The 144,179-nt window shown below is 40.7% G+C and overlaps 3 protein-coding genes across 4 annotated transcripts; 1 reads left to right on the top strand and 2 right to left on the bottom strand.

The window, feature by feature from the left end:
• Window positions 1-47,325: 47,325 nt before the first annotated feature.
• Window positions 47,326-51,616, bottom strand: C24H4orf33 (chromosome 24 C4orf33 homolog). Of its 2 annotated transcripts, XM_054172680.1 has the most exons (6): window positions 51,576-51,616; window positions 50,670-50,859; window positions 49,315-49,375; window positions 49,104-49,155; window positions 48,799-48,998; window positions 47,326-47,586 (listed from the first exon to the last, which is right to left on the bottom strand). In XM_054172680.1, the coding sequence occupies exons 2-6, from the start codon at window positions 50,848-50,850 to the stop codon at window positions 47,487-47,489; spliced, it is 594 nt and encodes a 197-aa protein (XP_054028655.1). In that variant the 5' UTR covers window positions 50,851-50,859; window positions 51,576-51,616; the 3' UTR covers window positions 47,326-47,486. The 2 variants fall into 2 exon arrangements, with proteins under 2 accessions (XP_054028655.1, XP_009894257.1); XM_009895955.2 differs by lacking the exon at window positions 51,576-51,616 and having other exon boundaries at window positions 50,670-50,865.
• A 2,798-nt stretch (window positions 51,617-54,414) lies between these two features.
• On the top strand, window positions 54,415-81,001 carry SCLT1 (sodium channel and clathrin linker 1). Its single transcript, XM_009896016.2, has 19 exons — window positions 54,415-54,623; window positions 55,610-55,679; window positions 56,771-56,826; window positions 57,200-57,332; window positions 58,103-58,225; window positions 58,829-58,894; window positions 60,153-60,223; window positions 61,910-62,000; window positions 62,173-62,264; window positions 63,897-64,074; window positions 65,206-65,304; window positions 66,226-66,297; window positions 67,594-67,668; window positions 68,103-68,248; window positions 69,124-69,316; window positions 70,493-70,689; window positions 77,675-77,753; window positions 78,897-78,992; window positions 80,009-81,001. Exons 1-19 carry the CDS (start codon window positions 54,610-54,612, stop codon window positions 80,069-80,071), a joined length of 1,914 nt encoding a protein of 637 aa, XP_009894318.2. The 5' UTR covers window positions 54,415-54,609; the 3' UTR covers window positions 80,072-81,001.
• A 2,370-nt stretch (window positions 81,002-83,371) lies between these two features.
• JADE1 (jade family PHD finger 1) lies at window positions 83,372-122,066 on the bottom strand. The gene is made up of 12 exons (XM_009896015.2): window positions 121,892-122,066; window positions 121,748-121,837; window positions 113,165-113,242; window positions 103,022-103,104; window positions 99,437-99,594; window positions 96,787-96,974; window positions 95,160-95,371; window positions 94,284-94,451; window positions 93,464-93,580; window positions 89,397-89,927; window positions 87,812-87,929; window positions 83,372-86,951 (listed from the first exon to the last, which is right to left on the bottom strand). Exons 1-12 carry the CDS (start codon window positions 122,064-122,066, stop codon window positions 86,050-86,052), a joined length of 2,820 nt encoding a protein of 939 aa, XP_009894317.2. The 3' UTR covers window positions 83,372-86,049.
• Between the last annotated feature and the right edge of the window lie 22,113 nt (window positions 122,067-144,179).

Raw genomic sequence — 144,179 nt, 5'->3', positions numbered from 1 at the left:
TCAGGAAAGGCAACATGTATTACTTCCTCATGTTAAAGAGGCCAAGTGTGACACCAAGGCAGATGCTTCAGGGGATGTGCAGAAGTTTCACACATTTGTGAAATAACTGTGCTTCAGAATTACTCAGATGATTACATCTCTCATTTGTTTCACACAGCCACAAGGGGTGAAGGTAGGCATTATACACACACAGAGTATTGCAAGATTTTTAATATTTTGTGGATAATTATGCTACTGCTGGAGGCTGAATACTAATTGCCTGAAATCAAAGTAAAATAAAAGCAACCCTCCTGGCTGTTAATTTGACAGCTGGTCATTTCCTCCAATCTGATAGAGAATCCTTGAGCTGAGACAGCTTTTGGAACTGTTTAAGTTCCTGTAGGAGGCAACATAGCAGGGCTTCAAGGAGGAAACCTGATCTTTATTTAATAGACTGGCAGCTAAAAGAGAGAACTCCAGTACATTTGCAAATGTGCCTGTAGCCAGTAAGTGCACATGCAGCTCAGAAGGGTTACAGATCTCCACATAAAACTCTGACCTAAAGCCAACACTCAGTTTAGAATGAAATTATGAGGATAGGGGGGGATGTATAAATAATTCATAAGAATTTTAATTGACTTTTTTTTTCTGTGCCAACAAACCATTAGCATTATGGGTGATTACCTATTTTTTAATCACTCTTTCTGTTATAGCTGTGCATTATATAAGCTACCCAGTCCTGAAACACTAGAACAATCTAATGACCAGTTCTACAGTAGCACTTCCTGTCACACAAGCACTCCCATTTCCTTCACTGGAATCATACCTGCAAGGGCAACCTACTGGTGAAAATGTGTTGCACCACACATTAACTCTGAGACAAATCATGCACTCTAAAGTCCAGTTGGTTTCCACACCACTAATTACAAGATCAGATATCATTTAATGCAGAGGCAGTACTTTTTAAGGTAAGACTGGTATGACAGCAAGAGTGAAGGAACAGTACAGCATATTACATTTATACATAGTCTCACCCGCTCCAACTTTTTATAACAGTACTTTACTAGTATTAAGCCTACTCTTTAATCATCTTCCCATGGAGATATTATAACCTATCAATCTCTCTTTCTTAGCCTATGTTTAGGGTGTTGGGGTTTTTTTTCACTTTTAGAAAACACAGTGGTGGTAGTTTAATGCTAAGGATTCGCTATCTAAGCAGCTTGAAAAGAGGGAAAGCCACAGAAAGAGTAAAACCTCAGCCTTGGGATCAGATTGTATCAGTTCATCAGATAAATCTATTCACTGGTGATGACCATCTCATTCCAGGAGTAGCACATCTGTGTAAATAAAACTACACTCAGTATGTCATTAGCACACATCACCAGTGTAAAGTCCTGCCTAGACAGTATGGGAAGTGCTATTAGAAAAAGGTTTAAGATATTATGGTTTTTTTTCCCCCAAATGCCATCATTTCAAGCTCCTGGAAAACTCTGCCAATGCTCTAGCACATTTCCTTCTGCTGTTCTGCACAAGTCTGCACTAGGAAAAGCTGGTGAAAATGACAGCCCAGGAGATATTAAATAATTATTCCACTCAGCCATAACTTGTAGAATATCCTGAGCCCTCAAACACACTCTCATGTCAAAAAAAAAAATCACATCCCTAAAAAGACATGGCCAGTACTGTTTCATTGGAATATGCTCTTACCATGAGTATTATGTATGCACCAAAAGAAGTATCACAAGAAGCATTTTTGGGAATACACCAATAAGAAATAAAATGAACAACGATAGCTTAAGAGATGAGAATTGTCTTCCTCTTGGAGGACTCTCAATCTGGTGGCTAAATGTCAGAAAAGGAATTTTTCAGTAAGATATCAACTGCCATTAATACAGTTCTTTGTAGCCAAAGTGATTAAAGTACCACTTCTACATGTTGATTACAAGCACTGCCCCCATGTCTTGGTAACTTTATAGATAGCCAAATCCACGACCAACTCCAACTGTTAAGGAAACAACTAGCATGCCTAAAGTTGACTATGTGCTTAAGTGTTTACAAGAGCTGGGCCCAAATTACAAATTACATTCCTTATGCCTCTGAGATCCGGTGTGGCAGCTGTTTTAGCTTCATACATCAACACAATGCAGCCACTGAGGCGAAGCGTGTCTGACCTCAGGATACCACAGGGAGAACTGCAGGTAGGGTGATTAAAATTACTGAGACAGGATGAGTCTTAAAATATGAAGCTTATAAATTATAAAGCCCTGTCAATGCCACGGGGACAGACTACACAGCAACTTCCATACACCTACTCCCAGTGTCACACAACCATGCTTTGGAGGCTGGTATCACACAAAAGAGAAGCAGAGGGTCAAGACAAGCCTTGGTCAAAAGAGGAGAAAAGAAAACAAAACCACGGAATAATCTTGCTAAAAGCACTTCTTCCAGCAACAATATTAATTGCATTAAAATTAAACCCATAATTTTGTAACCTGACCGCTAGTAGACTAGAAGCAAAGTACTGGACTGCCATCTGCTGGCACTGCCACCGAATGAAAGCATGGAAACAAACTCGGTTTTTGGAAGTTCCTGCAGGACTTGGCTTTTGGAGTGTCTGCTGATGGTACCGTGCCAAAAAACCTGCACTGGGTGGCACCACCAAGGCGGATACTGCCTACAGCAACTATATTACACGCATCAAGAAATAGGGAGAGTATGATGTTTTCTGACATGTACTGAAAGATGCAATAGTGTAAGTTTACACAGCAAACAAAAAGCAAAGAGAAACGGCAGAAAGAGCAAATGCCTGCTCACATCTGCAAACCTGGAAGCAGGCTCTATCCCAGCTAGTACACAGAATCAAAACTAGATGAAACTCTAGCAACACAGAAAAGTATCAATCAGCCTGAAGGTTAGCTTTGTCTGAGGAAAACGAGCATCTTTTGAGGCAAACTCATGCTCTGTATTCTCATGACAGAGATTTCCACCTAAGTTGTTTGGAGTATTCAACTCACTGTTTTTTTCTTAAATTAAGGGTAATACCCAGTGTATGTTAATTTAATGTTATTATGAATTCATAACCTCTTTTGATTCAAAAAAAGTTCCATACCAAGAAAATCAATACTGCATAAATTTTCTAATATTCCCTACAGTCTTCCCTTAGCTATAAACCCATTTATGGCTAAAATTAAGCTGCCCAACTGTTCCATTACTGCCTCATTCTCATTATGTACTAAAACATCCATTCAGCACTTTTTTCCTTTACTAATGTAACAGAAACTTATCTACTCAACGAGATTTATTGCTTGCTTTTTTCCTTGTGTTCACAAGAGATTGTTGTGCATTTTGCAGTAGGTCTTTATTATCTAGTAATGATAGCTTGAAAATTAAATTAGTTTTTAATGGCACAGTTAAATTCTAATTTATGTTTTGGAGCTTTGTTTAATTCATTTAGTTGTAATGCAATCACTTTCTCACTATTATTTTACATTACATAGAAAGAACAAAAGAATAGCAACTCTTCTCACATTCAGTTGTTTTGCTTTTATTAAATCTTATTACTAATTGCATTTCCCTAAGAAACTTTTAAAACTACTGCAGGTTTTCTAAAGGAAAGAGGGCTGGGGGGAGGAACTATGTAGTTCCTTGGGATTCAGAGCCTTGAAGAAGTCAAACAGAGCGCTTACTGCAACTCACTGGGGTCTGACTGTACACACTGCATCACACACTTACTCGTTAGAGGCATGGCTCATTATTGCCTTACAGATTTTTGGCAACAGCTATGTGTGAAAACAGGGCAGTAGAGAAAAAACAACAGCTTTTTACTTTTTCAGCTATGGAGATCTGGCCCCAAACCTGTCTGTTACTACCAACTTCGGCACAAGTGATTTGAGTGATTTTGCTCCCTGTATTCCCATCAAGCCATGTTCTGCCCTCTCTCTGCTTTTGTGATAACTGTTTCCTACAAGACATTCTACCTGTCCAGTAGGAGGTTTAAAGGAATGTTCTTATCTGATATATCATGTGAGATATACTTAGTCTTTGTGTAAGGAATTTGGAGAGCAGAGTGCACCACAGACCATTTCATACACAAATCATGGAGGCCTACAACATAACTTGAGAAGGATATTGTATGGAGTGGGGAAACTGAAAGACTGAGAGCAAATATATTCTGAAAGCTTATACACTAAATATCTAGTAAGAATGGGGTCCTACACTTCCAGCACTCTGGATTTGAGTCCATAATGTTGATTTTGTTCACAAAATTTCATAAACTAGTTAACCTCTCAGGTAATCACATGTGTTTTAAAATGTTTTCATCTCTGCCTTTCCGTACTCTGTGCTTTCCAAATGTAAATAAATAAATGTAAAGGAGTTTCAGTTTCATAATTTAAAACACAACACATAAAGAATATGCAAATTAAAATTCCTGTCTTCTCTGACCTCTGTGCCACACCACTGTAATCAGTTTAGGCCTGAAGAGCAAACCTGTTCTAGATGATAGGGACAGATCATGAGTAGGGGCTTCAGAGGTCTGTCTCCTGCTAAGGTGACAGTTCTCCAGCAGAACACAGATCTCTTTCCAGTACTCCACTATCTAGTCTGTAACCTGGTAACAGCAACTTTTATCCTTCAATGTATTCAGAAAGACTGTTCATTTTTCCACAAACCAATGATGAAATCTATTTAAGCAAAATGAAAGAGCTAGAGACATTTAAACTACCACAACATTGGAAGCAGTATGTACAAATAGTACTGCTTAACTACAAAAAGAGCAGAAACTTTCTGAACTGACATATTTTGGTATAGAGTCATAGCAGCTTCAGGGTCTTCTGACATGTCATTTCAAGTAGTGACCTGGAGTGCCTATCAAACTGAATTTAACCCCTGCAATCTGCTACTACTCATAAACCACTGAAAGCTGTTTCTGAATGGTTGTATAAGAAGCCCTGCAATGAATTACAGGCCTAAGGACAGCTGCATTATACATGTGCACTGTTTTCTGATGTCGTAGACCTTCCGAGAACAGCTTTTGTGGTTTATGATTTCTACATGTAAGATCAGTTTTGTATGACCTTTCATGTTAAATGTTATAAACATGTCACTCTAAAACAAAAAAGTAAAACATAACCAAATTATGGGGTTAGTACTGACAGGCAGTATAGAAAATGTAAGGGGTTTATCCTACTCTTGCACAAATATGATCAAAGGCATTCACATGGGAAGACTGTGCAGGTTTTTTAATTCCATGCCAACATTCATTTCTAAAATATACAGAACCCTATCATGCTCTTTGCCTTTAATACTATCAACAGATGAATAACTATCAACAATCATCTGGAGACATTTTTATAAAAGACAAAACTCTCTCTGAAGAAAGAATCTGTAGTACTGCTGTGAACTTATTTTTGATTACTATTTCATAAGGGCCAAATACCTTTTCCTCAATGTATTTTTAAGATCAAGCAGACAACATTCATTTGGCTGGTTTAGACAGCTTTAATTTACTATCCAAGATGAATGTTCAGAAAATGGAACTTTTCCTGCACAAAAGGTGTAGCTTGTGTATTCAACCTACAGTATTTCTAACCTGTTTGCTTCTGACTCTAACAGCTAAAGATTCCCTGCTACAAGACAGTCACATAATTAGTATGACAGACCACTACAGATTTCAATTACTATATCATGATCAGTGCCTAGAATAAAGACAGAAATTTTGTAGAAGAAATCCATAGGAAATAAACTGGACTGACAACTGAATGGAATTCAATTTCACTGAAGTGATATTGAAATACAGAGAAGTAGCAGTACATTGATTAAGTTTCAAACTGCTGCATTACTAATACTGTCTCATGAACCTGTATGCTCTGTTATCACCATGGCAACATGATCATCAGAGCAATCCAGAGAGCATGCAAAACTACAGACTGTTCATTTACATTTGTGATAGACGCTGAAAAGACTTGGGATTTAATAAGCCCAAATTTCTTTCAGTGCATGGAGGAAAATGAAGCCCAGAACCATAACTGAAGTTCATAAATAAAAGCTATAGAAAAGCAAAGAGGAAAATGTTCTCAGTACTTTAAATACATAAATTTATTCTAGATTTTATAGTAAGAATTTCTGCCTTCCAAGATGCTCAGGACCTGGGAACAGTATACGCTCAATGTCTTGTGCTGCATCCAAACAGAAATCACAGAAGTGCCTAGACTGGAAGAGACCTTTAAGATGATGCTGTTATTTTAGTCTTAGTCACATCCACTCTGCAGCTGAAGTGCTCTTCAGATTCTGGACTTCAGTCTTCACCTTTGGAATCTGAGTAGTTTGCTTAAAAATTGAGAGCAATTAACTTCTCCAAACTTCAGAAAAGCCTATTTAAATAAAACCTATTATGTCTATTAACTTGTTTACTGACATTTACAGAGACTTCTGCACTGGTCACTAGCAAAACTTGGCCACTACACATACATTAACCAACTGCACACGTTCAGCTCTCAGTAGCATGGACCTCTCCATTGGTAAAGGGTGCCTACCAAAACTTAAAGTTCTCTGTTTGGGCTGTGGAGGAGCTCCACATGGGGGAAGAGGAAGAGGAACACTGTAGAGAAAGTGTTTCCCCCTGAGCTGATTTGTTTTTAATGGTAGTTATTCGCAACGCCTCATGAAACTGAAATGCCACTGTAAATCCTGGAGAGAGAGAGAGATTAAAAGGCATAGAGCAAGTGAAGCAGTCAGGGGCACAAGATAAAGATTATCAAATCCATTTCAGTTCCACGTATGTGGTGTGTAAACAGATATGGGCTTATATGGCATGTGTATATACACAAGAGCACTGAGACAATTTAGCAGTTTTTATATTAACTGGAATTTGAACCAGAACAGATATGCCAGAGTTATAAAAATCCATCAAACTGAACCCAAGCAAACACTCAAAAATAATAAAAGTAGTAAGACTGGATTAAGTTGTATCAAACAGCAAACATTACAGTAAATGTAATTCAGAGCCATTACAAGGTACTTCTTGTCTACAGGCACCTGTCCTTTTGAACAATGAGGAAAAGTAAAATCCCTTCACTTTCCAAACAGAATTGGAGATTCACCAAGCTAATTACAAATTAGTATCAGAGCTCCAGTTCCCTGCAAAGTAGAAACTTACAGATTATTATAATGTCATGTTCCTGTGTGATTGGCTGCACTGCAAACAACATGTGCTGCAGGACGCCTGCAGAAACAGACCTCAAGCCCAGCTTCTACCATTGCTGAGACCATTTCTAGCATGAGCTGAGAGTACAAGTGACAGAAAAACAGATGCTAGAGGAAACACAGCATGTAAACCTCCAAACAGAAGCAGAACAAAATGCAGTTATGTTGAAATCAGCCTCAGACTATACTTAAAATTTCTTTTCAAACTAACAAAAGGGCACTTTTCTTGGCTTCTATTAGAAAGTTGTGAGTGGCTCCTGTGTTATTAAAAACAAACAACAACAACCACCACCACCACACCAGGGAAACATGACAAGAGCCAATTATATAATAAAATCAAATCATCACATGGTTGAAAGGTTGGTCAGGAAGACTGATCAGAACCATAAGCCCCAAACCATGTTTGTATGACTCATGTTTACTATCCTCTTTCTCTCTCAATTTTTCCCCCAAGTGCTAAAATACAGGGGAAATCTGCTCCCTTTATGACATTTTCTAAGCACCAAATATTATGGTTTGAAATAATGTTGCAGATAGTTCCTAAGCCTCTGCATATAATTTAGTAAGAAGTCACTGTCCTCTTATTAATTCACATTCTCCTGCTGCAGCAACCAAAACCTTTCCGCTTCCTGAACAGAGCCCAAAATGCATGCCATCAGACACTCAAGGATCCTTCCAAAAACTGAATTACCCCCAATAAAAATAAAAAATAAGGAAGGCTGTTGCAAATGTATGCTACTAGTCTTCAAAAACACATTAACAACTTACACGTGTCAAGGGCCTGATGTAACTTAGTACCAAAAACACATTAAATGCAATTGCCTTTGACTAATAGATTATTTTATGTTAAAGGATAAGCTCTAATTCTGCTCTAAGAAGTACATACTTGTCCTTCACTGCAGACATCAGGAATTACAATTAAGATATATGAATGGAAGTCATCCTGGGAGTAAAAAAAAAAGTCCAAATATACTTAAGTGAATCAATATTGAACACTGGAATTAAAATCGTGAAGTTTAAGGAAAAAATCAGTAGAACTCAGAGCCAAAGGAAAATTAATTTCTAAGAGCTACCAGATGACTAGGAGGTCAGTGATAATTTATAGGGATATACCAATGCCATGCATCACCACAAAAAAACCCAAATTCTAGGAGGGAGTCAAGAAGAATGTTTTTTTAAATCACATCCTAGTTTGTTAAACACACTATGGCATGAGCCCATTCTCATGGAACTCAGTAAAACATGGATGACAGCAGCAGTGAGAGTTACATTCATCTCTATGAGACACCCTGCGTTCCTGTGAGACTCAGTATCACCAAAGATTGGCATTATACCATTTTTAAAGGGCAAAGCCTAGCTCCTTTATTTCCACGTTCCCTCAGCCTCTGCAGTTCTCCAAGTCTTATAAATGAGTGTCTGACAAGAGAGTACTTCCCTGATGCACAGAGAATATTATTCTTCAGCTCAAGTGTGGTCACCAAGATTAACCAGTCCACATCTTAAAAACATTACTTTGAAAAAACCATCATAAATAAATAGGATTGCAGTCGGAGGCTGTGTCTACAAAGACCTACTTAAGCTCTGTCCCAGCCACACCTCAGGACAAAACCTGTCTGTGCACCATCCCTTTCCCATTCCATACACCCCTAACAGGACTAACCAAAGCCTGACCTGAAGATTGGTCATTTGCTCACCCACCAACAGCAGTACCAGCATCTCTGGTGCCAATGAAAACCACTCAGAACAGCACTCTACCTCTCCGAGCGTTCCTTTTTATCACCCTCTGTTGTCAGCACTCCTAGCTGTTTTTCATTTCAGCATCATTTCTTAGCATTCTCGCTTTTATCTGCCATTTACTGTGGCACTGTCCCATTAAAGATCACCAGGTTCTATAAAAGGGAACGCTGAGGACTTTGCTATTTTTAGGAAGCTAAGAAGATGGCCACCACAGGGGCGTGCAACAGAAGGAGACAGCTCTGATCAGAGACCCAAGGGTAGCCACGGACCAGGCTTCCCCCAGGACTCGAAATGGCAAGGGCTCTGAAAATGGAAGACAAGTTTTATGAAAACAAAAGTTACAACAGGAAGCTTTCAAATGGCAAAAGGCCACCTCTGCAGTTAGGCTGGCCAAACACAGCACTGCCAAGCAGGCTCCTTTCCCAGACCATCCTACCCTGTCTCCAGCTCCGCTCTCAGTCCTGCAGTCAGGCCAGCAAGGGCAGGAACTCCCTGGGTGACTTTCCACCCCTCCAAGACTCAGGTGAAACGGTCTTTCTTCCCCTGCCTTCACCCTAGCTGCCCCCTGGCCTCTGCACTTGGCCTCACGGCTGCTCATGGTACGGTTCACCCCTTGTGAGTCTGGCTGGCTAATTGTAGATGACTACCACTAGCCCTTCACAGATTGTTAGGCTCAAATTTGATCACAAAGTCAGGAGTTTTAAAACCAGTTTCCTGGCAGCTGTATACTAAGCCCCTATAGAGGCAAAAAGCATACATACAGGAAAGATTGTTCCATGGGAAGCAAGCAATCACTCTCAGGGATTTCTTGTAATGCCTCTTCACGTTAACACAGCATAATAAGAGAAATTAACCGTAAGCTTTCTAATACGGAAGTACACACAGCTGAATGCAAAACCACAGCACTTCCTAAGAAAAGAAGAACAATGAAGTTTTTATCTTGAACTATTCATTAGCAGACCAGTGAGAAATTATTTCACAAAAGAAACAGGGATTGTACAGCAAAGGTATAGCTTTCTGTGTGTACAGCATGTACAAACATTAGGGGATATCATCAAGCCTGTATAAGTTTGAAGATAACAAAGCAACAAGCTTCTCTACTGTTTATGTTCCCAGACAACATCAAAAAGGCAGGCAGTCATCATCTTTGTTCTAAATACAGAAGGCAGTAATTGCATATAAGACATTTATGCAGTACCCAGTAATTTCATATACACCAATTTAGGTATTTTTTTGGGCAGCTGTGCAATGCATTCCTTACACTGCAAACGTAAAGGATAAAACAGAAGGTGAATCCATGTTTTAATTTCTCGGGGAAGGTTTCAAATAAGCAAGCTGTGACGCACAGCACTGTTGTTATGGAATTGCTTTGTGCTTGCAAAGTGACAAAATTCTCTGGGGTTGCCATTTCTTACAAATACATATATATAAGGTTTGTTCTTAGTTCTCAATATGCAGATAGTGCATCAGTTTCAAGGGAGTCTTAAATATGCAAGCTCACTCACAGTTATGTCTTTATGACTCCGTCCCGAGATGTCAATTATTTCCTTGAGAAATACATTGAGTGGAAAATTCTGTTAGCAAAGAAAGAATTTGTATTTACAGCTTTAAAATGGATTGCAGTAAAAACTGAGAAAATAACCCTTCGAGGCAGATTTTATTTAAAAATATAAGATCACTGAACAATAACCCCATACTTAAAAAGAGGGAAGTGTTTTTCCCGACACAGCCCTTTTAAAGGAATCCACCCCCTCTTTCCAAAGGTTCGAGACTGGAGCAAGGTCTGTTATATGAGAAAGGTAATGACAGCAATTTGAGGGCAAAACACAGACAGAAAGGAGGAAACGACTAGGCACACTCTTCCATTCCCCTTCTACCTTCTGATGCAGTAGTTAGCACACAGTTTGGGGTAGCAAAGGGAACTCAGAGCAAGGAATCGTTTTTCTGAGTGCTCACCTCAGGGCATGAAACATTTCCAGCTGAAGACTCTACCCTGACAATTACTGGCAACAGCAGCAGCTGCAATTCTACCCCTTCAGCCAGGCAGGCTTTAGGAAGAAAAGTACCACACAACCAGTTGTGTGGCCACACTCATCTTCCTCCAGTGATGTTCCTCCTGTCTGCAAATCCCAAAACCCACACAGATCTCTCTCCACCGACACATTTCAAGTTGTAACCGCTGGTTCATTTCACCCTACACCTTATACCTACTAGCTGACTATAACTGTTGGCCTTTTCCCCTCATGTCCTGTCTCTCACTTCCATGTATTCTTTCCCCCCCTGAGAAAGTTTTGAGAGGCTTTTTTAAGGAAGTTTTACTGTGGTCTTTATCTCCAAGAATTACTACAATGCAAGTTAAAAAACCACTAACTACCAATTTTTGAGGTGCACATGGAAAAAAACCCAGCTGCCTTAAGACGATTCTGAATTCATTTATTCTGCCTGTTGCTGAGACCCAGGCTTGAGGAACAGGCCCTGTAAAATGTGAGGGACAAGCAATTGATCTTCCATGTCTTCCATCAGATTTCATACAATGTGGAAAACTAGCACCATCTTGTTTAGAATTTGCTTGTTAGTGCACAATAACTGAAGACATTTAAAAGAAGACTTCCTTCCCTGACTAAAGCCCTAAGTACATCCAGCTCAGCTACTCACTTATTTCAAAAAGGAAACAACAGCAGTGTGTGTATATATATATATGCCCTCCCAATACAAAACTAATATCATTATTTGCTTTAGTGACAACTTGACCACAGATGCTGGTGTCAGTACTCCAACATAAATCCAGACTATTAAAAGATCTACTTCAGCCTATGGCTCTGAGTTTTACACCCAGAAGATTAATGCTGACAAGAAGGAAGTTATATAAAAAAAAGGAGTCCCATCTTAACAATTAGTTTTAAGAAACCAGGTATCACACAGATCAATTCTAAGCACCCTGTTCCCCTTTCAGCAACTTCTTCCTCTAAAGCATCACATCTCAATGATTAAGCCTTTGAGGTAGGCACATTTCTATTTCTCCTCTTTTGTTATGAAGGACAATACAATTCCCTGCATTACAAAAACAATAGTAATGTCCTGATTGGGTTAGTTTGCCATTATTTACCCAGACGAGAATGAGCTCCTCAGAGAAACGTTATTTTTGGGGGGGATGGAAGGAACAGAGCCAGTTTTAACTATATTTGATACTGGCCTGTGTGCCCTGTAACATCATTTCAGAAAACTGGATTCAATTTGGGCTGAGGCTACGCTTCTACAGTTGAAGTTTCTCTTTCATAATTCAGAGTTTCTTGCGTTTCAGACTTACAAATATATAAAGTTTCTTCCACACATAAATAGTACAACAATCACTGCTCCCTCAATGTCTATTCTTCTTCTGTATGAGGCAAGTATCTAAAACCAAGTTGTCTTTCATACTTCACACGAACCACTCTTTTCCAGTTTTGAAAAGCAGCAAGCTTCTATTGCATACATTTGAGAAAGAAATTCCAGTCCTGTAATGCTTGACATAAATTTCTGAGAAATCAGTTAAATACTGAAATATTAAAAATAATACTTTCTTATTAAAGTTATGTCTTGTTTCCTAGAAGCTTCACATTTCCAGCATAGTGATTGTTCTAAGCAACATTTCTAAATGGAAATGGTCGCTTGCATGTGGTGTTGCCTGCACGTAAGATTCCAAGGTCCTCTTTGCATTGTTTCAATATTTTAGAGGAATCCACTAGTTCTCTCAGCACAATTAATTTATACAAGTTATACTGAACATTCTTTCTGGGAAAGTCATGCAGCCTTTGACACCATCACTTCCAGTGTTTCTTCAAATGCATGGATCGTGGACTGGTGGCTCATTTTCCTGGCGTTCCAGCAAAAAAACGAGGACAAGAGAGGCACACAGGATGGTCACAGCTGTGTTTACACCAGCTATGCCATGATAAAACTCTACTGAAATCAAAAGGATTCCACCACTGGAGCAAGAATCAGTGATCAGTCACATTTAATAAATAAATAAATAATCTGAAAAATCTGATGGCCAGAGCTTCCCTCTATTTCCACCCTTGTTCACTACACTCTGAAGTGTTCAGTTTCATTCGTGACACTACTGAGAGATAAAACAATTCTCAACAGGGCACAAAACTGCTTCCCATGAGACACAGATTCAGTTCTGTCACTTTTTAGTTCAGACAGCCACAGCACTGAAATCATTCTACAAACCTTGGAAAAGTTAAAATACAGTATAACAGAACAAAATTAAACTCAAGTACTTTTTCCCTGAAGTAAATCTCAGCACATCTTTTCTCACTCTGGCTGCATCTTGCCTGGACAGACAAAAGACGTTGCACTATATCCATCAGAGGAAAGGAACTACTCTTCCAAAGTAAAATAATACTGAAAATTATCATAAGACTGGGGAGGGTAGGAACTCCAGTGTTTACTCATGCTGGTAAACCTTTAGGGTAAGGCATATTAAACCTGCTGATTATACTCAGTTCAGTGGTAGCAGCTTCAGTAACACCCAGTAAACAACTCTTAATGCAAGTATCAGCTCTTGAAGGAAAGGACGCCAAGCTCCAAGTCCCATGCTCTACTCAAACTGGCAGAGTGGGGGAGTTACTACGCTCTGCACAACATGGCTTCGTGTTGGCTGTAAGCTGACAGTTTTCAGACTGACTCGATTTTGGAATATATTATATGACATGTACTTCCCTGTAAGCCCACCACTGTGACATCACTAAGAGACAGGCACAGAACTACTTGTTCAAAGATTCCAGTGAGCAGCTCATTGTCATCACCATCACAGACACAAAACATATGCTACAAAGCTAAACATCTTCCCACTTCTGTTTGCTGAATTCTACATTTGCTAATGACTGACACAGAAACAGGTGCTGCTGTAAAGTCATGGGAAAGCACTGACTTTGCCATATGACTATGGCAGTAATGCAAAGCTGTGTGCAAGAGGGGAAGACTTCAAATTTAAACACATGTAGTTCATTTCCTTTTCAGAATAGTCCCTGGTGACATCTGTACAAACCTCCATGTGTTGGCAATCTATTTGTGATGTTTTGCAATTGCTTTCAAAAGCAGTTTTTACTCTGTGGAGTGACAGCAGCAGCAGTGATTAAATGAAACTGGAATGCAAGGTCCTGCTGAGCTTCTCCTGCCAGGGAGCAGTCAAGCCACCATAGTTGGGAACTTTAGGGAGCTTTTCCGGGTTTTTTCTTGTTTTCCTTGCCAATTTGTGATTTGTTCTGTTTGACTTACTTCCCCTTTCCTTAAGACTGTCACTATCTATGACAAGCTGATGATGATATATTCATTTCTGAATACTTTTAAAGAGATGTCCCAGAATGTCAAATAATGTTGTAATAGAGATGAGGAGAAAACAGCAGGTGCTTGACATCTAATTTAGTTATAGCTGCCAGCCTGAAATAAGAGATGAAATGAACATACAACACGTACCCTTGCATTTATTTATTAAATCTCTAAGTACCTGCATAGCAGAGAACTCAAATCAACTTAGGCAACAGATTTCACTGTACATCTTGGCTACTAGGCATTTACAGAGGAGGAGGAATGCATTTTGGAACATCCCTCTTTGCAAATGTTAACCTGCAGAGATTCATCAGAAATGGAACTAGCACTCAATACCAGAATATTCCCATCACATTCAATAGCAGCTGAAAGCTGTTCCACATCTCATAGAAGAGGTATCACATTCAGGGTTTTACATTAGATGAGCATCAGAGAAAATGGTCATAAATATTACTGCCACAACCTTGAACAGTCCTGCTATCCTGTCTAGGAAGTGATGCTCTTACAGGAGTGAGTCACTCCTAACAACAACATTAATTAAAATGCAAGTTCACCCAGATTTCCTCTGACTCCTAGATGTCAAAAAAAAACCCAAAACAACACAAAAAGCACAGGTGTCTTGGACTCAATCTATAAACATGTCTCAAATTCAAGCATAAGCCCTGCACTGCCCTTCAGCAGAGCTGCACTAAGTTGGTATTTTCACATTTCAGTAATTAAAACCTGGAAAGAGTTGACTATGCCTCTAGATATTATTTTTTTTTCAGAGAGCTATGCACAACTAATGAAAAAAGAAAAAAAAAATATCTTGTAACAAAGAATTTTGGATTAAGTATGTCTAACAGTATAATGGTCAAAACCTACATTTTATAGCTGGCACTATGCATTCTTTATAACACTAGCAATACCTGTAGAAAATGGCACTTACTAAACCAAAGCCTAGGGCTATCATGGTCACCTCAATAAATTAATGCTGCATGCAGAGCTCAAGTCAAAATGCAAAGCTGGGCTAACTCAAAATATGCAAAACCCCTTCTGCAATAAGCAGTATACTTTAACAGACAGCTGTGACACCAGTGTGCCATGGCCCAGGCGGTCTGTCTGCTGGTGTCCAAATCATTGGTCTGAAACTTTAAAGCTATGGGGTCTAATTTCTCTGCTAACACAGCTATGCTGTGGGGCTAATCAGACTGGACAGAGGATTAGATGAACATCTCAACATTTCTGCTACAAGCCAAGCTAGCTGTCAGTATAAATGTGCCTATTGTGTAACAACACTCCAAGGGTAACATCTTAACTCTCAGGTTAAGATAGCAGTGCTTAGTAAGGACTGTCATGACACTGTCTAAACTGGTCAATGTAGCAGCACTAAGTTATCCAGTCCAGAGAGGTACCCTGTCTGCAGCCACTCTCATACTGCAGTGAAAACTTGCACCTTGATCACTGCAGGAGAGAAACTCAGAAACATGTGCTGGAGGACTTAAGAGCACTCCAGGTCCTTCACTGGGTACTTCATGATGAAGAACGTAAGGACACACTGAAGAATGCACCTGTCCCACACCATAAATGTAGTATTAAAAAAGATGGGGGTTTGCTTTATGTAAGACCATCTCCTAATTTTTCTCTCTCTCTCACACAGGTAAAGGAGTTATCAACTGTGCTCATTTTTAGATGGAGGGCAGTTTTATACTTGCCTTCCTTAGCAGGAGTTAACTCAAAAGTAGCTGAAAAATCACACGAGTCAAGCTAGCCATTATCTTAAATAAAACTTATTTTCCTTCTTTCTTTTTCTTCTTGCTTCTATATATTAAGCAAAGAAGTGCCATTTAAAACTTATCTGTCCTAGCAGTTTCTGGACCGTTTCCACTGTGGAAGAACTTTTAACCACACTGTCCCTCCTGTCAGAGTCTTCCTGGAGTTCAGTTTGCTTCTGACACAGTGTGCTGTTCTGTAATCAGAGCCAATTGAGATTCAGGCAGAGACCTGCTTCCTTCACTGTCTGATTAATAGGTCAGAACTGCTTAATATAGCATCGCACAACAGCTTGGTCCCACCACCAGTGGCAAGACAACCTTTTAAAGGCATAAAAGCTCTTTCAGACCAAGCATAGGACAAGTTCTCAAACAAACCCCATCAGCAACCTTCCCTATTTTCTTGTAAGCTTTAAAAGCTTCATAAACACATCTACGGCAGTGCCTTGGGAATATAAAAGCCTCTTGGAGAAATCCTGCAACTTAAAATCTAACATTTTGGAGAAATCATGGAATCCCTTGCTGAGAAGATCTCAATCATCACCCTGGAAATTCCTCCAGTCCCTGAAACTCTAGAACATTTTGTTAAAGGTACTTCCTGAAAACATTTCCATCACCTGCAAGCTGATTGTGTCAACAAAAACTTAAGAGCAGTAGTCCTTAAGCCAGTCTGAAATTTACATGCAAAGAAATCACACATAGGATTTCACAGCAAACTCCCAGAGGTGCCTCAGAATACGCACAAAACAGTTTCACAGTCACTTACAAATTCCCTTCATGCAGCTGGCACAAGTGGCCAGGCAGGATCAAATAAGCTGATCCATTCAGGGTAAATTAGTGAGAATACTCTTTCTGACCAAACTCAACTATGGGTCCAGCCCAAAATCCAGAAGGATTTGTAAAACTAAATAAATAAAAATGAGAAGAAAACCAAACCACCCACTGAAATCCTTATTCATAGAGCTATAGGAAGAAAACTGCAGCAACTCCAATGGACTGTTTTAAAAAACCAAATCACTGAAAGAACATACCCCAGGTTTAGATGACAAAATAAATTTAATCGACCATAACCAAAGGAAAGTTCAACAGCCTTCGATGCCACTTCAGCAAATGCCAAAAGAAGGGTATATAACAGAAGTGTTCAGCAACTTCAGTAGCTTCCAGTAGGTGCTCATTATACTCTTCCTTCACCTTACATCTTCTCACTTTTCTAATACAACCTAATATGCAATTTGCCTGTTTTACTGAAACTGTTTGATGGGATCATGGTTTCAACAATTTTTTTCCACAACAATCCCCAAATGTTTTTCTTGCTCACTGTGCTGGATGATTGTTCCACTTAGCAGGTATTCCCAAGATTATTTAGTTCCTTCAGTTTTAATTATCTACCACTTTGCTATATTGAACTCTATTTGCTATCTTCTGGCCTAGTCTGAAGTGAAACCATTCCTAATTTTCATTCCATTATTTGTTCTGCCTTTAATTCTGGTATATGCAATCTTGGAGGTTTTGTTTTCAATATTCTTTTTCAAGTCTGCTTGATATGTATCAAGAGAATTGTCTCAGCCTGTTCAGGAAATAAACATATGTGTTAGGAAAAAAAAATCATCTTTGCTTTCATATGAATTTAAACATTCTTCAGTAGCTTAAAAAAAACCAAAGTTCACGTTTCATATAACAAGGGAACTATAAATTACATATTGCCATAAATAACCTGTGTGCTGTATCCTTCTCTCAAGAAAAGATCTAAAAGCCAGGACTTAGCATACTTTTTTTTGCTACTTTGGAGAGTTCTCTAAGCTTGTGGAAACCATTTCTTCTCAAAATTGGACGTAAACTGACCTATGAATTAGCTGATGGTTTCAGCTCCCCACTGCAAGTTTTGTTGTTTTTATTGGCAACTAACAGCTGAGTTTTCCAGGTAGAGGAACCAATTGCATCCAGTTCATTTTCCCACCACCTTTAGTAGGCTGAGGCTTGTTTAGTGTTTTCCACCCGAAGAATTCTAGCTAGTTTAATTATAGACAGAAAATTTCCTAATATTTACCATTATGGATGACAAATTTGAATCCCAGAGGTTAAATACAGTTCTTAAGATCAGCAGTAGGTTTTGATCATGGCTTTTTAAAATTTTACTGAAGGGAGGCTGACCTAGGGCAAGAATCTGCATCACAAATCATTAGACTAACCACATTACCCCTAGCTTTATTCTACATTATTCCTCAGCATATCCTTGGAAGCAGACTTTTTTGGTAAATTCTGTATGAAGACTAGGAGGCTAATTCACATTCAGATTAAGTCATTAACTTTCTACCTCAGGAATTTAGTAATGAGTGATTTGGTTGTTGTTTTCTACCACCAGGAAATGAATCAAAATATAGCAAACTTTTTTTCCCACCTGTTGAGCGGCAGGTTTTGATTTTCTGTGCTACTGCAATGACATCCTTTAAGAAGGGCAAAGAATCAGGTTTTCCAAAGAGTGGAGAATCTGATGACAACTGCAGTTTGAAAAACAGTACCTTGAATTCTCCAGTTCCAGTAAGGAAGGGTGGGGTAGTTTCTTCCAATATAATGGTTTTGTCTGCTTCAAACACATTTATTCAGGTTTGATAAGAGCAATCTGCTTTAGCTGTTCCTGCTTTGAGATTCCTTTCAACCTGGGTTCTGTGAGTCTAAAGCCCTGGAAGTGAATTCATTTACACATACCAGCAGTCGTCTTAAAGACAAATGCAATAAATCCTGGAGATGACTAGCACACACCATATTTTTACAGCTGAATTCCAGAAGATGCTTTCATACCTTACTAAGATTTCTCATTAACATCATTTCAGGAGGATATTGTAAGAGCCTTAAAACACTAGGAATTGCAGATATTTGTAAAGTATATAAGGAAAGAGTCTTAGTTCAGAGCAGCTTGCTTTCAAAATCAAGTGGTTTGCACACTCACACTCTCCACTTATGACAGGATTGCTCCATCCAGATGGTTAGATTTGGAATGCATCTACATATGAGGACTAATAGACCAAACTCTTCAAATAACAACCTGGTCTACCTATTAGAATTGAGGAACTCAACTGCTAGGTTACCATTAGGGGCTGTCTCTTTCTGTTCCATCCCTGGCTGTGATGAAGCAGTTGCTCTTGTTCATTTTCTGAAGAGCTTTGTTTAGCTCAGTGATGGCATTGGTTATGTATTAAATTGTCAATTATCTAGTCTTATTGTTTACAAGGAGGCATCATCTTCATAAAGAAAACTGTGGTGGTTCTATTTCTTTCCACAGAATGAGTAGCTTTCTTTGAACACTGCCCTTTGAAAAATATCAGAGGAATTACTTCTACACAAACTCATTTTAACTAGGCTTTGTAACAACCACCCATGTGTTTATGCTCTACCAGCCCTCTGAGCAGGGACTTAAATTATGAACAGAAACCTCTGTCCTAGTGGCACGAAGGAGTTGGCAGAGAAGCATGTCAGTCCCCTACCGCTCTCCTTTATCCCTCAGCCACCACTGGCATTGTTTTCCTGTGGAGCAGCACAAGTAAGGGCAGTCAATGCCATTTCTAAAGCAGCTTTAATTATCCATCAGCTTCCTGCCAAGAAATTTGCAGGGTCAACAGGGACCACTGTTATGGAGTCAGACTCCTTGTTGCTTGGGTTTTAAGCTTCATTGCATCTAGAGCTTTGTTAAACGTTTGGCATATCTTATGCAATACACTGCATACTGATAAGGGACATCTGCACCACACAGAAGATTCTCCACACTCCACTAATAATGGACCCACCTGTACCTTTAAGGGGCATGTCCCTGCATTTGCTAAGAGGTGCAGTTATAGAGCTCTTGGTGCTTTATTTTTTCATCTCTAAGAATTCCCTGTGTTTCTAGTTCCATATTATTATTTTCTTATATTATTAATCTTATTCCATCATTTCTTTTGTCTAGTTGTCTGGTAGTGGACCTCCACAAATTAGGGGATTCTTCCCCTTTCAGTGAACTGTACATTAATTTGAATTCATAAATATACACATAAGAGATACTGGCTTCAACACTCAAAATATTTGAAGCCAATTTCTTTTATTTCTTCTTCAGGACCACTTAACACCTTTCTAATTGTGGCTATAGCTATGTCAGGGTAACTTGGATGCATCAGGGCATTCAGGGCCTCAGCTAGTGTCAAGAGCAAGACTTTCAGCCTTCTATCTTATACTTTTATTTGTCTCTGCACAAAATAAATGTCACCTATCTAAATCAGTATCTTCCTCTCAGCAGCAGACACATACAGTTTCAGCTACAAGATCCTTAACAGCTTCCCAAAAATGCCTTCAAGGTATAGAATCTTTACAAGATTGGTACACAATCTTTACTAGATTTACTGCAAAGCTGAACCACACCTCTGCAAAATTTCCTAACACCTCCATTAAGGTTTGGTAAATACTATGGATTTCCATTGATTTTCAGATTACATTTAGAGAAGGGACCATCATTCAGTGTGAATCCTACAGCACTGATGTTCAGATTCATCACACTTAACTGAGGTATCAAAGGTAGGTGTGCAATAACCTAAGTTCCCTCTATAATCATCAGAGACAGGCACTTTCAGAAAGCAATTCAGATTTTCAAAGGAATGAATGGCTTGTGGAATGTGTTTACCTCCTTTAAGTGACTACAGAGGGAGCCTGAGACTACAAGTTCTCAGTTCAGCCATGTCATTGTAGTGCTAATGGTTAAGTGGTTGGAAGGTCCACGCTGTTTCTGACCATCAAACACTGTTACACTAGACAAAAATAACAAGCAGCACATATTTCTCTCTCAGAATCAAACACTAAACAGAAGGAACCAGATGCAAGAATCTTACCCAGCTGATTGACATAATTTGCATGTAACAGTTTTACCAATGTACAACAGCCAACAGGCATCCAGTCTAACCTGAATTAGAGCTCCTATTCCCTTTCTAGAGCTCTTCATGACAGTGCCCATGTTACACAATCATTCCTAAATTCATTTCAACACCTAAACCTACATTTAAATGACCTTGCTTTAAAACCTTTGCATGTCAGACTTGCATGTAAAAGCAGCAACAACCTCCCCACATTTCTTCAGGAACATGCTAAAAATGATCTAATGTAGCTAATTGTAATAAAATCATTACAGGTTATAATGCCACTAGATGTTCATAGTAAAGTGAATTCATTAAGAAGAAAAAGTGGTGGTGTGTCTAGTCCCTTGTAAGGAAACAGCAATTATTATAAGTCAGCTAAGCTTCATTAGGAAAACAGCAGCATTTCTGAGTTAGAGCAGCACTAGCAGACAGCAGGCTAGCCTGTTTGATACATTTTTAAATCCATTTCTATTAGCCTTCAACTACTATTTTCAACAGTACAATGTTTAAACTGCCTACCGTAACACAGAATCACCTTCCTCAATGTATAACTGAAGCATTCAATAAATGAGGTACTCTGGCAAGTAATGAAAAACAGGGCACTATATACAACAGTAAATATTTGACTGGTTCTTCTGAAGAAAATTGCAGCATTTCAATATTTACTTTCAGTCAGAAGTGTTGATGATTCCCCTGCTGAGCAATAAAAGGGGGAAATTAAAAGTGCCTTCATAATCAGTTGATCTTCCTTTTAAAAAATATTTGCCAAAATATTCTCTGTATTCCTATTGTTTCTGAACTAGAAAATGTAAATTGCAACTGCATTTGGAAGTGCTACTGTTTTGAAATAGCATCTCAAACTTTGATTTTCCTGTCTGCTCTCTGCCCTAAAGCGAATAGCAATTTCTCACTATGACAAGATGGATCTGGCATCCTCAAGCTATATCAGCATGAACTACCATCAGCACTTGCTGAGCATCTATCTCGCGTTATATACAGCTCCTAACACATTTCTACTACAATGGCAATTATAAAAGTAACACTGGCTGCTTGCAGATGGTTATTGGATCTCTAAACAATGACAGAACTCATGTTTGTTACTATCACTGGTGTAAAATCTATCCTGAGTAGACGACAGACAACAGGTATCTCTTTAACTGTGTCATCTCTTGAAAGTAATCATCACTTGTACATGGTGACAAGGGTGACCCAAAATGTCACTTCAATTTTGATCATTCAAAACACCTGGAATAAATCTCATCGAAAGTAGTAACCACAACCGGCTCTGCCCACACCTTTTTGTCAGAATTAAATGTGTGTTTAGCACAACTAGGTGCAATTCACAGGAGACTAAGTCACCTATTTGCTGGCTCCCACCTAGCAGGCACACAATTGGAACCAATTTATGAATCTTGTCTCCATCTTCACCACGCAAAATAACTGAATAAGGCAGTGTGCTGTTCCTAGGACTGGCAGTATGATATAATTTATTTCCTTTTAAACATGAAATTTGACACTGATTTTTAAATGCTTCCTCTATAAACAAAGGACCAAATCTTTAGTTATGGCTGAAAGCAGCTGGTCAACATTAATCTTATTTTCCCACATCAAACTTTGAGTATTTCACGATGAAAAGCAAACAAAGAGTTCTGATTTTTCTTACTTTAACTACTTGAAGTTATACCAATAGGCTCAACAAGCCCTCTAGGCTCTCACTGAGAAACAGGCATCTCCAGAGTGCAATCCATCCCATCCCAAAACAAATGTCATGATACAGAATTGCTGTCACCTCTGTGTTCACCACTGAATAAATGAGATTCTCAGCTGTTGTTACCTGAAGAAGCAGGTAAGTCCTCTCTGAGAGTGTCTTTGTCCAAAGCAACACACAACTAAGTAAAGGCAAACCAGAATCAGCATTCATGGGGTAGTGGCTACAGCCAACCTGGCCTAAGTGTAGAACCACGGCAACACTATTACAGAGAATAGGTTACCATTAATTAAAATTATACTATAAATAATTAAGTTCTAGTATAGATAAAATGTTGTATGCATAAACCCACTTTTTTTTCTCTGCTGTTAAGAATACTCTTTTAAAAAGCCTTAGGAAGCAAAATGTGTTGAGAAAGAATTGGCTGAAAAACATTAGCCCATCACTCACCTGAGGAGACTGGATTTTATGGATTAGCTATGAAAAGCAGAATACATTGTCAAACTTAATTTTCTATTTTCTGCTTTTGTCAGCTTGTGTGAGTAACTTCCATCCCCTTTTGCACGGCTCTTAATGTATTAAAAATAATGAATAAAGGAGACTCTAACGGAAGAAGTCAAATATGACAATATAATTAAATTACTCACCATCCAGAAATCTCCAGCTTTTCAGATCTATGAGTTAAATATATGCCAATTCAATTTCCTTAAACACTTGACAGGACCTGTTTTCTATGAGATTTCTTGCTAACAGGCTTGCAGTCACATTAAGTGCTCACAAAGTGCACAGAAGTTGTGTTTTACTGCACAGCCCTGAGCTGTCTGGGCTAAAGCACCTGAATGTTACAGAAGTGTTTACTATACAAGCCCACTTACTCTCAAACTAGAAAAGAACATTCCTGTACATTTGAGTGTAATTCATCCTAGAAAGAATAAAGTAAAAGTCTTTTATCACTCTCCCATTTCACTGAATGATACTTACGGAGTTCTTTTACAACACAAAATCTGGTTTCACTGTGAAAGCAAAAGAGCAAAGTCTCAAACACCTTTCAGTTGGTTTTCATTACATTTGATGTCTCTTTCTGACTTAGAAGTTTGTTCCTTGCAGCATTCAGTAGTGAACTCCTATTTACAAGTTGTGATTCTTCCTACCACAGCAGCACTCCATGAAGCAGATGATGTATTTTTGTTTTTAATAGACATAGTTGTGTACGTCTGCATTTTCCTACAACTTAGTATGGCATTTGTTTCTCCACTTTTTGAGCACCTACATATCCAGTCTAAGTTAAAAGTTATGTTTAAAGACGCAGAAAACAGATGTAAAGAAGCTTAATACTTGCACATGAAATTCAGCTGATCTTACAGCAGCCTTCCAGAACCTGAAGGGGGTCTACAAGAAAGCCAGGAAGGGCTTTTACAAGGGCTTCTAGTGATACGAGAGGGAATGGATTAAAACTTGAGGAGGGCACATTTAGACTGGAGATTAGAAAGAAATATTTTACAGTAAGGGTGCTGAGACACTGGAACAGTTTGCCCAGGGAGGTCGTGGATGCCCCCTCCCTTGAGGTGTTCAGGGCCAGCTTGGATAGTGTCTTGAACAATGTGGTCTAGTGGAAGGTGTCCCATGGTGGGGAGGTTGAAACTAGGTGATCTTTACTGTTCCTTCCAACTCAAACCATTCTATGACTATATGAAATTTCAAACATGCACAAAATCCCTATCTATGCCATATGACAACTTCAAGGCAGCAAAGCAGATAAAGTCTGGAAATCAACTTCTCTCAAGCAGGGAGCTAAAATCCAGCTTTGTTAGAACAGGGATCAATTTGTTGGACAAAAGCTGCAGCACAGCTATTTTAGTTGCAAAGACATTCACATAAAACCAGCTATTGGCACTTACCTGACAGGGGCCGTTAGGTCTCCCGGCCCTCTCTTGAACAACTCCCTGTACCTCTGCAGCATGGCTCCAAGAGCTCCGGAGCCATGCTCCCAGCTGTGATTACAGGGCAACATTACCTGATCTGACTCCACAACTTGGGCCAGAATAGATCAGTAGAATGTATCCATTTGATCTTTGGGTCACATCTGCAGCTGTGCTAGTGGCTGCTGACTCTGTAAGTGCCTTGGAAAAGAAATGGCAGTCTAAATGCGAACCTTAAATACTAGACTTGACCTGTTTTCTTGTATCTCAGAATATCTCTGTAGTTTCTTTAATACATTAATAAATAAGAAACAAAAACTGCAAAGCCATTTAGTGAGCTCTTCAAAGATACAGAAAAATTTGGTTTACATTCTAATTTTACCTCAAGTCTGGCCCCACTTATGCAAACTTACTAGCATAAAAACAACCCGAGATTTTTCAACCTAAGAAAACAAAGGAGAAAAGAACAGTGACTGGAAACTATGTCTATTTGTTTTTAACCAAAAAGTCGCAAAATGAAGCAATATCTAAAACATACTTCTAGCAGGCTGCCTTCCCAACAAGCAATCAGTGCAATTACAGGCAGGGATATTAGATCACAAGATGGAAAGGCACTTGCCCACAGGGCCATAAAAATAAAGTCTTTGCTCTCCGGTCAAATCTTCTTTTGCTCCTGTGTATTACTTCTGACTTTCCAACTAATTCATTTTATTTCATTTAATTTACTTTTCTCAAATGTCCTTTCATTGTAATTCACCATCTACCCTAGACCTGCATCTTGACTGACTGATTTTTTTCCCTTATGTCCATGCTTGGCAAGCATTTAATAGTAATTAAAGATTTCTCTAGTCTATTCAAAGGGTACAGAGATAATCAACAGGCAGTGACTTTGATTGATAGTCACTGTCATGAAACCTGGAGGATGAAACCTCTGAGTGAATTTCCTTGAAGAAAAGCTATGTAGATACACCTTCCAAACTATGACAGAGACATATTTTTACCACATGCCAGTGTTGCTTGGAAAGATGGTACTGTCTACCAGAGATTGGCACAACGAACGAGATCTGCTGCAGCCATCTGAGTTTCTCAGTGATCTCATTTGCCCTGGGGCATCTCACTTCTCAATATTACTTTAGACTCCTTAGCGGTATGACATATCAACAGAAAATCAATTGCAATAAAGCTACAGTGAAGGAACTTTGATTGCTGAGAAATTAAGACAGAAAGTGAATCTCATGGATTTCCAAATAATGATGAGAGATGACAAAAACCAACAGCAATGCCAGAAGAGTGAGAACAACTGAAGGGCCTCCATGGGTCATCATTCCAAATATTATTGCTGTATACATACACTTCATTTAGTGCACATTACATGAGGGCTATAGTACCACAAAAGCTAGTAAGTCATTGCCTTAGATGACAGCCTTAGCACCTGTGCTTCATCAGACAGCAGGAAGCCTTGGAAATTACCTAGAGAAGCAACTGGTGACCATACAGCATGCCCATGAAATTCTTGCAAATCCTATTGATTAGGTGCATTTTACTCTCTAATATCATTAAATTCCACATAAACACTTTACAGTACTATTCAATCCTTTTGCCCTGATTGCTGTCTTCAGCATCAAGTAAATACCACTTTTGCTTCTTGCACTAACAGAGATGCATTATTTCTGATTTTTCAAGTGGGTGCCAGCATGTCTTCAACAACAGTATGGAACATCTACTAATTTAAAAGCAAAAGTAATGGTTAGAGAGCGATGTTACAGAAGAGGCTAAGCACTTGTATGTCACAATAGATGGCTAGTTTATTAGTATGGGAGCAAAATGATGGGAAAACCTTTACAAGTATTTGACTTGCTACAGAAAGTCTTTGGTTTCTCTTTTTCTTAAACTGTACTAACCATTTTTTTCATACCAATCAAATTTACTTAGAGTTGAACAGAAATATTAGATTATGCGTCAGCATCAAGGAGAGAAATTCCATTGACACAACTAGACCTCCATTTGTATCAGCAGGAAACGGTGTCACAGGGTCTTGGCAGTATGCAGAACGTGAAACAAAGAAACTTCGTGGGTTGCATCTCAAATCCCAGCCAGGAAATGTTTAAGATAATTCTGAGATTTATTGTTGCCAGCAAAATGAAGTGATTTTATGCAGATTTCAAAGAGAAAGAAAGGGAGAAAACAGGAAAGAAATCAAATATTAAGAGGCACAAATTAACTCAGTATTTGACGTTGAACTCCACCAATAATCCCACCGTTAAACCAAAGAAACTAACCTGAACTAAAGTAGAGGCCACTAGTAACAAAGGGAAATGAGGTACCAAAATTCCTGGTGTGTTGAACACTTATTTCTGAGTTCTGCTTCCTAATACATTACACAGCATGACTTTACATGGGAAACACATTTGGCCATTTTCTCCTTCTCTCCTTGGAAGGCTAAACAAGAAATACACGATCAACTTCTGCCATAAGAGATCTCACAGTGGAAGCGAGCTGCAAAAAGAAGTCAAGTTCAAAGAAATGTGACTATCCACAGGAGAAGGCAGAAATCACATTCAATTTGTTCCACAGTCTTAAGCCAATACTCTAGAAATCATGTCCCTTAATGGTGGTCCTTACCTCTTCAGACATACCAGCAGTGTTCTCCCTCCCAAAGGTTTAAGAAATCACTCAGTTACTATGCACATTTTTTCACAGAGGCCAAATAGCAAATTTCTCTTGAGCATGACATCTTCTGATCCTCTGAAGCCTTTCATGCACGCTGGGATTCAGGCACACAGGTATTTTAGGAGCACAGAAATTGTTCCATTCCTGCCTATATTGTGTCTCTGAATAAATGGCTCCACGCTCCACACCTCCTCTTTTAGCCAACAAAGCCAGCTCCACATTCACAAAAGGTTACGCTATACTCTTTGCCCCCCCCAAAAAAAAATCCCATTTGTATCAATCTAAAATGAACTTTCCTGCATTAGACTGCTAACCTGTAGAACATTCTGGCTGCAGCTTTTATCGATTCCACCCAACAGCATTTTGACAAACAAGTTTAACATTGAAAGCAACAGTTGCAATTTGGCAGCCAAGAGTTTTCTCTCTTTCCTTTTAATAACGTTTCTGCCAGCACTCACTGTTCTTGTTATTCAAGGTACAGCAGCCATAACTCATGTCTCTGCGGCATTATTGTATGTATACTTTGGAGTAAAGAGGGCTCTTAGGATGTCTAATATGATGTCCTTTGCAATCTATTATTCAAGTATGAATCACCTTGCCAGTTAATCATACCATTATGAATGCTGAAGACATGAAAACCAAGAGGGAGTGCAATGCATATATTTCCAGATTCAGAAAAGCTATTTGAAAAACACAGGCAGATGAGGGGAGACAGGTTTTGAACTGTGTTGGATTGGTGCACAAAACTGGAAAAATTTAATCAAGGGGCTTTTTGCCTTCGTTGCTTGTAGTGATACTGGAAAAGAAAGGGGAAAAAATGCAAACTTCACTTTCTGCTATAAGTAAAGATGTAAAAGGAGGAATTCAGCACATTTGGATGAAACCAAATAGAATTAAAAGCAATAGATAAATACATCATCCCTTTATTTACCTGCACTGTCATTTTAAGCTGGAAGAGGCTGATGCATTTAGTCAGAGTCATCACCGGTACTGCATAGCATCATCAATCTCCGGCCTGTTTACGTGTTAGTACTCATTTTATTTCCTTGCGTGTACTTTGCTGCCACCTCCAGGACATTGTGGGTATAAGACTGGATGTTTAAACAGCTGTAATCGACTGAAAGTTACTTTGCTCTGAGATCCAATATTTCAAACAGCAAGAAGGGCTCTAGTTTTTTGGTTGGTTGGTTTGGTTGAGGTTTTGTTTAGTCTTGTTTAAACTGACTAAAAATCTGTTTGCAGACACCATTCATAACGTATGGTCATGATGATGGCTTATAGATGCAAACACCGCAGGCTGCACTTCAGAAAAGTAGATAGTGCTCTGCAATAACAACCTATTTAGCACAATGTTAGACTACAGAGGAAACTCTATAAAAAGATATTCATTCGGAAGGAGTCTTTTGTGATTGTTACTCCACCTAACATCAGAAGAGGAAAGAGTAAACAGATAGTTCTTAAATGGAAGTGTTTTATAGGATTTATTTTTATTATTATTTTAAACAGTGTTAAGAAGTTCGAGGAACACTGCCAGCCCCTTAGAATTAGGCAATGAGAAGTATCTTTCTTCTTCCTTTACTAATGAGAGGATCAAGTTCAAGTGGATGGAAGATTTGGTATCATTAAGTAATTAAGTCTTCTGTTCACTCATGGGCCTTTCAGCCTATTTTCCCTCTCCCCTATCCAAGAGGGTGAGTGATAGAGCAGCTTTGGTGGGCATCTCACCCTCAGCCAGGGCCAAACCACCACATCTGATTACAGACATAGTATATAATCTTGTGGGGTATCTCCAAAAGCACAAGATCTTGAAGTCATAATTTGTAAGAGAAACAAAGCTCAAAGAAATGCTACTAGAATTAGTTTTTTTATTAGAACAGAAGACTGAATCATACCTTAACTTTCATTATGAATCTTCCTGTCTCAAAGCTACAGAATGCAGCCTCCTTCCATTGTCCCGTATATGTGCTCCAGATTTCTCAGTCCCTGATTAACTGTAACAATAGGCAAATGAACACCTCACACACCCAGACAGAAATAGTCTGCACCAGTGGATTAGAAATTGCCACACTCTGTAGAGAAGATCAGCACAAGTACAGAAGGCACAAAATAGATTTAGTGGCATTTAAGCAAGTTATTTAAGACTTTTGTTGTTTATCCTACCAGCAAGCGCTTCTACACAAATCTTGCTTTGCCTGGCAAAGCATGATTTAGATGACAACCTGCAACACAAACATAAACATTTTCCCATGTTATAGCTGAAGTGCTTTGCCAAAAACCTTTCAAAACCCTGTATACAGGGTAAGTGATGTGGCTCCATTGCTATTTTTGTTCTTGCTGTTATTTGAATAAAGATTTGAGTTGCTAGAGATGAGGTTCTTCTAAAATCACATGGCAATTATCTTGCCAGAAAAAGTGGAAAGCTCAGTAATATGACTTCCATTGATTTCCTGCACTAAGGTCACCACAAATGTATCAGAGCCATGAAAATGCACAGAATAGGTGTTTGTTCTGTTTACAATACTACTGAACTATACTTACCTTTCAAATTCAAAAGGCTCAATTGCTTTTCCTCTCTTTTAGATAGAACTCACTTGCCTTTCAATCTGATCAGAATTTGAAGTAGCTACTAATCTGTACAAAGCAAAGAGTATTTCTTTATAGATGAAGAGAGTAGTTTGAGATGAAGACAAGACAAAAACTTCAGTGTAATATTTGTCTGTAACTTGATAAAATTTGACCTGCAATCCAGAAAACAGTGCACCACGTCAGGATTTCAGAATACGTCAGAACCACTACAGAAATTACACCAAAACAAAAGCATCACACCTAGAGTAAGGATCCAGGTGCCTGGAAAATTCATCCACAGTAGCCTTAACTGAAATAATCAGCTATTCTGAGACCTTGGATTAATATGATTATTTCCTGAAGATCCCTTTAAAAAAAATACCGTAACACAGACCTTGTAGAACTAAAATTTAACATAGAGTTATTTGGTTCAAAAAGAAAGCCTATGGTAATTCACAGCATATCAGCACCTCTTCAACATGGCAGAGTTGAGGGTATTATTTGGACAAGGGTTCTAAGTGGCTGCCAGAAGAAATTCAATCATCAAGTAGTAATCAGGATGGTTTGGATCCTTTTGCTCTGGCTTTCTGCTTTTCCCATGCTCTGTAAATAGTCAAAGTTACACTTTTTTTAATGTCTGTCATCTAAGGAAAGCTAGAACTTAAAACATAATTAGTAAATGAACTGAGGATTTCTAAGAAGAAATTATCTTCTGTAATTCAGTCTTTCCTATATAGAACAGAAACAAAAAAGCTCATATACCCTGAACCTCTAAAACATGTTTCCTCAACATATTAACAACTCCATTACTGTTGTAACACTTCATAGGTTTTTCATCACAAAGCTGGATTGCATTTTCCTCTATGTTGTTAACGTGCTATAGTTCCATGTAAACATAAGCCAAATTAGATGTTCATCACACACAGACTTCTGTTGTCAATGTTCAGTATGGTTCTTCACTAGAAGCCATCAATATGACCTACACACTGTATTTTCTGACAGCTCATGCATCAGCTACATGCTGTTTATTTGTTAGCTTCATTGATTTATATGCTTTCTTATGCTTTCACTTGGACATTCACGAGGGGGATAGGATTAACAGAGGCCTCACAACACAGATGCAATGGACTATTCAATGTGGATGCTCCACAAGATGAGCGTCCATGTCTTGAAGAGCAAGAGAAAATTAAATACTGTGGAGTATGTCAAGCTGGTTTTGCAATCTTGATTAAAGGGTAGCAAGCCTTCAGGCATATATATGTCCCTGACAGAGCTCATACACGCCACTCACCATGTAGTGTCATCAGTGTCTTATTTGCAGCTAAGCTTTGTCTCATTTTTTTAAATACAAAAATTAAAACCGGTTTGTTGGGGTTTATTATAGTTTGCACTGCTGTCACAACAGCTAATACAGATGAGAGGAAGAGTTCAAGTCCCTAGTGTGGAGAATGAATCACAATTTCTGACAGCTTTAAACCAGACAGAATTAAGGGTCTTCCTCATCACAAGTAGAACAGTATTGTTTCATGCTAAAAGGAGGACCTAGTGCTTCCTTAGTCTTGCTTTACAGTCTTCATGAGCCTGAAGCAACTACCAAAAAACCATGAAAGTGTCATTTATAATTTCACCCCTCAACAGCAAAGGGGTCAGATTCCCTTATTTGCTGAACACAGACAGAAAATTCATGACATCAAAAAACACAGGAAAAAGTCCTGATCAAGATAATGACCAAAGGCAAAAAATAAATTAGTGACCACTGTGGGCATAGTGTGACTCCTATTTCAGCCTAAATCTTATTGAGATGAAAGTCCCAAGACAGCCCCATTTAAACTAATTTAGCATAAAATACTGCTCAGTGTAATGGTGGCAATGTCTAGTTTCAACTGCCTCCTGCAAGTTACTTTTAATCTATAACATTCCCCACCTTCTGTGCAATTTAATGGCAGAAAAATAATACTTATAAAGGCTACTTTAAAATAGTGTTTGTGGCTACAGACCATTAGTTGTGAAGGCACTGAAGTACCCTAGTGCTTCAATTCAAATGTAAATATTTGTGATTTTTAACATCACACTGCTCAAAGCAAACCAAAGTATTCATTTACCACACTTCTTTCTCTTCAGAACTCTTTGAATGGTATTTATAGTCAACACTTGACTTTTTTCAAGGAAAGTATTTTTTTCCCCTCAGTTAAACAACCATTATCTCTTGAATGTTGCTACCACTACTGCTACTAAATACCACAGCATCTTTTTCAGAAATTGTAACAACTGAAGAAAGAGATAAAATATTTCAATTACAAAACCACATTGTAAAAACTAAATTGGGCAGTTCGTAACTGCTGTCCCTCAGAAGGACCTGGAGGAAGGATCTTTGAAATAACTGTCTCCTTGCTACCGTTTGTCTCAAGACCTTCCTCATAAATGGGTTAGTTCTTCCCAATTCCCACTCTCTCCCCAAATCCACCCTCCCCAGTACACGTTAGAAAGGATGGTACAGAAAAAGCTCAAATACAGATGCTGCCCACTTCTCTCACCTCTCCTTGTTGAGCAAAAGCATCAGACACAACAGAGAGCAGGAAAAGAGCATGCAAGAGTGCACTGAAGATCACTTACCCACTTAGTCCCAGGCATTCTGGCCCTCAGGAACCAGGGAAGTGAATGCTGAATACCCAGTAAGATCATACTGTTTGAGTAAACAATTGTGTGTAACCTTTACTTCAGCTGATAGAAAATGATGCAGTATTCTATTATCTACACTGACAGGTGATTTATTGGTATACTTTTTATTCTTCAAATCTGTTTTGGGTATTACACTTCTCCACAACTGGACTGAATTTCTAACTCTAATCTTCAAATTCTGTGTCTGAACATTATAGTAATGCTAGAGAACCTTGACTGTTAATGATAGCGTAGCTCATTTTTTCCCTAATACATGCTTCCTAGGAATATTTTTTTACAGCAAGTCTGCTACAATATTTGAAGGCTAATCTCCAAGTCTTGAGACTAGTTTTTCCACAGCAGATGTTTCACTTGTGTCTTTTTCCCCCTCCAAGACTAAAAAACAGTCAAATGAGACAGGAATACTTCAAGGTATAGGACAAGGTAGTATAAAATGTGAGAAGGAATAATCTAATCAAAGAAAGTGAAAACTTTCTTGAGGTATTTACTCTAACATGTTCTATTTTTTAAGAACAGAAGTATATTCAGAGAGTGATTAATTTTCCAAGAAGGGGCAAGATGGAAATTTGTTGCTGGTACAGTGATAGTTACAGACAAACCAGCTTTCAGCCCAGGTAATGTTTATAGGTGAATTTATACTCAAAACTAATGCAGGACATAAATTTGGGGTAATCATCCTCACAAATTTCACAAAAGTACCTCATTGTTTCAAACTTAGTGGGAAGCTCATGAGATCTCAACTTTTCCATGTTCTAATCTAATAGAAGGCAGAGAAATTAATTCATAGAGACAGCTTGATGATACCCAAAGTTCTCCTAAGGAAAAGTAAGCTATTTTGCTGCGTAGGTCCACAGCAGCATGACAAACAGTGTTTATGAACTTGGATACCCTTCTTAAAATCACAGGTTTGCAGTTAATGAGCCATTGATACACCTACTTCAGAGATGCATAAAATTAACACTGAGAGAGATTGCTGACCTAATAAATTTTTCATTAGAACTTTCTCTGGTATCATTTTCACCAAAGTCATAACAAAACTAAGACCAAGGGAAGGCCCACAGATTGCAAGGAATAGCTCCACTTTGTTCTATAGTAACTTCACTGACTTCAGCAGGTAACTGATGCTACCAAAGCATGAATTCAAACTCTGCACTTGACAACAGCCTGGGAGTCACTGTTCCACCCTCTGCATCAAGGGTTACAGCACAATCCTCAGGAACACAAGGGAACTGGCAATACACTCGCTCTGTGCACAACAGACAGGTGCACTGAAACACTGACCTTGGATTGCCAGTTAGTTTCCAGGATATCATGTTGGCAGTTTTCATGAGCACTAAATTCAGTGAAATGAAATGAAGTTTATTAGATTAATTGGCAGTTATTAAATTAGGAGTGAAGTGATGATAGTACCTAAGAGTCTTGCATTCAAGACTCTATCTAAGCAGCAGTTCAGTGTGAACTTGCAAACAAAATTTGATTCAAAAAGCACAAAGATTTATTTTCTTACCAAATACATTTGCAGGACTTGCTGTGAATGGACAACTTTAATGCCATTTCAAAGGGCTATCAATGGGTTGCTTTATGCAAGCTGAAAATAATATTCTAGAATAACTGTCAACATTGATGTGGTATTCCTCCAAGAAAGAATAATTAATGGACTTAAATGGCCACTTGCTGTTGTGCCAGAAAAGCAAGACTCTCTCCTACAAAACCCCTCTCCTTTTCAAAGCAAGGAGGGGGACATTATGTAAAGGAGCACGAAGATAAAAATTAAGTCTTCTGTTGAATTAAGACTTAAAGACAATTGCACAGTGCTTCCTTTTGACATCTTTCTCTAGTACAGGCACAAACATACCAAGCAACTTTGAACAGGTCAAGACCAACTGTAAGGCTTTTTCCCCACTTGAGAATGACAAAAAATGAATCAACATCCCATACTTTTGAGGCATTATAAATACATTTAGTTCCAATGTAAAAGAATCATCATTGTTTATCATGACCCAATGAATAATGGCTAAGAATAATGACATCTATTTTCTGCCAATATTGGGGAAAGAAGCAAGAAACACGCTTGGGGAGATGACTCACATCAAAGTACACACAAGAGCTCTGCACAAGTGTAACCTCAGAAGAGGGCAAAAAAAATTCAGTTTTGGGAGCCTACAAAGTCTGGCTTTATTTTAGTATCATCTGTGCTAACCAGGCTCAGCTTGACAAACTCAACAGCTTGAAGCTTAAACGATTAAAGAAAGGACATGAAGTAAGAGAAGACATATTAAAAGTTAAAGCCATACTCAGACATAGCTATGTTAAAAACCAGAAAAATTGTAATGAGCCCAATGCTTAGGAGAGAGCATTGTGCAGTTAATGTAAGTAATGAACCTTTCATGTGAAATGATGTAGTGTCACAACTCATTTGCATCCCACTTAAAGTGTAATTAAGTTTCCCTGACAGCATGGCTTATGGCTGAAAGAACAGACCTGGCTGCTAAATTAATCCAGAATCCCTCTAGTTAATAACACTCTGCAAAGACAACTTCACACACTTTCATTTAAAGTTCTTAAACTTCCATTTAAAGTGGCACTATAAGGAATTTCAGTGACTTCAAGCCACACTCAATTGCACAACTGACTCCAAGACAAGGTTTGACCTTGCACACACCACAGTACACAAGACAATGCAGCAATGTGTCTGAACACGTTTCCATTTTTTGTTCCTCTTGGAAAACTACAGCAAAGCAGATGATCATCAACTGGTTCATTACTTGTAATGATACCAGTGTCTGAATTTTTTTTGATTAAAAAAATAACATCCAGCAATGCTCAGTAAGAGTCAACAGTTGTTCTGGTTGAAATTTTAAAGAAGCCCTATTATTAATCATCCTTCTTAGGCACCTATAAAATCTGTATCTTAAAAGGAGTTAACTAAAACCATTATAGGATTGTCCACATAAAGCAGTCATGCTTTTAATTTTTTGCCTAATATTTTATCACCCTCCCATAGTGGGAAGGTTGGAGCAGATGATCTCTAAGCCCCCTTCAAGCCTAAGGTACACAATGATTCTATGATTTATGGATCAGTTTAATTCTTAACGAGTTTCATCTTAAAGGTTCTACTTAGAGCAAAGAAGATGAAACACTCCAGAATACACAAATCCTGTAAAATTCACATGGATCTAAGAAAAGTTAACTCATTACTATGAAGCATAAGGTATGGACTGTCTTGCATAAACAGTTTATAAACACTGTCATCTTATTCATGATTGTATTCCTGTATGCATGTTGCAAATCATGAGCAACCTGCACAGTCTCTCCATTACTCTGAAAATATCATTAGAGAGAATTACTTTCCTGCCACTGGAAAGAATCCAATTTTAGCAGCTCCACAGGATCATTCCCAAGAGTCAGTCTGAAATACATTACATGAAAATCTGTGAAGTCAGAACCTGGATCCAAAAGGAACAGGTACACAGTGGCTGTAATTAAACTGTAGCTGTTACAAAGAGCTTATTCCTTCCCTACCAGAGGATTAGATATAACAGCTTTTGTGACTACCAAGTACGACTAACTGAAAAACAAAAATCATGTTTTGCAAAATGTTTTGATGTTCTGGAAATCAGTTCTGCTCTACAGCTGAAGAAAATGAAAGCAGGTAACAGGGTTTTAATATAAATAAATGTTCCAACTAGTCACCAAAAAACTTTTTACATTTGGTAGTAATAGAACGTGAACAACCAAGTCTCTCTGAATCTGAAAGATTAAGCTATACCATTTTAATATGAATATCATTGCTTAGACAATTACTTGAAATAGTTTCAAATGTTTTCTGTTTAGGGGATGTTTTAGGAAAGCACATTGTGTCCAAGAAGTTTAAAGCAGCAGTCATCCCCCCGCAGTAATAACTTATAACGATCAATGCAAAACCCAAGGAGTACTTGAAATGAATTTACCTCAAACAACATAGTCTTAGAGATTCAGACCAGATGTTTGTTTTCAAGTACTTTCAGTCATTATTTAATAGCAGCATCTGATTCATCTATAGCTACAACTTTTTACTTGACATTCTGAAATACACCAGCAGTAACTAATGAAGAAAATAAAGAACAGTAAGTAAGTGTTATGAGCTCCACTAACAATTTACACTTCGAAATTGAACTCTTAGATGTGATGAAACCAGAATTCATAGTCTCTGGCTTTCATATGGAGCAACTTGCAAGTATTATCCAAGGCCAGATGTGTATCTCATCAGACACAACTGTGTCTTGGCCACATGTTTCAGGGTAGCAAAATTCAATTTTCTTTTAAGTGCAATGAGGGTTTGAGTTGATTTTGCAAGGAATTACCAAGAGTTTATTGGCACTAACTAAGCTAGTATTGTATAACAACAATTTTACAGTAATACTATATAATATTGAGAGTATGAATACTATGACATTCCCACCTATCAGGTAGTTAGGTATCAAAATACTATTTTTAAGCATCAAATAAATATGCTTTTTTTGGCACAGAGCAATTTCCAGTTCCTTTCTTGCAATAGTGAATTGGAAAACGTGCTTTAACAGAATTAAACAGAAACTGCCCAGGGTCCTTCAGGCAGCCAAAAAATTCTGAGGTACTTACAGAACCACCAAGCCTCAAATGAAGGAAAAGCTGCTACAGTAGTTTTTCCGCTAACAACATCCTGCTTAAGTTCTCCAATCATGGCCACAGGGCACAATAAATCAGCCCCAGGGCTTTAAAAATAAGTGACTTCCTGCATTAAAGGAATACAGCTGAATATATTCCCTGAAATTTGCTTGCATGTAGCTGTTACATTTCCTCTAGAACATTTATTCCTTGTTATTGTATTCAAATAATCACCTTGCATAGGATGCTCCATACTCTCATTAGCTGAAAAGTCTCATTGCAGGTGTCAGTCCAGATGACATTCCATTCTGGATTTAATCCAAAACTCATTAAAATCAAAAGGAAGAAAACTTGTTTCCAGACTTCAGTGCCTTCACTGAAGCCTATCTTGCTTTATGGGCAAAAAGAAACTGTTCATACTCACAAATCAAGCTCCTGACCCAGTTCACTTTCTTCTCTAAGCACTGGATAAAATGCTCATATATTCTTCCAATCATATACCCATGGATAACATGGAATTTATTATTCTCAGGTGACAAATGCTTTCAAAAATAAATGATGCACCACTTCAACAGCTCCAGCTTATCTCCACTTTTTATAGCAGATCAATCCCTTTGCAAGGCTTTTTTTTTTTAAAGTCATTAAAGTTTCAACATCATTTGTTATGTGATATTGGCAAAGGCCTTCGAAACAAACCCAAACAAACAAACTTAGGAAAAGACCAGCTGCTGCCTAAGTACAAGAAACTATTTGATTACACGTGGTGAAATCCTATGTGTTTTGTTGTGTAATTCAACAGACGCCAGATTACAACCTTAAGTATAATAAAATACTATGATCAGCTACATTTTATGCAGTCTTGAGGACATACTCTTACTTCTATCTTAATGTACTTCACTCAAGTACACAAACATTCTAAAAGCTACCTGCCAGTTTTCACACACTACAGAAATCCTGTTACCCCAAAAACATTGTGTGCAGTTAACTGAAAGTGTGAGCTATTGGAAAAAATGTATTCCACACAATCTGCCTTTCCAAAAACCTGATCATTCAGAAGTGATTTTCCCTGAACATTCTCTGATCTCATTGATAAGAACACAAAAGTAATAATGCCAAGAGAGGAATCAAGAAAGAGTTCCTTTCAGATAGCATTTTGTTGTCCTTGCATTACTCACTACACAGAGCACTGTCCTGCAGAGTAGAATCCTCCACATTCAGACAATCATAAACCAGAATTTCAATTACAATAAGGTTAAAACAAGCTCAAAATCACCATTCATTAAATACTGAGTATAACTTCACATCCAAACTCTTCTTCAGTCAGTGACTTGGCTGATCTTTCCTAATTTACCATCAATAACAAAAATCACAAGCATATGCAGTCACATAAAAGACTTTTATCTTTATGCAAATGACTGCAATAGTTACCAGTCCAAATTAAAATGGTGTCTGAATTTAAATTATGCACAGACACACAGACCATAAATCAAACCTTCATCAGCTCACTTTTGTGCTCCATCAGAAGTTAATTACTAAAGAGGGAAACAAATTTAAGGACCAGATGTTTGCATTCATTTTATTAATTGCTTATCACACTGTATGTAACTGCTAAAATACTCTATATACAAATTCTAAGTCAAGTGAAGTTTCAGCAATCAATAACCTTACAATCAGTGCAGTTTGTTACAGAAACTAAGCTATAATATTACTTAAAACTAAAGCAAATCATAGTTTATATTAATTCCTATTAACAAATGCTTTTTAACCCTGGAAGCTTTTCAGTGTGTATGGGTTTAAGCTGACTGGCCCCACAAGGAGGGATGGGGATATCACACAGTGGCACAGAACAACAGAGCAAGCTGGATCATATATTCTACACTGTGTGACATGAAAGGAATTGGCCAGGGTTTATAGGACTTGTAATATATTCTATAGCTTGTAAAATTTCCTGTTTCAGGGTTTTCGTGTCTCCTCCCCAGTTTCCAGGCTGGGGTTCATACCTTTTGTTCCAGTTTCGGTTTGTGTGTAGTAGCAGCAGCAGTTTCACCTGCTGTGTATGCCGGTACCTTTTCTTCTGTTTGGTTGTTTTGGGGTTTTTTGTTTGGCAAGCAAAGAAACAGTTACATTTTTCACACCCAGAAAAAATAATAATAAAATCAACATACTGCTTTCGTCTCCACTTGTGAGAAACAGATGAATGATACTCAGCTCAATCACGGTCTGACAGCAATTACAAGCTCCTTAACTGTTATTCTTCTAACAAGACCTAAGATTCTTAAGTGATTTCTAATGCAGACAGAAGGGCTCAGGGAACATGGAACATAAATCCAGTGGAAACTAGGCTTCACAAATCAGCTTGTAATTAGTATGTTCTAATTAGATGCTGAAAGACACACAACCATCCACAATTAACTCTATTCATGTTATAGCTTAGGGAACATCACAACCAAGTGTCAAACATGTGAAAGCAATGCTAGTTATCTCCTGTTATGTAGCTGGCTCAAAAAGACAAAACTCATCTCATAGAAGACCTGGAATTTATCTTAAACCATCCAGTCCTTATGACCATAATTAGTTACATTACAGCTGATTAAAAAAAAACACACTAAGATGATTAACAGTTCTAATAAACGAGCTATTAACTTGTACCTATACATAACTGATTGTAAGAACAGTATATTTAACAGCCTAGCAGAATCATTACATTTGTCAACTAGTATCATATTTGTTTTTTTAATTAAATCATCTTTTCATTATTAAAAAAAAAAAAAGAGAGAGATGTTTAACAGAATTTAATGGGAGCAGATAATTCTTTTGACTAAAATCCAATTTTTAAAGGCTGTAATGGCTAAACCAAAGTTAAGAGCTGGAAATGTTGATAGACAAGCTAAAAAGAAAAAGCAGAAAAGGTGCACACTGGGCAAATTTCTGCTTTGAGAAGATTATTCTGGCCTTGACAATCAGGACAAAAATTTATTTTAAGAGACAAAAAAAAAATATCCCAGACATTGTAGAAAACTGTAGAAGGCTTCTGGAATACATTTAAGAATCAAGGAGGGGGAAGGTGTTAATAACCTAAGAGGGAAATTCAGCACATGACATTACAGGGAACACAAAATTAGATGAACACAGTCAATGCTTGTAGCGCAATCTGCGCCATAGTCCTAGTTTTAACTGATAAATTAGACATCTTATAAGCAAGCTATCGTGATTTTAAGCAGTTCAGACATTGAAGACTCAGGAGGATGAAAATAAAGACTTGGCACCGTGATACTAACACATGCAGCATCTGATTACTTTTCCCTATATCATTTACCAAACCTGCTAATTAATCTGGAGAGCCTCACCCAAGTAACAAACATCCACAGATTAACTGAGATGGAAAGCAGTTACTGTTCTATTAAAACTAACTAGACAGGTGCAGGAATAAAATAAAATATATATTTAAAAAAGAAATAAAAAAAAGGAGAGATTTCCACTTCTCATTAGCTCAGAGATTCTTCTCAAATTCTGAATGCTAAATCCCCGTAAGTCCTGATATGTAAAATATGCAATGTGTGGAAATAGATTTACACCTGAAGGAACTTCCAGCATATAAAAGAATCTCCTTCTTTCAAAGGAAGTGAAACTGTATTCCTACTCCATGGCCTGATGCCCACATCTTCATTTATTTCTTGATTTCCAAACTCATTCAACTGAATTTTATTTTGGTTTAGGTTTTTTGCAGGTGTTTTAGTGCCCATTTTTTCCCCTTCTCAGAGGGAGAACCTAGGGTCAGAATCAGGTGGCGAAAGGGCTTACTTGCTTTTCTGGAGCCAGAGTTGTCTATACTGACTGGTCTCACAGCTCCAGAATACCCACTGCAATCACATAAAGGATTTTAAGCCTCAGGCACTGACAAGACAAAAATGCCCCCTCTTAAGCAGCAGCCTGCCCTCGATTTCCAAAACCATCTTTCATTACAAAGACTTCACTAATGGACATCTCATCAACAGTATCTGAATAGATACAATGTAGTCACTATTTCCTACTCAAAGAACAGTACTATTACATGACCTGATAGTTCAAAGCACCAGGTCCCTTGAAGGAAGATTTGACACCCTTCCTCTCTACAAAGATTCTATCAACAATGTAAAACTCCAAGTAAAGGTAGCCAGATCTCTTTGACAACATAAGGAAAACATGACTAACATTGGTTTGATCAGGGATTTTTGATATACAGACTGGTATCACATCACTTATTGTCCTCAAGGCCAAAAAACCTACAGAAGTGATTGAAAGGATCGATCAAAGAGCAATAAAGCAGCATTAAAGCCAGTATGTCATAAACTGTTCAAGAGTTCAGAAGTGACCATGTACTCTGCAGCCTTCTGTATTAGAGGTTTTTGTTTATGATTATATGAACCCACACCACACTAAACTACATATGCCACATGAACTGACATTTATTCTGTACTCTCATTTCACATGATGGACAGCATGCAGGGAATGAAACTGTTAGAAGCCAGAATTCTGCATTTACTGCAAAAGTGGGGAAGAATATCCAGAACAATTTGTAGCCCTCTACCACATCAAACTCTCTTCCAGGCAGAAGGCAGTTCCAGCCTAACCAGTACTCATGAAAAAAGAGCGTTCCCATTCCCCATTGCATAACCTGTCACTGGAGACAGAAAAGGCCACTCAACACTGAATGAGTTAAAGCCTGGCAAATCTGCCTGACAGTGGTATATGCTCACCCCCAGCAGAATCTTCAAAGAGATCACCTGTCAAGCTGCAAAAAGCTCTTTTGAATATTCTGCAAAGCTGTTTCACAGAGATTATAAAAGACTCCTTGACAATAATACAGACCTCTCACCAAGACTCAGGATTTCATTCTAGAAGTCATAAGAATTTAAGAGTGTACAAGACCATGTATTTATCTTTTGACATCATTAACCATCTTCCTCAGAAGCAACTAAGCATTTTGCTGAAATAAAAAAAGGTCTGAAGGAGAGACCTGGCACAAGAGGTTGCAGACCACCCTGTTAACAATTAGGAAAGTAATAAGCAACTTTAAAACCAGAACCAATTATTTAAAGTGCCTGGCACAACTGAATATAAATACCATGGCTTGTATAAGCTATGAAGCACTGAGAATGCTACCAGGTTCCAGAATGCTTAATTTGCTGATGTAAGCAAATTCATCAGTAGAAGAAAGTGAACCAATTACACTGCCTAGAATTAAAGAGATCAGTAACTTTAGGACAGCTACTACTAGAAACAAGATTATCTCAGTAACTAAGTTCAAGAGAACAAAACTCATGAAGTGAAAGACAAGATTTAACTGACCAAAAATGGTGTTCTATGGAAGGGAGTTCTGTATTTTAAAAGGATGACGTTTGAAAAGTTCCTTTTTTAACCCCCTGACATCTCTGTTGCATATTCTAAGAAACCCACTGAATTGGTCTAGCTAGGCTGGTTTTAAAACAGCAGTGAAGGCACAGCAATTTAGATTTCATTTCAGTGCTACTTTAATAAAATGTAGTCAGCTCTGGTCTACCACCAAGTCTAAGAATACATTTGTATTGGCAAATACACTACATAACTAACAGAGGGTATTTACAGACATACTCAGTGGTAGTTGAAATCACCATTTCTGAAAATGAATCACAAACATACATTGGTATGCTTATAGCTAGTGCTGATAGAAACAGTGCCTCCTGAGCCATCACTCACAACCCTCCAACAAACCTTGCAGCTAAGGCTTTTTGCTTGTTTGAAATCAGAATAATAAAATCAAGCAGTATGCTCAGATAGAACTAGCGTCTCCTAATAATATTAATTTCAACAGACAGACAAGTAGATGGAAAAAGACATAACTGCAATACACTTCATGTTAGCTGTAGCACTGATCTCACTGGGACTATTTGCATAACCATGTGTATAGCGGTTTGTACAACCAGTGTAAAAAAGGGCTTCATAATCAGGCTTAAAGCACCTCCCAGTATTTTTGTTGAAGCACTGTAGTAAATTAAAGCACTCACTGAAAGCAAAAAGAAGAAATCCAATGAAATAATTGCAGGTTAACAATCAAAATTCAACAGCATTAGAAATATACCATAATTAAACGGAATGAAGTCCACTTCAGAGATGGCTCTGGTAGTGCAAAAGAACAGTTTTCAATTTTATGTGCAGCAAATTATGCACTGAGCTGCATTTCACATGGTCAGAATTTAAAATACAAGAGTTTTGTGCTGTGCCTTTCAGAGGCACAAAACATCTCAGCCTAGAAAAAAAGAACAGCAAGCAACATAGTGCTGAACATCAAGTTCACCAGCATTGTATCATCAAAGTACTGGCCAGGACAAATATTAACTGACTTGCATTTCTAATGAGTTAACTAGAACAGAGAATACAGTAGCTATGCCACTTGTTGCCAATAAAACATAAGTAATCCAGCATGAACTTAGAGCTTACCAGCTCAAATAGCTGTCCTGGCATAGAGAAAACTATATAAAAAGTATATGAAGACAAAAATAAAATTTCACTCCTGTTCAGAGCTTTTGCATACCCCCAACATACACAGAGTGTTAGATGTTATTACCCATCACAGCTACCAGCCTAAGTTGCTCCATCTTTGCATTTAAGGCACAAATCACTTCTGGCAAGACACATTATCACCCAAGTTTTCTTAAAGGAAAGCTTTCTTTCTGCTTTCTTGTATTGAACAATTTTCTGTTCCTCCTAAGCTTCACACCATTCTACATTTTTCTCTAAGCTTCACTTGAGTGTTTGCATCACTCAAGCCATCCCTTACAAACCAGGCTGCATTTAATAAGGTATTTTGGAAGCTTTGCAAGATATTATCCAAGGCATTTGTAAAGAACAACACACAAGCAAGCAAGCAAAGCATTTCCATAACACAGCATTATCTTTATATTACAGACATGTCATGGAATTTATCTTCTGTTAGTCTTAAACTTCTAGGAATACTACTGTAAAAAAAAGGAACACTAGAACTCTTAACTACACAGCATGACATAGTGTTTCTTCTGATTAACATGTCCCAAAAATTCAAAATAAGCCATTATCAGCTTATCTGCAACACCTTTTTCCTCATGTCAAGGATCTAGTAAGAACGAACGGATCCGGTTGGGGATATCTAGACTGGTAACACCAAGGTATAGTTTTGACAACCTTCTTCTTCCACCTAGTGGCAAGCGGCATAAAAAACAAGGTCTTTGGGAGTGCAGACACAGTATGTTTTCAAACACCAATTCCATACAGATTCACTGGCATTACAAGGAAAAGTGAGACATGCAGAATTCTGGGTTTCATGATAATATTTACAAGTAATATACTATCAGGAGCAACTTAGAAATGCACATAGAAAATGGGATTGTTGAAACAAATTTAAGGTCTCTTTCCATGTACATTTTTCATTGATGAATTTCAATATTTTTATTTTCCAGGTTTTCAGTCTGATTATAAGGAAGAGGTTGCAGCTATCCAAAGCTCTACTCTGCCTCAACTGTTCAAGCATTTACTGCACAGATTTGGAAAAAAACATGTAAATAACATTACAGCAAAACTGCTCACAGCAGTTCATTAAATTCAGTAAACCAACCACCACAACAGTATAAACCAGGACAGGTAATTTTATTGCCCTACAAACAGGGGCATGGCTGTAGCACAGCATAAGAACTAATTAAAAGTTTTACTGAATTATCTGGCCACAATGGAAAAAAAATTATCTGTTGGTATTAAGCACTATGTAAGCAACAGGTACATCCATTATCCCAATAGGGATTTTAAGTAAGAACAGTATTTTCAAGTTTGCATTCTGCTTCTCTTTAGGATCAGCATTCTTACAGCAGAACCTACTGAACTAGAAGATGGATTAAACCAGAAGTGTTTCAGAGGCAGTGACAAGACGATGCAATAGATACATGATGATATATGTTTTTAAGCTAACCTTGGTGTTTAACTTGGGGAAACTCCATTTCGGGGGAGTCGGGGGGGAGTGTATTCTCCTGGACAGGAACAGCAGAACTATTTCCTCAAGTTGTACACACTGCAGCTGAAGCACACACCAGCAGCACAATTTAAGAGTCAAGGAGGTTCTCTCTCCTTTGCCTCAATTTGGGGTGCTGTCTCCAGCTGCTGTCACGGCCCAGCCATCCTGTATCAACCTTGGTCAGTTGTGGTGTGGTTCAAATAATTCCCTTGGAGTAACTAAAGGTGAACTTCTGCCAAGCCACCCTCTGAGTGTGGTTTCATTAGCTTGGACCAGAGTAGAGAGAAAATGGGACGGAAAAGGAAACGTAGAAAGAAAGGAAGAGACAGAGAGAGTTAAAGAGCAAACGGACAGGCTAAACTATTTCTTGGATTCAGCTCCTAGAATCACCACAGGTACATTACCAAGTTCTTGACGCAGGTGCACACTTGAGAAGGCCTGAGGGCGCTGCGGAGCTGTTGGGAGTAGAAGGGATGGAGGGGGCCGTCCAGGCCGTGCGGGCACTGAGGATGGAGCGGTGGCAGGAGCCGGGGCACGGCCGGTGTGGAGCTGGCGAGGCGGTACGGGCCGTGGGGAGCGGAGCCGTCGGGCCCGCGCCCACACGTGGCCGCCCACAAGTTGCCGTTCCTACTCCACCCTCTGAGGGGCAGAGCGCAGTGCGCACATTGGCCATTCAGTGGCGCTGTTGCAGTGCGTTTACGATACGGGAAGCGGGATTTCCCGCCTTCACAGACAGGACCTCCTTCAAGCCAGGCCGTGAGGCAATTTCACACACCCCCTATCTGACACAATAAGGCAACCGGTATCTCACAGCTGTTAATGCCCAGACATTTTGCAAAACGTATCTTTTGAGGCTGGCTCTTCCTCTGATTCACCTGAAATTGGCTAATGGTTTTAAAAACTCTTGGAGTGCTGGAAAAGGTGATGACGATAGAAAGGCAGTGACAGAGTGACAACAGAAAGATAGTGGTAACTTAACAGCCTCATTTTCTTAGGATTTCCAGCTAAATATGATAACACAATTAACATTTGCCAAGACACTGACATTTAAAGTTCTTTTTAGCCTTTAGCTAACCCCAAAACCATCAAAGAACGTGCCCTCCCCAGAGGGTCTTCCCCCATTTCTACAGCAACACGATTCCAGCATCTTCGACTCAGTTGGGCACAGCATAGAACTGGCACAAGGCCAAATATCACCCACCGGAAAAATCATGATGATTTCTTAAATTTTAAGAGAGTAATACATAAGCAGTGCTCACAGGATTGAGGTGTTTAAATCAAAATGAAAGGGAGCTGTGGATGGAGTGCTTGCACCACCCCTGCTTCCTCTCATGCAGCTCTGCCTTCTATCAAGTTGATAACCTGCACAGGATATAGCCAGTGTGACAGTTTAGACTATCTGTATTACTCTTGATACAAGTTCACCATACAAAACTAGTACAATGCAGAATGCCTACATATATATGCATTTATACACACTCATACACTGTGATGGACTGGACTGAATCACATACCAAGACTAATAATTAATGATCATATACATGTACTGTTTACAATTAAGCTTAAAAGTTTAGTGAAAGAGGGTGGGGTTTTTGTTTCGCTTCTGAGCAGAACTTCAAAAGCAGCTTTGACATGTCAACATCTAGAATATTTTTTAATCAATACATATTGGATTGTGAAATATTTTGGACCGATTTAATGCTTTAGAAAACTGTACGTGGATTTGAGATAGAAAAGAAGGCAAACAATTGAATGTACAATACTTGTAATTTTCAACAGATGGCACTTTATAGCAAGGAATATAGAGTGTCTAATTAAAAGACAGCAAAGTCCATTGGATCACTGATATGCCCTCAGTTATGACAGACATATTTCCTCATAGTCCCTAAAAGAAGTCTTCTCACAAAACTAGAGAACTTGACCACCTTTTACCCTGTGATGCTATTTCAATAGGATGGAGGAAATTCTTGTTCCAGTACAGGACTGAGGACCATGTCTTAGTCTGAATCCTCATTCTGCACTAAAAGAAGTTTGATTTTTGAAGTTGCCTATTGTTCAGAAGAAAGATCTAGTTAATGGGCAAGCTTCCCATTTTCTAAGTAATCTATATAGGATCAAGTGAGCAGCCCCAATCAACCAGCATTCGCTATGCTAGACTAAAAGGAATACTTCACTTGTAAATCCTGTCAGAGTTTACAGATTAGAGGTTACCACCCAACAGTATCCAGCAGAGTTAAAAGCATTCATGTCCATATGTAGAAAACGTAGACACACAGACTATTTCCAACATCAGGTGACATGCTATTGTGGCCCAGATACTTTGCAGTTAATTTCAAGCCTTACCAATGATTTTGTGTCAAGGAAATCTAATCTGATATTTACCAGCTCTGCTCAGAATACAGAAGTTGTTTTCATATAGCTTTATCCAGTCATAAAGCTGTAAAAATGTATGCCTCAATCCATTTAATTAGCAAGAGACTTCCATATATTTGACTCAGGCTGCTTCCAATCTTCTCCCATTAGTCCTTTCAGGTTCAAATCTTTGAAAAATTCCAGGCGATGACTGCAGAGAGAGTAGGGAAAAAAAACACTTCTAAGTCAGCACTGGTGACTTAAGTTGCAACTTGAATACTGGGTTCAGTTTTGGGCCCCTCACAAGACAGACCCTGAGGTGCTGGAATGGGTTCAGAGAAGGGTAACAAACCCGTGAAGAGTCTAGAGAACAAGTCTTAAGAGGAGCAACTGAAGGAACTGGGGTGTTTAGTCTGGAGAAGAGAGGAGGCTGAGGGAAGACCCTGCTCTACACAGTAATATGAAAGAAGGTTGGAATGAGGTAGGAGTCAGTGTCTTTTCTCTAGTAGGAGGTGATGGAACAAGAGAAAAGGATTCCTTGTCTTAGTAAAATGCAGCATCCTCAACAGGAGTAATTCATCTATATTTTCAGGTTTCCTTGGACAGGAATGCAACCAGCATTCCAGAGGGTCTTTTTCCAAAATAGGAGTTTCTAGATAAAAAAAACACTACTGTGTTTGAGAATCTTGTACTGGAGAGTACTGTCATGTGTGAAGGGTTTTTTTTCTTAAATAATGGCAAAAAAGGGTAACTTATCTAAAATATACCTTACCTGACTGACATTGTATGTTGAGTAACAAGTCTGCATAATAACTATCATGTCTAGAGCTAGTTCATTTATACACAATGCCCAGAAGTAGCAGGATTTTATCAAATCATCTCAGCCTCATAGTCAAAAGAAAATGAACAGGCCCAAAGCACAATTGTAAAATTAAGATATTCTAGTTTTCCTATTGATACTGGGCATCTTTTTATGGTACCTTTTAGTTTAGTTTGCTTCCTCAGATTTTTCCATCATATGGAGCCATCTGTAGAGGTGATGCTGTTTACAACAGTGGGGGAGAAGCAAAAGAGATTTACTGGAAATTCTACGTGGTAAAATTAACACTAAATGGCATTTCAGGAGGTGCTGGAGGCAAGGAAAAGGCAGAACAACCTAGCTATGATTTAGCTGAGGAAGGTGATAAAACAGATGCCAATGGTGTTTAATGCATCATTTTCTATGCACCTAGGGGATAACATAGAAATCAAGCACTAATTACAGCTCTCTGTCACAGTGCTTTATGCAAAGTGCAGCGCCAATGGATCTGGGGCTAAGCAGTGTAATTTAAGTACAAGCGGCATTCAGTCTGAAAAACAGATTAGCTTTAATTATCCCAAGAATAGTGTAACTATATTACAGAAGAGCTAACTTTATGCTTACAAATCTGGTTTCTGCCCTTCCTGTAGCTTGTGTCGAGGCACAGGATGAAGTGCTTCATATATTCTCTCTTCTCCTGAGCCATGAATTGCAAATGCATTGAACTTGTTAGTGCATGGTGGAAAGTAATTCCAAGGAAGATGAGCTCTACCTTCCCATTTAGTTTTCATTCTGGTCACCTCAAACTCTAAAGGAAGTGCTTCCTGTAAAAGGAAGAAATAAAAGAGGCAATGTCATCTTTTAATCAGGCAATGATCACCTAAAACAATTAGTTCCTCTGCGCATTACAAATGTACTTGACCACTTACTTTCCATACTCTTCTTCTTCCAGAAAGCAGCAGCACCAAGTGTTGTCCATGGCTATCAAAAAATGAGCACAATTGTCTTAAAATGATGCCAAGTTGTTAATGTGCTGTTCTGCCACAAGTACCCAGTTTTCATCATACATGCATCATCTTACAAGCATTAGAACTGGAAGTGCAAATTAACATTTGTGACTTTTTTCAGTGATGTACTTACGGACAAAGTTCAACTTCTAAATACTGTTCAGTTCTGTCACACAGGAAAAATGCTTCTACAACTGAAAAAAAAAAAACAACCCAATGACAACCCAGGCTGCCAGCTTTTTATGTTAAATATTTTGTGATACTCCGAGCCCTTCACATCACACTAGAACAGTTTTGTTTTCAGGATCACCTTCTCTGTGCCCAGGAGCAAAGTATACCTGCAAAGAGGAAAGCGGGAAAGAATGGTAGGAGACCTGCCTGGATGAGCAAGGAGCTCCTGGACACACTGTCCCACAAAAAGAAACTCTACAAGGAGTGGAAGAAAGGACAGCTAGAATGGCGGGCATATAAGGAAGCTGCCCAAGCAGCGAGACCCCTGGTTAGAAAAGCTAAAGCTCAGTTAGAATTAAATCTAGCCAGGGAGATCAAGGGGAACAGTCGAAATTTCTATGGGTGTATTAATGGTAAAAAGAAGACTAGGGAGGGTGTGGGCCTCCCTCAGAAAGGAAACAGGTGAACTAGTGACAAGTGATATGGAGAAGGCTGAGGTTCTCAACGACTTCTCTACCTCAGTCTTCACTGGCAAGGGCTCCAGCCACACTCCCAAAATAATAGAAGATAATGGCAGGCACTGGAAGAAGGAACTGCCCATTATGAGTGAAGATCAGGTTCATGACCATCTGAAGAACTTGAAAGTGTTCAAGCCCATGGGACCCAAGGGTATACACCCATGCAGAAAAGGTGATTGGCTACAATCAGGATGGCTTCACCAAGGGCAAATCTGGAGCATGTCCAGAGAAGGGCCACAAGGATGATTAGAGGGCTGGAGCACCTCTCCTATGAGGACAGTCTGAGTGAGTTGGGACGATTCAGTCTGGAGAAGAGAAGGCTCCAAGGAGACCTTCCAGTATTTTAAGGGGGGGGCCTACAAGAAAGCTGGGGAGGGACTTTTTAGGGTGTCAGGTAATGATAAGACTAGGGAGAATGGAAACAAATAGAAATGGGTAGATTCAGATTGGATGTTAGGAAGTTCTTCACCGCAAGGGTGGTGAGACACTGGAACAGGTTGCCCAGGGAAGTGGTAGAAGCCTCATCCCTGAAGGTTTTTAAGGCCAGGCTGGATGCTGCTCTGAGCAACCTGATCTAGTGTGAGGGGTCCCTGCCCATGGCAAGGGGTTTGGAACTAGATGATCCCTGAGGTCCCTTCCAACCCTAACAATTCTATGATTTATGATTTTTGGCTTGTTCCATGCCAGAGCTTGACTAGCTGTGCACTTGTAACCAGCAGCTTCATAGTTATTTGAAATGCTGTGCTACACCTGAAACTTCAAGAGCTTTTATTTTTAAAGCCGAACAGTTAAAACTTACCCTCATAGTCCCAAAGTCTACTAAAAGGTTTTCCTGCCTCTCCAAGAGGTGCTGGAGGATCATTAAAGAAGGGAGCATTAACTTCCATTAGCAGTCCTGCACTGTCCAACTTCAGTCCAATTGTTACTGGCTCATGGCTCAGAGGTAAACCATCCCATGTGTGATTAACTGTAAATTCCATTTTCAAATCCTGCATAAGTGAGAAAATAAGCTTCTGAGAAAGAAGACCTCAGATTTCACTTCCACATTGTTTGCTGGCTCAGGAAAGAGGCACACTTTTATACAAAGTCAATTATCAAAGTATTTAGACGTGAACGTGTAATTTTAAAAACAACCAAAAAGTAGTAAGGAAAACTGCAAAACTTTCAGTAGATTTCATTAGAGGTCTACCCAGTGCTGAGGCTGCTCAGTTTACAAGACAGCAGAACTAAGATTTTCCAAATTAATAGCCCTTGTGGAAGTTTTATTGGGCGCGGGGAGAAGACCTGAACCTCTCACCACCACACACTGACATAGGTAAGCCGGTTAGTGGCATACTTTTCAATTACAATAAAAATAGCAGCAGATAGCAACGGTGTAAAAATAAATTAAAATAGCAAGATGAGACCTTTCATTACCTTTTAACAGTTCCCTCCCCCAGTTGTTAATACCCTGTAAAAAGATGCAAGTGCTAAATGAGACGGTTTTAGTTTCTCAGCCATTTAAAAGCACCGCACGGCCTCCAGCCACAGCCGGCTGACACGCTCGGACCTCAGCCGGACGCGCCTCGCACCTCAGAGGCGAAGGCTACTGCTGCTTTCCAGCGTCAACACCTCATGTCCCTCCGTATCCAGGGGATTTATACCCTGCATCCCAAACCCCACCGATGCTGGTAACAGGGAGAAAAACCAAACAGGAAATAATTACACTGGTGCGATTCTTAATTTCTCCAGGACGGGAGAAAGCTGGAAACCGAGTACGAGACAGCAACTTTACGGCAGCTCAGAGTTCATTGCCAGACAGCGGCGTAAGCTCCAAATTGCTCCTGGTTTCGGTTACCCGCCGCTTCTCTAGCCAGCAGCCACACTTCCTGGAAAGCAGCTTAACACGCAAGCACCTATCACAGCCCCTTAGCTCGTCACAGAACTTTCACGCGGGGTTTTATTTACGCCTCCAGAGCGCTGCAGCTGCGCGATGAAGGGCAGCGCCACACGAAACACAACATCCCCTGCCTCCCGCCTGCCCCCGCCTTAAGCCCCGGCGCCGACCCGCTGCTGCCACAGCACGCATGCGGCCTGCCGCACGCCGCCCTGCCGGGGGTGGCGCTGTTAGGGGCCGAGCCGGTCGCTAAGGGCGGGGAGAAGTCGCCGCTGCCCTTACAGGGGGCGCGGCGCGAGGCGGGGTAACGGTCGTGGAGGCGCGTGGGTGCCGTCAGTGATCGTGGGTCGTCTCCGGGCCGTGGTGGTTGGGGGTACCTCTGATGGGGAGATCGGGGTTACTGCCCCCCACCCCGACCCCCAGCACAGCTTTCCTTAGCGAGAGACGTGCACACTGGTGACTGTGCTGCCGGCGCTTGGAAGTTGTCGCTTCCGTCTCTTTCCGCGACGGATTTCATCCGCTGCTGAAGGGAAGCTCCGCCAGGCACCCTAGGTGGCGGGTAGCAGACTTAACCGGCTTCTCCTCGGGGCTTTGCGGGCTTTGTGTGGAGAGAACTCCGAGCGGTGGTGAGCACTGGAAACGTGACCACTGATCCCGGCTCTGGGAGAGAGCCAGGTAAGGGCTCTGCGAGCGGTCAGCTTCGGGGGCGCCCCGTCTTGTTCCCTTGGCTGGTGGAAGGACGGAGATGAGGAGCCGAGGCCTGGACGCTGCCTCTCGGCAGCCGGGGGTCAATTTCTGCTGAGGGTAGAAACCCTTTCGCCTGTGTTTGGGGCAGTGAGGTTTATATTCTGCAGCTCTGCTCCTGTTTGCTACCGTGAATATCAGCATCAAAACTTTTTAAGGTAGTTGAAGACTAATAATTAAAAGCTGTTAATGAGGGTAATAATCAAAACCATGTGGGTTTTGTGATGATGCCTTTTTTTGTTTCCTCGAGAAATCACCACATTTCCTATATCTGACAGGCAAAAAAAGCTGTCTTGCAGTTGCTCATAATATTCGTATTATAGATCAAAGTCAATATTATTAATTATTATGTGTGACTTGTTTCAGTTGGTAATTTTAATATAAGCTTAACATGACTGAGTACATTTTAACTGCTTAACAGCAAAATGCTGGCAAAAATTGCATCTGCACAGTTTGCATTCCTGTAATTAGGAAATGAGTTGATCTGGTGTCCAAAAAATGTTACTGTCTTAGAGAAACAGTGTTGCAGGAAAACTACCATAGCAGGACACAATCACAGAGTGCAAAGTAAATTTCAGTGGGTGCTAAACTTTGTATGACAGCCTTTGGTGGCCAGAGGTGAAAGACCAGCTCTTGATTCCAAGGACCTTAGACACCGAAAAGCTTCTATCTGAGCCAACAGAATCACCCAGGCTCAGAAACACATGCCTTTGTCGAGCTTTGCATGAGTGTTTATTGTACTGTGCTGTGAACAAATGGATTTTCAAGTATTTGTAGTTTGCCTTTTCAACTGTATTTAATTTGTCTGGGTGTAACTTCTTATTCTGTAAATGTTTAGGCTCTAAAGAGAGCTCAGAGTAAATTCGCTGTGAAGTGGTTAAGAGTTGCCTTTTCTATCAAGGAGTTCAGTTCTCTCTTTAAAACACTGCATACGTTTTGAAAGGTGTCAGATGACAAATCTGAAGTTTGTATGCCAACTGAGAGCTAAATTATTTAAAGCCTACTCTAAGTCTCATATATGGGTTGATGTTTCGCTGGTTTCATGAATGTGAAATCAAAGTTCTAAAAATGCTGAACGTCTGTAATAAACATAAAAAGAGATTCTCTAAACACTGTCATATTTAATGTTGTAGAATAAATACTCATGTTAAATGTGTGGTTGTAAAGAAGGTTCCTTGAATGAATTGCTAGTCCCTGACACTGATCACTTATAAATTGCATATTACCTGAATGCATTTTGAAGTATCAGCAGCCAGTGTTACAAAAAGTAATTCCTCCATTCCATATGTATAAGCTACTAAATACACAGAAGTTATATCAGAATGTATATAATTATTCACATTTGAAGGTGAGCACATCTGTGAGTGACATTTGCTCCCCTTTGCACCTTGCCCTGTCATATTTGCAGACTGCTATGGCTAGCGAGGGCAGCTACCTTGGCATCCTTTTACTATTGCCTTCTTTCTGTCCCCTCTGTCTTTTTCCTGTATCCTCTTTTAGAAGAATACATTTAGTAAATATATTTCTGACTGCCAGTCAAGTGTACACTGTGTTGTAGTTGTGATTCTCAAACTTGGTATTTTTCAGATCAGCGCCTAGATATGGCACTTGAACAGTATAAAGCAGATATGAGTTTGAGAGCTACTGCTGAGCAGGTATGTGGATGCAGGGATGAAAGTAGTAAGAATTCTTATGATGAGTTTTTGTGACAAATATCCTTGCATACATAGAGCACATCCCACTTCAGAGTGATCTGGCCCTGATTTTGGTCCATCACACAACTCTGGAGCTGCTTATGATATTTCCAAGCAGCAATAGCAGAACAGAACTGTCATACCAAGGAATTCTGGTATTTTTGGTGCATTTTCAGAAGCTTGCCAGAAGCAGGAGAACATATCCCTGAAAGAACACTTGATTTCTGTTTTCACTCATGGATTTTTGAACATACACAGTATCCCACATCCTCACTTCGAGGGTTATAATTACAATAGAGGCAGAACAACAGCTTTGGGTTATATATAAAATTTAAAATGATATGTAGTCATGTGTAAATACTAATGTATAATGTGTGCCATTACAGGAAAATGTCCCTGCTTGTGATGGAATATCAGCATCTAGGATGATGGACCAAAGGTAACTGATGCCAGATAAGCAGGAATACTTCCAAATAGTCAAAAGAAATTGCCATGTGCTTTTGAAAGTAAATACCAAGGTGACTGTGGTCTTACCTGCATATGTTCACGTGTCTGAGAACTTGTGAGTGGAGTCTGTAAAAGTGTTCCTGCAGTAGTTGCTTGTAGGTACTATTTTGTGTATTATGTAAATTGAATCTATGACTTTTCCTCCGCAATTGAAAGAAAGGATGAGAGATGAATGAAGGAAATCTTTAGTCTAAATTTGAAGATAATAAACAAAAGTTCAGGGAAGATTATACTGATCTAGGTAACAGGTAACTGCTGTCTGTTGAGGTCAGGTGGACAGCACTTCAGGACCTGGTTTAATGGCCATGGTGGTCTTAGTTTGAAGGTTGGACAAATAATGATCTTAGAGGTCTTTTCAAACCAAAACAATTCTATAATGTAATATTTATGGAAACAGTTGACAATCTCCAACTAAAGTTGCCTATTAGTAAATTCTTTAATAGCCACTGTAATTTCTTCTTGCAACAATAAACTATCCTTTCTTGTTAGCTTGTAAGACACTTCAGACTAATGCAGATTTTTCAGAGAATTATTATAGGTTACAAAAATTTTGTGAAGGAAAAACTATACAAGTAGAACTACGTTATTTTCCATTGCCTTATAGGTCATTTTGCTGTTGCCTGTGAAAGCAGTAAAAAAGACTAGGCTTTAATCATTTGGGATGAAACAGAAATGTTGTATTCTCATTTGTAGTGTCCCATGTACCACTTCTGTGCATAGGAAATCTTCTATTAATGATCATACTTTGAAAGTAGCAATTAAATTTGTTCATTTGATTCTGATGAATGTCAAGCTTGGAAATAAAGAAAAGTGACTGTTCTGTTCTCTGAACTAAGAAATCTGTTCTGATAATTAACTAATTTTAAAATATTTCATCATTTACAAAATTTATTCTCCGCATGTTTTTCAACTTTTTAGCTTGTCAGTGCTAATCACAGAGTATGATAAACACTTGGAAGAAATGAGAGAACAGCTGCAGCTTTATGAGGTATGGATATTCCTAACATTTCAGGCCGCATATTACTGTTTTAGAGTGTTAATATCTAGGACATCAGTTTTTTATCAATGAAGTACAAATGTGCCACGCTTGACAAACTCACTGGGCTGCAGTCTGCCTCACATGGACAGACGGTTTTCTATCAAAAGTTTGGGAGTTTGGCTGAATTGCAAAGATTACTGTGTCTTTGGAGAAGCAGTGTTGTGAAATGAAATGTGCATGTTTTACTGCTCTAGATCTTTTCATGTGGTTGCAGGTTTTTTTCTAGGTGACATTCAGAGGAAGCAGCTGTTTCCTTCTTTCCCTGCAGGTATATCTTGGCCATGCAGTCCAGCTCAGTCCTGCAAGTGCAGATCCACCCAGCCTTCTTCATTCTTAATAGTTCTTCAGATTCAAATAATGTAAATGTTAATTATCATGGAGGCAGAGGTGAAAGGGCACTGTTTTCCTTTCAACCACAGCAAAATGAAACTTTTTTATCCTTCATACCAGTACCAAAAAGCAAAGGGATATGTTTACAATCTGTGGCATACAGAAAGCAATTTTTACTTGTGATTCACATTCAGAAGTTATACCCAGTCACTTCATTTGTTTGATCTGCCCATCATAAAGATTCTGCAAACACAGTCCCCAAGTTTGACCCATTTTAGAAGGCTGTATAGAAGCTGTATGGTTTCAGTTAACAAAACAGGCTATTTGACTCATGCAACTAAAATTCCTCCTTGGTTAATTCCTCAACTCTTTTTCTCAAATGCTTACTGCATAAAAGATGAGCGTTATCCACTCTATTCCTAAAAGAACTTGAGTTAATTAATAATCTGTAAGAGCTTTATGAATTCTGAAAGGTAAGTTTAATGCTGATGGTAACTTCTGAATACTTAGATATAACAGGACTTAGTACCTACTAAATTTCAGAGGCATCCTGTGACTTTCCTTAAAAAAAAAATGTGACTTTCAATTACTGTATTATGCTGAATTAAATTGTTCATCTCTTACAGTGTCAGTCAGAATTAAAATATGAAAGGATTACCAAAACTTGTGTCACTAAATGAATGCTTACTCCTGCATGGTTTTTCTGTTAGGTACAAATGAGTGAGATGAGACTAAAATTTGAACAAGTTGCCAAGGAAAATGAAAGGTAAATAGTTGCACTTCCCTGTTACTACTGCTGCTTTTCTTTATTTCTAAACCTTACAAAGCTTTTTTTCTTTTATTTCCCCTAGGTCATTTTGAAATCTTTTGAACCTCCTTAATAGCTGAAGATTTTATTCTCACAAACTTAATGTTAGAGTTTTAAGTGCGTAATACACCATGTTTAGGAGGTGTAACCATGCCTCTAAGAACTAGCTACTAAACTATTTCAAACTCTCTGTGTTTATAGAATATAACTTAATAGATTTCAGTATGACTTCGAAGTAAATAGGATGTACAGACTGAAGGTACAATAGACTTCAGTTGTTAAAATCTATGTTATATTAAGACTTTGCTGAACTTAGTTCTTTGAATTTCAGGCTGCATGCAGAGTTGAAAGAGGGTCTTGAGAAGCAACTGCAAGCTATTCCTTTCATGCCTCTGGGAAACGATATTCCTGCAGATGAAGACATAGTGAAAAACCTTCAAGAACAACTATGGCTGTTGACTGAAGTATGTGAGATGAAATACTTGTAGTGTTTTATTTCTTTTGTTAATGCTTTGGCAGACTGGGGGAAGGTGTTTTATTTCTTGATTCAGAAATCACTTGTTCCAAGTTCCTTCAAAGTATTTTGAGGCCCTCTTGACTTCCTGTAGCTAAAGAAACAAGTACTTATACTTCCAACTTAAAGACCTGAAGAAACTTCTTCTCTAGGCTCATATAAGAAGATTTTTAATTCTTTTTTTGCCTGTAATTTTACCTGATTGACTTGATCTTTATATTGCATTTCTGACCAGAATATTAATGAAGTACTTACCTGCAAGTTAGTTTTTGTAGTAGCTTGGCATTTTAATCTAAAACACTGTGATGTGATATGAGGAGGCAAGTATACATCTGCAAAGGTAAGCACATTTTATTGAGCTTATTGCGGTGATGTATCAATCCTCTTGCATATGGTTAAGCTGAAGATAAATTGACAGCTGAATTTAGGTATTTGAATATTATATATGGTGTAGGACCACAGTAAATACCTGTAAAAGTTTCAGCTAGGAAAAAAAATCAGGAAGACTTGCATTTGACTTGCAGGTGGATTTTGAGTTTCTAATCATCTGGTTTTTCTGAACCGATTTGGCATTTTGTCTGCTTAGCTCTGGTGTGTGCAGAGAAGTACTGAAAATGGCATTTCTTGAAAACAGAAGTTATGATTTCTTTAGAGAATGATAGATGAAGGTGAATGTGATCTAATGGAATATTTTATACAAACTATTGTTCTGTAACTTAGGAAAAAGAAGTAGCAACAAAGGTCTGTCAGATGACGTCACAGGAGCGCGATCGACTCCAACAGCAGTACCAGGAATACATGACTGAAATGCAGGTTCACATGGCTGAAAGGCAAAAGCAGAAAGTAATTCTCATTTATATTACTGGTAATTTTGGAATGCTTTTCTGTACTGCAGAGATTCTGGGTCTCCGTGGATCCCCCTGAAGTGGGAGAAAGTGTTCTACCAGTACTGTTAATTATTTTCCATAATGGCCATCTAAAGTTGTGTGGTCTGATGTGGTCACTGATTTATCAGTGAACTGCAGCATGGTGATTGGAAGGGTTCTTTAGGTTCTTTATTTCAAACATATGTGCAAGAGCTTGGGGAAGGCACCGAGTCTGAGTCAGAAAAATGTCTAAGCCTTTCACATTTTCTTCTATGTTTGAATCCTGAGTTTTCTCTCAAAGATCACCATGGGATAGTGGGGAAAAATAGTCCATTTCCTGTTGTCATTCAGTAAAGAAGCATGTGTAAATGGATGAAAAATCAACTTCACCAGTAGTCTTAAAACACTGTCTTGTGTTTAGCAACCTATTTGTCGTCTGCTCTTTCTGGGAAAGGCATATTGCATTGCCTGGAACACGCATAAACTTGTTTGAAAATGTTTTCATTTCACTATGAAACTCTCTAATTCCATACTCTTTATGTTGATAATGAATGTAAGAAACTCTGAATTCTCTTTTTAGAATCAACTGGCTCTCTTTCAACAATTGACTCAGCAACTGCGTATAGACAAAGAGAAAACAGAGTTGGTAAGTAAAACCTTCTGAACAGTGACCTAATAAATTACTTTTTTTTTCCTAATTGAGCATTAAAGTATAAAAGAAGAGCAAAAAGTCCTTCACACATACCTGTTTGAGGATGAAATTGTGCCACTTGGATTTGCAAACTTGCATGGGGACCAGTTAAAAATCAAGTAGTAGCAACAATTTTTCCTGAGCATCAAACATCAGGTCAGGGTGGTTGAGAGGTTAGCTCTTAATATTATGTGAGCTCTGTCTTTAAGAAGTAACTAGTAAGCATTTTAGTTTGTAGCCAGCGTACTTCAATCGCACAACCAAAACTATCTACACAAAGGAAGAAAATAGGTGAATTATGTCCTCTTCTACAGTCTATCTTTGCCACATCTTTATTGATTCCTACTTTGGCACTGCTGGCTTCAGTGTCTTAGTCTCTTAAGATTCAACCTAGGACTTCCAGGTTTGACAAAACATGTTAATAATGTAGAAAAATGAAGGTGAAAGACTCAGTGAAGTTTGTGCTAGAAGCGCTTCTTATGTGGGCAAAAGGGACTTTGAGTACTCTCTGATAGTCTTGAAATTAACTGTTACCCCTCAGAATTAGGTATTTTAGAAGCAGGAGATGGCCTGAAACAATTCTTAGCAATAGTCAAAAAAGCAGGAAGAATCTCAGCAAGTATTAGGAAAGAAGGAAAAGGAATATGTTGTGCTTAATTCCACAGTACAATAGCATCTTGAATACTGCCTGCAGTTGTGGTCTTCTCTAGTATCTCAATGGGAAGTATATGTAAAATGTAGAGAGGCTAGTGGAGCAACAAAAATATGAAATGATTCCCAAATGAAAGGACACTTGAAGGAGAATGACACCTCCAACACTATGGGTGGCATAGAAAAAAAAATGGAGATGCAATTGCTCATTGTTTCTTTTCTGTAAAACAAAGGGGATTCTTTCTAACTGTATGTTGTCTGCTGTGGTACTCAGTCACAAGGTACTAAAGAAGACACCAAACAAGATGGGAGTGTAAATGGTGGGTCTGAGCTAATAGTTTTCATCTCTGAAGTTCTTACACTGCCAAACTATGGTGAAAGAGCGTTTGCCTTTCTCACTCACTCTACCTAAACCTTGGCAGTTGGAGACCAGCCACAGCATTAAATGGGCATTACTGGCTGGTTTTATGGTATTACGTTCTTTAAAACTGTCCTATAACAATTCTGAATGTGGCATTTTCAATACAGTAAACTACAGGTTACAAATCTCTGTATTTTGCAGAGCAATCAAGAGCTTCTGAAAACTGTAGCAGAACAGAATGTGCAACTAGAGCAGCTACGAAAGCAACTGAGGTATAAACCAGACAATCCAAAAAAATTACTGTATTTCTCTTTTACATTTTTTTCTAACCTACTGCTGTCCCATGGGCCTTGTTTTTACTGCAAACTTACCTGGTAGTGATAGTCACAATGGTTTCAGTTAATGCACGTTCAGTTTGTTAGAAATGTGTGCATCATGAATGTTTGCATAGTTCTAGTTTGGTTCAGCTGTCTTCTGAAACATGCAACATTTCACCTTTGATTTAAAAGGTTCAAAGTGTCAGCATCACATCCAATTTGCCTCTGAAGGTAGGTTTTTATTAGAATATAATTTGCTCAAAACCTAGTTACATAATTATTCCTTACACCTCTGAAATTTGAACATTTAAAGTAGTTTCAGATGTGAATGTTTTTAATAAAATTGTCATTCACTGTTTCCCAATAAAGACCTCTAAACCATAGGCCCTTTGGAAGTTAAAGATAAAAGAAGTTTTAATTATATTCCTGAAGTATGCTAAGTAAAATGAGAACCTGTGATACAATTCCATGGTTATTTGTTTTTACAGCCAAAGTTTCTTCAGTGCCAGTTTACTGTTAATTCTTAGTTAGTGATGGATGAGGTCAAACTAAAATTTAATTCCAGTAAATGGTGGATTTGTGGACTGAGAATAAAAAGGAAATGGATTAATTATCAAGCAGTGGTATTTCTTTGTATAGCATTACTTAAAAGTTTAAATAAACTGTTTAAAACAAACATGCATTTCTAAGCTTAAAATTTATAATGTACTTGATGCTTAGTTTAATTATTAAATTTTCCTTTTTGTTACTCTAATTTTCTTTTGATAATGTGATCAAAATAGCTAATATAGAAGAACTGCTACATTTTAGTGGTTCTTTAAAATCAAAAGATAGAATTATCGCCCAAAAAATGGTAATAGTAAAAATATTTTCTGTTTTCATCTACACAGTTAAAGATGCCTCTCTTTTATGCAGCTTTTGCAGGTAATGCTGGTATTTAGAGGCCTAGGCTGGCTGAACACATGCTGGCACTGATTTTATCCCTGCAGGAGAGAATGACTGCATCAGATATTCCTTTTCCTCCCTTCCAAAACCATACAAAATATTCCAATAAAGAACCGTTGGTGTCTGCTGTAATGCTCTGTGCTTATCACTGCTAAGATTGAGTGTTAGACAAATTTCAGCATCTGTTTAATGAGCCTAGCTGCACTATTCCTAAATATTAAAGTAGCTGTGTCACAGTACCCACACTAAATGGTACAGGTTTAGAGTAAATGAACAGATTCACTACTGTTTCAGCTCATAAAACCTATTCAGATTACAGAGCATATCGGTTACATTCTTTTAAAATGCTTTTTAAAAGTGAAATCTAATTAGAAAACAAGATTTCTCTAGTAAGTGTCTGTGGCCAGTTATAGTTACTGAATCACTTAAAGTTTTTGATTGCTTAGTCCTTGCAAATATGTAATCAGCACATACACATTTTTGTTAGGGTATCTTTCCACAGGACAACAGTTCAATATCTTTGGTATTCCTCTCATAGCAAGAATGAGAAGAAGGGGAAAACCTTTTCTGCCCTAGATAAGCAGCATTATGAAATCTACCTGCCCTTCACAGCTGTGACAACAAAGTTGTAATGGAGCTGGAGTTTCCCCCCTGTAACAACTGAAATGTCAATGATAGACTGTTTTCTTTACACAGGCAAGCCAAAATAGATGGGCAGACAGCAATTGCTAAGGTTGATGAAATGACCAAGTTGACAGAGAAGCTTCAAGGCCGATTGAAAAGAAAGGTATTGTGGAGAAAAGAACAATGTTCTGTTGCATTTGACTGCCTAGTCAGTTACCTGAGTGCTGATGTTAAATTAATTGGAAGTTGTTCTATAATTTGGTTTATGTTAGTGTATCATTGTTTTGTTGATTAAAGCTGAGATGATGTCTGGACAATACATACATTCTTTCTAGGAAGAGGATGTGGTGTCTGCCCTGCAAAGAGAAACAGCATCTGACAAACGCTTGCAGCAGATGCAGTCAGGCATAAAACAGTTGGAAACAAGGTAAAGATGACTCCTCAGGTGTTAATAACAGGATACATGCATGTGAGAGAAAACATTCTATCTCCTTCAGCCTCTGGAGTCTGTGCTTTTGAGCAGTTCTGTTTTCTCAAAGTACAGGTGTCCTACGCTTGGCTGCTCTCTATTTGTAACTTTTCCTTTTCTGCAGCCTTTCAGAACAGCTTCTGATTTCAGTCTATTTAAAATGATGAAACAGACTACCTGATCTTTTTTGACTGTAATAGAGGAAAAAATGAAGCGTGTGGTTTTTCTTTTAGGGCACAAATTCTAGTTACTCAGTTCTCTTTAGCTTTAGGTAGAATTCTAAAGAAAAACATTCACAATGAAACTTGAAAATATTCATGTAAATTACCTGGTTTTGAGGTGAATACAGATTTTTCTTTCTGTGGTAAACAAGACTTGGTTTCAGGTCTTCGCCAAACCAAATATTTAAGAACGCTGTTAAAGCATGCTTCTTAACAGTAAATGCTAGTTACAAAAGTAGTTTGAATACCTGCTGAGGAGCAGAACTTTAATTCCAGCACGTTATAACTAGTGGCAGATCTAAGACTCAGAGTCTTTTGTGTGGATTTCCCCCCCTACCCCCTTCACTTCAATTATAGGACACAGCTGAGCCCAGGCATTTTGATCCAAGTATCACCAACATTTGTTGAATTATTAGCATTAGTCAAAGAACCTGATATCTAAGAATTCATAATTTTATTGTTGAAGTCATTGTGTGACTTTATCTCCTCCATCACAGCCTTGTGAGCATGATTAGCAGACTCTTCAGTAACTCTAGAAACCAAATACTTAGTAGGGAGTCAACTTTGTGACTGATTGTGCTGCCTCAAGTTGTTGCACAGGCTTTTGTAGCTACCTGTCCTTGATTAATTTTACTGGCCAAAGAGTTGTGGAAGCCCTTCAGTTTCTTTTAGAATGTCTAAAGAATTAGCTAGTATTATTTTCTGTAGGGTTTTGGCTCTACAAAAATAGAGTAGTTGCCTTTCTTTATATGTTTTACTACAAACACTAGAAAGTCAAAAGCATGGCTGCTTGAAAAGGCAGCCCAAGTGTTGCCAGAGTGCTCACTATGGATTTTTAGAACCATGCAATTTATTGTACCAGCAGCTTGTGGATGTTTCTGAGGTTTTTTGGAGGATACTGCTGAGGCTTTCTTGCCCTTTCTCATGCCTACCGGTACTGACAATCGTAATTAAACATTAAGAATTTCTGAGGTGCTGTAAAATTGCCAACAGTTTTCTTGTTCTAATGGTATAGCTGCAACTTCATTGCCCACATCCAATTATTCATTTCCTCCACAGAGGAAAACTGTATTCCATCTGGGGCTGTTCTGTTCTGTTTTAATATAGAACATTTTCAGTGATGTATCCCAGGACAGCAACATTCTTCTAAGCTCCATCTGAGATTAGATATCTGAGTTAACTCCTTTAATTCTATTTTTCTCTAGAAGTTGATGAATACTAAACTCAAGGACTGAGTCCAAATACAAATAGAAGAACAGGAATGCAGTTTTGGCAACTTAGGAATAAATATTTCCTATTAGTTTAGTTTGAAAGAATGGGTGTCTTAAGTATCTTATTGTTAAATGAGTAAAATACTGCTGTCTTGTAGATTATGTGTTACTGTTGAAAACGCTGAACTGCTGAGAACAGAACGAACAGCCCTGGAGAAAAAAATTGGAGAGCTTCAGACACGGTGTGCTAATCTAGAAAGGGAGAAGTATGATGCTGTTGCAAAAGTCCAGGATTGCATACAGCTCTTGGAAGAAGCTAACCTACAAAAAAGTGAGGTAAAGTAATGATGAAGATGTTTCTTAGATGCTGGAATACTTTCATCCCTTGGAGTTGTGAAGTGCCTGACAGTGGTTTTTTACAGGCATATGTGCCAAGCTGCTTTTATGTCTGTTGTGCCAAAATCAGCAATGTGTAGGACAGTATGAATTTCAAAGACTATGTTGAGTGCCTGGATAAAGGTGATCTAAGTGATAATACTGTACCTGAATTTGAATTTGCAAACATTTTTGACAGTTTCTTATCAAAAACTTAGAAACTTAGTCTTACCTGTCAAAGAACACTTTTGGAGATGGTGTGGATGGTGTGACATAACGTTAACAGGTGCTCAATACAATGAATACAAAGGTCAGAACAAGAGTTAAAAATTAAGATGTCTTTAAACATAGTGTGGATTTTTTTTAAGTGCAGATTTTTCTTTAAACATGCAGATTTGATCAGCCTATTTCAGGCAACACTTGAGAGATTAGCAAAGTGCAGGAGTCAACAAAGAAAAATAGACATACAGGGAGGCCATAAACCAAATCTTTATGTACAAATGTGTTATAACTGTCACAGGATGATGTCATAGGTGGGAGTGAGGCTATCATAATAACACTGCTCTTGCAAACATTATAAAGCACACAAAGCTAAGCTTGCAAAAAGACATCAGAAGAATTTTACAAGGGTTTACAAGAATTTAACTGAATGGGAGCAGTAAAAGACAGTACAACAAATGAAGTGGCATCTTACTGCCTGAATTTGTCTCAACTATTAGGGGTGGGTTTGTGTCTTTCTCCCTTTATGTTCCTTGTGCCACCAAAGATTTTTTCACCTCACCTATCAAGAACTGTGTATTCTATAACCTTTCCAGACCAGCATTTCCTATTTTACTTTAACATCAGCAGCATTCTTCCATCCTCTGGAGGAAGGGTTCCTTGCTGCACCTTTTTCTGTAATTCTCACCATTGTAAAGCAAAATGTTCTTGCTGTTCTTGTTTGCTTGTTGGGTCTTGGTGTCAGCTACTTCAAAGTGAATAGGGAAAAAGGTTTTTTGAACAGTGACTATGTGTGATTTCTCTCTGTGCTAGATATCATCACCACTAGAATATTATCAGTAGTATTTCAAGTTTGTGTTGTTTTTTTTCTAGGCACTCTTTAGGGAGAAACAAAAGGAAGAGGAAATAAAAAAAATGAAAGATGAAATGTCTCAACTTGTAGAAGATACTGCGGCAGGAATTAGAAAGGCAGTAAGTTACATTGTTTAGAAGGAACGGGAAGATGTTTTTGTTTTCCTCTGTGTGAAAAGCTATTGATGGTGCAGTGATCCTGAGCAGGAAGTGTTTTGATAATAAAGGTAGCAAGGCAGTCTGCTGGCAGTACTGAACTCTTCAGCTTTGTTGCTCAGACATATTCTTCTGAACAAAACTATATTCTTAACTGTCTCAAGAACCAAAAGTGTTGATATCTGTGCAGACATAGCTATACAGTAGGCTGCACTGTGGAGACATAAAAAGTGGCACTTCATTTTCAGAGATTCTGTTCACTGACACATCAACAGACTGAGTGGTATTGGTATCAAGGTATTTGATTTATGATACATGTCCTTACCTTGGAAGTTGTTGTTGAAAGCTTACAGTGTGCATTCAGATTACAGGGACTTGTTGGAAGCTATACTGACAGGTTTTTCGCATTGCAGTAGTTATAAATATTCACCTGTTTGGGGAAGTGAGACTCTTACTATTAAGTACAGGTAACAGCCCAAAGACCCAGTATCACAAACCAGAGTTTGCTAGAGAAATTACTAAAAAGAAACACATAAAAAGTAAAATTTCAAACTATGAGTTGTCATGTTTCTCCAGGTATTAACAAATACAGCTTTTGTTATCTGATCTAAAAGTACCTGTTACACAAATTGCAAATATCTTGCACCTAATAGTCAGCAGGTTTCCTGATGTTTTTACTGTTCTTTTTGTAAGGCCTTGTCAAATTAGTAGTGATTGATAAACATTCATGTGCATTTCTGCAGTAAGACTTGTCAGTTATTGCAGTCCCAGGTATTTTCATACTTGTGTATATGCATCACATACAGACTCTATATTAAAAAGAAACAGGATGGGCAAACAGTGCAGTGGATTTTTGTTTTAGGTTTTCTTTGTTTCTGATCACAGGTAGACTCTGCAAAGAAGCAATACAATGTTCAGACTTCTCGACTAACAGAAGAACTTTCAGCTCTTCAGATGGTATGGTGTTGACTGATGAAAGTGGGTTTGACAGCAAAACATTTGAGAGGCCTAGCTTTTGTTGGTCAAGTAAATTACTAAATTCAGGTTAAAGTTAACTAATACATGATCAACAGGTAATTGCCCAGGAATCTGTTTGCATCCAGCGTATCTCCAAACATGAACGCAACATCCAGTGACTTTCATGTTACTTGACAAAAGTGACTGCTGCAGAGGTGTCAAGATTTGCTTTGAAAATTCATTTTCAATGTAAAGATTTGCCTTATGTGTGTATAGTCATATCTTACATTTACTGAGAACTGGCTTGATTCTGCATGAAAAAATACAGTTCTGCCAATCCACCCATTTCTTTGTGCAAGTTTATTCCTTGAGTTACTTACATTATTACCATAGTTCATAAATGTTTTGACAGTGAGATTCTGTGCTCTAGAAAATACGTTCCATGTGATGGCATTACTGAAGTATGCCTCTTTCTTCCAGGGATAAACAAAACATGGAAAGCTGAAATACTGCATTTATATATCTGGATATGTAGCAATGAAAGTTGATAAAGTATAAGTAGGAGGAAGTCTGTAGTTCACAATCATCCTATTCTTGAATGAACCAGGAACTTGTAAGAAATTAAGTGGGAGACCAAAAGAGCTGGGTGTGTATGCACCTATTTATGGGTTCAGATTATTGAAAGGTTTCATTTTATGGTTCTCAGTCTTGTCTAGTGAATAGAATAGAATAGAATACACCAGGTTGGAAGAGACCTTCAAGATCATCGCATCCAACGTATCAACCAATCCAACCCACCTAATCAACTAAACCATGGCACCAAGCACCCCATAAAGTCTCCTCCTGAATACCTCCAATGATGGTGACTCCACCACCTTCCCCGGCAGCCCATTCCAATGGGCAACCACTCTCTCTGTATAGAACTTCTTCCTAACATCCAGCCTAAACCTCCCCTGGAGCAGCCTGAGACTGTGTCCTCTTGTTCTGGTACTGGCTGCCTGGGAGAAGAGACCAACATCCGCCTGTCTACAACCTCCCTTCAGGTAGTTGTAGAGGGCAATAAGGTCACCCCTGAGTCTCCTCATGTCCAGGCTAAGCAACCCCAGCTCCCTCAGCCTCTCCTCATAGGGACTGGTCATGTAGGAAAAACAATGAGCAGATAAATACAATCAAATGCATAGGTGCCAGCATCAAGAATGACATTTACAATGGCTGGGTTTTGGCTTTGGCGCTCCTTTCAATTTTTATTTCGAGTTCCTTTTGCAGGCTAATTTTTTTAATTCCTTCTGAAAATAGGAATGTGGAGAAAAACAGAGTCAAATTGAACGAGCCATTAGAGAAAAGAGAGCAGTAGAAGAAGAACTTGAAAAGGTAAGGCCATTGCATGTATTTTTATGTCACGTTTGATATCTCTTTTTGGCAGAAAAAGATTTGCTGGTTTTTCCCATTTTTTCCCCTCTACATTTTCCTATTTTTTCAGTAGGCTTTCTTAATTGCACATGAAAATATATGTATCTTATGGTCGTTGGGTGGAGGGTTATTACACCTGGAAAAGTTCTAGTGCATAACTGAAAAAAAAAAAAAGAAGATTCTTTGAAAAGTGTAAAAAGGAGAGATGTTTGCCATACTCTAAAAGCTCCATAGACAGAAACCTAAATGAGTGTCACGGCAGCAGAACAGAAATTCAGTCTTGTTTTAAATCACTGGAATGATGCAATGAGGAATACGTGTCCTCCTTGTCAGTACTACACTGTCAATCACCAGGGCAAGGTAAAGGTGATCTTACCTGCAAGTGTATTCATCAGATTTACAGGGAAGACAGAGGACGAGAATTTGACAGCAGAAAACTAGAGCAACTGCATCAGAAATATTTACTTGCAGAAAGTGCCAAAGGCGACCTTCAGCTCAGTCTCCAGACAACACAAAATAAATTGAGACAACTAGAAATGAAGTAAGTAACGGATGGTACAGAAATCAGAATTGAAAACAATGGCAATCATTAACAAGTGAAATAGTTAGAAATTACATGTTAGGGTTTTGGTCATATCTTTTTAGCCAGTCGCAGAGATATCATCAAGAGATCATAATTGTAAAGAAAGGGGAATTATGAGCCACTATAAAAGAATTGAAGGGAATTGCATGCTAAGAATGAAAGATTTTACTTAACTGCAAGCAGTTATTTGACCAAAAAAAAAAATGAAAATAGAAGTACATTTTTTTGACTCTTCCTTCATTTTAACATAATATTTGTATGAAAAGTTGTTCTGAAACAGGCAGTATTTATAACTTTATAAACTGATCCACAGTGTGGTGTCTCCTAGTACACGTAGAACACTATTTCCATAGCATGCTGAATTTCATGTCTGTGTTGGGAACTCAGGTATTGTTGCAATTGCAATAATACACAATGGTAACAAGTACACTACAAGACGTAGTTTTTAGAACAGGTACTTGTTTTCAGTATGTAAAGTGCAGGATTCTCTAGAAGCTTCATTTATGTACTCTGATGAACATAAATCCTGTCATTTCACCAGAGCAATCCTCAGTTGGGAATCTGGAAATGCTATGAACATTCAAATCTTTTATTTCTCATTGTTATTAGATTGACTTTATGAATTCCATCATCTTAATAAAATTCTTTGCTGACTTGTGCAAAACTCTGGCTGTCAACCCCATTAAATGTGCTGAGCCAATTACAAACTTTCAGGAAGAAACAACTGTACTGAGTCAGACCAAAGACCTGTACCAATACTATTTTTTAATGTTTTTTCCTAGTACAGAAGTTGTTAACTCTTGAGTTCCAACAATACTTTTCTCTTTTTTCAGCTCTGAGGAAGAGAAATCTCGTTGCCAGGAAGCTATCTGTAAATTGCAAAGCATTCTGGATTCAGAAAGAGAAAACTGTGCTATTGTCAGTGAACAAAGGCTAAAACTTCAGCAAGAGAATGAACAATTGCAAAAAGAAATGGAGGGCTTGAGAAGGCAGGCCATAGAGGCTCAACAAAAAGCTAAAATAAAGGTATGGATTGGATGTTAGTTTTATATTAACATAAAACTGATACTTGCTTAATAAGAGGAACAGTTCTAAGAGGCATTGAAAGTTTAAATCAAGGATAAGAGTGTCAGCAATGCTTCCTGGTTTCTGCTTAGAAGTAATTTTGTTGTAACATCATGTGCCCCAGTGATTCCAGATTGTCATTTATCTATTGTCTGTAATATAATGTGAATCTCCAGAGTGTTCCTCTACTTGTATGTAGTCAGAGTAGTATGTAACTACTAAGTCAATTCATAGTGTGGTTGTCAAGTACTGGTGCTGTACTTCTGGACAGAGGGCAGTTTTCTATATGAGCAGCTGTGAACAAGATAATTAGTTGAAAGATGGTTGGTTCTTTTTGAACATGTTGCATTAAAAGCACCTGAACAAACTACAGTTGAGATAATAAATTTGTCTCATGGTACCATTGGCTTCTGCAGGGAGTAAGAACTTTGACCTTGATGAGCTTTCTCAACATCTAAAGAGCATTATTTCCCCTCTGTTCTTAACTCTAAGAGTGTAAAGATACTGAAAGGGGATCTAAGTATCTGGAGCAATGAACAAGATTTTGGTGAGTGGTTTTACAAGCTATGAATGGGGACCATCTCCATTCCAGTTTCCACTTTGCAGCACAAGATAAAGGAAGCAGTCAAATTAAACAGGAAATCTTGTTCCAACTCCAGAACCCTTTGGCCAAACATAGCAGGGAAAAAAATATCAGAATCTTGTAACATAGAGGTACCATTTGTAAAGTATGTGCCATGTACTGTGTCTCATTTTTAATCAGAGAGGCTTCCATTTTAGTCACAGATAAGATTTATTACTTGCTTTCATTTTCCTCTGGTGTACAAAGGATTTCAGATGCAGTTAAACTCCCAACATATTTTAGCTAGATGAAAAAGAACGAACGTGTTTTTGTGGAGAAAACACCAGGGAGAAGGATCAAGATTATTTACCAAAATAAGCATCCACAGCTCATTATACTTTGTTGTCAGTTGCACTATTTGCTTAGATTGGTTTGGGAACATGCATCTCTTTGAGCATATAATAACAACTTTAATTAAAAACACTTGCAACAAATGTTTATAAATTTAACTCGAGTGTAGTAAAGTAAAATAAAAAGTGAGGGACTTGATTGTATCCAATTTGTACTTTTGCTAGATAAGCACAATGGAGCATGAGCACGCTCTGAAAGAACGTGGGTATGAAGCTCAGCTTAAGGAAATGGAAGACACCAGTCAGAAGTCTACTGCTGAACTGAGACGCCTGTTAGTAGCACAGCAAAAAGCAACAAACCGGTGGAAGGAAGAAACAAAAAGTCTTACTGAAACTGCAGAAGTCAGGATCAGTAAGCTAAAGTAAGTGCAATTTTCTTCCTTTTCTAGAAGCTGTTACCATTTTACTTACTGTTTAGTGTATGGCAGTAGACCTGTGGTGAAAAACTATGAAGAGCAAACCACCCACACATTTGCTTCTGGCAAAATAAGAAAGAATATTCTAAAGAGAACTTTGGGTGCTTAGTGAAGCTAATTTCTCATCTTGTTGGTGTGTGAATTTTGTAATGACGGAAGTAAATGAAATAAATTACTTCTAATTTTCTCTGCCAAGATACAGCACACTCAGTTTGGAGAATTTTAGCCTTGGATTGTCAAAAGCTCTATTTACAGCTACTCAGAACAGTCCACCATAAAATTAGTTGCTGAGCGAGTCTCCAGACTTCTAAAATGAGCTGTAAAATACCTTTAGGACACACATCTAATGTTCTCTTCTGCTGTCATAAATGAGGATACAAATGAGTTGTGTGATTGCCCTAAGCAAAAATATGATATAAACTTTACTTTTCTCTCAGTTCATACAGGTTGCCAGGTAACCAGCTGATACTTGTATTCCCAGCACAAAATATAAGGATATTTACAAGTTTTGAAAGGGCACAGTAACAAGGGCATTTCACACAACAGACACAGGTTACATATCATTGCTAGATGTTGGGAAACACCAGCACCTGTGGTGCTTGTGAGCTTATATACAGACAGATGTCAACTGCTTCAAAGAAGACAGGGGTATTACTGGAAATGAGTGAGAAGCAAGTATCCTCGTGAGAAATGAGCCATTTGCAAGTTACATCTGGAATCGATTTTACAAACATAACTTTTGTTTTAAATGCACACTGTTATAGTTTGCTTCCACTTGGATGTTCATAGCCATTTAGAAACACTAAGAATCCCCACAGATCAACTTATGAAATAAGCATGTATGGCATCTACATTCATCCTGGGTTTTCTTTTCAGTGTGCAGACACATGGCACAATGTTAAAATGCAAATTGATTGATCTGTGCAGAGTGGATTTGTAGTGTATGTCCTTTTACTGATACTGCTTTCCTCCACCTCAGCTCCCTCACATGGCTTGTGTTTGGCTGGCAAGTAACAGCCAAGCTGTGTCTAGCTGCAGGCTCACTCTGGTTAGCCAGCTAGCTGCTGCTTTTAGGAGGATGAGTTTTGAACAAGCTTTCTCTCAACAGAGGCAAAGATACGTGTTTGATTTATTTGATTTCTGAGCTCAAGAAGCTGTCAGATCAGGTAGAGAATAAATTAGAGATTAAATTAGCCTGATATTTTTATAGAACTTCTTAGAAGTTTGTGTCCCTCTCCAAGCTTGTTGAGATTGGCAAGCTGGTACATAGTAACTTTTCAACTAGGAAGCCTGATTTCAGAAATCTCATTTCTTTAATTTTAAAGTGCTTAAAAAGAATATAAGATGGCATACATCATTCATTGAGGAAGTGCACTGAGTGGGTTTGAAAGGAAAAAATCGAGGTAGGCAGCTCTGTTAATGAGAGATTTGAAATGACCCTTCAGTCACTGAAAGCGTAGGATACACTCAGTTGTAGTTCTTTGCTCAAACTGATTGTAGAAATTGCTTACTGTCACGTTAACAAGGAATCAAACCTTGTGCCCTATTAAAATTGAAAACCTGTGAATTCTACCTTGTATTTCCTTTGGACTCATCTTTGGATTTCTCATGGGTTATTATTGTAATGGCTTAAATATTCTCAGCTTTATCTGCACTATTTCCAGTATCCTATGCAATTTCTGGAGTCACAATTTTAAGCATAGCTTGACCTTTCTTAGTTGTCAGAACACCAGTGGTATGAGTGGAATTAGAACACAAGTTCACTACACAAGCAAGGAAAACAACTTCCTGAAAATGTTGCTGTACCACTACTTGAACCTGGTTCATCATCTTCTCTAGAGAAGGATATGAATTAGATAGACCTCCAGTGAACTAGGCAAACAGCAGTCTTGCATGTAGTGGTGCTCCCCTGGGAACCTAGGCTCATTCCTCTTTCAAGTGACGCTATCGTGACTGGTTGTACCTATTTTCTGTTCAGAGCACTGTGAGTTCCATCCTGATTGAAATACAAGAAGGATTGATCAAACATTTATTGATGACCTTTCTGGTTTACTAACAGCTTCACTGAACTACTTTCCACTTTTTCAGGGGCTCCTTTCAGAGCATTTAGAACACTTTGTAGTAGTAGAGGATTGTCACCTATGGTAACTAATTCAGTTTAAATCCTTATCCGTCAAAATATAGGCTGGCTTTATTTTGCCTTAAAATATGCTGCATTTTGCAAAGATTAATAAACAGTTCTTTCAAAAGGAAAAAGCCTCATCAAAGCATTGAGCTTGTCTGCAAGACACTGGGAGCTGTGCTTCTTCACTGCCAATTTCAGTGGTGTAGCTTCCACTGTCTGTAATTAGCTGGGACTTACTAGGAGTTTTTTGACATATTGTCAGTAATGGAGAAATGCATTAATTGGAGAAGAAAAATACTTTGTAGTGTTTCATGCTAATTTGTATTTTATTTTCAGTAAATGAAACTATAAAATCCCTCACAGTTGAGCATCTAGGTTCATAACGAGGTCCTGAATGTAGTTCAGCAGCTTCCAATTAAAAGGGAAAAATTTCAGACTTCCAAAATAATTAAAAACGTGAAACAGCTGCTCTCCCATTGAAAGCTTTAATGTTAAGTGTTAAAATGCTGCTACAGTAGACCAAAAGCTCAAGACCTTATTTATCTGCAGCAAAACGCTGACACAGAAAAGATCACAAACATAAGAGGAAGTCTGCTTTGTGAATCCGCATTAGAAGTAGGTGGTAAATTTTGCAGATGTCACTGTTCATGTGTGACACTGGCTCTGTGGCATCATCTGGAAAACTGCAATCATTTAATGTCCTGTATCAGTGAGTACTGCCTGGTGAGCAGAGCAGAAACCCCCTTCCTCGTGGATCACAACTGTCGAGTCCATATGATCCTGTGCGTTCAGTAGCTGTTTTGGTTTAAGTCCAAAAGCAAAGTCTGTTATTTTTGAAGATGTATTTGTAGGTAACGCTTTCCCATGCTGTATAAGCTAGAAGCAGGTGTTTGTATTAGACGCTTCCTCTGCCTAACAAGGAAGCTGGCAATAGAAAGAAGCTTATTCTCTGCTAGAAGGTCATTTAAACTGGAAGAGGAATTTCTTAATGAAATCTGTGCAGTGATGCTCTGCTATTACAGTGACAAGTGGCTAGAACAGAACCTGTAAATACTATCTAGACACTTTAAAATCAGCTTCTTTTTCCATGTTATATGCATTACTAGATACTTAACTGTATAGATTGATAGAACAGTTAGGGTTGGAAGAGACCTTAAACATCATCTAGTTCCAACCCTCCTGCCATGGGCCAGGACACCTTCCACTAGACCAGGTTGCTCAAGGCCTCATCCAACCTGGCCTTGAACACCTCCAGGGAGGGGGCATCCATGACCTCCCTCACTGTAAAGAATTTCTTCCTAATATCCTAATACAGAGCAGAATGAAGTTGGTACAAAAACGAGCTCCTGAGTCACATAGTAGTATTCAATGTACAGTCCTTGCTTCTATTGCAAATGAACAATTATCGTATTTATTTTAAGCTTACCACAATAACATTTTGAGTGCAAATACAGAATGGCAAATCGCTTCTTACTGTGTTGTGAACTAAAATTAAGTTGCTGATTATTTAAAAAGTAAAATAATTTTGCAGTAAATGCATTTATTACGAAGGTATCAACAAGACTAATGGGTAATCAGGATCTGTTGAATTAAAGGCTCTGTTTGAAACTCCTCTTGAGGCTAATGCAAGTGGTATCACCAAGCAGGGGCCACACGGAAGGCTGACGTTCTCCCAGCTCTCCTATGTATGTACATTTTGAAGTTTATGTGGTTTGGGGAGGACTAGTTAAGCTGTGAGCTTGTAAGGAAAACAGTGTCTTCCTTAGAAACTTCATTGTGTACAAACTTGGATGAAGATACCAGCATACACTTTTTGGTTTTAGATAGAGAGCTCTCCAAGTTTAGCAGCATATTGTGTATTTTAGGGACAGTCGGAGGCACTCCTCGACACTTCTTGAAGGTAGTATTTGATGTATTAGATCCTGTAAAGATGTGAGCAAATGCAGAGAGTGTGTTGGTGACAAATAGCAGAATTTCAGCTTTTAATGAGAATTATTACTTTTACAGCACAGTCTGTGCTTTATAAAGGAATGTTTTTCATAAGTTGTAAACTTCCTAGCAAAAGTCATATCCATGTCTGCTGGGGAGATAGTTTACATAAAAGCATTTCCTACTGCATTTCACCAGAACTTTGCTGTTAGTGCAGCTCTCAAGCCTTGAGTCAGTGTCCCATTTGTTATTGTAGGTGTTTCCTGTTCCTTTGACTGAAATTCATGATCTGTTGCTGTTTTTTCACTTCTGTCCTCATTACTTTCATTTTCCATGTGAACGTGTCTGAGACATTTTGGCTTCTTTTCTAACTTCCCAGCAGCAGCATAAAGGAAGCATTAAATAAACACTTTCAGAAATGAAGCAACATCAGTGAACACTGGGTGATTTTTAATTCCAAAACAAATACATTTTGCAACCTGCAACAACAGAGCAGAGTGATGATGTTTCTAAATTAGTAGATCAGTGAAAAACCTATAGATAAAAATCTTGATAAATAAATTGATCCTTTAAGGCTTCACTGAAATTATTCTGTGCTTACGAGGACATTTGGGTCTCAGTTCAAGTTAAACATGTAACTGCTGTCTATAAAACTGAACTTGGAATTAAAACACTGCTGAAACAGCAGGCAGTGCATCGAATAGCTGTAGACTAAATATGACTGTTTGCTTCATAAAAATACATGCTAGACTTCACTTACAAAAAGATTTTTGTTCCATCTTAGCACCTTAAGATGCTGCACAATTTTAGAAGGATGTATTGGTAATAGACCTCACCTTCACCTTGCAAGAGGGCAGGGAACCAGTTTCGCTTCAACATACCTGTGCCAAAAGCCAGTCTTGAGGGTAGCTGAGCGGGTCAGTGCCTCTTGCAACATAGGTCATCGTTCAGAATAAAAACATTGCCTTTGGCAGCATGACTACCGCCTCATGACTAGTGTTTATTCTCCTTATTCCTGTAATAGGTCCAGTATGGCAGGCTGAAACGAGGCTGTTGGACTTCTGGCTGCATCCATTCGAGATGTACTTTTGAGTTCCAATGGCATTTACTGCAGTGAACTTAAACAGCAGATATTTCCAATTATAAAATAGTTATGCAAATGAATGGTTACTGTTAAAGGTCGCAAAACAGTGGTGCAGCACTCATTTATTTCAAGATGGGTTGTCTCAGGGCTTTTCTCTTGAATTTAGGTTGTTTCTTTCTCTAAGAATTTGTGCATATGTAAAAAACCCATTTAATTTTATATGTGTTTAGAAACACATATGAAAAACCTATCACCCTCAGCTTAAGTTCAGGAGAGTCTCAAATTTTAAGTTAAGGTGAACTTAATGCTCCTTAGAAGCCTGTATGGAGGTTTGCTGGGATGAAGTGAATTTTCTGTGTGGTGCTGTGGTTTAGATTCATGACCAAACCAGTGCTGGTAACACAGCAATGTTTCAGCTGTTCCTGAACAGTGTCGAGGCTGCCTCTGTCTCTCACTCTGCTGCCACAGTGAGTAGGCTGGGAGTGGGCAACTAATAAAGTAATAAAAATAATAATACATAGTATAAACAAATTGGTTCATTAATAGTCTTAACTTACTACTGCCATTGTCTAGTAGTAAGATATAACTTGGGGGAAATAAAAACTATTTATTGTAAGATGAACCTGTTCTGTTCAAACTACTATATTGAACAGCAGCTTTAGTATTCACTTGTTGTATAACTGTCACTTACAAAAGAGTATCCTTGCCATATTGGTTTTAAATTTAACTACTTTGGTTATCTTAAGTCATCTGATTGCAGCTATTTTGGGTGCCTTTGTTCCAGTTTCTGCTTCTGAAATATTTCTGTCATAGTTACTCTCTGACTCATCAGTAGCCATGTGTGGGCTTTAGAATTCTCAGGTTTATCTTTTATATAACTGAGAAGAAGCTGCCTCTGAAGATGGCCTTTTCTGTGCTTGTGTGTGAAGTGTGGGCCATGGCTGCCGCCTTCGCTTTACATCCTGCACAGTAGATGGGAGTGAATTGCACAGCATCTTGAGACGAAGAGGTTTCCTCCATTTCTGAAAAATTATTCTTGGCTGCATTTCTGTAATGTTTGGCAGCCATGGCTGCTTATTTTAAGATGTTCATTAAAGAAAAAAATTAACAGTATGAGAGACAGCTGCAGGTACTGGCAGTATACAAAATTCATAATCACCAAGAGTAACTGAAGCATATTATAGTATAATTCAACCGAAAAACCCCAGCTGGCACATGCTATATTTGTCATAGGAGAATTTTGCAGAGTGTTCCTGCTACAGCTGGCAGATTTATCACCCGTCTGCCAAAATGCTAAAAGCTCACCTTTGTTTCCTACTCACTTAACAAAGACAATACGGAGTAGGGACTGATTTGATTATTCAACAGTTGGGGTTACTGCTCAGTTCTAATAGAAAAATCTCATCATGTGTGTTTGGGGGAGGGTTAACAATTAGAATGCATCAACTGTCTGGCTCAATAGCTGTCATGTTTCCTGATGCTCACAAGGTTAAACTGTTCCTTTAACTACATGTTCACTGCGATCTAGTTGTCAAAATAATTTCTTGCAGTCTGGGTAGGGCCTGTGCGGTTAAGAGTGCTAGTTCCACACCTCAGGATGAGCACAGGAGACAGATTGCTTTCACCAACAGAGACTTTCTAATTTAGAAAATTATTTAGATACTCCTCTAAGGGGAGGTAACAATGAAGATGGTTTGTCAGAGTTTAAGAATTGATTTTCAAAGCTGTATCCAATATTCCAATAACTGATGCTTTACTTTGTGTTAATCAGCACCTTTTCTTCTGATTCATAGAAGTGAGCTGAGTCAACAAAAACTTCGTAGCCAGGAGCTCATTTCTCAGCTGGAAATGGCAAATGAAAAGGTAACTGAGGTAAGATAATGACTGATGACGACAACAACTTTCAGTTACTGCCTGATGCAGGCACACTAGGATCTTACAGAAACCTATTTAGATGAGTTGTGCTGCTGGTTTAGAAAAATTAATGACTTTTGACAGGAGAAGTCGTAACTGGAAAACCCCCACTGTTTCTGCTGACTGATGCGTTCCAATGGCAGGGAGATAAATGAACTTTACTCTCAAATGACAGGAAAAGGTAAAGGAGAGATCATCTTCCAAGGTTACTAATTTAGCAACTGTAGATAATGTAGGAAATGTTTCCAAGGTCACTTATATCAGTGTATGCAGACATACCCTAAAAGGGAGTAGTTATGGTGGTGTGAATACTGTAGCACGTGCAGATATAGCAAATTCTTCACATACAGTATAGTATAACTTACACTGCATGTGCATATATGCATATAGATACAAGAATCCTCCATTAAAGATTAAGGGCAGGGTTCTTTTGGAATGTGCACTGTTCAATAATTAATGGCCACTTAAGAAACAGCTATCCTGTCAGCCTCATAAATCCAGGATAACATCCAATTCTGTCTAAGGAAAAGTTCGGTGTTGTTTTTGTTTGGTTGGATTTGGGTTTGTTTGTTATTTGTTTTTTGGTTTTCTTGGGGGGTGGTGGGGTTTTTTTGGGTTGGTTTTGGTTTGGGGGTTTTTTTGTAGTGCTATGTTACTTAGAGGAGAGAAATGGGGCTGATGCACCATGTAAATGGTGGTTAAGGCTTTATACAGACCCCTGGATAAAAAGATCTATAGTAAGTTTATCATCTCACTTACTTAAGTGTAGCTTTTTTCCCTTTGAGTATAGCTAAAACATCTGCATTGTAAGATTGTGTGAATTCATTTACTTGGATTAAAATGTCAGCTTTTATGCATCTTGCTTCAAGATGGTAAAATGAGTAAAATGTCTCCTCATCACTCTGAGTGACTGGAAACCTCAAATGATGTCATACTTGAGCTGGAAATTCTTTCTAATGCGTCAGCAATATGTCTTCAGGCTTTTTCTAAGTGGTAAACAGATCCACTTATGTTCTTCTTGGCTTAAGCTTCTTCACTACAGCATGTATGGATCCAGTAAGAACAACTTTGCATTTGTAATAAGGTATTTCATTTACACAGGATGAAAAATTAATGATGGAATGTCGAGAATACATCAACAGGCTGCAAAGGCGACTGAGCCAGGCAGAACAGAGGGCAACTACAGCATCTCAAAAGGTATAAAACTAACAAACAGCTGCGTTATCCAAGTGCATTAAGGCAATCTCATTGAATGTTACAAAACTCCCTCCCTTTGTATCATTCCTGGGGCAGAGGTGATCATTTATGTGCATTATTACTAATAGAATTTTAACAAGCAGCTGTATTTTGGATGTCAGCACAAAACTGATGCATGGTCTATTCAACACCAGCATAGAGTTGTTTATGAAAACAAATTTGATGTGCATTAAACTTACGTGGTTGAAAACGTGTGAATGAAGGTGTATGAATATTGCCATCTTCAGAAATGACAGCAAGTTCACAAAGAGGAAAAACCTCTTTAACTGCAGCTCCTGTTTACACAAAGCAGGCTTCTTCAGCTTGGTGTAGCCTCCTGCAGCAGTCACAAGCAATGGATCAGGTGATAAAGAGCAAATGTTGTGCTCTTACACTTGTCTCCTGGGGACTCTTTTAAAACCAGGCATGTCTTGCATTGATGGCTGGAGAACTGTTTTCATAATCATTAGGGCAGCAGAGATCTTCTGTGGGGACTCTGTGGAGTTCTTCAGCCTGATAGAGTTCTCTGGTCTAATTCACTGGGTGGCTGCACGAAGAGCAGGGGGAAATGGTGTGCAGGGCAAAACTGATAGTGCAGACCTGCTTAGCGTTCAACTTGCAACCTTGTGTACCTCCTGCCATGTCCTGTGAACTGACAGACATCAGAACTGCCTTGCCCTCTTATTATTAAAAAAATAGTAATTTGTTAAGAAGCAGAAACAACACAGGATGATGTTTAACATACATATTCTGTAAGTGTACTCCTGCTACCTAATCTTTCATCATCTTGGTCTGAAACAAGACAAAAGCAGTAGTCATCTATGGAGTGCATTGTACATTCTACTGTTTACCCCAAATCTCCACTTCCATATGCTTGCCCCCCGTCCTTTATGATACCTTCCAGATTGAAGTTCTACTGATACTTGCATCTTACAAAAGCCTGTTATCAGAAACAAACTTTTTCTTTTGAATTACAGCTCAGCTTGATAACTGCACAGAAGAAAAAAGCTGCTTCCCTGAAGTATATGGAAAATACTTAGACACATGCGTTGTTCACTTACTCTGTTGGAGTTGAGAAGATTGCTGGAGAAACTTCATATCGGAACATTAGAGTCATACATGGCAAGGCTTGTAAAACCTAAGATAGACGTTTTCTGGTTTATTCAGGTAAGAAAGGAGTGGATGAAGTGGTGCCAGGTAATGATAGGACTAGGGGGAATGGAAAAAAATAGAAATGGGTAGATTCAGATTGGATGTTAGGAAGTTCTTCACCATGAGGGTGGTGAGGCACTGGAACAGGTTGCCCAGGGAAGGTGTAGAAGCCCTATCCCTGGAGGTTTTTAAGGCCAGGCTGGCTGTGGCTGTGAGCAACCTGATCTAGTGTGAGGTGTTCCTGCCCATGGCAGGGGCGTTGGAACTAGATGATCCTTGAGGTCCCTTCCAACCCTAACAATTCTATGATTCTAATATACTCTGTACTGATAGTAAAGAATGGAAGAAGACTGCAGAATGTTGTAATTAATGTCCTCTTAATGTAGCAGATGAAACAATCTGATTCACTGCTGTGGCTGCTGATGGGCTTTGGTCTAGAAAGCACCAGCTCCAGCTGTGACAAGATTTGTGCACAGGGAACAGATAAAGTTCTACTGAAATTCACAAGCAGCTTTGCTCACATGCAGTTGGCACCTTTCATTTTCCTTTGTACTGCAGTAACTTGGGAACGCTCTGAAAATCTTTTATGAACTGTAGCAAGATAATAATTACATCATGAATGTCAAATAATTGCTGGGTTTGTGGGAGGGATTTTAGGTGAGAAATGTCTCCACTGTCTTCCAGTGTTAACAATGTTCAGTTTGTTCTGATGCCCCTGGGAAACAGTAAATAAATAAACTGCTGCTGTGGGTGTTCCTACAGCTCATTTCTAAGGACTGTAATCTGTTTCTATGTGTCTGGGAATGTCAGTTCTCTCTCACTTCCATTTGCCCAAAGCTGGTGAAGTCATTCAGTCACCCAGCTTTTATGTGTTTGAATTCTCTGACATACATGTTTTTCTTGGATAGTTGAGAAACTTCCTATATATAATTCTGAAAGTGCAGCTGAACTTAAGGTTCTCTTTCAGCACAGACCATAAACATCAGATAGGTGTTAACTAATGTTGAAGTGCTCCCATCCTGGACTTGCGTGACACATCTTAAACGTGACGAGTACTGTTCCACTTTGTAACTTCTAAATCACTCGATAGATAATGCTTACCCAGTGCTTGATGGAAACTATTGGTTTGGACTGACACACTCATACATCTGGCACTAGGGTTCTTCACTATATTTACATTTTAGAGGACAGACCTGGGTCAGTTACCACATGGAAGTAAGTTTGTGCCACCTCCCAAGAACCTGACTGTGCAAGTAGAGCCTGCAAGGTAGAAAACAGCCTCAAGAAAAATTCCTGCTTATGCAGAGTAAGCTGTTACTTCCTACAGCTGTACACACTTCTTCACTAGCTCTTTCTTGGTTTGCTATATTCCTGTAGCCATTGCAACCTCTAATTCCACTAAGAGACTTCAAAGAATGTTCAAAGCAAAATGGATACACCGTCCAGCAGCTCCAGACGTCTGCTGTGGTGAGATTTTCATCAATCAGCCACACACACGATGGAGGGAGGGCAGCATCAAGCATGTTATTTTCATTTGTATAATGTACAGCTGAGGGGATGACAGAACACCTGGAAGATTTTGTCTGAGCCATTAATCCCATTCACTTCTTGAAGAGAGGCTCTAGCTGTGAAGTGAAACCTAGCTGAACATGGCAGGCAACTGTATAGTTTTGAACATTTGGGTTTGCTTTTTGAGGCACAGAAGGGCATCTGCTTGGTTATTTTAATGATGGGTGTATTTGTTTGAGCTTGTGCTCAGCATATGAACTGCAATGGCAACAGAAGCACCTAATGGTAAGGTGCAGAGCAATGACGGCAGGTGACACAGAAAAGAAAAGGATTTCCCACCTGTCTGCTTAATCCTCTGAGCAGATAAAAAATGACCAAAAACATCCATCTGAGCCACAGAGGGAATATTGTCAGGTGAGCCTTGTCATCCTACCACCACCTCCTTTCATTTCTGTTTGGTGTCTAGAGAAGGCTGTGGGCATGTTGCTCACAAGTTGGACTTGCAGAGGAAAGGCACTTGCTGAGGCAATTACAATTTGGGTCTTGCTGGGTAGATAAAGTTTTGCTCTTTCCCTAAGGAAACTGGATTGTTTCTGTCTCTGTACTTCTCCTCACTCTTCCCCTGTAAAGTTTTTGTTTCCCCTGCCTTCCTTTCCCACCCCAACACCAGGTTTTGAGTGTTTCAAAGATTCCCTAATGTGAAATTCATGCTTCCTGCTGATTAAAACTAATCTTGACTATGTTTATTTAGGCAGAGTTTCTAGGTGAACAGTTCCTTCCATTCAACAGGTGAGAGAGACTGACAACAGAGGAGGTCTGAGTTTCATTTGAGGTGTTCCCAAGAGTCCTGTACCTTCTGGCACAGGCCAGATCTTGAAAGGTCTATTACTGCACACAAACTTTTTCATGGTCTGTTTGACTAAAGTCCAAACCTTACTTGGGTAACCCCATCAGTGCAATACCTCTCACAGAGAGAGGCAAGACCAAAAATCAGCTCTAAGAACCTGTATCAGACTTCCATTCACACTCTGAAGAGCTTCTACTAGCACCAGCAATTCCTTTCATCTCCATTCTTTGAAATGTTTTTGAGGGGTGCCACTCACGGTTGCCCACAAGGTGAATGCATGTGACAGATGTACAGCTCTGAGAAAATTTACTTACCCATTACTGCTTTTCAAGATGTATTGCTAGACATGCACCTTCAAACCTTGTCCTCTAAGTCCATTCTGCATTTCCACCTCTTAGGTTTAGAGGAAGCAAGAGGAACCCACTGTGTCCTTCAGGCCTGGTCTCTTAGAGATCCTGCTACAGCAGCAAACGTTCCCTGTCAGCATTGCCTGACAATAGGCAGTTCATGGTGGCAATGTACATTCAGAGTATTTATCTGGAAGACCTACAGCTAGGACACATCATGTTCCTAGTCCAGTGGAACATGTGGCAATGGTGGCCTTTGAAAAACATTATGTATCAACAAATGCAAACTGTCTTGAGGTAAGCAGAATCTGTTTGAGAATCAGAAAGCAAAAGCATACCATTTTCTGTGGATGGGACAGGCACAACTGTCAGTAACCAGAGCCTGCTGGTACCTGTAACTAGCCACATGAAGTGCTTAGGTTAACCATGAAAGGCATTCAGCTCCTTGCAGTGAAGTGTTTGTGGAGAATCCACACAAACCGACTCCTGCAGATTCTGAAACACTGCCGGGCAAGGCTACTGCAAAAATGTACAGCATTTATTCACATACAGACAAAAAGGCACAATTCTACTGAATAGTTTAACAAAAAATACAGTTGTCTTCAACTAGATCTTTATAAATACTTCAGAAAAGGGAGAAAATAAATACAGGATTGGGCCATGTAATATAAAATAGTCATCTCTACATATACTTTTAATTTCTATCTGTTTCTCTTCATGCACCTTTTTTAATTCATTTCAGCTGAATGGACACCAAAGCTAGGCACATAGTGAAAAATCTTCTGTACAAGGTCTTACAAATGTAATGACAATTTTCTCGATTTTCTGAAATTAAGCTTTATACACAACACCTATAACCCTTCATTTAGATTTGTGAGAGTTTATAACCTAACAAATGGCATTCCAGGCAACTCTACAGAAGTTCAACTACCCTACAGTTTGACAGAACACACCGATCGTAGACAACAGTCTCTTGGTCAGTCTGCACAAGGAAAGGAAACGCTTACAAACAGAAACTCGGCTAATGCCTCTATCCCAACAAAATACAGGGGCGGGTTCCTATTGTCACTGCTGTACTTACAACACCTCTTCTGCTGAGCACTAAGCAGGGGAGACGAAGCTAACCTACAGAGCTGGTCACACTGCAGTCTTCTTACAGCTTTTTTGGTTTTGGTTCAGCTTAACTTGAAACATTAGAAAGCTTATTAACCTAAACGGTGGGGAGCAAAACAGATAAGGCATTAATTCTGCACAACATTAGCATTCATAATAGTGCAAATTAACAAGGTACCTCCTTCAGACTGGCTTGAGGTTAAATCTTTACTTAGAATATTAATTTAGATTATTCCAACTATGGCTTGACAAACGATTCCCCATATGGTCATGAGCCTCTTTCTTACAGAAAACACAAGTGCCCGTCTGGAAAATGCTGCTCTATGTCAAGTAGAACTTACCTGCCTTTACCTTTTGTCTGCTGCTGTGTGATAAGTACTTTTAACACATCTCAAGGGTGACGACAACTTGAGATTCACCAGTGCCCTGTGTGACTTTCACCTCTGTAAGCCAATTTAGCTTCTTGGGAGCAGCCAATGGTGCTGCAGAAGTGCACCACTATACACAAAATTCCCCTTCCTCACAGAAGGTCAAGACTTCTGGGTTCTAAAACAAGTAACAGGGATGCACAGCTGAAATACTTAGATATTTACGTGACAATTTGCATAGCAAGGTAAGAGTCTTAATAAGCCTTTTTTACTTTTCTTGATAGAATCCTCTGGAAGACTCAGTTATGGCAGAGTTCTACTGTGTTATAAATGCTCCTTGCTCAAGAGGCAAGGGTCTGACAAGAAAAAGCAGCTGTTATAATGGCAGGCTATTAGTAGGAAAGGGGTGGGGGAAAGGGGGTCTCTATGCCTGTCTCTCTGTGACACACTGCTGCGTTGTCACCAGTACATACCTGACTTGACTCTATGCAGAATTCCAAAGTGTGCAGGCTCCTAACACTCCACATGTGCACTCTGCTGGGTACAAGGCCGTACCCCAATGACCTGCTCATATTATTGCTCATCACTTACTCGTTATTGCCGTTTGCAATTAGTAAAAAAAATTCCCTCTTCCATCAAATCTAGTCCAGAACAGATGATTTTTTTTTCATTTGACTGTAAAGAGCTAATCACAATTTATTGCCTTTCCATTTTATTCTATTTAAAAATATATATTCATTTTAAAACAACCCTTAGTATTGTAAGCCTGGCTTTCCCAGTACATCCCAGTAGTGCATACCTGGTGGCCTTTGGGAAATGCTAGTGACTAGTGCCTTAGACTTTCTTCTCTGGAATTGTCATCATACTCCTGGCAGCAGGTGACTGACTGAAGGGTGACAGCTTGTTCCACAGGGGACTGTAACCCACAAGCCTGACCCATTCTCAGACCTTTTCAGAGTCCCCTCTGTGCTCAGTCTGAGTCTTCTTGAGCTGTGGCACTGTGAGGCAGCTGTGCCCTGACCTCTCCCTTCCTCCTTCTTCAGTATAATGTCATAGTTAGATCTGGTCATCTTGTAGGTGTATTTACATGTAAACTCTGGAGCTTATGGAGGGGATTGAGCTGCCATCTCTGCTCAAAGTGAATGTAACAGAAAACATTCTTCAAAGGGAGGAGAAAGACCTGCCACTATCAAAGGTCAGTGACCACTGGTGATGTGGTTTAGCAGTGCAGTACGGTTAAACAACCATCTTTGATCCAATACACACTAGTTACATTAAGAGCTTGTGCTTTTCCAGAAGGTCTGGGAAAGGAGGAAAATTTTATCAGTGCTTTTTAGCTAAAAAGGATGAACCTTTTAAAAGGTTTTTGCGAATTATTTTAGTGTTCATCACAAATCCTTTCTTAGTAGTGACGTCGTTTTTCTGCTTACTCAGGAAAGCTGCAAATAAAGGAGATGCAAACTTCTCACAGAACTGGGGTGGGGTAGGGGGGGGAAAAAAAACCACCAGCTTCAAGTGCATGTAAACATGTTTATACAGCTCAGGAATAATGTGTTACCAATTCGTCAGTATGCAGCCATGTCTAAGAACTCTCCTCTCTCACACCAATAAATAATGTGGAGTTGGCTTGTAGGCAGTGACTCTACTGACCACGGTGCTGAGACCTGTGTGCCTGTGTCCGGTCAGGATGCCAGGATGCTTCTCCTAATAATGTCTGTCCTTCTGCTGATAGTGCTGCTTGGACTGAGCCTCTGCTGTCTGCACTTCTTCTCGGCCACTTCAGTCTCTGAGTCACTCATTTCAGCGTCGGGGACGTACCCATCATTCTCGCTGTCAGGCTTCAGCTTGCTTTTGTTCCTGTCCTTCGGTGAAACTCTGCCCATGCCCAGGTAGGGGTAGCTGGAGTTCTGGCGGCAGGTTTCCTCTGGGCCCTCACCCTGCTGCTGCCTCTCCCCCTTCTTTGGAATTCGGAATCCGCCCCAGTTTTTGACCGGGCTGGTGGGCGTGGTAGGCACTTTAACTACTGTCTGATTAGAATTAACTTTGACAAGACCCCCGTTGCATTTAGGCACTATATCCCTCCGTGTGCCAGGTGCTGACCTACCACTGGAGTGGTTCACAGCCCTTTTATTTTCTGATTGCCTCTGAGTGAGTTCTGTGGGTCTCAGTGGTTTGTGGTTGTGTTTCGAAGTCTTTTCCTTGAGCTCTGCCTTGATCACCTCGCACTGTGGACGATTGTCTCTTCGTTTTCTGTGGTCTGGTATAACTAGGCCGTTTTTCTGCTGTGCTGATACAATCCGTGTGTCTGCAAAGGTCTTGTCAAGGTGCAAAAAGCCACCTGGTGCTGCACTGCCTTCCCTCTGGCTGGGCTGCCTCGGTAGGGATTTGCTGTCATTCCCAGCACTGCTTCTTGCCCTGTCTCTTTTGTGTGGTCTTTTCAAAGAGTGGCTTAGAGATGTGCCCATCTGTTTCCTGAAGAATGCAGAATGCCATTTCAAATCCTCTATCTTGGGGGCATTGGGGCCCAGAGATGGACTATTGAACAACACTGTGTTTTCCATTGAGGAGAATGAGGAAGGCACACCTAAATGTAAACAAATCAAGTTCAAATCAAGCACTTTTGTGCCTGGGTGAATACCACTTTTGAACATGCCTATTCTAACCCTGTCCTCCATGCCTGACATGTTCTTCAGGGCAAACAGGTATTTGGTGACAAATACGCTGCTATGTCATTGTTCCACAACATACCTGTGTGGTTGAGTCCCCTTTAGGCACACTGCACCTACCCACACCTGTAGCAAATACACATCCTAGTGCTGTTGTAGCCACCAGGACAGAGACTCCTCAAAGAGGGGGTGGGCAAAGGAACCAGTGAGTGGATCTGTCTGATTTCATGTAAAATACAGCAGGTAAGTTGCTGAACACTTTCAGGATAACATAGTTAATGCAGTAGCATTGAAGGCACTCATCTTTCTGAGAGATTACTGTCAATGAGATTAGGCAGGAAAAAAACCCCAACATTTTCTTTCAAAAACAGGGTGCTACCTTTTCAGAGTTGAGCTTTCAAGCAGCCCTCTATGATGCACAGCAGCACAGACAAACCACAAACTTAGCAGGTACCATATGGCACTTGAATGTAAGTCACCGTCCCCTGTCATAAGGAGTCTATAAACAATGACACCAGGAATGATCTGAAGCAGGCAGCATGCAGTGCCCCATGGACGGGAACACTGACTTAGCTGTTTCTATAGCAATGTGCCCACCATTAGAGCTACAGAGACTCATTTTTTCTCCCATCTCCTAAGGCATGGTGGCCTACACAGGGTTTTAATGAGAACAAATAAGGTCCTGATTGTCCTTCATAATTAGTCATTAGCCTGTAACCAAACCGTTCAGTGCTAGTGTCTGCAGTCTTACACAAAAGAAGTTAACACTGAAGCATACCTGAAACTCTTTCTTGTTCCAGCTGCTTTGTGTAGACATTAAATATCTGCTCTTGAACTTTGCAGACAGATCTCTTGATTTTTTCCCTCCGGGTCACCATGTAAGTGAGGTTACGCACCTAGGAGGCAGCAAGGTGATGGGTTTTACAGGAATTGTGTTTCTATAATGTTGTTCATCTGTGCTTTGAATTAATTCACATGAAGTGCTATACACCATTTAAACAAGTTAACATTGCCTTTACATTTAACCTTCTTCGACACACTTCTTAAGTGCTATTTAATTGACAGATTATTCCACCAGATTTGGGAGGGCCAGAGCACAGCAGTAGCTTCCATGAACACCTGAATGGCTTTTACCTATATACACATACAGAGGGAAGCTAGAGAAGTGCTGGAAATGCTCACATATGCTCAGTATTTAATAGCCTTGCACCATTTGCTTCTTACTGTGTGAGACACAACAGAAAATTGTACTTAATTAATCGCATGGAACTGTGGATCAACAAGCATAGCATGGAACATGCAAGGAGTGAGAAAAATGTAGCAGTAAAATACTTGAATTATTACTAGAATGAGGTATCCTGGCTTTTCATCACACTTAAAAATGGAAAGGATACATACAGAGTAATTTAAGATGCAGAGAACAAGGTGGCAAACTCAACTTATTTAGCTGATCAAAGGGAAGATGAAAAGAACTTGAGCACATGGAGCAGTAACAAATGGACTGGGGAACAGCTCTCATACCCAGCAAGAGAAGGGTCATGGGCTGGAAGCTGAAACTAGAAAAAAGGTTGAAAAGAAAAGCTGCAGTGATTTGTTAGAGTAATTAGCCATCAGGGTCCTTAACAAGGATGCTGCATGAGCATCTGCTGCCCTGATTTAAAGACTACACAGCATTCTGGGATAGAGGCTCCAGTGTGCCCACAGGTTACTGAGGCTAAGGACGGACCTCCTGAGCCAGGTTTGGTATGTGGCCTACATGAGCCATAAGCTGGATGGAGGTAAAAAACTTACTACAACGTCAATGCTTCTGGTTTTAACATATCCTAAACTCTACTAGCTAACCCCCCAAAAAAGAAAAAAAAAGGAATTGAGTTTGTTAAAGGGTCAGATGTACCTCAACGCAGACAGTCCTGTGGAATGTCATCCTACTACGCTGTGTCAACAAAACCCTGATCTGCTGCAAATCAGGGCATGTTTCATAATCGTTTTTCCTCTTGTGCACCAGATGAAAGGAGCAGAGAAAGCCCTTAAAGGGTAAAAAAGCTGCAGCTGGGGGTTGCAGTACAGCCCCCAGCAAGCAGTGTTAATCAGTAAAGCAGCATAAGCAGAAATGCAGCAAGCCAGTCAGAAGAAGATTGGATATCACAAGCCATGACCTGCTGGCTCTGTGAGCTAACCCTCTCTTTGAACAGGGTTACTGGTGTGCTGTGGAAATTCACCACTAAGGATCTGTTCTGACAATACAACTTCGAGGCAAGATGCAGCATGGAGCACACAAGGGCAAGAACTGAGCACATCACTGGGGACCTCTGCTAACGAAGGCCAGCACACCTCGCCCAAGCGCAGGCAGTGCCATAGCTTACCCGCTCTAGATCCTGCCGGAGGTGTGTGAAGAGCTGCAGTCTTCTGAACAGCACATCCTGTTCCCGTTTAGCCAGATTGTCCTCTTCATCCTTCTTTGGGGTAATCAAAGGCTTGTTGAAGTTAGCTTTTCTCTTCAGCTTCCAGTACTGGTAAAGGAATTCCACTGGCTCCTCGGGCAGCCGTAGAGCTTTAGCCACTTCCAAAGACTCCACAAACGTATAGAACTCATCCTCCAGCTGTTGGAGCTTCTGCTTGCGGAGGCTGACCCTGTGGGCCTCCTCCCGGTTTTGATCCATGCTGTGGAAAGGGTCCATGCGGGCAGGAAGAGAGCTGTCCTGAATCCCATTCCCATTCTCTTGTCCAGGGCTCTCATTGAAAGTCTCATCATCAGTTTTCTTGGTGGAGCTGTGCTTGGGGCAGTAGGACTTAAATTTTACCTCATCATTCTCTGCCAGTATGGTCTTCATCTCCAAGCCACGGTCAAATGCGCAGGTGACGTGAAAGGCTGTTCTGCAGTTCTTCACTGAACACTACAGAAATTAAATTAATCAAATTAAATTTAAGAAGTCACAGAGCTTCCAGAACTGCCTCGGAAGAACCACCCTGTCACTGTGCTCTGCTGCTGAGCTGTGTGTACTTTGTTGCTCTTTACTTAGGTATAGGATTTGGTGCTCTCGGGCCAGGCTATGATCAAGTGGCCCAGTGGGACAGGAGTGGTTAGCCCCTTGCTGCTGAAGAACCTAGGAGCAGTGTTCTTAGCTGAACCACTCGTGCCAGGCTTGTGTTACACAAAGCAACACATCCCCCCTTGGACTGCACCCACATGGCAGGGAAGGGAAAACATCTGGGTGGCTCCAGGCCAGCCTGGTACTTGTAATTAAAAGTCTTCCACAGCACCTGGACCCAGGCTACCCAGAAGGCCTCCACCAAGGGGAATTTTCATTTTCCCTGTTATCCCAATTTTATAAATGTCAACTATTAAATCACTATCAATTACTACTTCAGCGACGACAGCCTTCACCTGGGAGATCAGAACAGGAAATTCCAGTTTTTGTCCCTTCCCTTCCCTCCCAGGGAACCTATCCATTGTGGAGTGATGGACACTAGTTCAGCTGACGTAGCACTTCAGTTGCATTATATGTAACTTTCTCTTGCCAAATGCTGTCACAGCTATTGCCAGCCACAAACTGGAAGGTTTAAATCGATATATGTATGTGTACAGACACAGGCATCTGTATCAACTCAGGCCTCTGCCTCCAGCAAAAAGATTTCAGGTAGAAATGAATGTTACTGCTGTTAACCAGGAGGGAATAAAGCTATGCTGAACCTTGCGGATGTTTGCAAAGAAGCCAAATCTCTCTCCTCCAGGTTTTCTTGCTCAGGTTGACTCAGCAGCCAGATTGTATATGAAAGTACAACAGAGCTTAAACTGTAGAAGTTTCAGATGAACATCCTTTAATAAAATCAGCATAAGAAATACCAAATCTTCTTTTGCCCTTTCCTCTCTTACTGATCAAGAGGGCAAAAGCAGCCCAGCTGGAACACCCAACAGTACAGAAGAGTTCTTTAGCCATGGTTTCCAAGCTGCTACTGTTCAGAATAATCAGCTCTTAGCGTGGCTGATGTTTTACTGTGGTAAGAGGGGAAAGCCTGCCTCATTGGAAGGAAACCTGCTGAACGTGGGAGAACAGAGTCTTTTTTTTTCCAAGCCTGCTGCAGCTGCTCTCTGCTCAACAGACACTTCCAGCCGCTGGCTTTAACCGTTGTGCACACCCATAAGAACTCTGGAGGATCTCCTCAGTTCATCCAGTCAGTGCTACTTCCCTTCTATTGCAGTGCCTCTGTATGATGTTCTCTGCTGTACAAAAGTCCACAATACAAATCGAAGTATTTCCCACTGCCAGCTTTAACGACACCGGGATTTACACGACTCCTGTAACGTGTCAGGCAAAACTAATTTGTTGTCTCTCCCCCATCATTTTAAACGTAGGGCTGCCTGAAGTGGCAGCCATAATGCCTGCAAGTCATCACTAGAAGGGGAGAGGTGGCATCAGAAGAAATATGGAAGGACATTTCCTTCTCCCCTGCACGCCAACCTACATAAATACTCGAGTGTTCAACTACTAAGTCATCCCTCAGAACTGGTCTGGAGAATGGACAAAACAGTTTCAGCTGCCTAACAGCAGAGGAAGGGACAGCTCTGTGAGGAAGAATTACCATTGCAAATTTATATGCTGTGGACAGATTTATTTTTTTTACTTAACATTTACTATTTTATGCATTCCTTAACTGGAAATGGACTCATAGGCTTCGCTGGAACTACTGCTGGTGTACAGCTTCTGGCAACCTGATCAAATGACTTGGAGCAGAGGAAAAAAAGGAAATGGAACACAACTTACATTTAAAAAGCATAGGGCTTTACACATTTCTGTGTCTTAATGCTGCTCTTACCATCATGGATCCTGTAAGGTTAGGTTAGCCACAGAACAGAAGGAGTTCCACAGCTTCAGACTCCTTAAGAGATAGTAATGTCTTCCTATCTGTCTCAAGGAGCTTTCTGAGAGTCATTTTGCTGAAGTATGTGAGGCACTTGGAAGGTGCAGAGTGTTACCACAATACTAAACTACATTTTGCTGTCTTTTTCTACACAATCACAGCACTGCCCCAAGTGGATCACCCCTCCTTATCTCATCACTTGGTCTCCAGTACGGCAGATCAAAGTTTTATCATCTCATGTATCAGGAAACCAAGCGTCTCCTGTTTCAACGATCTGGGGCTTGGCAATGTGTTTTGTCAATCTCTCCAGAATTTAAAATAGTTCTCAAAAGGGATTATTTAACATTTCTGAGTGATTTTACACTGTAAAGGATCTGCAAATGCTTTACAGCTAAGAGACCATTATAAATATGGAGGTGAAACCACACTGCCCAGTCTGAAGTGCTCTGGTGCAGATCAGTTCAGTTATTTAACAGCAACAGCTCACAGGCTGCAGTGCTGAATCCAATTCCAACTGAAACTGCAGGGAGGATTTCAGAAGTATGCAATGAGCCAACCTGGCACTGGCACAAGAATGCAAGCTGTTGGTATGAAACATGGCTTTACAGTGCTGGCATTATAGGTTGATTATTTATTGCATAAGGAAATAATGTCTTTTTGGAACTATTAAGACTAGCCCTTTGTTCTACTTCTGCCCCATCTTGCTGCTTCAGTCACCATCATTGAACTCAATGAGTACCAGCAGTCAGAATGGTAACAGGGCACTGCTGCTACAGCAGTGTGAACTGGGAAGTTCAGAGCCAGGCGGGCTTTTTCCTCCCTACTTAGGAATACCAAGAGCTCCTGAATTATCTACAACCATTGGAGGAAGTGGGGTTCATCGCAGCTTGTGGCTTCCACAGATCTCAGGGTAGACCAGTCAAAGAACCTGCTTCTTTCCTACTGCTCCAAAAACCTAATGTTGAATGATCAGACATTGTCCTCAGCAACTTAAAAGCTAGACCAACAATAAAACAGTTGAAGAATAAAATAGTTACAGCTAGAACAGTCCAAAGTTAATTGGTACCTAGAATGAGAAATTACATCCACTTGTATCATCAACAAAAGTGTTCAGTTCCACTGACTTGGCTGAGAACTAGACATGCTCAGCACCCTAACAAATTCAGGTAATTACAGGCAACACTCAGCTCTGCCTGAGGTATCCAACTTGTCTTAGAAGTCATTAAATGGGCACCAGCAGACATGTTGCTTTCAGCACGCAAGCTCTCTTGCCATATGCGGTAGATGACAGAAATGCAGGGGGTTCCCTCTCCTCAACAAGGCTTACATTGTATCCCAAAGTACTAATATGTGTATCAGCACAGCAACAGACCAGGAAGTCTCAGGGACAACCTGGCATTATTATTAAAATCTTGCTGGAAAGCAAGGGCATGCCAACATCCTAAAGCACTGCGCCAAAGTCCTTACTACCAACCAGGAAACCCAGCAGGGTGTGCTGAGAGTACGTATTTTGTGTGTCTACCAAGAAGCGACAAAACAAAGCATGTGGGGATTTGTGCAATTTATTTACCTGGATAGAAGCTCCGACTTTCTCGTTACAAAGGCTGCACACCAGTGCCCATCTACTGCTGGGAATGTGAGAAACCTTTGTTATGGGCTCCATTTTTTCTGGGCTCCCGATGCTCACCTAAGAGAAAGGTTAAAAAGCACAGCGTTGCTATTACATAATTTTATCAAGGATATCAAATTTCTTGTGTGCATGGGCCAAAAAAATAATCATGCTGCAAGTTCCTCAGTTTAGGAGGAACTACAAAAATAATATATTAAATTCTTTTTTCAAAACCATAACTTCCTCACTGCATGAACAGTTCCAAGGTGAAGCTCTCCAATTTAAAATTACCATGCAGGAAGAATACCATTGACAACCCACAGGAATTCTCACCGTCACATCCAAACCTTCCTGATTCAACTTTCACGTTCCACTTACAAAATAAAACTGTACTTTGTGTACTTATTAAATGAGTTTTGCCAGCAGCGAAGGCCTAATTTCTTGAGGCCCGATTTTGGTTGACAAACATAACGTAATTACTTTCTTTAGAGATGATGCTTCGTCCTGCCAGACTTTGCATCTGTCTTCTATACCACACAGATACTACACTCAGTGTAGCAGCACTGCCTCCTCCCTAGGGGTGTCAAAGCCAGGCTGGATGAGGCCTTGAGCAGCCCAGTCCAGGTGAGAGATGTCCCTGCCCATGAAGGTGAGGTTGGAGCAGACAATCTCTCAGGTCCCTTCCAACCTGAACCATTGTGTGATTCTATGAACATACACTCAGTTGAACACTGTCTTTGACAGATTCCTCCTATCCCAGAATCACTGGATCAGTACCTACCTCTGGGATCCACAGGGCACAGCTCACATGGACCCACTTGGTGCCACTCCGGGTCGGCTTCATGGCACCACCCTTCTTGGGACACAGCAAACACTTGGGCTGGACGCCGAGCGCGCAGGTCCTGCAGAGCCAGCTGCCCTCTGGCACCTTCAGGATCCCGTAGCAGGCCTGAGATGCCAATTACAGACAGAGAGAGAAAGCATAGGCAACAACCTGTTACTTTCAGGCTGTTTACACAGAGCATCTCACAACTCTCAAAATGTTCTTTGTGGAATAAAATACAGAAACATCAGTGTACGGATGATCCCAGGGTGCTTTTGTGAACTTATCCAACCACACTGCCCAGTCATTCCCCGCACAGATCATTCCATAAAAGGAGCAGAAGCCATGACCAGCTGTCAGACAAAAATCCACTACCCACTTCAGCGGGGAAAATAACCTGTTTGCCAGCCCACAGAGCAAGGGGACTCCCAACAAACAACCCCACCAGCAGACATCTGGGATGAAGTGCAGTATCAGACTACACTGAACAGGAACTGGGCCAGATCTAATTCAAAAGGCGAGAACCACAAATTCAAGTGCTCTGCTGTGCAATGCTCAATGTTATTCCAAAGCATTGGGGGTTGCTTCTCATTCAGACTGCAGAAATGGTGGCTAATAAAGATCCATTTAACTCCTTAGCATGGCAGTTCTGGAATTACATGTAATAATTCAATGAATTCTGAATTCATCCCATAGCTCAATGGTGAACTCTGCAGCAATTGAACAGATCAATGCCTGTCATGGGGGGGAAAAATCCAATCTGTTATCTTTAATGGTTTGGAAAAGCTCTTGTCACCATCCCTACAGCCCCCACCATCCCCCTGACAGCCATACCTGGTGCACACAAATATTGCATTTGTCACAAAACACCATTTCATTGCCATCTTCTCCATCTGGAGACTGGCAGACATCACAGACAACGTCTTCATCGTATTCAATCCCAAGTCCTTCTTCTGTCTCGATAGCATGATTCATGTTATCGTAGCATCGCTGTTCAAATCCCTCTATGACCCTTTCCATCATGTACTCGTCCAGCTCAGGCATCCCTGGGAAACAGGAGTTGTTACTTCTTTAAGTAGTGATAACCCACAGCTCAGCTTCTTGAACAGCTGGTTAGATACAGCCACCCCCTCCGCAGCACTGCTAGACAATCATGCCTAATCAGCACTAAAAAAACCTCAAATTCAGCTTCTAATTGTATTAAGCTAAGAGAAGCAAGAATCCAAACCAAAATCCTGAGAAAAACTGTTCATAAACTGATGTTGGCTTCCTGGTCTTGTTCTGATTTCTCCTCCCAGGACACCCCTGCCTATGGCTTTTGCTTCAATTCTGCAGTGCAGATGTTTACTCTTTGGTTAAAGATTTAAGAGTGTTTTGAACCAAACATGATGAGGGTTAGAGGAGGACAATGAATGACTTCTGCTATCATACTTGGAACAAACCTGCAGTTTCTAACAACAGTAGTTGCCAGCCCAGTAGGGTGCAAGCCCAGCTGAGGTCTCCATCAGACCCTTACACCAGAAATTAGTTCGGTTTAAAAAGCAGAAAACCACAGTGGTAATAAATCTAATCTGGGACAATGAATAACTGCAACACCTCATCTGGGATTTGGTGTTTTTCAAACAGCATCCATCAGGAAATTGTTCATGACACCACAGCTACATTATAGCATTGTGGTTCAAAATTAATTAAATTACTCTTGTAGACCTGGGGGGAAAAAAAAAGTAACCGCCTTCCCCCACTGGCTTCCACCTCTCCTTTGCTGTGCCAACGTGCTGGCTGAGATACTTCCAAGCTGATGCTACAACAACCTTCACCACAAAATCCCACCACACAAACCCTGTGAAACCAAGAAAGATAATACACATCTGCAATCACCTTCCCCTTGCAAAGTCAGGTTGGGGCAAGAAATTCCACTACAATACAGCACAGGCTTTGGACATCCTGCTTGTGGTCTCATTCTCAACAGCTAACATTTGCTGTGAGGTGCAGTTGATGGCAACAGCAGGATGAATGTCTTAACAAAAGAATCCTCCTTTGGCTCTCCCCAAGATTAACTGAGCGCCAGGGTCCACCAAATGAAGTGGTGGACACCACATCTCGAAGATGACACAGGTATGTGATGCACAGGAAAAGGAATCCATTATTAAAGGACCATTCAGGTCTCTTCAAGGACCCTGATGGCAAAATGGGAAATTTTTGGAAATTCCCTAGTGAAATGGGAAGTAGTGGAGGGGAGAAAAAATACAGACTCTGACTTGGTCTGACCAGATGCAACTCAGCAGTTACAAACACAGGTATCTCAGGGCTTAATCACATCAGGTCTGCTTTCCTGTGCCAACCTTAACTCCTGTGATCACTATCTCTTTATACCTCTTTCATCTCTTCCCACTGCACTCTCCTTAAAAAAGCCAGCTTTAAAAAAGAAATAGCAAGAAAAGCACAGGCACTGGTTGCTCACCCATTTCTTTGAACTCTTCATTGGCAAGCCGCAGCCACGCTACGTCCATGTCATTGAGATCGTAGCGGCACACGCTGTCCGCTAAGGTCCGAATGTCAACGTAGCCCAGCTCTGGAGGCTCTGAACCTGATGAAACAATGTACTTCCTGGGACGTGTAAAGGTGACAGCTTTTGTCTCAGACACAACCCTAAAACAGACAGACAAGCAGATGTCAGGTGTGCTGGACTGCCCAGAGACTTATGTCTAGAGAATTGAAATTGCCTCATTTGAACTGACTAGCCGTCATCAGTAAGTATCTAAACAATCACCTTGCACCACTGAGATGGAGAAACAGTACAGTGCATTTCCATAATGAACTGGTGGTGGTATAAATTAATGGGAACTGTCTAGAAACCCAGCTCATTACCACAAGTTAAATAATATGAAAAGATTAGAGGATAGAGCTGTACTTACTCCTACCTGAAATCCACACTTGTTGGAAGCTAGAGTAGGAACACTGCTGGCTGCCAAGTGCACTCAGTTTTAAGATTTGATTTTTTTTTTAATCAATCTGTTTCACTACAATATCAAGAGCAAGAAAATTCAAGGGGAAAAGCAGTATTTCCTGCTAGCTTCAAAGTTTGCTTTCTCACCATGTGCTGCTTCTGAATTTTTCAGTTGGTGCAGCTACAGAATTGTCGCCTTTGTGGAATTCTGGAGACCCTTCCACAGAGAATCAGTAATTTGCACTAGCTTTACCTTCACTCACCGAAGCACATACAAGGTCTGGCATCCTGGGTCTGTATTTCCTCTTTCACAGTCACTAAAGTCATGCTGGGCAAAGCACAAATATTAATCAGCTGCTGCCTGAACTACATTCTCTCAGGTTGTGAAGTCTCCAGCTGGCCAACAGCCAACTACGAAAGTCTATTTTAGCTGCAAGCCAGCTGAAATTTTGTTCGACCACAGACATTAGTTCAAGAAATGGTGAAGTACCTACAGCACATCGCTTGTTCTAGGTCAGATTCCTGCAATGCCACAGCTCTGCAAAGGCAGGAGCTGGGAGCAAACCCACTCAATTCACAAACAGCAGCAGTTCCTCTACCAACCACCTGGTGACTTGCTTCCAAATACCAATATAACTCCAAGAAAGCACATGCAACATGGTGCTCTCAGCAGGACACTGCACCTTCTCCAGTGCCACAAGAGAGAAGGTAGCACCCGTGTGTGTAGAACAACTCTCTGCTGGCAATAGCCTATGCTGCAAAATAAGCAGGACATCCTCCATGCCATTTTGCCCCCAATTCCACTTCCTATCAGAAGATCCTCATCAGCCACTGCTGTATCTACACACATACGTCTCAGTATAGCTTTGACCTGCTTCAGTCTCCTGCACAGACCTAAATCCTCCCCTAATTTAGCTCATTTCAGATAACTATCTGAGAAATGGTAGGCAAGCTGAATGTTGATTTGGGGCTTCTGAGGTGCATAAGGGTACTGTGAAAGAATACGAATCTAAATGACCTCACCAGGCTACATGAAGTGCCCAAACTGCTCCTGGTCATACTGCACAGTACTAAAATATCACAGACTACTACACCTCACAGAGGATTTACTTCAAACTGGGCACTGTTTTCAAATATTCTGTACCATAAATTCCACACTGAGCACTCTGCATGCCTCTGGGCAGTACTGTGCACCTGCCCTAAATACACAGAAGAAATAAGCACACGTAGTTTGGCTTCAAACCACAACCACTAACCAGCAGTGCTGTACTTCCTCTACTCCAAGGTCAAAGCTGGCAGATGCAGACCTAACAGATGCAGTGTCACCCAGAACTCTTAGTTGTGTATCAGAGACTGGGCTGTTCTGACCCCACCAACATTGCTGGGACATGTGGCAATAATGCCTATGGGCCAGCCTGGACATACTCAGAGAACTAACATCATTAAATGGCAATAATCCTTGTTCTCTCTTGCTCCAACTCCAATCCCAACTAAGCATAAAACAGACAGATGGGCTGCAGCACACCACTGCCCTTGCAAATGTACTGTTTAGTTTGAAACAGAAAACAATATCTAACAGACAAGGCAAGGAAAATAAGGGCTTCTTGGACAAGAGCTAGAAAGTCTCACAGTAACGTGTTTAGTTAAATGCATTCAGCATAAAATGTATTTAGTTAAATCTGGATGGTTCTTCAAACAGCTGAAATATTGTACAATGATTTCCTATGTCAGTAAATGAATCAACTAACAAAACAACATGAAATGTTGCCTTTTCTCCAGCCCTTAATTCTGCCTAGTCTAACTGTTCCTTGGAAGGAACTTACGGCACAGAAGAAGCATCAGGCGAGGGCTCTCCCAGCAATGCTGAGTGAGGTCAAGTCTGGGCTTAAAAATAGAAGCTATTTTTAAGGTTCTGTCATCACACTCCATTCTCATGCAATGCCAAAAATTGCTCTGACATTCGTATTTTGGCACACAGGCAGAAGAGGCCTGACTCCTGACCCCGCCCACCCTTCAAAAAGCTGAGGCAGGTTGCTCTTCCTCTCTGTGAACAGGACCTTTCTAGCTAGGCACTGTGGAATAAAGCTCAAGAAGCCAAAGCAATGGAGACACAAGCTACCAGTACAAACATATGTGTATTTCTTTGCATTCCTCCAAACTATACCTGGCTACTGGTTCTGGGATGGTCCCTGGGCTAACTGGCACCTGAACTCCCTTTTCCCACTCCTGCCTCCAGGGATCTGCCAGCACATAGTATTCATCAGGGTTCAGCTGGAAGGAGTCATGTAACTTCATGGCAGTGATCAGGTCCGTTCTGAACACCTGCAAAGAGAGGGAACAAGAGAGAAAAATAGAGACACTGACATCGGATATTCACACTCTGTGATTCACAGCTTCAGGGTAACCATGGAGCAGTGTGTTACAAGGTCACTGTACCAACAGTGAGCTGACCCAGCCCACTGCAGGACAGAGGCTTAGCTTTATTGCAGAGAAAAGGGTAGTTGAAGGTGCAAATACCAACAGAATGACTTCAGCTAACTCCCCTGCAAGTCCTGGTGCTCCCCCCCTGTGCTGGAGACGTGATGCTAAAAGGTGCTACCCACTTCTACCCCCATCCTGGCTGCAATAAAAGCCGCAGGAGCTTCGAGTTTTAAAGCAGCAACACAGGGAGAACTCACTTGTGCTCCAAGGGGTTTTGTTGATTTTTTTGGTTTGTTTTTTATTGTTGGAGCTCTGACTAATCCAAAGACATTCTAGAAATTCCCTGTGGCAGAAATCAAGGCGTGACTCCACCACCACCAGCCACAAGAGGAAATTCTAAGGAGATGACTCTCTGTGCAAGTATTTTTAAAAAATAACCCAGAAAAATCAGATGCAATAGCACCCAGACCAGAATTCTGCTGGCACCTCCCTGTTCTGCACAGGTGCTTGTTATTCCATCAGCTACAGATACCTCTGCAGCATGGCTGTCCCTCTGCCTTTGCAGGGGCATGCATCTCAAAAACAAGCAGGATGTTTGGCAGCTTTGGGGTTAGCAGCCATAAGCAGACAGCAATGGGATCTTCCACAAGCCACAGGATGAAATAAAAAAGGGGTCACTCTTGTAGCAGGCATGCTGTGGCACTGCAGTGGAGCCTTTGCCAGGTTTGTCACTGTCTGTCAGCACTGCAGAAAAGGGTGGTAGCACAGAAATCAGAACTGCAAGCCTGCACTTGTTTACAGCTCTCCTCACCCTGTAAGACGAGGCTGCTGTGTACTACAGGAACTGCACCCAGCACTCCTCACCTCCACAACAACTAACATTTCAGCAGCCAATGCCACATTCAAAGGAAAGGGTTAAAAAGCAAGCAGGTGACAGAAAATAAGCACCGCCAGGGCAAGAAGATAGGTAATATCTTAAGAAAATTTCCCCTGCAGACTTCTTGGTTTGTGGTGGGCAAGGTCAACAAGCACCAGCCCTGCACTGCAGTTACAAAGGGGAAGGCAGGGCAGTACTCCCAGCTTCTCCTGCTGGGCTGCTAAGGGGACAGAAAGACACAACCTCCTAGTCCTGAACCAACAGCAACAGCCAACTGTTGCATATGGCTAAGGAAGAACCAGCTCTATGCAGAGTGCTAACTAGGCAATCCTCCCCAGGACAACAATTGTGTCACATACTACTCACACACCTCAAACCTCAACAGATTCCCATGATTTTGGGGCAGCATTTTAGGGAAATGGTGAACATGATTATTAATTATACTTCTGAGAATCTTTCAAAGTGTGACTTGCCTTGCCACACTACACCTCTTGAAACACCTCCTCCCTCCCAACAAGCATATACCACTACACTTTGTCTCAGTAGGTTTCCGTTTCCACTCTGGTTCTGTCACAAAAATAGTATCAAATCATGACATTTTTCTTAACACTTGTCTTGACATCTTCAGGAAAAGTGCCAACATTTAAAACTAAAGAATAATATTATCATGTGAAGGAGAGGAAAAATGCAGGTAAAGAAACACAGTGGAATGCTTTAAACAATGCCACTACAACTCCTGTGAGGCTCCCATCAAGAAATGAAAAATAAGACTTCACAGAACAAACAAGCACAGCTGGCCAGGGGATTCTGCACTTCTAAGTGACTTGAATTAAAGCAATGAAATGTCAAATGTAAAGAAGACTAAAAATATAAAGTGGGACATGCAACTTGCTCAAACTGAGAGCCAAAGTAACTCAGGTTCTTGGACAAATTTGTTGCAGAGCTCCCTCAGGAGCAAAGCTAATGCAGCACCTCACAGCCAAGAAACTCCTTCTCAGGCCCGTGGCCCTGTGACACCATTCTTTCTGCTCTAATTTCTGATGCAATCAGACTGCCTGGAGCAAAGCAGAGCTTACAGAAGTGCTGGCTGGCAGAAGCACTGAACACTTCAAAGCTAAAGGGTGAAACCCTGGCCACGCTCATGTCAATGGGAATTTTGCCACCAACTTCAATGAGCCCAGGATTTCACCCGGGGAGCTTAGCAAGTGTCACTTTACTGCCAGTGCCGTGGCAGTCAGAGACAACGCGTATGTGGGGAGAGTGGCAACAGACTGTGCAACAGAGCTGAGCAGGAGAAAATAAGCTGCCCACCCAGGCTGAGAACACCCAAGAGAAGAGCAAAAAGCTACAAAGACTCTGACAACAAGCGCTAGAAGAGGGAGAGGAGAAAACAGAAGCACACATAGAACAACAGCAAGGTTAGTAACTACCTCAGATCATTTCCTGATAGCCTTTCACAAGGTACTTTTAAGGCATGTATGAAAGACAACCAAGGATAGCAAACATCACCAGCAAGAATAAATCCACATGGAGCCTCCACATTCACAATAACATATAAAGAAGAAAGAAGGGAAGCCAACAGAAGGGAACAGCCAACAATCAAAAAAGAAGTCTGGAAGCCACCAGTACTAGGTGTAGTTCACACTGAACAATGAGTGTGATTCCTCCTGCAGAAACTCTTCTCTGGGAGAAGAGCTGTCTAGAGAGATTAACCTGGCTGTCTAGAGAGATTAACAAAGTATAGTTCTTCTCAACATCAATCACTCACCAATGCATCAGAAATACATGTATTGGGCAAGTATGTTAAATGAAGAAATCCAGCTCCCAAAGCTAAGCCTTGCTCTGCACCCTCTGTGAACTCTGCAGTCTAGTATTTGCCTGAAGATAGGAAGATTCAGCAAGAATCATCCAAGGAACTGGACTGCATTTGTGTAATAACAGTTGATCAATCCTGGGGAAGTTCAAAGATTTGCATTTCCCTTGAGAGAATTTCCTCAAAGCGCTTTGCAACACGGAACTGTCAGGAAGCAGATCTCTAGTTTGACAAGCACTTTAGCAAAGATCAAACACCAAAACACAACACCAGCTAGGAAATAAACGCACCTAATATAAATTTTAGCTGTTCACAAACCAAGCTACAAATAAACCCCAATGCCTAAAATACAAGAAAGACTGCACAGCTATGTTGAGTAAGTGTCAGACTGTGACAAAATTCACAGGCAGATAATGGTTCAGCCAACAGCAGAACTCCCCAGTCTCCTGGAGCCACAAAAAAAGCCCCAAACCAAGCCCAAATGAAAAAAAGTGGGGTGGGGAGCAGGTGCCAGCTAAAATGTAGCAAAAAGAAAAAAACACAAAAGCAAATCAGAAGAAAAGGATCCATTACCAGAACATGTAGAGGGCTGTGTATTTGATAGATGTGACAAAATGCAAATCAAACTCCAGAAATACCTCAGAAGGTTTTCGATCTTCATGTCTGGAACACGAAGTCCTCCGACGTCGAGATCTGGAATGCTGGGACCAGGTAGACAGACCTAGGACAGAGAAACGTTCACATGCAGACACTGCTTGTCCATCAAGAGAAGCGAATTGATGTCAGTGGAACTAAATGGGGAAGACAAGGCAGTCAGGCTTCTGTGGCAAACCTCCAAAAGCCTCTCTTCAAAATGAACCACAAAATAGGAGGTTACTCACTCGTAAATTTCTGTGGTCACTCTTCTCTCCTGTTTAGAATTTTCTGAATCTACCAGCGGGTACTGGCTGGACTGTCCTCATCAGCCCTCCACGCAGCATTTGAAGCAAGCTACTTCACAACATGCTGCCCCCAGAGCATCAATAAATCACTTTCAGCAGACTGATAGCTGACTAGGAGGTCTGCTGACAGCCTGAGAAGTAACCTTCGAAACTAAGGTATTGATGTCCTAAATATCTCTACCAGTTACCCAATTTTTACCTGAGCAAGCCTTCTCCAAAGGAAGCACACTGCCATGCACACAGAGCAGAGCCCACCAAACTGCTGTCTCTTTTCTGCAGCTAATCTCTCAGTGTGATTGTACAATTTTTTGTCTGCATAATTATTCATGACATTCCAAACAAATGATGTTATTTTGCCTTGAAACCTTTTCACAGAGTCTCTCTCAGTTTTCAGAACTATTGTAACAGGCGAAAAGGAAGGAGAGAATCTACACTCCCCTGACAAAGTAGTGCTTTGACACCCCACTGTATTATACCTGTGCAAATCAACTGATTTTAACTCAGTAAGATTTACAGGCACAGCAGCAATTTTCCACTGCCAATTCCACAGCAGTATTGGGGCACAAAAATAGTAATAACAATAAAAAAACAACCTGTAGGTTGGGGAGACGAAGGACTTGTAATAAGGGGGTTAGGACCTATGTGTTTAACTCTGAATGATGAACACAGATTTTGCAACTCTAGGCATTAACTGCAGACAAATAAAACTGAACTGATGCATAGGCCTTCCCACACTGCTCATGTCCTCACTGCCTGTGCACAGAGGTGCCAGAAGTAAAAAGTGTAAGGCTGCAGTCTGTAAGAACAACACTGCCACGCATCAGCCAGCAGAAACCTCTAGGGATCAGAAAGCACTGTTCAAAACCAGACTGCACAGGATGAGGTAAGTTATCTATTAAAAGCAGAAATCATTTTCAAAGTGAAGTAACTGTCCAAGACTTTCATTGGAAAGATACAAATGAGCAACAAGTCATCAGAAGAATTAATTATGTCGTAGCTATGCTTTTGCCTTCCCTTTTCTGCTAGTGATACATTAAGGCATCTGCCCCAGTGAACATCCCTCTGTAACACAGCAATGAACAGACACTGGGCAGAACATGCTGAAAGGTCAAAATTAAAGCAAGGTACACAGAAAAAAAAAAATTAAGCAATCATATCCTCTGAGATAAGAATACAGGGAAGATAATTTTAAGCCAATAGTAGTGTTTTAATAATAATTTTTAAAAAGCTGGTGATTGGAAAGGGTCTTGAGAAGTCACAGGCTCTTTTCCTAAGCCTCTCCATTTTACAATTATAGTTTTCTCTTCTTATGAAGGGAAAAAAAAAAACCAAAGAAAAGAAAAAATAGAAGTGATCGATGGCCATTTCCTAATCTGTGTGGGAAGCCAGGCTCCCAAGATCATGGAACTACCAGTCCCTTTAAATCATCTCTTGAAAACTAGAGAAAAACACAAGCAGGAGCAAAGACACCTCCTGAGGACTGTGTCACTATGTACCCAAACTCAAAGAACTCAGAAAGGAGTAAGTGAAGTCTTTCAAAAAACTGAGGCACACAGCTAAAATCCAGGTTTTTCCTGCAATATAACAATGCAATCATTAACATTTTAACATCCAGACAGATGTGATTTCTTTAATCCAATAAGGGCTTTTTCCATGCTAACTAACTTCCTACAACAAATAAGGGAAGAAATAGTTTCCTACATAGTTCTGTAACAGCTGTTTCCTTGCACCTAAAATAGGTGAATACATAATGGCTTTATAGTAAGCTACTGAAGAGACTGCTGTATTTTTCTCAGCTGTGCAAACTGCCTATACATAATACCATAACAAAAAGGTGGAAGAATTTCTCAGGGGACTGAGACTTTACTACCCACTAAGACTTCTAACTGCATCTAACAGGTGACCTTTGGTAAGGGCTTAACTTCAATAGGGAAACATTTACTCCCTGAATAAACAAACCCAACTATAAGGCCTGCATTCACAAATTCAAGTAACCACTTAGAGACACAAGTGCAAGAAAGAAACTGTGAGAGTCAGTGAAATGATAGTAAAATATCCAGCCCATAATAGTAGCAAATTTAACTACTTTGGAAATCTCAAGTAAGAGTTTCAGCTTTGTTAATGGCAAGTATCACTGCTTCAGTAGTACCAAGACCAGGTCACAGAACTACCCAAAGCTGCTGTCATTAATAAGCCATCCACCCACTCTGAGTGTATCAATGAAAGTGCAGGAGGAAAAGGAGGATGTTATTTGTCTTTCAAGCATCCTTTCCCTTATTTTCATATCTAACCCAGAAGAGGGACCTCACTGGAAGAAAAAGTTCATAGGCAATTACAGCTACTTCGGTGACTAATGATGTGATTTTTAAATCTAAATATATGCAGTAAGACCCATTCCTGATTTATGCAGAAGCTACTGTGGTCCAAACAAACACAGGAGCCAGAACAGCTCTTTTGCATTATGCAATCATATGAACCCAGCTGAGTTATTTTAGAGAGATTCCAGACACTTTTCACCAAAGTGAGCCTCTTGCATTAAGTATCCAAAATGACTGTATTAATCAACAGTTTTCTGAATACCAGCCTCAGTCCCACACAGCATTAGGATCACCAAAATTAGAAAAAGCAACTGAAGATCAAGACAGAGTTAAACCCAGCTTTGGTACAACACCACCAAACAAAGCATAAGGGACGTCTGAATGACTAAGATTTGGAAGATGTAGAACTTTAGTAAGATAACATTATATACCTTATGGGAGAAATGAGTTCTACAGCAGATGGAAAATTAATGAGATGTTAGGAGAGCCCATACTATCATGTGAGTAACACTGGATGTGAAAAATACACAACTCCAAGGCACAAAGCTAAACACATCCAGAGCATGAATCACTAGGCATCGGAGGTAAAAGGTGTCCTGTAACAAATTATGGGTGAACATAGTAGTCTAGCCAGCATCATCACTTCAGGAGACACCCCAAGATCATTCTGATATGTTTAGGGTCCCTTCAGATGGCCCAGGTGTTCAGATGGTTTTCATCACTGAGAACAGCAGGAAGATCATGCCCTTACCACATATCTCAGTTTCCCCTTTGCATTTATCAACATATAGACAAAAAAGCTAAGAGCAACCCCAAACCACTAACGAGGTGTAAGTCGCAGCAGGAAAGCCAAAGCTCCAACACACTACTAGCTCTGGAAAGGTGAGTTTAAGTCTCAAGTAGGGAAACTTTCTGTTCTCCTTGGCTATTATATACACCTCCCACTCTAAACACAGTGGGTTTGCAATACCACTACGGGGGGGTATATAAACACATACACCTCCTGGTGCTCAAAGAAAGCAAGCAAGAAGTGTGAATTCTTTTTCCATATCTGTGAAGAACTCGCTTCCCAAAAGGGAAAACATAATCAATTTTAACTGTATCCATTTATTAAATGATCTGTCAATAATATGTTTTGATTCAAAGAAAAGCCCATCAAAACAGAAAATTGCTTGGGAACAATAAACCAACTCAAGCCCTCGGGGAATTCTACCCCACAACCAATGCAGTACAGCCTCAGCTATTCTGCATCACGCACAAGGCTGATGTAAAGCCACCTGCAGGGCATCCAGCTGTGTGCCTGAAGAACTACCTGCCCCCGCAGCCTCCGAACCCTTCAAAGCCTCAGATCACCGGGGTCTAAAAGCACTCCTCTCACCATCAATACACTGCTGCTACACCATCACAGCAGCAGCACAACAGAGCCAAACATCCCCGGCACAGATCTATGTCTGGCTGTCACTTCTGCTTAGCGCTGCCATTTCCAAATGCCTACGCTGTTGCTCAACTCACTCTGAGACCAACTAGGTGCTGCTGCCAGCACTGTCACAAAGATCTGCAGCCTGAAGAGAAAACATAGATGCTCAGTCTCCCCATTTAGTGTCTGGCCCACAACTCCTTACAGCAAGGCTTCATGTCACTTAGACATAACTCCATGTCTAGACCCAAATTCCAGCACCAAGAAAACAGCAGCAGACTGTTCTGAGGCTGGTTTTCCATTCTATTAGCTACGGAAAGAGCTGTGCAAACATCTTCAGGCCTTACCACAGAAAAAGCATCATGTATGCAAATACCACCTGCATCATTTCACACAGCCATACTCCTCATGCTCCTGTGGCTGTAGGATTTGCCCATCTATCTTCCTTATCTCTATATAATTGCATATTATAATACAATAATCTCATTCAAGATCGAAAGGGGAAAAGCAACAGCCTTTTATCGCTTGTCAACACCGATCCTACTCAAAATTTAGTGTCACTTGACAAGTACCCAATTGCAGCTGCTGAACAATGCATGGATCCAGATGATCTCTCAGTGCTTTGCAACACCACTGCTCAATTGCTCAGCGTCTGACACATGTAATGAACAGTCTTTGCAGCTCCCTGCCACAGCAGTTCAATACAAGCTCCCTCCTAGGATCTCTCTTCTCAGCTGCACATCTGAATTGTATAATCTCAGACGACAGAGACAAAACCATGCACATGCACTCTCCTAATGGTGAGGAATTCCTATCACAAGACCCAAGTGCCATTCCAGCTCCAAGCCCAAGGCTTCCCACTGCAGAAATGTTTTACCATAATGACTTACGACAAGTTATCTAAGTCAGTTTGAGCACCTCCCAAGCTAGTAACCACAGGCTGAGGTTGTCAGGCCTTAAAACTCCAGTGGAGTTAGTTAGGTGTACTCAGTACCACCGGTCCTGCAAAGAAAAATGTGCCTCTCCAGAAACAACAGGGGTGATCATGTGATGTCCCTTCTTCAGATGTGATATCCTACCAGCCCAGGTTAAGACCTTCAAATCATTCATCAAGAGGGCTCAAAAGAGTAATAACTTCACCAAAAGTCACCCTGTCCCAGTCAGCCCAACCTCCAGGTAAGATGACAGCTCTGACCACTTGTCATCACTCCAAATGCTACAACCCTTTCTCATCAGCACAGCAGTGATCACAAACGTGTTGCTTTTTCCAAGTTCTAGCTCTGCAGCTATGTTATGTTCTGTTGTTTAATCACTATCCCTCATCTACCAGCCAGTTCAACTGAAAAATGAGAAATGTTCTTCACTTCCTTTTCCTAAACTGCTGCACAGCACTACGTGCACAGCTCAGTAATTGCCACATTTCAGGCCAGCAGCAGCTGCAATTCTGTGGTAAATGGCATATGCACCTAAGGTTATGTACTCAGCCACCTTTGTGAAGTCACCCTGGGATCCATCTCAAATACAACAGGAATCCACTGGGATGAAAAGCCCTTTCTAAGCCTAAGATCGCCATCATTCTGTCAGAGCAACGGATATTGGCAAAATATGTGTAACTTTAAAATAGCATCTGTTTAGCAATGATAGAGCAGGGGTCCATCTGAATTACAGAACTGCATTCATAATCCACAAGTATTAAATCTTTCATTTCTCAGGACTGATGTGAAACTTTGTAAATCTTAGAAGTATTTTTCATGTGCGAGTGTCTTCAGTCCTCCTCTCAGACACTCTGCATGTAGGAGTATGATGAACTGATAAACCCCTCAAGAATAAGTGAACAGACATTGTGGGAACAAGTAAAGCATGAAGAAAATCATGCTCTAAATTCCTTGTTCATAGGAAACAGCGACCAGACCCTCACTGACATCAAGGAGAGCCTAGATTCCACCCAAGCTCCCCATAATACAATTGTCTGAGCTTCAGATCTTCCCTCAAACAGAATCTGTCCATGTGTCCAAGCAATCTGTGCAAAAGGAATACCCTGAAGCTATAAATGGAAACTACTCCACTGCACAACTTCATCTCACTAGGAAATTAAGAACGTGGAGTATTCAGCACAAACCACCTTTGCAGATTTACAGACAAATGAGGCTAAAAAGTCAGGTCAGACACTGAGCTGGAAGGATAAAATGGCTTCAGTATCTACCATTTAATTAGAGAAAGACCTGGAATCATAAAGAGGAGGAGTTTTTGCAATGGAAGAGCGAGCTGAATACAAGTAAGAAAAACTGCTCCAAAATTATCAAAGCCCTAGCCAGCCATGAAGATAACAAGGACTTAATTGAGTCTGAGGTAAACATTACTAATTTACTTATTAGAGATTTTGAAGAAGATGGCATGTACATCCCAAGGCTATTATGATGGGCCTGGCTAATACTAGCATCTATTACAGTTGCCCTAATACACTTTCTGGAAAGGGACAGAAATTAACAAGCTGCCAGACAACAAAAAAAGGATTACTTTGAGGTGCCCATAACCTTAAACCTTTCCCCAGGCCTCTCCCAATACCTTTCCAATTTATTTAGACACAGGTTCAAAATCCAGAATTACACCTGCAGCTGGTTTTCATTCAATTATATTTCATGGATAAAACGTTCAAAAGTGACCTGTAATTTCAGAACACAGAATCCCTCAGAAGACAGTCAGATATCCAGGGACTAAGTGCAGAACTGTGTACAACTTACACTGACACCTCTTGCTTAGTGCTTCCAATAGGCTATTTTGACCACCTGTCCAAATGAGGATTTAGAGCTCTGATTCTAAGGGGACACAGCTCAACAATTTTCAGTAGTTAGGCTGAAGGATGTAACATAGAAACTTTTGGGGGCTTGAAGTCTGCACTTGGCTTTTGGCAAAGAATCAACACAGAGGGTGGTGAGGAAACACAGAAGTGATGAGGAAAGCAAAGGTTCTGCCTTTAAGCTGCAAGGCTTTAAAATACTGCAAATAATATACAATCATGCACACTACAGTATCTTACATAAGCCAGTGAAAACACATCTGTGCTCTAGAACTGCAGCCATGTTGGTAAGTGTTCTTCTGTTCTGTACTTCACCCCAAAATGAAAACTATTCTCCCTTTTTTCACATTACAAAAGAAGAGCACCTTTTTCTTCCTCTGAAGAACTACTGACATGCTTCTACCTTCAGTGTAATGTATTTTTAGTGTTCAGGGTATCAGGCATTTGGTTTTTTTCCTATCACCCTGTGACTACCAAGGAAACTGATTCAGTCCAGTGACCTCATAGAAAAAAAAACCTTTGTATGTTCATTGGTATTTATAGATCAATTCCATTATTAGTAGCATCATTACTACTGCTAGCTTATAAATATTCTAGTTCCTGAATTCAATAAAATAAAATGTGCCTGCTCTCACGCCAAAACATTTTCCAGGTGGCACTAGTCTGCATGCTGGAGTCTGCCGCAGACAATCATCATTCACATTCCAACATTTATCCAGTGACACTCATCATGAATCTGAGGGGCCTGCTCACACAGACTGCTAAAGCACAGTATGAGAACTCACCTTCAGAACTGAAGAAACCTAACAGCTGGAATGCCACTCCTCACCTTGCCAGACAAGGGAGAAGAGCAATGCTGAGCTCTAAACTGAAGCACTATTGAGTTTAATACGAGGGGTGTGCATGAAGCACACTGGAGAGTCTCTCCACACAGCGAAGAAAGGGCCTGAATGTTGGGATATTGTTCTCAGGGAAGTGTGAACGACAAAAAGCCCTGGAGATGCTGAGCCTACACTAAATGTTATCTCAGCTTCTGTTTATTAACCCTTGAACTTTCTGAACAAGTGTATACTGATAGAACGAATGTCCAGGACCCTGCATCAGAATTTATCCAGGAACTTCAAGGGGAAAACACATAATTAAGAAAGAAGGAGTGTTACGAAAGGGAAGTGGTTTATACTTCAAACAATACCTGAAAAATAATTTTGAAACTTCCCTGCCTTTTACTGTGTAATTTATTCAAGAAATAGTTATTTGTATTAATTAGGCTTTAAAATGGAGCGAAGATAAAAGGGCAAGAGTTTGTTTTCCTAACTCCTTTTCTTAGATCTGGAACTGATGAAAACACAGTTTTGTGGAAAATATAATTCAGTAAGTCGACAGCTCTGTTCCAGATAGTTATATATCCAATGACATTACAAACAAGCATTCTAATCAGCAACAGATCAGTCACTTGTATCTATTTCAGAACTTCAATTCCAAGATTATCTGCTTTACATTTCATTTGGTAAAGCCTGTAACACAAGGCACATGAAGGGATCAAAGAGTAAAATCAAATGGGTAAGAGACCGAAAGTAAACACCATTATCAAAATGAAACACTATTATATAAAGCTGCTGGGGAATGAAAAAAAAAAAGAGCAAAGTAAAATTCTCATTGAAGACATCACATTTGCTGTGACTTACCCATTTTACAAGTAAAAACACATCTTGTTTTGGGGATGTTCATACCACTTCGGAGGAAATATACTGACTTCAGTTTTTATAACCTCAAGTAAACTTCTACCCTAGAAAAATCAGGTCTGATTCAAGATTTTTTTTCTTCCAAAACCCCCCAGTTGCAGGTAGTTCTCAAAAAACTAGCCAAATCCTGTCTCTCTTTTAATAGAGTTTACCCAATACTTACCTGGACTGACTACTAATCAGCTTGTTAATTCTCTCCTCCCCTAATTCTTGTACCGCTCCTTCATTTCAGCAAGTTTGCCCAAGGTTGTTTTAAGGTCCAGATTTGGCCCTAAGTGAGCAGTGTCCCCATGCGGCACAGACCCACCTAAGACATGCAGGCAGGTAAAGCAGTCACCTCTGCAGAGCCACAGTACAACACAGAGCTACCTTCTCAGAGTAAAGCTTTCAAAGCACATGGCAAAACTCTGAAAATTTTCTGTCAAATTTCAGGTTAAAGCCTCATAAAACACTTCAGATTTGAAGATGTGCATCCAGACAGATCAAATTAAAACCAGGATAAAAATCTCTCTGCCAGCTGTCTAGGCTGCACTATTGTCAAGTGCAACCAAATTCCTTGTTTGGGCAAATAAAACACCTTGGCACATCTCCCAAAATGCCATTTTATCTCTCTTCTTCCCCTTCTTATTTCTTTTCTGCTTAAATGAAAGGTTATAACCCCTGGAATCCAAACACTGGAATGGAATGGAATGGAATGGAATGGAATGGAATGGAATGGAATGGAATGGAATGGAATGGAATGGAATGGAATGGACTTTTGAGATCATTATGTCCAACCCATCATCCAACACTATCTAATCAACTAAACCATGACACCAAGCACCCCACCAAGTCTCCTCCTAAACACCTCCAGTGATGGTGACTCCACCACCTCCCTGGGCAGCCCATTCCAATGGGCAATCACTCTCTCTATGACGAATTTCTTCCTAACATCCAGCCTAAACCTCCCCTGGCACAGCTTGAGACTGTGTCCCCTTGTTCTGGTGTATATACACAACACAGAACTTAGTTACATCAGTTAAAAAAAAAATTAAATACATTCTGTATCCAAATGTCTAATTTTCTGAATTCAAATTCTTGGAAGTTATTCCTCCAATAAGATAATCTTCAAACCAAGAACAGGAACCAACTTTTCTGCACCTCCAATCCTTTCTATTTAAGCTTCAAGTAATATGCCTTTCCACTGCATATGACAGTAGAACAACCTGAAGCCAATTTAGAATCCTAATGCAAGCTTCTACTAGATGCTAAGCTGTGGACACAATGTCAGCAGATGTCTACACAGAAATTCTGCCCTTCTAATGATACATTACTCTCTTTGCAAAAATACTGAAGATGACAACCAACTTTTTCCACTTGTTTTTTCTTACTAACACTGTGTAGTCAACAGAGTGGGGGAATTCCGACACCTGTGCTCAGAATGACTGAGTTCAAGACTGAATCCACAGAGCAGACACAATTTCTACCAGCCCAAGCTATATGCAAAATGCTTGTCACATAAACCACTGCATTAAAATGTGTTTTAAACTCATAACCTACTGCACTCTACAACAAAGGAGCACTTACTGCCATTGTCGTCAGAATCCTCACTGCTGCTAGGAAGCCGTCTTCGTTTCATGATCTTCACGGGAAACAGCAGGCAGCCTGCAAAGCAATGAGACAGCACTTAGCCCAAGATAATAATAATACACAGTCATCAAGTTGTGTTTCTGATGGCATTTGAGGATTTATAGCGCACAAAGGAAAATAAACAACTTTAAACGGCGTCTGAAATATGAACGGTGAGTATTTCAAGGGTGCTTAATTAAGCAGCCATCATGCAAGCAGGTGAACAGAACTGGAGAGTATCAGTGACAGCCCCACCAACACTTTAACCCCACAACAAAAGCAGATTTTGCTCTGAGAGGTCTTAAAATCACTAAATATCTGCAGTCAATGTGCTTAACTTCCCCTGCCCATTTTGATATTAGATCTGCAATACAATAACATTTTTACTGCTTGTGTAAATATTTACTTTGGCTAACATGCTTTTGGAACCATTTTATTCTGTTTAAAGTGCCAGATTTACAAAATCAAAGATTAAAGTAATCCACTTAAATATACATATTAAAAAGTATAAAACAAACAAAACCACAAACCATCAGCTGTAACAAACCAAGTCTTCCCAGATAAACTAAATCGCATCATCTCTGCCCTGGAAGGCACCACTCTCTAAGGTAAGAGAGCTCCTTCCTCCCACAGGCACATTTCTAGTGCCATGCCTAGCACAAACTGCTTTTCAGGAATCAGATCACCAACTGATTACACAAAAGCTCCTCTAAACTGCCAGATTTCCACTGATACTGAATTCAACTGCACGTGAACCAGTGATGAAAAGGCACAAGGTTGCCTATCTTTTTAAGTGCTATTCCCAGTGTTGCTATTTTCACACATATTCTCTGTGGAATGAAATCAAATTCACAAAATTAAGGAAGCTGCAAATAGATAGTCAGCATTTACATGTAGAAAGCCATTAAAAAGTGTAAGTTGAAGAGCAGTAAAAACATGACAAGACATGTGGAGAAAGGCATATCCACTCTAAGTTCAACTGACAAGGCCTCTAGATGCACATCACATCCTCTGAGTCTTTGCTTACCACATATTAATCCTGATACCAACAAGCTCTGGGAGTTCTGCTAGCAGCAAAGCCCTCCTACATTCCCCTAGGGCACAGATTTGGAAATCGGATGCCAAAATACTTGCTTGCTTCTAGGTAGGTGCAGAAAACCCAAGCTCCTCACTTCCATGTGAGTTGGGATTTCCTAGAAACCCTTTGGCAAACTCTTTCCACTGACCCTTGAGTATACAGTCAACTATTTCAACTACATCTCACTGCAGTAAGCTCAACAATGCTTTCAACTTTTATAAGACAATTCTCAAAATAAGGAGAAATAAGAATCCTAACTGAAGGCTGATGCTACTTCCAAACAAGCCCAAAAATATCTTCTCTTCCAAAAATGATCCATATAAAAAGAAGTAAACTTTTTTTTTTGAGGGTATTCTTTAAATCATCACTAGCAGATCACAAGCAACTGACCCTGAGACTCTATTTTACACTTCCAGTAAGCCTGATAAAGCTGCAGGAGAACAAGCTTTGCAGGACTGCCTCCTTTTTCACAGTCTTCATCCAAGCAGAGGCAGGGGGAAGCCGCCCTCCCACAGAGTGACTTTCCAGAGTGGGATTTCATGTGTCTGTCTTTTGAAATAAGTAATAGTTTTGAGCTGCAAACTTTGCTTGCTAAAGGTAAAAAAATGAATGCTTGACTTCACCAAGACCTTTTGTCACCAAGAAGTTCACATATAATGTCTGATGCCAGAGAATAAAGAATCATAAATGACAACCTCTTGCAGTACTAGAGAAATTCTCTCCTGAAGAATTGCTCTGAAGCAGACCAGAACTTTGTGTGCATGGCAGATGGAAATGCTGCCAATGAATAAATACACAGACCAGCCTGCAGCATCAAGGCCTGGTATAGATGTAGTAGAACCAGAGCCAAGTTCCAATACGGTCACTTATTAAGACAGAAAGCCAACACTCAGATCCAAACCAGGCTAAGACAGAACTGAAAAATAAATTAGCTGCTACAAGGCAAACACCATGGAGATAAATATCTATTCTGTAAGGTACTTTTCCTAGTAGTTCACATACTTTTCCTGTAACTGAAAGAAATACTAACCACAGCAATGTAGAAGAACATCCTCACTGATAATGGAAATATCTCCCATAAACAAAGTAAAGATATGGAAGAAAATAAAGAAAAATTACATTATCTCAGAAATGTAACTTCTGTATATCCCTGGTCAAAATTACTCCCTTTGAGTTCATTCCCACATTGTGTAAAAAGTACTATGCATGGTAACACAAAGTGTACATACAATGAGATGCACTCGTGAGCTTGCAATGAACGAGATAATTTGATCCTGCTCATTCACATCTTTCATGGACAAATGTCTTTTGAGTTCATCTCCTTCTAAACATACTTTCCACTAACTCACAAAATAGGGAAAGACCTGAAAGTTATTCTTTCCCAGCGTGTGTCATTAAGATCAAACTAAACATTTTTTATTGTTGCTGCTGTTTAAAAGGAGAGTGGTATTCACACCTCCCAGTTCAAGCGCTCTCCACAGTACTTCAGGAAATAAGCCAGAACAGAAGCCACTTTCTTGGAGTAGAGAGTATTAGATAAGACAGCTGATTTCCCTGTCCACTCTAGTCAGGTTTTTTAAGTTGGTCACATTGAAAAGCCTATGATCTCAAAAGTAACATTAAAAAAACCCACCCCATGTGATGAAGCTTCTGTGAGATTCCTTTATAGATGTCTGTGGAGGGAGAAGACAAAAGTTAACATCTAGAGATCCTAGAGACCTCATTTTCCCATCTTTCACCCTAACCTGAGTTTAGGAGTTAAATCACAGATGGAAAAATAGCATTCGGCTCCTTATGGCAAATCTCAAACCTTGTAAGATTAACCCCCTAGACTCTTTGACATTAGAAGTAATAAAGCAGCTTTTCTCAACTTCTGAAATAATTTAAAACTGCGTCCACCAGGTGTTCATATTCACAGCTCAGAAGAAATGTTCCAGAGATAACACTAGAAAAGCCAGTAAGAACTACAAGCACACAGATTAAAACACTGCTGCCTTTTCAGTGTATCACAGTGCCTCTGCCTCAAAGACTATCAGTTTCTATCAGGTGATGATGACCTCAAAGTCATGCAAGAACTGCATTAAAAATAAACACAGATTATGGATAGTGATGGTAGGGCACAGGTTTGCCTCTTCAAACACAGACATTCACATTTCCCCAGCATGTTTAGAGAACATCGTGAATTCAAGTAACACTCTTTTAATCTTCAAAGAGGAAAAACAAAAATCAACCCAAACTATAACAACTTGTTCTTCATGGGACATTTTAGCTGAAAAAAAAGAGATATTTTTACACTGAAAAGGCAGAATGGGAAAACTATCACACTTTTCAGTTAAATTACTTATCTTGATCCCTTTCCTAATCTGAGATTTGAGTGCCAGCAACATTTCTTTTAAACTCACACTCTTCACAGTTATGGAAGTGTTGTTATTTCTTACCTGACTTTATTTTGACATATGCATAATAAACTCAGGTGCATACAGGATACATCTGATCCAATGCTGGTCTCATTAAAACATAAGCTGGAACTGAAACAGGTCTGTCAGTTCCAAACACCAGAAGTAAAGGCAGGTTCAAACCGACGGTACCGCAGCTAGTTTAATGGTGCGCTTTGGCTATGCCAGCAGGCAAAGAGAACTGGCAAGTAAGCATAAACAGGGTGAAACATTTCAGCCAAGCTTTAAGGTTCATACCAACAAGAAGCAACTATGCACTCAGCCTGCAACACTTGGACAGGAACAGACCACCTGGGTTACTGAGCTCAATTCCCAACAACTACATATAACCACAATTGCTGTTTCGTCCAGGAGTTTCCACAAAACATCCACTGCATCCACACATGCCGCAGAACAACTTCCCAGCGAAATGAATGCTGTCTGAAGCAAGGACACAGCCAGCCAAGCAGTGGCCTTGAACCCCACATCTCCTATGGCAAACATTACCACAGCTGTTTCGCCCAAACCCTTACACCAGCCCCCAAAGGGCATCTGCCTTTATGCTGTTCATCTGCAGGGGATGCCCAGCACTTGAAGAGCTACACCAGAGTCCAGTAGCCCTAACACAGCAATGGCTGCTGCATCACCCAGCCAGACATTCCCAGTTTCAAGTGACACCTGTCAATTCTGAGTAACCTGGCAAAGTTTGTATGCTGTTTCAGTTTCATTTCCTTGAAAGACAATCGTTTCTTCATGTTAAAACCATCCTTCCAGAAATCAGACAGATCAACACACAGCATACTGACAGTTATTTCTCATGAGGACTTCTCACCCATTTGTTGGGGTGCAAATGCCAGTCTTCAACCAGACACAATTTGACAGAACCATCCATGACATATTGGCAATGTTACCCCATTTCCAAAGGTGGACAAAGCATTTAAGAGCACTTTGTGCAATCACACCATCACAACAAGTGGCACAGATGGGACAGAGGCTGTAGCTTTTTAGCCACCCAGTACCTGAAGATGAGCTAGCCATACCATGCACTGCTGCACTGCTCCAGAGGCTGAAGGCACTGCATTTTACAAACACATCACCAGTGGCTTTTCCAGCCACTTGCATTGTACTGGCTCTGAAAGCTAAGCTCTGGGCTTCTACTCATTGATTAGGCACAAACTTCAAACATACAAACATAACTCTGGACTTAATGGTATAAAAGCTCAGATGGCTTTATAAAGGCAAGACTGGACATGTCTTCTGGCTATTTTGCGAAGAGCACTAAAACTTCTCCAAAGTACTTGTACAATGCCATGCAAACAGAATGACTACATAATAATACTTGAATGTATACATCCTTGTGGAGGTGAGCAGCAAACATCTAACACTACACAAATAACTAGAGTTAGGAATACAGACATTTGTGCCTACATCCCAGTATTTGCTGGCAGATGCAGTGCAATGGGCTAGGATCAGCAGCATGACACAGTACAGCAAATTCACTTTTTTCTTATCAGTATGCATTGCCATGTTCCTCTGATCTTAGCTGTGCTAGAGATTGATTTAAAAGAAGCAACAACCCCCCCCAAAACCTCACTGAACAGCAATAAAACCTCACTGAACAGCAATGTCAAGATCTTTCACTTTTTTCCCCCTCACACTGAAGTCCCAGGAATTGCATAGGTAAGAGCAAAAAAAAACTCCAAATCCTTTTTCCTAGCTTCACCAGAGCAGAAATCCAGATATAACCCCATAAAAGTGGCATGGCGGTGTGCATACACACGTTTAACACACCACAGAATTTCTTCTACTACTGAGCAGTTAAAACACTGTATACTTTTTCACTCAGTTTGACCGAGAGAGATGATCAAAGACGTAGTAAAGTACATCAGTCTTTGTTATGCAAATAGCTAAATGCAACTAGATTTTTCAATAATCTACATCCTCAGGTCAAAGGTTTTACACAGCACAATTCTTACTTAAGTATTTTCAAGGGTGGTATAAACCTCCAGGTAAAAAGAGTGTATAATTCAAACTCTATGACAGACCATTAACTTCAACTGTGTTAACGGGTGTCACTATAATAAACTGCACTAAACAGCTGCAGAGACAGAATGGGAAGAAAGCAGAATTATGACAGATGTACACCCTGAAGACAAACTGAAAAACTGGCTTTTCTGGAAAGTAACCCACTAGCTGCAATGAAACTAAGACGTAATTATCTCCAGTACACAAGAAATCCCTTGAAAACGCTCATTGTACAAATCAGTGTCACACGGGCCTAACCTAACGGATAGTAGATGAAGACATTTGGCTTCTATTACTGGACTCTTTTTGAACAGCTTGGTTCTGACATCACCACAGTCTTTACCAACCAACATTTGACACAGCAAGAGAAAAAACCTGCTTCCTTCAAAAAAAATGGAACTACATGAAAAATATCATAGTAGTAAATTTCATCTAGAACATTCAAATTCCTCTTTATCACTAATGAACGCTTTGGTAATGACATTTGATAATTGCAAAGATATAAGAATAGTTCTTACATGAAATACCACAGTATTACATAGCAGAGTCCTCAGCACAAAAAAGCCACAGACCTTAAATTTGGAGAAAATCTCTGTGTCTCATGAAACAAAAAAGTATGTTTCAAGGCCAAGAGTGCTCTACACAAGCAGTATTTTTACTGACTTCAGCACACCTATTCAAAATGTCACAAGGAAAGCCAGAAGGACAATTTGGACATACCAGCCCAACACTTCTCAGCAATCCACATGCTCATTTATGCACCTGTGCAAGTCAGATCACAGTTACAATCTAGGCAGGGGCAACAAATTATTCCCTATGCTGGTGAAATTGACTGCCCCAAATCCTGAGCAATGATAAACTGGGCTCCATGAATGAATTCAACCCACCCTACATCCATTGCAGTTAATTTCTTCCATCTAGAAGAAGCTGTCAGCTTGGTCAGCTCCAGCAGGAAACAGGAGCATGAAGCAGCAGTACTAACCACATGGAGAAAACATTTGAGGAAAGACTGGAAGGTTGGGGGTTTTTCACTACATTCTGTGCGCTGGGAATGAAACCAGAGAAGCTGGGAGGGAAATCTGCAGCTGTGAGGGGAAAGGGGAGTTTATTATGATTATTTTATTTTAAACATATGTATTAAACACAGCTCAAAAGCAGAGAGCTGAAGCCAGAGGGAAAATCCTGCCACTAAAACATGGAAACAGCAAGGGTTGTACAATATCCCACTGAGTGTGAGAAACCTCTAGAAATAGAATCATAACAAGCATATTCTGGCATAACTTTCATGAAGGTTTTAGGTTTGCAAGTGTGGGCAGCATTTCTTAAAAGACAGGACTTGTTTAAAAAAGAAATTACCCAAATTACAGATAAATCTTTTGCTAGAAAGAAAAAATGGGTGTAGCTTAAGAGCATCTTGTTGTTTCAACAGTAAAATGTACCCAGTCATTTGCATGTCACATACGGCTGACTGACAGGTCTACAGATCGTCACCTACGGGTGAAACTGATGAACTTTATCAGAATAAAGCTCTCGGCTAAAAGATGAGAACGAGACCAAGGGAGAAGTTAGTCAGCGTTCACACTCTCCGCCTGGCCAGCGGCTGCTCGAATCGCCCCACGGGTGAGCGGTGCCTCGACCCTTCCTAACGGTGGGCCCAACGGCTGCCACCACAGGGCCACTGCCAGAGGGCGGGAGCGCGGGCTTGGAGGGTGAATGCCCTAGCGCCGCTTCAGGCCCACTCTCGGCGCCTCTCCCTCCTCTTCCTCATCCCGCAGCGATCCCGCCTCAGCTCCCGGCCCGCCCAGGCGGCGGCTTCCCCCACTGGCGTGTAGCCTCAAGCCCTCGCCGGCCGTTAGCGGCCGCGCACAGGACTGCGGAGCCGCCGCGGCGTGCCCACCGGGAAGACAGGAGCTGGAGCCGCCGGAGCTGCCGGGTCACACCGCTCCCGCGCGGGTGGCACCTCCCTGGGCAGCGGCACAGCTACCGGTTTCCATTTGAATCGGCCCGGCTCCCCCCCTCCTCCTGGCTCCCTCTCCCGCTCCTCCCCGCCGCCGGCCGCACCAATCCGCTCGGCCCCGGCTGCAAATCAAACTTGGTGCCCCGGGCTCCACCGCCTCTCCCTAAAGCCCTGTCACTGCCGAAAACGGCCAGAGCACCTTCCCCCCCAACCCCCATCTCCACGCTGTGATGGAGGCGGAGCGGGGACGGGACGGCGGTTTGGCGGATTCAGCCGCAGCAGCGGCACGAAGGAGACTTGAACTCGTTTTCTGTGTCTGTCTCTCCTCCCACTCCCAGACAGTTCTGGAAACTGTGTATCACCTCTTGTCACAGGAAACCAACCAGCAGGCGGTGCAAACAAACAAACACCCGTTGCCTCCACCCTCCCCAAAACGACGAGCACCCCACCGCCTATCGTTGAAGAACCGGCGGGCGCCAGCGGGAAGGGAAAAGCATATTTCAAATATGCATCTTCCGAGCCGGCGACTAGCCGATCCCGGGGACGGGCAGGGAGGCAGCAGCAGCATCAGGGCGGCTTTGTCTAATTTCAGCAAGTGGAATAATCGCTGGAGCCGCACTTGCCTCCTGCGAGCGAACGAGGACGGACCGTTAACACAGAAATAACGCGGATATCTGGCACATCGCAGCCCAGACACAGCCTGCTTAGCCAGGCCCCGGGGAAGAGCGAAGTCGCGGAGCTACGCTGATCGGTGCACGGACAACTTGAAGCGTTCGCCGTTCCCCCGCGCTTGTAGTGTCGTTAACATTACGTTCGCGTTTCGATACTGCATGTGATGTTCCGTTCCCTCGTCAACAAACTCCGGCGCGCCACAGCCGCCCCGGGAGGCCAACAGAACGCTTTGCCCCAATGCACCCACCGAGCACCGAGCGGCGGGAAGGGAATCCCCGTACCCCCCACCTCGCCGAAGTTTGCACCGCGTTCCTTCCCCGCTCTCGCACGAACTCCCCAGCCCGGGGATAGGGCGCTGCGGGGCTGCCGTGCACCTGCTGGCCGCTGCGCCGGCAGCCGGCATGACGCCCCTTCCCCGGCGGGCCCGGGCCGCTCCGCGCTGCTCCCCGCGCCCTGCACACGCTCTCAGAACACGTGCACGGGAGAGCTCTCGCAAGTTGCTCTCCAGCAGCAGATACCGTGCGCTCCGCCCCAGAGAGGAAGAATCGGAGCACCTAAACAGCCTGCTGGGTGCCCCGAAGCACACTCTCCTACGCCTATTGAGCGCACCACTAACCGGCTGCGGCTCTCCCGCTCCGAAAGGCAACTTCTGCTTAATTTCACCGATGAGCAGTTTTTATGCTTTCCAAGCATTTTTTTCTCCCCTGCGAGCGAAAATCAAGTGCGGCTGGGGGGGGGGGGCTCAGTGTAACTACAAAGCTGCTTCTACACACACACGTCTACCCCCATGCACACGCTCCCCACCCTCGGAAAGAGGCGATGAGTCTCGTGGGCATGTGGGTGACACGGTGACAGACACTGGCCATGGCTCCCCCCGCCCCCTTCCTACACATCACTATCTGAGCAGGACCTGCGCTCTGCCATTGCCATCTGTCTACCAAGTTGCTCCAACGCTTCCTACTTTCCGCGGCGGGGGATGCCCGGTGATGCCCCCGGGCCACCCTCTCGACGCAGCGCGGAAAGCCGGCAGCCTGCTTGGCTGCTGCACCTTGAAAGCTGCGCGGTTCTCTACTTGCAGCTCCAGCAACCCGCAGCGGAAAACAAAAAGCCGCCCGACGCTGCCGGCACACCGGCCCGCTACTGCGGATCGGCTGCACAGCCTCCCCTCCCTCCTCCCACCGCCCCATCTCTCCTGCCCGCCCCAGCCCGGCACAAGTTGCTTGTGGGATAGCGGGAGCCGCAACTCGGCCGCCTCCCCTCGCCCGGTACCGAGCCGCACGGCTCTTGGCGCCATGTTAATGACGTACTATCTTATTTCCACTAGGCAGCGACCTTCGGCACGAAACTGCTCTCTCGCCGCCTCCGGAGCGACAAAAAAAACCATCAAATATGGCTGTGCTGGCGGCTCCCCCGGCTGGCGCTGCGGCGGCGGGGCGGCGGCGGGCACGGTTACCTGCTGGCGGCGGCGGCGGGGCGGCGGCGAGGCGGCGGCGGCGGCGAGGGCGGGCGGCGCGGCCGGGCTCCCCCTACGCGGAGGGCTCGCGGCCGCCTCATGAGTTCGGCGCGGCGCCGGGGTGCGGGCGCGGAGAGCGGCTCCCTGCGCCTCACACACTCACACACACAGAGACTCCCTCTGACTGACGTTTGTACTTGTTATGGAGGAAGGACTCCGTGAATCAAACTCGTTTCTGGGTCACTGCTGCCACAGGGGGGAGCTGCTTTAATCCCCTGCCAAAACTGGCAGGCGAGAGAAGCGCGGGGGGGGGGGGGGGGAAATAATAAAGATAAGGCAGCGCCGGGGCTGGGGAGGCGGCGGCGGGCCCGGGGGAGCCGCCGTTAACTCTTGGCGGGCCTCGCCGGAGCAGCGCAGGGGGCTCCCGCCTGCCGGGCTGCGTCTAGCCGCTCTCTCTCCCGCTCCCTCGGCGGCGGGTGGCTTTCCTGGAGAGCTCTCAGCTCTTCGCTGCGCCGACCTGGCCGGAGCCTCGGGCGTGCGCGGCCGCCCGGCTTCTGTCGCCTCCTCGCTTGCGTTCAAGCGGGCTCGAAAATGAGGATAGAAGGCAAAGCGGTAAGGTTGGCAGCTGGGAAATGAGCCGTGCCTGCTCCAAGATCCCTCCCGGGGCACCGCTGGCGTTACCCTGCAACGATTAACTCCTCTCCAAAAAATGTAAGCCGATTTCACAACCAGGAATCATGACACTACACAGGCTCCCTATGTGCAACAACGCATCCATCACTTTTTTTCAGGCAGAGAAACTGAGGCACGTAAGAGTTAAATGCGGTGGCCACATACATAGCGCATAATTGCCAGGGCAAGAATAAAACTGCAGGCTCCCTATTCTCTGCCCCCAGCGTTATCCCTCCAGCTCCCTAACTTTGAGACTCTCAAAGACTAGAAAGAGCTAACACATACTGCGATTCAGTTCACGTCTTTCTAGCAGGAAACGAAATTATCGTAAATTGGCACCAAATTACATACTAAACTTCCCATTATTAAAAAAAAAAAAAAAAAGTATGTTTGAATGCAGATTTCTTTCTTTTCCACATAAAATGCTTTACCTCACACTATGCACCTGCGCTCCCTGAGTGAAAGAGAACTCCCCCTTTTGAGCAGAATTCCTGAGCAAATACAGTATGAAGTAATAAACACCATGGAGAAGATCCAACATAATCTCAGTCAGAGAATTAAGGCGATCTGTGGAAAGTAATCTCCATAGTATGCAAATACAAATTAATGCAGCCTCCACAGCAATATTAGTCTGCCAAAGAATCACACCTTAGTTCAGCTGAGGAATTGGGCTGTTACTCATCCATGCAAACCGACTCATTTATCCTGCCATCTCACCCACCTACCTACCTGATAATGAAACAGTACTTAGGTTGCTGCACATCCTAAAGAGTTGTACTTCACTACAAAAATATCCTTGCCCACTACCTCCCCCCAAGGTACTTTTTCACTGTGAAAATAAGACAGTCGTGGATTTATTCTTAGGGTAGCCTGAAACATTGTCAGTCTCACTCAGACTTTGATTCTCCTTGTTTTCATCTACATTAAAATAAGAAAACACATTCTCTGTGTTTTCCCGCACTTACCTTGGCATCCAAACCTGCAGAGATACCTGATGGAGCAGCTTTGCACATGTCAGCACTCTACTTGGAAGTAGCTCCACTGGTGGCATTCATATTTGTAGGATCACAGCCTCTACTTTCTACTGTTCATGGTATAGCCACCAGACACGTGTGATCACCTGTGCAACACACCAGATCACATCATCTGATAAACAGTCCAATTTTTGCCAGAACTGCATTCATACACCCACCATCTTATCCCTGAGCTTCCAATAACCCCAAGCACTAGTCTTCCACATACTGCCAGAAAAGTCAAGGACTGGAGATGTTGTTGATCTGTAGTATCTAAATAGCAAGTGCCCACTGCTCTGCCATGGTATAGATTAGGTCAGAGGTTCTTTACTCAGTGGTCTGAAGGTCCCTTGGGAGCTCATAGACTACTTCTCACAAGTCCATAAAAAGTGACCAAAATTATCAAAGTTGTTGTTAGAACCAGTGGAAATCCTGCTTGCCCCACTATAATGAATTATTTCCAAGAAAGTTCAGAACTGGCTTCTGAGAAAAACTTAAATGTCAGTATGCTCTAATTTCTAAAGAGGAACGATAGAAACTTTCCTGTCTTAAACTTTTTGGATATGAGGCAGTATTTTTGTTTTTCTGTAATTAGTTTTCCTTTGCATATCCAGCCAAGTTTAAGTTACATCTTGTGTTTTAGGAAAAGATTTTCTTGGGAGTCATGCAAGGCCATACGTGTAGGAACAGAACAGGAATGCTTGCAGAATGGTGGTTTGTGTTTCAGAAAGTAGCAACTAAAAATACTATCTAAATTACTATAGGAAACCCAAAAGTGAGCCCTCTGCACTGTAAAAGCAGCTGGCCCAGTCTTCAGAAGGAAAGTAACAAAACCGGAACAAAGATGCTCTTTTGTCTCTGCGTGCAGCGTATCACCCAAACCGCTCTGGAATAATGTACTCATACGTTTTAAAAGGAAACACTAAAAAATTGAAGGGTTAGTAGCTGCAAGAATAATTTTGGAAATCATTGGAAAACACTTCACAAAGAAAAGGAACATCCTGTACTACTTCAGCACTGCAGGTATGAAGTTGTATACGAATATAGCAATGGTCAAACAGGAAAGAACATAATAGAACACACCAGGATAAATCTACTGGCATCATTAATACAAAACAGTGCTAAAAAAAGGATCTACATATGATCTAAATAAAGTGATGACTTTCATTGCAGAATCAGTTTTAGCAGCTAAAGATACCATTACAACTCCTGCCCAAGAATACCAACAGCAGACACCAAAATGTAGATCCTCACCTACCTCTCTACAAACTCCTGTCCCAGCTCAACCTGCCAGAGTGGGCAGGCTGCCTGTGGTCAAACCCAGGAGGACAGTAAAAGCAAACCACATGGGGCAGAAAGAAATCTTAAATCTGTACTAAACATCTGACCACAGTCTGACCTTAAAGATTAGGACCTGAAACAGTGAGAGACAATCTCACAGGAGTCTTCTGCTATCTCCACTGGCTAAATTTCAATGTGATGGGTAAAATTCTGCTGAAGGTAGAAGTTTTGCCATGGACATCAGCAGGACCAGGATTATCAGCCCTCATCTCAAATAGTTATTTACCCCCCAGCAAAGCAGGCATTTTGTTATCATAAATAATGTCAATACACTCTGTGCCTCAGTTATCTTCAGCTCAGTATTAGCACTCATTCCAGGAGAACTCAGGCTTGGAGTTAGGCTTTGTACTAACACACTGAACTTCTGGTCCTTTCCCTGATTTTTTTCACCAGATAATAGTCACAAAATTTATTTAAGTCAAGGAAAGAATATTTGGCTTTTCAGCACTTTCTTTCCAGCCTTTCATGGAAATCTGTTGCTACAGCGATGTCTGATAAAATGTTTCTAAGTTTTTATTTTATTTGGTAATATTAATTTTAGATCTGGAATCTTTTCCACTAATTCTTGCAGTCTCTGCACATGGAAGTGGAGCTTATGTAGCTGAGTTTCTCTCCACTCTTAAACTTAGCCCAAGTATCACTTAAAACTCAAAATTGTGCTTCTCCTCTTCTGGCTCAAGTTTTTAAGAACTAATTCAATTTTTCCCTTCTCTATTTTGAAGATTAGAAACCTGAGGGTGAACACAGTATGGTTTCCAACCAGCACTGTCAAGACTTTAGCTTGTACTTAGTCACCATGAGTAAGAGCTTCCAGGGAGCTTTCATGTCTTGTGTGAGCTGTAGCTGTATTGCAGAGAGATAAGATACACACACAGCTAGGGTCAAGTTCTGTTGATGTCTATTTTATCTCTAGTTCATCTACTCACGTGAGCAAGGGGGGAAAAAAGATTTTGACTCACATGTATGTAAATGTATACCAGTTACAAATCACATACATTCAATGTTCTTAACTCTCGCAGATATAAAACTTGTTCACACAGTTTATCTGTGGAACATGGAAGTACACAGTGGGCACAGTTTTCTCTAATCCAAATACATACCTTACGGCAGCACGGCACCTGACCACCTCCCCACATTACAACACACACAAAAATTAATTGGTGTTCAGGCTTTTTCTTCCTTCTCCTTATCTACAACCACTGAACTGCGGTGTGCCTGGATTAGGGAGGTCAAAAAGACTAAGCTCATATAATGTGTTATTTCCTTTTAATCTGAAGCAGAGGTTTACAGCTACCAGGATTGCCTGTGGGAGTTATTTGCAGATTCACAGGCCACACTCCAAAGCTGTGCTTTCTCCTCTGCTCACAAGCCTCATTCTTGTGATTTATAATTCCTCTGTTTTATTGAAATGTAGCTGTTGTGAGAGGTCACTAACTGGGTATATGAGCCATTATCCCAGTAAGTAGAAGCAGTGCCATTAGGGAATGAGGATGGAGAGGGGGAAGATGAATCTTTAGAACTGAACTTTACATTAAACATGCGGTCAAACAGGGTGCTCACAACAGAGGGACTAATGAAGTCTTCTCAATGACAAACCTTGAGAAGTAGAGATTATAATATTCATTTTGTGTGTGGGTAGACAGGGGCATGCAAAGGTTAAATCACTTGCTCAAGTCACATGTTAAGTCAGCATTAAAACCAAGAATAGAAACCTAAAGTCATGCCTCTGAATCCAAGGTTTCTAATGATTAAACTACATCCTCTCCTTTGGCCTGGTCTATAGCAGGCAGCATAGTACAAAGTATACCTCCATGACACTTTGCACATCAGTATCTTAAAATATTTCTGTAAGTCAGTCAGACACAATCATTGCAAGGATATGCAACTGCTGACACGGTATATTCATCTGAAAATTAAGTGGGAACAGGTATGCCTAACAGGTAGAATGTATTACATTCCAAAATCTAAACAAACATCTACTGAAATCAAGCCCTTTCAAATTATTGTAATTGAAAAGCGGAAGCTGACAGGAAACCAGCTGAACAAAAACCTCAAGGGAACAACCAGAAGCAGGCAGTTAGCTTGCAGGTCTGCAAGTTAAGCGGGAGGAAGCTGATGCATCACCTTTAAGGTAAACAACACAATTTTGTACATGATAAGGGAAGTAATTAACAGCCAAGGTAATGCCCTAAGTACAGGAAGAATGGGTTGTGAAAACCTCAGGCAAGGGAAAGTTTAGCAGCCACAGATCAAATCTCAGTTGAAGTATTCACACGTGCCTATCTGGCAGCTCATCAAGCAACATTACGCTGGCTAATCTAAATGAACTTCAATATTAAATTGTGTTTGTGCAGGCAGAAATCATGTAGTGAAAGAAAGGTGCTGTGACAAGACTCGGAGAAGAGTTCAAAAGAATCTGATTACAGATTTTTTTGATTGCAGAGTGTGTCTTGATAACTGGTTGCTAAAAGTGAAGTAGTGGTACCAGTTTATTGGGAAAGTACAACAAAAATCAATTTCTTTTTGCAGTAACAACCTAGTGCCAAAATTACTTAAAAAAAAAAAAAAAAAAAGAGGCAACTTCAACTCCGGATCCATAGGAGTCAGAAAAAGATTAAACCTGGAGGGGTGGGGGCGGAAGGAAGGGAAGATCAGGAGTTGAAATTGCCCTGGGCTTCTTTGTGCAGCATTTCTGGAAAGAGCAGAAACCTTGGAAATAAATTCCCATGTGGTCCTTTTGGGTTCCACTGGGTATTTTATGGAATTGCCCCAGAGCTGCTTCTATTCTCCTGGGAGAGCCTCTTCCAAACACAATGACTCACAGTTCATTGAATTTAGAGTGGTTTTCAGACCATGAAACTGAGGTCTGCCACAAGGCCCAGGAGACCATACACCCTCCATGGCAGAAAGCAGATTAAAGACAATTAGACCCAAGTTACAATGCAGAGGAGATGCTCTGTTCGTCCTCAATAGGGATAGGTCCTTCTCCTCAGTTTACCACTTTGAATCCCCCTCAGAGGATTTGTCAGTCATAATCTTGACAGCTTTTCTATCTAAATAGTTAGAGGTCCACTGATTTCATGTGCAGTTGTCCACTTCAAATATTAGTGACTTTTGCTCAATAGTACACAGACATAAGACAAGGGTGTAAAGAAGCCATCACTTCTAAGCAAGCACTAGTCAAACAGCTAGTTGTTTACTTCAGCCTTTTTACTTTAATAGTTACATTTCAGAAATCAAGTTATTCAGTGTTTAACATGTTGGAAAATGGGACTGAGAAAACAAAATGTCTTTTTTTGGGTAGCAATATTGATTGCTGAGTTTTTTTACAAGTTTCCCTGCATAAGTTAGCACACACAAAAAAAAAATTGAGAAAGTTTTAATCATCATAAATGTAATAAAAGCTGCCTCATGGATTTCACTGTCACTGTTACAAATACTCAGAAGTTCAACACTACAAACAAGCCTCAGAAGAAGAGGCTGAAACTGTCCAGCACAAAAATCAATTTAGACAATAGGCGAAGCCGAGCCCTTTAACCTCTCTCCCTCTCTCTCTCACCCCACAAATAGCAAGAGGGGTTTGGGATAAACAGAGCAGCAAGTGGCCTGAGCTGACTACCTCTGTATCTGGCTGGCACTGCTATGTACCCAAAACACAGTCCACAGTGCTACGCTTTCGCTTTGCTAACAGCTTACTAGTTATACACACTCGGGGAAACATTTGGAAACATAAGAAAAGCTGCAGGACCTTTATCAGGTAGAGAATTATTGTCTGTTTTGGAAAAAGGAAAAACAAACAAAAACCCATAGAGGCATAGTGGTAAAGAGACACAAATAAAGCTGCCCCTGGCAAAGCAAAGAGACTCAGTCTCATGATTCAGCCCTGACATATTACAATAGCATAATCCTTCAGTGCTGTTTGAAACATACACAACACAAAAGGTCAACTATCCTTAATGCTGCATGTGCACACTGGATGTGCCCAACCCCAAATTTCTGCCTGGGACTCTAGGAGACCAATGACAGTTACAGGAGGTAGCAGAGTCTTTGCACATGAAGATGTTCAGAGCCAGAACCTCAAACAGCTGCACAGCAGATTTTCAGTGCACATAATGCAAGCACTCAGGATGCAAACATTTAATGCCACTTATAACTGTAATTCTGAAGGGGTTTCTGTGGGTTGTTTTTTATTTGGTTGGTTGGGGTTTTTGGCTTTTTTTTTGTTCAGTTCCTTGGGCTTTTAATGGACAAAGGAGTTTATTGCTGATTTAGAAGTTACAGCTTCTTTGCCAATGCTCAAAGCAGAGACTGCCACTGTTTAACTAAGCACACAGTAAAGAATGAAGAAAACTTTGAAATGAAATCATTACTCTGGCTCCTATGAACTTTGCTTTACTAAGCAAAAAAAAAAATCCTGCAGCAAACAAAATAGTCTCTGACCTTCCACAACAACATTAAAAAAACGAAAGAAAGAAAGAGAAAAAGGTCTGATCTGCTTATGTGGGCAGATTCTGGCACAGGGTAAACATCTCTGTTTGCTCCTCAGATTGCACAAGTCAGAAAAGAATCTCTTTTATGCAGGACGTGCTTTTAAACTATTGTGTTTTTATGTTTCTTTGACAATCCCAGGCAGGTTACTTTCTGCGCATGGAAGCGTGAGTACTGGGGCAAAGTAAATGTGCCAACTGTCTGTAATGTGGGATCTCTCAAGGAGGAATGGGTACATCCTGCAGTGAGCACGCATATCCTTACATAACTGCCAAAACCACAGTTCCAGCCTACTCAGCTTCTCAAGTATTCTGCCAACCATAGCAGCTTATCTGTCCTCAGCCAAAGCTAAAGGTGAGCCCACAGTGTCTCAGATCTATTCTGGAAAAGGGCCCAACTACTTAAGGGAGCCAGGCAGAGTCTCCAGCCACAGCACACAGAGCAGAAAAAAAATGTTTAGACAAGGAAAGGACTCCAGTCCTGCAGCAGACAGTCCCATGTCAGAGTACAACTTGTACCAGCTCTCTGCTGTAGTGCTTCAGATCAATAATACCTGTAATAAAGCTTATATTGACTAATAGGCTGGACAGATGCAGAGGGAGCAAAGGGACTTGTCCTCTCCCAACATGCTGGTGCTGGAGCCTAGAGCAATGATTCGGCTCTATCTTCACATGTTTATTTCATGCTTTCCAAAGAGATGCTCCTGTGGGTTCTTGGGAGTACCCCTTCACAACCCTTTTCAGGAAATTAAGCATCTTTCATGGCTGCCTTAATAAAATGTTGCAAGCATTGTGCAGTCAGTAGTGCTTGACGCGTGCCTTGGCCATCCTAGTTAGCTTATCTGCAGGAGTTTGATTTCAGTAAAGGAAATCAGTGACAGCAAAAAGCCCCCAAAGCTCAGGCAGCATGATGAGAGACCAAGATCACTGCTTGCATAAGCCCCATTGTTTCATATGACCAGAATAAGTACTGAAATGTGTACATGTCATATGCTGCCCCCAGCCAAGGAGTCCCATTAGGCAAGTAAGCTGGTTACTCTTCAGAACATGATTAGCATCAGCTGGTTAAATGTCCTTTTGAAGTGGCCAATCATACACTAATACCCTGAATTCTGTATTTTCCATTAAAAAAAGATAGCAGTCCAGAAAACCAAGTTACAACACATACACAAAATCCTTTTCTACACACACACACACACACTTTGTTTTCACAAGTATGTCTAAGTCAGGAGATCTCCAAGCCCACCTAAGGGAAGAAGCAATGATTGAAACCCAAAGCAGGAAGGGACTTTTCACTGGGAATAACTGTTTATGCCACTAAATTCCATGGAGCTAGGATTTTTCCCAAGGCTACATTTTGTAATTACAGAGAATTCTATACAGTCATTGCCATTCAAACCGTGGGATATTAGTTAATAAACTGATGTATCAAACACGACGTGTTGTACTCTTACTGAAGATCACATCTCAACCTGAACATCAAATGAGGAATTCGTTGACAGAAGGTTTAAAAGCTGCATGCCATTTCCAGCCTATGCACCAAATGAAATCATATTTAGCAAGGTGTTTGCTACACTAACCCTAGTGCAAAAATAGACACATTTCACCCTCTGAAAATTTAGCCCGGGTTTGAGAGCAGTAAGCACAAGAAAAGCAAAAAATGTGCTAGGTTGCTGAGACTAGGTTCAAAGGACTTTGATGCCCAAGGCTAAAAACACAGCTCAGAAATTTTATGCTCATTTGCCTGCCTCTGGAATAATCTAAACATACTTAGTACCTCCTTGCATGATTGCAACATTCCTTGAAGATCTGCAGCTATTTGTTTTTTGGCATGATGTGAACTGCTTCAGTTTGCATAACGAGGTCATGGCTTCAGCCTCAGCCCAGTGAAGCTAGATGAGACGGTCTAGGGCTACCTATTGGTTAGATGCTTCCACTTTCTCCAAGCTAAATTTCACAATGCTGTGCTGCAGAGCCAAAGGGCCTGCTTGTTCTCATCTGCTTCATGACTCATATAAATTCTGTTGCACAATGCCCCAGCTCCAATAAAAGGGATGAAGAACACACATTGCAGCCCAAGTTTGGGGCTAAATTATTATCTCTCTTATCTTTGTACTCAGTAATTTTGTTCTGACTACACAGCTTTTTTAAAACTGCAGGAAAAAGCTTTTAATGCTTAACTCACTTTTTAAAACAATATGAATATTTTAGGTCTGAGGCTTGCATAAGACTTTTGCTAGATAAGCTACACCAACTAAAACATCTTTTTTGTATTTTTAACCTCTATTAATGATACCAATATATTCAGCTTACACTTCCCTATTGAGAAATCATTTTGTTCTGCATACAGGAAGATCTCCTGTCTATGTAGGCCACAGGTGGCAAAAAAATAAGCAAAAAATACATTTTCTAAGAGATTAAGCTCCTAAGGATGTTACACTGAAGATGCCACGTGAATTTCCTCCAGAAAACAAACCAAACCATATCAACCAACCAAACAAAACCCCAACAACTTTTGCAAGAAACAAGTGAAGTTGCAATGTGCTTCCCTCCCCACCCCCACCCCTCCTTTGCACTAAGGTTACGTCACTTATCTCTTGGGTACAGATGACACTAATAACCATGTGCCTAGACTCCAGATAAATTACCAGTTTCCTTTAAACAGTTTGAGGGAAGAAAAACAGCAAGAATGCTGTATAGGAAAGGAGGAAGGCTTGGTCTTGAGCCTACTTCTGAGAAGTCTTTCACTTCAGTCCCCAAATTTTGTTCTACAGGTTTTCATATACAAAAATTTATCACTTGTGCATGCAGACTCAGTAGCTGCCTGTGCAGCTACTCAAACTGCACACACTGTAGGCTCAGCACCCACACACACTTGAAGCTGTCTCTAGACAAGCTCTTAACTATTCAGCCCAAGCGTCTTAAATGATCTTCACTCTTTAGGAGATCACTTCACCTTTGTTGAGATACTTGTTTTACCCTTGAAGTCACTGCTCCTCACAAGTAGCATTATCTTTCCCAAAGACATTACACAGAAGCCTGCACACCTAAATGTTTCTAAGTCACATTCTGAAGAGGGCACCTTAAATCCCCTGACTTCCATAAAGTGCATCACACCTAAATTGTCATGTGCAGACTGCCTTGCACCACTGAATCACCTGCTGATTCTTCAGCTCCCTGGCTCCACAATAACTCTAAAGTTTAACAGTATCTACCTACAACACAGGGTCCTGATCACCAGGATTCAGCTCTTGTTCATTATCAGAAATTCACAGCCAAATACAGGCAGTACACTAAGAGCATTCTAAGATTCCTACAGTAAAATGTAACGACTTCATTTTAGTAGGTAAACGCGATAGGCTTCACAAATGACTGCTGAAGCATTAGAGATCATTAGTCCCACAGAGAAGCGCTAACATCCTGTGGTATCAAATTGTTTATCACTAATGTACAGAGACTGACTCCACAAATACATTTCTATCACTTTGTAGTTGCTTAATTAATTACATATATTAAGCAAATTAAACTGAAGCATGCGGCAAGTACTCCCAGGGCAACGAACGGCTATGTCACCAGCAATGTGCTTCTTTTCCATTCAGGGAAGTCCTCCCAGTTTTCTTTTTATCTTTTAGTGGCAAAGAGGATCATGAAAGGATGAAAGCTGTGAACTCAGCAGCACAGCAGACATGGAGACTTCTATTGCATTGAGATGAGAAGACTCCAAGAGAACCTCACAAATGTGCAGAGTGAACAAACAACCCAAAATCCGGGGAATCTTCAGATTGCAGTCAGCACATCCCAGTGCAGCTTTTCATTATGATAAGATGAGAAGCAGCCCACAGACAGTGGTAAAGCTCATAGGTACTTGCAAAGTCATTCTAAACATCATCTGTGGAGTCTTCTACAAAAGTATGATTTATAAAAACTAACATTTAAATAGTTTGAACATTTATACATATCAGATGAAGTACTGACTGTGGTATTTACTGATTTGTTGTCTTTATATCAAATGTTAGAGGCAATTGTAAGCTCATAGTTAACATTTTGGATAAGTCTGTTCTGCTAATTTATTTTCCTCTTGTATAAAATAATGCAAAAGGGGAAAAAAAAACTTAAACAAAAAACCACCAAAAAACTATTATTCCTTTTCACAAAAGAAAGCAATATACTGATGATTTTGATTTAAATATTTAGGAGGTAGTTCCCTTTTTGTTACTATTCCCTAATACATGTGCAGTCCTTGTACCATATTACCCCTGTTGTGTGTACATATATCTTTATGGCGACACAGACAACAGAACCTGTATGTGAAATGTTATCATAGTATTATCATAGTATCAGTGAGGGTTGGAAGGGACCACAAGGATCATCTAGTTCCAACCCCCCTGCCATGGGCAGGGACACCCTACACTAGATCAGGCTAGCCAGAGCCTCATCCAGCCTGGTCTTAAACACCTCCAGGGATGGGGCCTCAACCACCTCCGTGGACAACGCATTCCAGGGCTTCACCACTCTCATGGTGAAGAACTTCCTCCTCATGTCCAGCCTGAATCTCCCCACCTCCAGCTTCATTCCATTCCCCCTAAGTGTTACCCAGTCAGTTTATTTTAAATGTAATTTGATCATTTTTGTTTATTTCAAAACATACATATCTTTCCTAATAACCCAAAAATCATCTCATAAAAATAATTCCTGATATTTATCAAGCTCTATTTGGGTTTTGAAAAAAATACTGTAATACCAGAAAAAATGATTCTAAAAAGAGTACATGTCATAGAATCATAGAATGCATCAGGTTGGAAGGAATCCTCAAAGGTCATCTTGTCCCTGCAGTGAGCAGGGACATCTCCAAATAGATCAGATTGCTCAGGGCCCCATTAAGTTTGTCCTTGAATGTCTCCAGGGATGGGGCCTCTACCCCCTCCCTGGGCAACCTATTCCATTGTTTCACTACCTTCATTGTGAAGAACTTCCTCATAATCTTCAATCTAAATCTACCTGTCCCACTTGCTTATACAAAAATAAGAAAATAAAGGGGGAACAAAAGCAAATAAAAGCAAAAAGGAAATCCTCCCCTCACCACCCCCCCCAAAAAAAACCCCACACCACAAAACCCACAAACAACAAAAAACACCCAACCCAAAAAAAAAAAAAACCACCAAACCAACCAAACAACAACAACCCCTCAAAAATGCAAACAAACAACCCCCCCACCCAAACCAGAAGATATTTTCCACTGCTGTTCTGTGGTAAATGACAAAGTACAAAGTGTCCCTCAGTGGATGTGCAGGACGTATGCTCCAGAGTTTGGAGTGTCCTCATTTCTTGACACTTTTCCCTTTTCTCATCTATGCAAGAACTGCTGACTGCCACATTTCATAAGGAGAGGCAACCTTATTCTTCACTGTTTTAGGTGCTATAATTAGGAATGACTAATTCGCCTGTTCCAGTATTACACTAGCAGTTCTGAAAGCAAAAAGACATACAAGTTGAGGGTTAATGCCTTTCCCCATTTTTTTTTCTTTACCCCAACTATAGGACATGAATTTTGGAATACTCTGTGAAATGTTAAATTTGCTCCATGATACAAGGTGAAAGCACTTCTTCCATACTCATTGATAATAGCCTTCATATTTTGAATTAAAGGTCAAATCAAACCACTTAAATTGCACCAGGAAAAGAGAACAGAACTTGATGACTGTAACAGCATAACATTTGAACACTTTATTCCAGGTCCTCCAGACCCTTGCAGTGGTTTTACTTTAATATCCAAATCTATGCCATGACTACACTAAACCTTTGTGGAATGAACAAAAAGTCCTGTGATAAGCAGCAAAACCAGTGGGTAAAGAATTTCACTAACACAGACCACAGCAATAACATTGTCAGGAGGAAATTGCTCAGTAGATATACCAAGCTTCAAGTGTCTCAGACTATCATAATTTGGTTTCTTACTTCAAAGTAGAAGCTGGCTATACAAATTTTCCTGGAAAATGCACTAGCTTGAACCCAAAATCTGATGAGCCATCCCTTCCTATGAATAGGTAACATCATTTTACTAATGCATTTATAATCTACATGGTCAAAGTAAATAGCACTTTTCAAAGTATCTCCTCACCAGAAATCACAGGCTAGGTCTGGATCTGGCTGCCAGAACACAAATTACATGTTCCCTCAAAAGTTATTCTGCTTCAGTCAATATAAAGTTTCCTCATCAAAGCTCTTGCACTGATTGAGGAGAACCTGTCTTGTGTCTTTCATTTTAATGCTTCTTATTTCCTCTTCTCTTATTCCTCATGGATATTCTTTCTCATTCTAGACAGCTGTTTCTCCTAGCAGCTGCAATGGCAGCGAGACAGAAATCATTGGGTCTTTGTTGACCACACAAAAGCATCACACTGGTGGTCCCATGGTTACTAAATGCAGCACGGTTAGGTGAGCAAGAACACCCTCTTTCTGAAGCAATTTTTGTGCCAGAAAGCCTCGTTGGTTTTCATAGTGGGGGTGCATCCTGTGACTGAATGAGATTGGACTTCTACAACCAGCTCCATGTTACAAACGCATCAAGTCTGAAACTGCTGTCTAGACATTCATCAAGCTGCTGTGTTTCAGCCCTCCATATTTAGTCTTCCTGTATCCAGGCTTGCTTGGATTGAACAGGCTTAAATATTCGCTCCTTCTTTGGCATGTTTGGTACACGTCCAGAACACTCACTAGCTCTTTATCAGTCCCTCTTTTAGGAGGCTTCCTAGTCCAACTGCTGTTCTGAATCAACCATACTAATCTTCCTCAAAAAAAAATAAAAGAAGGCCCTTTTCTACATCTGTGCCTCAGAACACTTCAGTGTTCAGCTCATTTCTTCAGGTGGCACATGGCTGCTTAAAGAAAATGATCCTTAATTTCATGTGCAACATAATACCTGCAAATCTTCCTTTTAAGAAGCACAAGCACAATCACTTTGTAGATTTAACTTTAAAATATGTCTTCTATACTAAATACACCCATGGACCTACCTACCTGATTCTATAAATAGTCTGAGAAGTGTCCAGGACTAAAGATCTTCTAGAGAAGTACATAGTTATCCCCATTCTACACAGAACTGCTTCTCTGAAACAGAAGGCACAGCAAACACTTGCTTTTCCTCACTTCTCAGTTAGTGGTACTTGTTTTCTCCATTCCAAATAAACCCAGATTTCTTTTTATGGGGTAACACAGAAAAGCTTTAAAGCTCCTTCTGCCAGCTGTGCCATTATTCGGCCACTACTTTTAGCATGTTAGTTAAATTGTATTTGTCATTTAAATGTCATTGACTTGTAATAGTCCAGGCACCTAATATGTAAGAGTCAGTGGAGAGACAGTGGTGTCTTTATTCTTCTGCTCCCAGGAATCACTTCTGTAAAGAAGGCCATAAACTGATGTCAAGTAACAAAGCTACATGGGGGGGGCAGGGGGGGAAAGGGAGGGGGAAGAACTGACAAAAAGCTAAAATAAAAAGAGATCATATAAGGCTTGTGGTACATGTCACAGAAATAATGCAGAAGTGGCCTTATCCTTTGCATCATAAAGCTGACACTTCTCTGAGTGCATTTTCTCAATTATTGTAAACTTTGTAAGGATTAAACAGGTTCAGAAAGTATGTGGAGTTTACCAAGTTATATGTAAACAGTGAGGCTTGGACTTGAGGACTACCTCCATAGTAAAGGCAATCTGCAGAATCATTATTTAGAAAAGGGCAAGAGGAATCATTTTTGTTTAGCTTGATGGGCTTTAGTAGAATTAAAACTAGAATAAAAAAGAAAAATCACAGTGGCAATTTTTTTTAAAGCACCCATTCCATGGTTTGAGCTGTGGCAGCAGCTGTCTCTATTCTTGCAGCTTAGAGTTCCTATGTAAAAACAGCCAGCCTAAGATTTTGAACAGCAAAGCTTTTACCTGCCAATGAATGAAATTCTGGTCTTCAAGTACAGTTCCATTAAGTCACCATCATTAAGAAATAGCTCTCCTGCCCTTCAGAAAGGTGTTCCCTCAATACAGCTAAGAGTCCTTTACATTTATATTAGTGATGGAAATAAGATCTTCCAAACTTCTATTACATCCATCTGATACCATCTTTTTCACCCTGATGTTTAATATTAGCATACCTTAAGGAAACTTAAATGGAACAGTGTTAGGAAGACTAAGATTAGAAGAAAAAGTTGCACTTCTCAGACATTTTTTCTTGGACAGAAAAGCAATTGTCTGTAGCAATATGGACACAGATGTTTTCAGATACAGAAATAAAACACAGATGCTGGAGACCAAGTAACTTTCATATCTGTTTATGGGTCTAAATTGTCTAAGAAAGAATGAGACTCACATTCTGCTCTGTTCCATGTGTGTATCATCACTAAAAGGAGCTCTCCAAGCTGTAAATTCATTCATTGTTACGTCTACAAGTGAGACATGTCCCAGTAAGTCTCATCATTCAACATTCATCCCTACTGTACACAAAGGATGTAACAAATCACTGTAATTAAACAGGAATTCTGACATATTGAACCATCCCTTCTCTGTGAACTGAAACCAGACCCATGGCTCAGGAGTTAGGTTTCCGTAGTCTCAGGCTTTTTTTTCCTCCTTTTTTTTTTTTATTTCCCCAAAGCACAGAAGTATGACCTGTGCTCCAGCTTTATGCAGTAAAATACTGTTGGGCTGTGAGCTGCAAGCGAGATAAGTAAAGGCAAGAAGTAGTAAAATAAGTAAAAGCAAAGACTGAAGTGAAATTTTTAGTTGGAAGCGGTAACTCAAAGACTCAAGAGACAAATACTGCCATGAAAAGGTATAAACCCCCAAAGAGGTAATAGTCAAAAGTCAGCAAGATGAAGGATCAGTTTATTCCAAGCAGTAGCAGAGGCCAATGCTTCTCCACCTGACCAAGCAGCAGAGACTCACCAGATGTTTGCGTTAGGGGTGGTGCACACATTTCTGGTGGGCCTGACGGAATGTTTTTCCTACCAATGTGTTAGCCAATAAATAATTACTGGGTACACATCAGTTGTATAAACTCCTACTTGCAAGTCTGTAGACACAGTAAAAATACTGATACTGTCAGTTTTGATACCTATTTTGATACCAATAGACATTGCTTCTTTCTGATCTTAATATCCATTGGCATCACCACACTGTTGAATTCAAATCTTAGATATTGACAGACACTGGTTCCTATATGGATCTTTACCTTTTGATAGCAATAGGCCTCAACAGGCAATAACGCCTACCAAGGGCAACATCCTTCAGTACTTTTTAATACCAATATCTATCAAAAAGCATTAATATCTACAGATAAACATAGTTATCAGTGCCTCTTGATTTTGAAACCAAATTTCATTATTAGCAGGGATCAAAACCTTTTCAATACCAATTTTGATAACAATAGGCATCCAAAAAGCATGGTACCTATTGAAACCACTCAACACCATTTAATATCAATGCCTGTCAAACTCCATGTTGGTAGGCACTGACATCTGTCAATTTCTATACTGATATTGGAATCAATAGGTATTGGCAGGCAAATCAACCAATTTCATGAGCTGTAGATTTCAATAGTCATCCATACCTATAGATTTTGATGCTGATTTTGACACTAATAGGCATTTATACCTATCAACATTGATACCTTTCAACATCAGTAGTCCTTAATATCTATCGATAGGTAAGTATCAATAGGTAGCGATAGACTGAATTAGGGAAGCATTTGTACCTGTCAATATTGATAGCTTTCAATGGACATGAATACTTATGGTAGTCATCAGTAGACATCAGTACCAATTGACAGGCATTAACACCTATGAATTATGACACTTATTTTTATACCTGTCAAGGTCAATCAATTTTCAGTTCCTGGGTATATTAAGAGGCATCAGTTCACATGGATATTTACATTCTGGCCAAAAAGCCACATGAAGTATTGCTCTGCAGGTTATAGGTGGTATTATTTGGTATGGAGCTTGTTCATTACTCCTGTACCTCCTGGAGCAAAATGTGCTCTTTCTTCAAAATTCTCCTGTAAGATATTTTACATTCCAAATCAGATATGCAAAATCCTGCACTGCAAGGGTCAGTGAGCATGTGCAGTCACAGGCACAAGGCCATTTGTTAATAACTGGTCCTTGGTATTTAGTCAGAGGGCAAAAATATAACAGTCTTCTTATTTAATTTCTTCCAGGAATTCTGAGTACATACATGCTGCTCAAGTTCACTTGCTTTTCTTGGAAGTCAGCTCACTGTAAAACAGGTGAGTTACCCTTAAGCATCTCTCCAGATACCTGGGTTTCAGCCTTTAGACACGTCCTTCCATCCTTCTTTCAGGTTTTGCAGTATTGGTTCTATTTAGGTTTCTCCCTGCAGTCCTGGGTCCTCTGGCACATCTACAGTTTTATTTCTGAAGGCTGACAACACAGCCAGCCATATCATCTTTTTTACTTTCAGCTGCAAACATCATTTCTCAGTCCCCCACACATACCTCCAAAGCCAGCAAGGTGAAAGAGACATACTCCCCCAAAGCTGCCTGAGAAGCTACAGTGCCACATGGAAAGACAGTTGGGTTTACTGGCATTGTTTCTCATTTTCAGTATTTTGTCAACTCTGGATTTGGAGTTTAAATTTGCTTATGTGACTGAAGGAAAACTGATAGCTACAAAAGATACTGCTTGCTCGTGTTATCCTAAGACAGATCGGTGTTGCAACCAGAGTATCAGCATGTGTGGTGTCACTGGCACCTCCTGAACAGACAAAGTTCAGCTTTTGCCTGCTGCAGAAGGCTAGGATCCCCAGACTAATGCTTCCTGCTGGTGGTAAATGTCACCATGGTATTGCGTTACCACAACTAGTTTAAAAAAGTCTGACATTTAAAAGATACCAACTTAGAAATTGCCTCCCAACCACACCACTGAACTACTGAGTAGGAAGGAGAATCCACTACCTAGCAATTCAGCCTTCCTTCAGCACTTTTGTTTTTAACAAGGACATTTCCCACTCAAATAGTGACTCTGCCCAAATCCTGCTGCCTTAAAATCATTATGAAGATTCTATCCTTAAGGAGCACAGTTGATGGCTAATACTGAATGAGGTGGATGGACATACTACAGTACACTGCAGCAAGACCTGCCACACCAAACCTGAGAATGAGAAATCAGACTGGTCTTCACCCTTCAGTAGTGTACAGCAACACAAAGGGTATCCCTGTACCTGTGCAGCTGCTTCATTAAGAAATCAGTCACGGAGGCTCAGGGAGGTTTTTAATAAAAACTGGCATCATTTTCACAAGTTATAACAGATCCCTTTATGAGTTTTTAGCTACTGAAACAGGGAGATGCATTCTGCAAATGCAATGAGCTAGAGCAAAAGATTAAATGGCTACAAGGGCTGCGGGCAAGCACCTTGGCTTTTAGGCTATTTCACATCAGGAAGTGACTTAGCCCAAAGCAAGCTGTTCGGCAGACCTATGAGGTTGGTGCTGAAACACCTCGTATCTCCATCACATTTGGTTTAGGAGGGTTACTTGGAATCAGAGCCTGGCCTTGGGCCAAAACATCTTCACAAAACTGTTCAAAACCTTCTGAAGGGAAGTTATCCTCCAGGGCTGCACGACCTAAACTACAGGTCTTTCCAAAAAGCATTGCGCCGTCGTCTTAGTTTTTACAACTATTTCAGCACCACATTAGCACTGCTTATGAATGTGAGATGCAAAGGAAAGGCTCATTTGCAGCATTTGGGTGCCCATTTACACCATGGGACATGCTGCAGACCCACTGTGACATTGGGCTCTTGTAGTGGATCTGTCTTGGATGGAGTTAACTTTCTTCCTAGCGGCACATATGGTGCTGCGTTTCAGATTTGCAACTGAAACAGTGTTGATAGCAGCAATGATTCGGCTGTGGCTGAACAGTGCTTGCGCAGCATCAAAGTCACCTTCTTTTCCTCACTCTGCAATGGAAAGCAGGCTAAGGGTAGGCAAGAAACTAGGAGGAGGCATGGCCAGGACAGATGTCCCAAACAGTCCAAGGGGATATGCCATGCAGTTTAATACATCACACAGCAATAAAAACTGGAAACTTTTGTCTTCCAAGGTAGCAATTGCTCAGAAGCTAGCCAGGTATCAGTGTGATGATGGGAAGAAGTGAGTGATTGCCCTTGTATCACTTGAGTTTCCACCACCACCCCCCTTAAAAAAACTATCTTCATCTTGACCCACATTTTTATTACTTTTATTTGCTTTTGGTCTTCCCACTGAGGCAGGGGACCAAGTGAGCTACAATGCGGGTGCTTAGCTGCTGACTGGAGTCAACCCACAACAGTCACAGAGCCATACCTGTCTACTATCAAGCTGCTAAGAGGAAGGGCAGGTGAAGAAAAGCTTGCTAAGAGATGTTAAAGCAGCACCCTTAGAGCAGCAGAGAGAAAATTAATAACAGGGAATCAGATGGCAGCAAAAGCTTGGGTGGGAAGGACAATGCTCTCTCAACAAGCACACCTTCTCTTTCTTCCTTTTCTCAAGACATGAACTCCTGCCCCACCCTGCATCCCCCTTTCTGTAGCCTGTGTCATAGAGAAAGGAGGTGGGAAATCTGTTGCCAAATAGTAATAGATACATGATCTCAGGATAGCAGGGGCCTCTTCCCAACATTTTCTGGGAATCTACTCAATTCCCTGCAGACTCATGTTCTGGGGGCTGTGAAGAACGCTGTGAGCTGTTCTCTCTGGCATTCCTGCTGATGCACAAGTCTGTCTACATCTCCATCCCATCCTGGTAACAGTTCTACATGAACTCAAAATCCTGCTGGCACAACGGCAGGACAGCACACGGTAGCCTCCAGTAGCCCTTTGTCTCTGTCGCACCCCAGCAGACTTATCACTGACCCTGTCTGCAGACTGTTTGCTGCAGCTAGGAACCAACGCAGCTGCTAGCCTGCTAAGGGGAGAGGGACGAGTCTGTGCTGCACAGCATCTCGGCAGAAGGACTCGCACGACTAACAGAGCCGCGGCAGCAGGACTGCATCCCTGCAGCTCCCCTGCAAGGACCGGCTGAAGGTGACACAGCAACTTCTGCTTCTTGAGACGTGCAGGGAAGAGAGGGATTATGGCAAGCAATCCGCACCTCAGCCTCTAACTGCTGTGTGTTTCAGATAAACAGAGAACTCCAGAAGGTACTTATTCCTGTAGCTGGGGATCAAAGACAAAAGCTGTTACCGCCCTGTAAGCAAGCTATCCCATGGCAGTTAGCACAAAAAGGGGCTGCACTGTAGCTTCTCAGCACAGAAGTCCAGAAGAGCTGTGCTTTCATGGCATGCATTAAACACAGCTCCCTGTTCATGGAATCATAGAGTTGTTCAGGCTGGAAAAGACCTTTAAGATCATCAAATGTACTGGGGTGGCATTCAGCACTTGCACAGAGTTGGGACTGGAGAGGTAAGGTGGCACTGAAAGGAGTGTTTCAAGTGTATGGTGGCCTCAGTCAGACCATCCCTATGCATGGTTTCACCGTGCCTCTGAGCCTGATGCCGTAAACCTGCCAGAAAGGTCGGGCACAAATTCCCCCCATGCCAGGGCAAAATCAAAAGTGGAGGATAGAGCCTAATGGACTCTTGCAAACACAGGAGCATATTCGGACCAAAAGATCCAGGTTTTTTTTTCACCTGGAGGGATCTAGCTGAGCCTAGACCACTTAGAACCAAATCAATATACAGTGCATTGGGACAGCCAAGGGATTAGCTTCAAAACCATACTTTCATTTAAAATCCAGCTGCTAATGTAGACACAGCTGTAATCTTCACATTACTGCTCTAAACCTTGGGCAAGTATT

Source organism: Dryobates pubescens, chromosome 24 (genome assembly GCF_014839835.1).
Source record: "Dryobates pubescens isolate bDryPub1 chromosome 24, bDryPub1.pri, whole genome shotgun sequence".
NCBI lineage: Eukaryota > Metazoa > Chordata > Aves > Piciformes > Picidae > Dryobates > Dryobates pubescens.
The sequence above is the reverse complement of the archived record's forward strand: the minus strand, read 5'-3'. Positions and strand labels throughout refer to the sequence as shown.

What these genes read in the sequence shown, in the direction of transcription:
- C24H4orf33 (XM_009895955.2), bottom strand. Translation starts at nt 50,865, where the DNA reads ATGCAGGATTTGAAAATGGAATTTACAGTTAATCACACATGGGATGGT. An exon ending in TAGACTTTGGGACTATGAGG is followed by an intron (nt 49,376 to 50,669) that starts GTAAGTTTTAAC and finishes TTTTTTTTTCAG; the next exon opens with TTGTAGAAGCATTTTTCCTG. An exon ending in GAAGAAGAAGAGTATGGAAA is followed by an intron (nt 48,999 to 49,103) that starts GTAAGTGGTCAA and finishes TTCCTTTTACAG; the next exon opens with GAAGCACTTCCTTTAGAGTT.
- SCLT1 (XM_009896016.2), top strand. An exon ending in CAGCTACGAAAGCAACTGAG is followed by an intron (nt 60,224 to 61,909) that starts GTATAAACCAGA and finishes TTCTTTACACAG; the next exon opens with GCAAGCCAAAATAGATGGGC. An exon ending in AAGGCCGATTGAAAAGAAAG is followed by an intron (nt 62,001 to 62,172) that starts GTATTGTGGAGA and finishes CATTCTTTCTAG; the next exon opens with GAAGAGGATGTGGTGTCTGC.
- JADE1 (XM_009896015.2), bottom strand. Translation starts at nt 122,066, where the DNA reads ATGCTTGGAAAGCATAAAAACTGCTCATCGGTGAAATTAAGCAGAAGT. An exon ending in TCTCTGGGGCGGAGCGCACG is followed by an intron (nt 121,838 to 121,891) that starts GTATCTGCTGCT and finishes ACGTGTTCTGAG; the next exon opens with AGCGTGTGCAGGGCGCGGGG. An exon ending in TCCGGCAGGATCTAGAGCGG is followed by an intron (nt 87,930 to 89,396) that starts GTAAGCTATGGC and finishes GCTGCCTCCTAG; the next exon opens with GTGCGTAACCTCACTTACAT.